At 34.5% G+C, this 139,055-nt stretch overlaps 13 protein-coding genes, 1 long non-coding RNA gene and 1 pseudogene across 23 annotated transcripts; 9 read left to right on the forward strand and 6 right to left on the reverse strand.

Annotated features, from left to right (window-relative positions):
• Positions 1–5,338: 5,338 nt before the first annotated feature.
• LOC133871992 (mannan endo-1,4-beta-mannosidase 7-like) lies at positions 5,339–9,942 on the forward strand. Its single transcript, XM_062309485.1, has 5 exons — positions 5,339–5,895; positions 6,025–6,219; positions 7,008–7,130; positions 8,955–9,151; positions 9,251–9,942. The coding sequence occupies exons 1-5, from the start codon at positions 5,566–5,568 to the stop codon at positions 9,684–9,686; spliced, it is 1,281 nt and encodes a 426-aa protein (XP_062165469.1). The 5' UTR covers positions 5,339–5,565; the 3' UTR covers positions 9,687–9,942.
• A 659-nt stretch (positions 9,943–10,601) lies between these two features.
• Positions 10,602–15,365, reverse strand: LOC133871356 (glucose-1-phosphate adenylyltransferase large subunit, chloroplastic/amyloplastic-like). Its single transcript, XM_062308797.1, has 14 exons — positions 14,627–15,365; positions 14,408–14,530; positions 14,056–14,229; positions 13,862–13,954; positions 13,697–13,780; positions 13,553–13,608; positions 13,148–13,241; positions 12,792–12,977; positions 12,565–12,645; positions 12,139–12,225; positions 11,960–12,064; positions 11,245–11,351; positions 11,032–11,092; positions 10,602–10,897 (listed from the first exon to the last, which is right to left on the reverse strand). The coding sequence occupies exons 1-14, from the start codon at positions 14,858–14,860 to the stop codon at positions 10,796–10,798; spliced, it is 1,587 nt and encodes a 528-aa protein (XP_062164781.1). The 5' UTR covers positions 14,861–15,365; the 3' UTR covers positions 10,602–10,795.
• A 5,699-nt stretch (positions 15,366–21,064) lies between these two features.
• LOC133870805 (large ribosomal subunit protein bL31c) lies at positions 21,065–21,768 on the forward strand. The gene is made up of 2 exons (XM_062308026.1): positions 21,065–21,192; positions 21,270–21,768. The coding sequence occupies exons 1-2, from the start codon at positions 21,124–21,126 to the stop codon at positions 21,603–21,605; spliced, it is 405 nt and encodes a 134-aa protein (XP_062164010.1). The 5' UTR covers positions 21,065–21,123; the 3' UTR covers positions 21,606–21,768.
• Positions 21,769–37,117: 15,349 nt separating this feature from the next.
• On the forward strand, positions 37,118–37,885 carry LOC133871672 (uncharacterized). The gene has a single exon (XM_062309098.1). The coding sequence runs from the start codon at positions 37,118–37,120 to the stop codon at positions 37,883–37,885; it is 768 nt and encodes a 255-aa protein (XP_062165082.1).
• A 6,615-nt stretch (positions 37,886–44,500) lies between these two features.
• LOC133871097 (abscisic acid 8'-hydroxylase 3) lies at positions 44,501–48,594 on the reverse strand. Its single transcript, XM_062308459.1, has 10 exons — positions 48,203–48,594; positions 47,799–48,120; positions 46,747–46,896; positions 46,367–46,550; positions 46,193–46,272; positions 45,901–45,987; positions 45,712–45,790; positions 45,494–45,600; positions 45,269–45,387; positions 44,501–44,710 (listed from the first exon to the last, which is right to left on the reverse strand). Exons 1-10 carry the CDS (start codon positions 48,442–48,444, stop codon positions 44,596–44,598), a joined length of 1,485 nt encoding a protein of 494 aa, XP_062164443.1. The 5' UTR covers positions 48,445–48,594; the 3' UTR covers positions 44,501–44,595.
• A 3,020-nt stretch (positions 48,595–51,614) lies between these two features.
• Positions 51,615–55,600, forward strand: LOC133871673 (uncharacterized). Its single transcript, XM_062309099.1, has 4 exons — positions 51,615–52,146; positions 52,254–53,992; positions 54,089–54,778; positions 54,881–55,600. Exons 1-4 carry the CDS (start codon positions 51,615–51,617, stop codon positions 55,598–55,600), a joined length of 3,681 nt encoding a protein of 1,226 aa, XP_062165083.1.
• Positions 55,601–57,866: 2,266 nt separating this feature from the next.
• On the forward strand, positions 57,867–60,496 carry LOC133871130 (probable jasmonic acid carboxyl methyltransferase 2). The gene is made up of 4 exons (XM_062308507.1): positions 57,867–58,034; positions 58,257–58,661; positions 59,572–59,844; positions 59,954–60,496. Exons 1-4 carry the CDS (start codon positions 57,960–57,962, stop codon positions 60,287–60,289), a joined length of 1,089 nt encoding a protein of 362 aa, XP_062164491.1. The 5' UTR covers positions 57,867–57,959; the 3' UTR covers positions 60,290–60,496.
• Positions 60,497–60,828: 332 nt separating this feature from the next.
• LOC133871129 (probable jasmonic acid carboxyl methyltransferase 2) lies at positions 60,829–65,016 on the reverse strand. Of its 2 annotated transcripts, none has more exons than XM_062308505.1 (4): positions 64,826–65,016; positions 64,291–64,695; positions 62,231–62,503; positions 60,829–61,332 (listed from the first exon to the last, which is right to left on the reverse strand). In XM_062308505.1, exons 1-4 carry the CDS (start codon positions 64,904–64,906, stop codon positions 60,964–60,966), a joined length of 1,128 nt encoding a protein of 375 aa, XP_062164489.1. In that variant the 5' UTR covers positions 64,907–65,016; the 3' UTR covers positions 60,829–60,963. The 2 variants fall into 2 exon arrangements, with proteins under 2 accessions (XP_062164489.1, XP_062164490.1); XM_062308506.1 differs by having other exon boundaries at positions 64,291–64,673; positions 64,826–64,936.
• Positions 65,017–71,067: 6,051 nt separating this feature from the next.
• Positions 71,068–76,178, forward strand: LOC133871886 (uncharacterized). Its single transcript, XR_009900897.1, has 2 exons — positions 71,068–71,207; positions 76,011–76,178. It is a non-coding gene; the product is annotated as an uncharacterized LOC133871886 (long non-coding RNA).
• Positions 76,179–87,360: 11,182 nt separating this feature from the next.
• LOC133871127 (inositol-pentakisphosphate 2-kinase-like) lies at positions 87,361–94,838 on the forward strand. 4 transcript variants are annotated; one of them, XR_009900826.1, is made up of 10 exons: positions 87,361–87,705; positions 87,806–87,960; positions 88,063–88,266; positions 88,730–88,877; positions 89,372–89,412; positions 89,559–89,669; positions 89,920–90,519; positions 90,854–91,056; positions 93,171–93,377; positions 94,389–94,838. XR_009900826.1 is itself a non-coding variant. In XM_062308502.1 (8 exons), the coding sequence occupies exons 2-8, from the start codon at positions 87,853–87,855 to the stop codon at positions 91,016–91,018; spliced, it is 1,377 nt and encodes a 458-aa protein (XP_062164486.1). In that variant the 5' UTR covers positions 87,361–87,705; positions 87,833–87,852; the 3' UTR covers positions 91,019–91,244. The 4 variants fall into 4 exon arrangements, 1 of the variants encoding a protein (XP_062164486.1); XR_009900827.1 differs by having other exon boundaries at positions 87,833–87,960; positions 93,229–93,377; XR_009900825.1 differs by having other exon boundaries at positions 87,362–87,705; positions 87,833–87,960.
• Positions 94,839–101,821: 6,983 nt separating this feature from the next.
• Positions 101,822–102,601, forward strand: LOC133870220 (heavy metal-associated isoprenylated plant protein 2-like). Its single transcript, XM_062307302.1, has 2 exons — positions 101,822–102,013; positions 102,179–102,601. The coding sequence occupies exons 1-2, from the start codon at positions 102,005–102,007 to the stop codon at positions 102,509–102,511; spliced, it is 342 nt and encodes a 113-aa protein (XP_062163286.1). The 5' UTR covers positions 101,822–102,004; the 3' UTR covers positions 102,512–102,601.
• A 2,858-nt stretch (positions 102,602–105,459) lies between these two features.
• LOC133871674 (AAA-ATPase At3g50940-like) lies at positions 105,460–107,981 on the forward strand (annotated as a pseudogene).
• Positions 105,719–113,155, reverse strand: LOC133872031 (putative bifunctional dihydrofolate reductase-thymidylate synthase). Of its 6 annotated transcripts, none has more exons than XR_009900918.1 (14): positions 112,989–113,155; positions 112,526–112,613; positions 111,649–112,202; positions 111,194–111,572; positions 111,022–111,066; positions 110,742–110,807; positions 109,998–110,059; positions 109,840–109,914; positions 109,592–109,757; positions 109,384–109,507; positions 109,111–109,217; positions 108,367–108,547; positions 108,152–108,242; positions 105,719–105,838 (listed from the first exon to the last, which is right to left on the reverse strand). XR_009900918.1 is itself a non-coding variant. In XM_062309537.1 (12 exons), the coding sequence occupies exons 2-12, from the start codon at positions 112,568–112,570 to the stop codon at positions 108,437–108,439; spliced, it is 1,734 nt and encodes a 577-aa protein (XP_062165521.1). In that variant the 5' UTR covers positions 112,571–112,613; positions 112,989–113,154; the 3' UTR covers positions 108,012–108,436. The 6 variants fall into 6 exon arrangements, 1 of the variants encoding a protein (XP_062165521.1); XR_009900915.1 differs by lacking the exon at positions 105,719–105,838 and adding an exon at positions 107,709–107,847; XR_009900916.1 differs by lacking the exon at positions 105,719–105,838 and adding an exon at positions 107,664–107,782 and having other exon boundaries at positions 108,152–108,547; positions 112,989–113,154.
• A 1,210-nt stretch (positions 113,156–114,365) lies between these two features.
• On the reverse strand, positions 114,366–122,249 carry LOC133870472 (phosphatidylinositol/phosphatidylcholine transfer protein SFH8-like). Its single transcript, XM_062307602.1, has 14 exons — positions 121,754–122,249; positions 121,115–121,415; positions 120,001–120,100; positions 119,642–119,908; positions 119,448–119,525; positions 119,260–119,361; positions 119,098–119,147; positions 118,889–118,988; positions 118,609–118,698; positions 118,400–118,513; positions 116,518–116,650; positions 115,745–116,145; positions 114,958–115,032; positions 114,366–114,861 (listed from the first exon to the last, which is right to left on the reverse strand). Exons 1-14 carry the CDS (start codon positions 121,785–121,787, stop codon positions 114,844–114,846), a joined length of 1,863 nt encoding a protein of 620 aa, XP_062163586.1. The 5' UTR covers positions 121,788–122,249; the 3' UTR covers positions 114,366–114,843.
• Positions 122,250–125,102: 2,853 nt separating this feature from the next.
• LOC133870686 (bifunctional nuclease 2-like) lies at positions 125,103–130,302 on the reverse strand. The gene is made up of 11 exons (XM_062307862.1): positions 129,936–130,302; positions 128,954–129,274; positions 128,477–128,647; positions 128,316–128,365; positions 128,079–128,135; positions 127,917–127,982; positions 127,712–127,786; positions 126,656–126,774; positions 126,335–126,426; positions 125,744–125,798; positions 125,103–125,534 (listed from the first exon to the last, which is right to left on the reverse strand). Exons 2-11 carry the CDS (start codon positions 129,252–129,254, stop codon positions 125,519–125,521), a joined length of 1,002 nt encoding a protein of 333 aa, XP_062163846.1. The 5' UTR covers positions 129,255–129,274; positions 129,936–130,302; the 3' UTR covers positions 125,103–125,518.
• Positions 130,303–139,055: the final 8,753 nt, after the last annotated feature.

Genomic DNA, 139,055 nt, shown 5'->3' on the forward strand with positions numbered 1-139,055 from the left:
GTAATTTAGACCAATCTTAATGACCAATGGTGCAATTATCCTCTTTTTTTTTTTAAACGGGGATGTGATTTTGTTGCTAAACTTCAAAAAGTTGGTTTGCACGGTGACGTTAATATTGTGTGATAATGGTAAATTACTTATTTTTAAAATGATTAATACTTTTTTTTTGACATAAAATATTTTTAAAAATATATATTTTTCAGAAAAATATTTTTTGCGGAAAACATCTTCCGACGTTTGGAGTGTACGAAAAATCACAAATAATTTTTTTTTTGTATTTTCATTAAATCATATTAATCCATAAAAATCAATTTTTATACATAACATAAAAATATTAATATAAATAATGTTTGGTGGTGGTTCGAGGGTGGTCCAGAAGTGTCTCGGTAGTAATTCGATGATAGTCGGTAGTGGTTTGGGGGTGGCTCGATGGTGGTTCAGTGTGGCTTTGTGGTGGACCGAATGGTGGCTCGGCGATGGTTTGAGTGTGGCTCAACGGTGGTCCAATGGTGGCTCGGTGGTAACTCGTTGATGGTCCAAGGGTGGCTCAGTAGTAGTTTAAGGGTGGCTCGCTAATGGTCTGGGGGTGGCTCATTGATGGTTTAGAGTGGCTCGACGGAGGTTCGAGGGTTGGCTCTGTGGTGGTTTGTGGGTAGCTTGGCGTTGATCTAGGGTAGCTAGGTGGTAGTTCAGGGGTGGCTTGATGATGATCCGAAGTGGCTCAATGATGGTCGAAGAGTGGCTCAGTAGTTTTTTTATGGTGACTCGATAGTGGTTCGGCGGTGGTCTGGAAGTGTCTCGGTAATGGTCCAAGGTGGCCAGTGGTAGTCTGGCTGTGGTCCAACAGTAGCTCGAGGGTGTTTCGGTGATGGTCCAGTAGTTTGAGTATGATTTATGGAATTTTAAAATGTAAATAATTTCTGAAACTACATTAGATTTTTTGGGCAAACTGAAAATATTTTCAATTTGACTCTAATCTTTTGTCGCAGCAAATACTGAAAAATATGAAAAATATTTTTCACCGAAAACTAATTAAATGATAAGTTAAATTTTTTGTTTAATCTTTTAATTAGTTATGAACAATCATAACAATTTATAAAAAAAATTATAGTAAAAACTGTAGTATGGATTTCAAAAAGAAAAATGCCAATCACACCGTGTTTCCAAATTATTCTATTTGATTTCGAGTACCAGGCAATAATCATAAAATCAAATCATGAATTTATTATTGAAAATAATTTGGCGATTACGATTTAGTCTTAATAATATGTACCTTTTTATTGATAGATCAAAGATGAATGATGCAAAAGAAATGTTTAATTAATCGCTGTCAATGTTTTCTTTTCGATCTATTATTATGAAATAACGATGGGTCTTGCCCAGTGCCCATCCGGCCATCTTTATCAATATTTGTAAAATCATTTAAAAAGTATTTAAATAATATAGCTATGAATATTTCAAAAATTGGTTAAAATTAATATTATTTTTTATTTTTTACTTTAGTGTTAGTAATAAACAGCAGTACATTTATAAACTAAAAATTAAACATCAATATTCTTATAGAGAAATATTTAAATTTATTATTTGTTACTCCATTACCTTTTATATAAGAAACTTTATTTATCGCAGTTTGCCCAGTGTCAGCCATTCTTTATTTATTTTATTTTTTTTTAAAAGAAAAGATCAATTTTCATTAATCAAGAGAATGGTACAAATTCAGTCACCATAAAGATGTACATAAGAACCACCGTAGAGGTGTACATAATCCGCCACCGTAGAGGTGTACATAATCCACCACCATAAAGGTGTATACCCAAGCTGAGCCAACAACCGACTCAGACTATTACAGACAGAATGCTACAAATAAAACTTAGCCATTACAACCAAACTGGAACAGGAAAAAACCCAAAAACAGAAACTGCCATCTAGGAGGATCGCCACCGGTGGAGGCGCGTGGGGCCCACACGCCACCGCAAGAAGAACCCCAGACAGCGGCCGTTCACCAAAAGCCTTTGATCTCAGCCGTTCTTGAACAGGAACATTGTGGTGGCATTGTCTCCGGTTCCACACTTCCACAGGACAATGTCATCCTATTCATATTACATAACACGAGTACACGTGACAAAGCATGATTTTTTCCATGTTTAAATAATTCAGTAAAGTTCTTCCATAAATAGTGTGCCGGAGATCATTTTTATTTTTTATTTTTAAATTTCTGAAAAATAAAAGAATTTGATAAGTACAATTTTTGTATTTATTAGAGTGGAGTAGAATAATGATTTACCACCACTCAAAAATACCACTTTGTCTATATGGCAAGGTGGTGAAAAGTTGTATTTTTTGGTCCACATCAATCACTTAACAATTAAATTGACATGTTGCTTAACTTTTTGAGTGTTGTTAAGGTACAACTTTTATTACAAAAAAATGTGTTTGGTATAATTCTCTTACACACTTCTTTTACAAATCTATCACTGAATATGTAGAATCAACATGTCATTTTACAAATTCAACGGTGAATTTGCACATCTTCGGTACAGAGATGATCTCTTGCACATTTATTTTGCAAATTCACCACTACATCTGTGGTACCCACATATGGTTCTACAAATTCAATAGTAAATTTGCACATATCTTGTATGGAAATGAATAAGATAATGAAAAAAAAAAAAAGCATTTCTCTTGCTTCAAATTTCCTTATAAATTAGTTTAAAATCGGTGAAATGATTAAGAATATGCAATTGATAAGTCAACCATTAATTAATTAAATTGACAAGTCATAATTTTTGCTTAACGAGTTCACCATTTATGGACCACCACATCATTTTGTAAAAGAATCGTAATAAAAGTTGTATTAACCCATCCAATTTTTTTCATTTTTTTTTCCCCACCTATATGGCTTTACATGACACTCGTATGGACCATCAAATGAGTCAATATAGGCTCCATTTGCTAAAACTTCTTTCTTATGCCTTTTATTTTATTTTTTCAAAACAAAAACATTATAAAACAATACAAAACATTTATAAAATACTCAAAACTACTCACACTTTTATATCATCCGACATCCATAACACTTCTTTCAACCTTTTTTTTTTTTTTTTTTTTCTTTTTAAAAAAATAAAAATAAAAATTTAAAGAGGCACCCTTTATCCACTATTGTTAGCGAAATTTAAGGAAACAGATTCTAACTTTGGTGCTCCCAAAACAGTGACATTATTATCAGTGCTTTCCGCAATTACCTTTTGAGCAGATTATAATTAACGTTGGGGCTGTTGAACGACGTTGATGTGGGAGTTTCAATATATATATATATAATTCTATAGAAAAAAAAAAAAAAAACAAAATTGAAGAGAGTGAAAAGGAAAAGACACCGACCCAGCAAGTGAGCAGAACCACTAAAATGAGAGACAAAAAATCAAAACAAGCTCCGTGACCTACGTTCAACTTTCTTTCTCTTTATTCCTTGCTTTGTTTACTCACTCAAGTTTCTCAATTCTTCATTTGAATCTTTCATTTTTGTCTCCATTTACATTCCAAACAACATAGTACTTATTCCTCCATATTTCATGATCATTAGGATCATCTAGCCAATATCTTTAGGTCCACAAAAGCCAAAACAAAAAAAATATTCATTTCCTAGTTGTGACAATCGAAAACCCTCGAATGGTTAAGCTACTATTTATCTTAAAGAATAACTAGAAAAATATGAGGAGGCCATTTTTTAAGGAAGAAGACGTTGGTCTTTCTAAAAGCTCCAAATTCAATGTTAAGATAGACAACGTTTGAAGTTGCGTTGAAAAATATAACTTTTAAAGTTAAAAACAGCTGTTTTTATTTTAAAAAAAATTATTTTTTAAGCTTTTTGGCATTTCAAAGCAAAGGCCCAAGAAGTAATTTTTTAGTATTTACCAAACATACCATCTTTTTGTTTGACTTTAAGCTCCTTAACACAATTCAAACAGGATTTAAATTATCATTTATTCAAAAAGTTTAAATTAATATAAAATGATAGATTTAATTATTTATACTCCGTTTGTTTCGGCGTAAAATAATTTCGACATTTTTCAGTGTTTGGTAGGAGCGAAAATAATAGTCAACCAGAAAATGATTTCCGTTTGACAAAAAATGCTTAGTAAATTTTAGATTCTGGCACCAGTCGAATCTGAAAAATTATGCCAAAATCCAGCGATGTCCGGCTATCGTTGCCGAATTTAGGCGGTACTATGCCATATTCTAGCTAGACTGGTCAGATCTATCCTTTTTAGCCGTGATCTGGCCAGGACGGCCGGCTTCCGGTGAACTGGCTGGGATTCAGCACATATGGCCAAATTCCGGCCACTTTTGTCGGAATCCGTATGCGCCAAATATAAACAAAATATTTTTATATTAATATTTTTTTTAAAAAAAATTAATGTGATTGAATAAAAATATATATAAAAATAAAATAAAATTGTAATTTTCCGTACGTGTCAAACACCAGAAAATGATTTTGGCGGAAAATATTTTTCGATATAAATAATTTTACTCCGAAACAAACGAAGCATTAATTAATATTCTAATTCAGATGAGGTAAAATTTGGTCAGCTTAAAAGAAGAAAGCTGTGGGATTCACCTATTTCGGGCAGGCAGATCCAGCATCTTAGGTTGCGACAGACTCGTAGCCCCCTCTCTTGAGTCTCTTAAATTGGCTGAATTTCTAAAAAAAATTGAACAGCTTAAACAGAAAATCTCAATTCCAAATGGTAATAGAAAGGAAACTACTCCCACACTTTTTAAATTACAAAGTGGCGTAGAAGATCAAGTGTTGGTTGAATTCATATCTCAATTTGTCGCCGTGATGTGCGCTAAAGTTTGGAGGGTCTTTTTATACGCGTTTTTACATATTAGCGATAGTTTTGGCATTCTCACGTGTGGGAGTTCCTTTCACTCACCAGATAAAAAGGGCCTAAGTTTGCCGTGCCTATCTATATGACACGTGCAAGGTCATGTTATTGTTCTGGAAAGCACTAGTGTATGTGTATGTGCATCTTCCTCATGATCCCACAAACCAACTTCTTTCCAGTCATGGAAAACTACCTTAAACGACTCCGTTTTAATGTTGTTCTTATTTCTTTTTTTAATATTTTTTGAAATTTTGAAATAAAGTAATACTATATACACGGTAAAATATGTCAAAATAAAATTTCTTAGTTTTAGAAAAGAAATTTCAAAAGTTTCTTACCTCAGTTAAAAAAAAAAAAAAAGTAAAAGTGATGACAGGTGGCCTAAGAGTTATTACTGACAATGCCCAGCCCCATCAACTAGACAAAGGTACCCCTACTCTTTGTCGAGATGATTAAACACGGCAAGGATATTTTGGGTAAATAAACGTAAGAAAATTAATGGAAGCAAATGGAAATACTAGAAGAAAAGGAAAAGGAAGAGAAAAAGCAAGTACGAACAGTTTTGTTTTTAGCAAATCCCATCTGTTATCTATATATAGGCTGCCATGTATAGAAGCACAAAATCTTTATTTATTGGGTTTATTTAGAGAGGGGGAGAGAGGAAGGGAGAAAGAGGAGGATGAAGCAATTGGGTATAGCTCTGTTTGTTCTTATTTTGATGCAAAAGCATGGGATTTTCCGTTTCCTACATGTTGAAGCAGACGATGGGTTTGTGAAAACCAGAGGGGTGCAGCTTATGTTGAATGGGAGTCCCTTCTATGCAAATGGGTTCAACGCCTACTGGCTAATGTACACGGCCACTGACCCATCTGAGAGATACAAAGTCTCATCTGCCTTCCAAGAAGCCTCAAAGCGTGGCCTAACCATAGGAAGAACCTGGGCTTTCAGTGATGGCGGATATAGGCCTCTCCAGTCCTCTCCTGGCTCCTACAACGAGCAAACCTTCCAGGTTTCCTTTCTTTTTTTCCATGTCGATCTTTTGGTTTGTGAGCAAGTTTTCTGTTTCCTTTTTCATTAAATAATGATAATAAAATAAAAAATTTGTTCTTGTTTTGGTTTTTCATATATATATATATAGGGGCTGGATTTTGCAATATCTGAAGCAGGAAAACATGGGATTAAGCTAGTGTTGAGTTTGGTGGATAACTATGAGAATTATGGAGGAAAGAAACAGTACGTGGAGTGGGCAAGAAGTCAGGGCCAGTCTATAACATCTGAGGATGATTTCTTCACCAATTCTTTAGTGAAGGGGTTCTTCAAGAATCATATCAAGGTCCGTTTATTTTTTCTCATTTTCATTTTCACTTTTCTCGGGAAACAAAAAGTGACGGGGTGGTTGGGTCGCCATATATATATATATATATATATATATATATATATAGTTGAACCATCCAATTTTACTCTACTTTTTGTTTGGCACTAAATACTTTGCATTAATTTGTTATTAGTTTGGCAAATGGTAGATGCGCTAGCTTTAACACCGTCAGACTATAAGAAAAAATAAATAATAATAAATAAATAAATAAAGGTCGCTTTGATATCGATCCCTTCCCTCCTTAGGAAAATTGTTCCCTTTTAAATTCGTGGTTTTTGTTTTATTTTATTTTGGGAAGGAGGGCTTCACACTTTTTTGGTTGTAAAAAATAAATATTATCATCTTTCCTGATCAAATAAATTATAAGGATAATATTGGTTGTCATCGTCGCGGAGTACTATAATTTTTATTACAATTTTTTTTTATTTTAATTTGAATTAATGTGGCTGCAAGGCGGAATTACCCCTATGAGCTTTGGGACAAAATTCTCCTCAAAAATTTTAAAAATCTCTAAAAATTTTAAAATATCAAATTTTGGTTACACCCCTGTGCGGCCGGTTCATATTTGATGAAATAATTAGTAAATAAATTTGACTTTTGTTGACTATGTAATATTAATCATTTTATTGATTATAAACGGTCACGTTAATTTACGAAAATTATAATAAAAGTTGGGAGTATTCGGAGGGTTTTTATTTATTTAATTAATTAATAGTATTCTCGATCTCGTCTTGTGAAATATATAGACCGTTCTTACAAGACGCAACAGCCTGAGTGGAATTGCTTACAAAGATGACCCAACCATAATGGCCTGGGAGCTTATGAACGAGCCAAGATGCAATTCGGATCCATCAGGAAAGACCATTCAGGTCAGCAAAATTTATTGTCTTATATTTTATTTTTCAATTTATGCACATAATTTATGTGTTATAAATTATAATATCCTTCTATTTTCAAAACTGGTTTTCCTTGAATACCTTTTTACATTAACGAAAGTAGCATTTCACAGTAAGCAGTAAGATATGATAGGTTACTACTCCATGATATAATTATTAATTTTTTTTTTTATTAAACAAAAGAATACAAAATCATATAAATAGGTTTGGGTCTGATTTTGTGTTTTTTAATTAAAAAAAAGAAAAAGAAAAAGAAAAAAGTAAATAGTTGTGTCTTTGTGGTAAAATATTATTTCTCTTTCAGAATAATACAAAAGCGCATTGAATAAAATCACTAAAAGTAATCTGTTTTTGAATAAAATCACTATAAGTAATCTGATTTGGAGTGCCTTCGAAGAAAGTAGCAATTTAAAAACATTAAAAAAAAAAAAAAAATCTATCTTTTTTGTGCAGTAGGCAATGAAGGGTTGTTTTATATTTTCTTGTCATTCTTTTTTTTTTAAGGTGATATTATCAATTTATTATTAATTTTTTTTAATTAAAATTAATTAATTTAAATGTGGATGGACAATGCCACGCCAATAAAAAAAAATAAAAACAAGAGAATATTAATGCTTAACTGCATTTAAAATCGTTAATTTTTTTGAAAGAGAAAGTTATGTGGAGTTGGTGGGCGTGTTAAACTCACTGTGTTTAGTGGTCCTTAATCGTACACTTAGCATCTAACTGCTTCCCAACTGGAAATTAAAAAGGATTTTATTTTCTCTGGCTACGTAAGAGGTGGGGAAATAAACTAACCTATTACCTAGGTTTGGGATTAGGTTGATTATGCAAAATTCAGAAAAATAATAAATAAAATGTGAAATTAACATATGAGCATGCAAGCATGGGATCTTTTTTTTTTTTTAATCCCTAAAAATTAGGGATTCTCAAAACCCTCTTTCTGAATAAGAAGAAAAGTGCCCGTAATTTAAAACATCATCTATACATAAGCATGAATTTACAAGCATTAGTTTCACACTTTCACTCATGCCTTGATGCATGAGAAAATAAAACTAGAATTCATTACAATTTAACAAAGCATAATGTTAGAGGTACTACTATCTCTTTACAAATTGATGTGACTGTCTGTAATTAATAAAATGATTAAAAGTATATGGTTGATACATTATCCACTAACTAATTAAATTGATTTTATTTTTTTTCTTAATCATTTTATTAAGATAAATGTTAAAACTCATATTTTTACCTACAATTGTAATGTGACCATTCTAACCAACCCTTGATTTTTTTTTCCTTCAACAATAAATGGTCCAAGGGTTGGTTAGGACTTTTATGTTAGCATTGTAGGATATAAGGGCGGAGTTAGCTTGGGGTTTAGGGGGCCAAAAAAAATTAAAATTAAAATTTTATCCTTAAATTTTATTTTTTTTAGTTTTGTCCTCCCCCAATTTTTTTTGTTCAATTTTGCCCCCCAAATCCTAAATGCTGGCTCCGCCCTTGGTGGGATAGTTATAAGAAATAAAAATGTGATTTCTATCATTACTCATTCATTAATTATAAGAGAAATGCTAGAAACTATATTTTTATCTTACAACTACCCCCACAATGATCGATGACGTGACAATCCCAAAATCTTGAATTTTTTTTTTTTTTTTTTTAACGAGGACTGATCCAAGGGTTAATCGTGAATACCAAGTCTTTATTGTGCGATAAAAAATGTTATTTATATTAGATAATTAATTTAATCATTTAATTTATATTATAGTGTTTCTTTTTTTTTTTTCTCTCTGACAGGCCTGGATTACTGAAATGGCATCTTACCTGAAATCCATTGATGGAAATCACTTGCTTGAAGCTGGTCTGGAAGGGTTTTATGGAGAATCAAAGCGGTCATCGAATCCTAACGGATATCAAGAAGGATCAGATTTCATTACAAACAATCAAATCCCGGACATCGACTTTGCTACAGTTCACTCATATCCCGATCAATGGTAGGGTTAAAAGAAGAAGCTTTCTGCTTAAAACTCACAATTAACTAAAACCCATTTCCTGAAATATATATATATATCTACATGTTCTTTGATGAGCAGGATAACCGGCTCCAGTGAAGAAACCCAACTTTCATTTTTGAACAGTTGGCTCAACGATCATATACAAGATGCGCAGAATGTCCTTCGCAAGCCAGTTCTCTTTGCTGAGTTTGGAAAATCTACGAAGAGTTCTGGTATTGATGAAAGGGACCGGCTATTCAACACAGTTTACTCAAAAATCTATTCATCCGCTAGTGGCGGAGGTGCCGCCGTCGGTGGCTTGTTCTGGCAACTCCTAGCCGAAGGAATGGACAATTTCCGAGATGGGTATGAAGTTATCCTCAGTGAGAACTCCTCAACGGCTAGTTTGATTACTCAAGAGTCTCAAAAGCTTGTTCGGATTCGAAAGATGTATGTCAGGCTGAGAAACATTGAGAGGTGGAAGAGGGCCAGAGGTATCAGACGTGGAGACACGGACAAAAATCATGGAAATTGAGAAAGAGTCCCAACAATATTATATATAGTTAAAGATTAGCAAGATTATAAATTTATGTGTTCAGCAATATATAATTCTTAACCCCCAAATTATCTTACCATTACTTTGTTCCTTAATTTTACATCTCCTCCCTTTCAAAGAAGAGGTCTATACCCACTCTTAAGTGTGAGATTTGTAACAAATTATAAAATTATATGGAATAAGGGCACTTATTATAGTTTGAAAAAATCAAAATACATGGATTATTTCTTAGAAATTATTTGTTATGATCATGGTGAGGCCCAATTTAAGATATATGAGCACTAGATTGATCTAGCACTACGAGGTCGGTTTAAGGACTTAACTTTTCATGCTCCATAAGGTCTGAAACTTTTGGCATACCTATAATTTTTTACACAACCTGTTAATCTGACATGGACCTAAGACATAATTAGCGAGTTATGATTACGGGATCCGACTCGTTTAATTAAATGAATTGGGTTATAGTTGACTTATGTAGTTTGATATTCATTTATTGACACGACTCGAACTAGACACGATAACACATATTGCCACCCACAGCCACCCCTACAATTAGGTACCTAACATTGGTATAAAAAAAGGCACCACATCACGAGTTCACGGAATGAGCTACCTATAAGCTGAATTATAATGTCTTTATATTATGTATAAGGATAAAGTTAAATTATTGAATATCAATTAAAAAGTGAATGAAGTCACCAAAAAAGAAAATGTTACTATCGGATCAATGTCGATAAAGGGAGTCGCTGTGGACAATAAATTCGAAAACATAGTGAAATGTTATAATCTCAAAGGTTAAAAGGTGTAACTAAATCGGTATCAAACTGTCCTAGAACTTTTGGATCAATGGTTAGACCTTAATATGATTTTTGTCCACCCAAGACTGAGGTAGGATTGAACAAAATTTTGAGATTCATAGCCCTATATATTAAGCCAAGTGTCTAATACATATATATAGCTTTAACAGCCAGAACAAATAAATAAGCTAACAGCAGTGATTTTATTCAGGAACTGAGAGGCCTTCCGTACTAAGAGGCTTGTAATCTACATATATGGGACCGCTACTGCTAGTGTTCATTACACCAGATTTAAATGACCATTCCATCTTTAATGGTTGCATTCTTCAGTATGACAGTGATCCCTGACCGAATGAAAAACCCTTCTTCTGGCCTATCCCCTTCTTGAATGTCCTAAGAAGTCAAAAACAATATATCCTTCAGCAGAGTGTCAAATGACCAGTTAAACACCATTCTCCAATAATTTGGATAGCTTGAAGTTTTAAGTGCAATCTATAACTTAAAAGAGCACAGGAAGATACACTTACATCACCATTTGCAATGACCACATTTCTTCCTATCTTGGCATTCTTATCAATGATGCAATTCCTTCAAGAAAGTTGACATTAGAAATTAGATTGTTTTTTCCTAAACTTCTACGATAAAGGATTAAACGGTGGGGATTTCAATCAACATGAGTTTTAGGATAATGAAGATTAGTCAAGAGAGAGAGAGAGGATTGTCACCCCATTAAATCTCACCTGATTTTGGTATTTTGTCCAACACCAATCGGAACCTTTCCCTCTGCTACCAGAGACGCAATTTCAGATTCTGTTTGGTAGTAGTCAGCACCCATCATCATAGTATCCTGGAAAGCAAATTCCATAACCAGATATAATCAGTGTTCACTCTGAAAATGAAGAGAAAAACAGTCTAGCTCCTAGCTTGCACCATTATTTACCGACCAAAAATCAAACAGCATTAAACAGGCACACACATGATTTATTCACTCATATTGAAGCAAATCTGGAGAAATCATAAAACTCAACCAGTGGAATGGGGTAACTACTATTTCTCTCTCAAAGCTTGAGGTCTCCGTCGCAATTAGGGATACTCCTCCACACTCTCACAGAGCAGAAAGCAGGTAATACCTAAATCTTAGGAGGCAAGTTTTTATTAAAAAATGAAATTTATTTATTTATAGTTAGCAATATGCAGTTACACGGTAGAATTACTGAATCACAAACCAAAATAATTTAGGGATGTTCAAGTGAGTTTGTTTTGCAAAACTTTCTAGATGGTGCTTTTTGTTTTTTTGTTAAAAAGTGTTTTGATTCGACATAAAGGTGAACGTAGTTTTGAGTATTTTTTGAATGCTTTGTGTTTGAGTTATTTGTAAATGCATTTTCTTTTTGGTAGAAAGCAAAAAGATTTGGCAAAAAATGTTTAAGTAGTCTAAGAAATATGTTAGCTCACCTTAAGTTCTACACCATACTCTAAACGAGAGCGCACACCCACTATAGAGTGTTCAACGCTACATTCCCGCAAGAAGCAACCATGAGAAACAATTGCATCCAAAATCTGCAAGAACCAGTTGAGCAATGAGACACAAGAAGCAGACACAATCTCACACTGATATAAGCTTATGACCATACCCTGCACTTTTCAACTTTAGTAGGCGGCAAGAATCTAGGTGATGTGTAGAAAGGTGTCTTTGGATCATTGAAGTCAAACTTTGGAGGCTGCAAGAAAAGCACCATATGATCAGTTCAAAGAGTTATTTTTTTCTCATTAGCAAGGAAGAAACAATTTCCAAACTCCAAATTTCTGATTACAGTTTAATATGCATAATTTTCTCATGATGTTTTTCCCCTACAGATTTATTCTTAAAATTTTAATGAATTATCTCCAAAGTTCTTGCCCACATTTATAGTCACCTCTGGCTTACTGTAGTTTGTACAGGATACTCTCCAGATCGCTCCAAGTTGCCAGACGGTAATTATTTACAATATCAGTTGCTTTAGGGTGGTTATGAATACTAGCCAATTAATAGATGTCACTTGGGTGACAGTTATACCAACCTGTTCTGTCAGTGCCAAGTTGGAATCGAAAAAGGACTTTATAGTTCCAATGTCCTCCCAGTAATCGTTGAATAAGTATGCCTGACAACAAAAATGCACTAAGAAACTCAGGAATTCAACTACCATACAAAAATCTTGCTTACATGATTCATAAAACTTAGTATAGAAGAATCAAACAATAAATAATAACAAAAATACAAAAGTTCATATAGGTAGTTCTATCTTACTTGTACGTTGTGCTCCCTCACAGCCGAAGGAATAATTTCAGAACCGAAGTCATTGCATGAAGGGTAGCTCCATCTCAATAGCTTTAGTAGGACATCAGTTCTAAATACATAAACACCCATTGATGCAATGTAAGGATTTTTCCTAGCATCTTGCTCAGAAAGCCCTAGAACAGTTGTGTCAACTTCCTGCAGTACATATGTGAGGAAAAATAACCAATATCAGAGAGAATATGTGGCATATCAGCTGGAACAACAATTGGCATAAACACCTTTGATAAACTGATTCCAAGAAAAGAAACAATGTAGAAAGAAAACTGAAATAAGGTCAAACAACAAAATGAGGTAAATTTGCCAACCATTGCTTTCAGGTCAGGCCCCTTTGGCTTCTCGGAGAATTGAATAATACGTCCTGTGTTGTCAATTTTCATCAATCCATAATCTGAAGCACGGCTGCAGTACAATACATATCTTAAAGGATGCATATCGAGAAATCAGGAATTGAATTATTAAGATCTTCCGGCCAATATAGATAAATATACAGAGACATATGCATAAGCACACTTAAGAGTATTTTTGTATGACTCATATGTCATTTTCTTCTTTCTGGCTGGGATCCATATCACACTCAGTGAATTACATAATGACAGCTACAACCATTAGCTGTTTTTATTCTTATAAATCTATCATTGGCTTAAGAAATAATGTACTCTGTGTGTGTATGTGTAGCTGAAATTGTGACAGATATAGTACACCAGACATACCTCTCATCCATGGGCACACACGAAACTGTAATATCAGCATTTGTGTCAATATGCTTCTGCAAAAACATTTACATCAATAAGCAGGATTTTCAAAAAATGTAACCCAGTACTGGATGAAACATTCCACTAGAAAGTAGTTATTACCTGCAAAAAATCCATATAGTCCATTCTGTAGAGATGATCACCTGACAGTATCAATATATGCTCAATACTCTTGTTCTTGGCATCCTGCATGAATCAAACAAAAGCTCATTATATTTGTTATGAGGCTATAATATTCAGCATAAATGCAAAATCACAATCACCCACCTCAAAGACCCATATAAATTGCCTCACAGCATCTGCTGTTCCCTGGAACCATTTCTTCCCTGCTTCTCCCGGTGTTTGAGTGGCAGCTAAAACCTGTTTGCCATTTTATTAGCCTTAGTTCATCAAGAAGTCTCACTATAATTATTATAGAACATGAAAGCTCTGAAGCTCTTTATTTGCCTTTATCATCTTACCTCCACAAACCCATCTCCAAAATTAACACCATTCCCAAGATTATATGTGCGAGCAAGGTGACGGTTGAGGGAAAATGAGTTAAACTGCGTCAATATGAATATCTTCTTTATGCCACTGTTGATGCAATTACTCATTGGGATATCGATCAGCCTGTAACACCCTCCAATTGGAACCTGCAGATCGTACCAACGTATCATAAATTTCAATCCTCAAATTACATTCAACATCATAATCAGCACTCAGAAACCAAATTACCAAAACCGCATAATCAATTCATAGCAACCTAATTTCCAATGCAAATTCATAACTTTAAGATCACAAAGCTCAAAGTGCTTAGAAGTGATATCTTACCGCAGGCTTCGCTCTTCTGCTGGTAAGAGGAAATAGGCGAGTTCCAGCACCTCCACCCAATATAATGGAAGCTACATTTTTGGGGTCTGCTTTTGGACTCGCAAAAAGTGGTGCCTGAAATGTCTACAGCCAAATTTTAAACACAACAGTTAGAGAGTCTACAACCAAATCCCATTGCTCAAAATTTGATTTGGGTAAAATTATATGGGATTCACTTACCAGCGCCTCTTTGTTGATATCTGTGAGCACAGAGTAGGCAACACCGGGCTTAAACTTCGTAACCCGGCTGCTTTCACTCTTCGAATTCTTCAAGAATTGGGTTCTCAAGTCCCTGCTCTTTAGGCATCCCCTCATACTCTCACCCCACATCCCCGAACCCATATTCCTAATTCCTTCTCTGCCAAATTTGACTGGATGAGCATTGCCCGTGAGTGTCGCAGAGCAAGAATCCATGACCCCGTCCCCACCAAGAAATCGAACTAAAAGATGACTTTTTTCAGAGATTTTTATTCAGGACAAGTGCCTAGAAAAGGAAAAACGAGGAATGAGGAATCTATACTGTGTAAGGGAAAAGCAAGGCCACTTTCACAAAGTAACCAGGAATCCTACGAGCAATGCCCGGATCACAAAACAGTCGGAAAACGAGGAATCAGAAGCACCAAGAAGCCAGAAAGATCGGAACTTTGAGATAGACCTGGTCTAAAGTCACTCGGATCACAGAATGGGCGATTGAAAAAATGTGATCAGTGAGTGAGTGCCTTTTGGCAAGCTAAGAAGCGTTAGGTGCCTTACTGACTGACAACGACGAGGACGACGATGATGGTGACGATGATTAAGGTACTGATATCAGCTTTATTGGCTTGTAAAAAGTCACGAGAAAACCCCGCAAAGTTGCAATCCCCCGGTTTTACCATTTCATTATGTAGTCTGTGTGGCTCTCTCTCTCTCTCTCTGTGACACGCTGATTCCACAGACTACGGTTGCTATGGACTTCTATGGCATCAGCGAAACTCCTTTCTACTATTTGTTATTATATAAAATAATAATAATAATAATAATAATAATGTTATTTTCACAGCTTTTTGATGCACAGATTGCTCATGGGAAATCATGTGCACAAGTTTTATGCACGTAACTTCTATTTCCTTCCACAAAAGCTGTTAATTTAGAGGTTATTTTAATTAAAAAATGTTTTAATTAGTTTTTACAATTAGTGGAATGATTAAGAATTTATGGTGAATAAATTAAATTTTCTCTTTATGCTCCGTTTATTTCGACGTAAAATGATTTCCGTCGTAAAATGATTTCGACGAAATTATTTTCAAAAAAAAAGATTTTCTTGAAAATATTTTTCGGTGTTTGGTTTGCACGAAAAAAATTTCGAAATGCAAAAATCAGAGTTTGGCAAATGTTGCCGGAATCCAGCAACGTCCGATTGCCGTCGCCGGATTCGGTCGGATCAATGGCCGGAAACCGGTAAATTCAGGCCAGAATTTGGTCATCCGGTGGCCGGATTCCGGCGCCGACAGAATTTCGGTGATTGATTCCGACACCGGCAGAGTTCCAGCGAGATTCCGGCGACCGGATGTTGTCGAACTCCGACGCCCGATAATTGTTAAATTCTGACGATCGGATATCAAACATGTGTGTAAGGACGAAGAGTTTCATTTCGTAAAACGATTTACGGTTTTAAAAATCGTAAATCGTTTTCCGAAAATTAAAGAAGCTTTTACGATCAAACCGCAAATGATTTTCGTTGACCATTATTTTCGCCCTTATCAAACATCAGAAAATGCTGAAATCGTTTTCCAAAAATCATTTTACGCCGAAACAAACAGATCATTAATCATTTTACTAATAATTAATTGCTTTATTAATTTACATAAAATCTTTTTTAATTATTTAAAAATCCTTGACGTTCTTCTCTTGAAAAGATCAACATGGAGACTAGTTGTTAAGCGCATTTCTCAGGTGAATTTCTGGCCACGTGCAATATGAAACAAGATTTTAGATTTGGTTTAGAAAATCGAGCTTCAACGCCTTAATCCAATATATTCCAATGGGGTGGCAATAGTTAACAAAGATTAGCGTACTATTTCGGTATTTCCGTAGTTTCTAAAGCTTAGATTCTCATTCACTTCAACAAATTTGGTCTATACATTTGCCCCTGAAATTGAAATTCAAAATCCCAACGATAATCATGATGCTTCAAAAGTTCGGTTAATTAAGGGGGTCCTCTTGCTAGGCTTTGTATTCTAAGGGGGTCGGTGGTAATTTTATTAATCTAATTAGGCTTAAATCGTGACAAATCTACCCTGCTTTCATTCATATAAATCAAATAATACAATATCATGGAGCATCACCATCGTCAAATGATGTGCCACCATATATATTTGCTTCACTTTTCGTATGCGTCAAAAACTATGATCGGAGATTGTACAAAACGATCTTTGAGTCCTCAATCAAATTACCATACATCTGTCATAATTGGTCTTCTTTTTGAAATGCTTGTATTGCTTGTATAGCATCGCCTTCCAGGATTGTAGAGATCTAGGTCTCTACCATAAAGCTCCTCCTTCCATGCTGCATAAGCCTTTACCGTTTTCGGATCAATAAATCAATGATATATGCTTGGGAGTTATGCATCGTTGCCAATACCTCACCCTCACTGTCTCTAGCAATTACACTCACTCCTATCATTTTTCTAAACTTTTCAATTGCCACATTCAAATTAATTTTATACACCCCACCATGAGGGCTATCCAATGATAGCACATGTGACCAATTAATCACTCGAATTCTTATGTATAAATAAGGAAAAAAAATATATACGTCATTAATTGATTATATCTCAAGCTTATTATATATATTTATACATATGTTTTTTTTATCAAAATTTTAAAATATTTATATAGTGTATGCATGATTCATATACAATAGTAATAATAAACAACATATGCTATCATTGCACGCATGTGGTAAAAATCCAACAAGTGGGACAATGTCACAATGATACAGAGCGTCTGTGAATGATCTGTCGTATTTACAATTATAATGTATTATTTTTACATCACATTACTTTACATCAATTTTAAATTAAGATATATTATGTAAGACTCATGTATATAAAATTTATATATACGAGACTTATATGTATAAGTTTTAAACTTTATGTGGTTTTGTGTATAGTTTTTTTATTTATTTTTTGAGTAAATTTTGGTGTAGTGTTGATGTTAAAAAATTTATTACCCTTTACAATTTCGAGATTTTCTTAGTGTGAGCTTGAATTGCCACGTGGCGATGACTCTAATAAACCGAAAGCGACCTCTGGTAGACTGATAGGGATCGAATTTCTAAGAAGCACAGTGATAGAGGCTGAGATATTTTCGGCTCTCGTTTGCAAGGACAATGACATGATCTCACGTGGCTCTCACCTTCCTTGTCTCCGTTCTCGTCAGTCGTCACTGATTTAATATGAACGTATGGCGGTATGGGTGTAAATATCGTGATTATAACTTTTTGACTCTCATATTTACTTATTTTAATTAAAATTAAATTTTTTTATATATTGTCTGATCGTAAAAGTATTAATATAATAATTTCTTTCTTTCTTTTTTGGTTAATTTATTTATTAAGCTTTAAGATAAGTGATTTGCTTGAATTAATAATGATAATTAACACGAACGCAGGCAAGTGGAACACCAGAAGGGGAAGACCCACACGTTCCGCCCTCTTCTCCTTTTCTAGCGTCCTCTGGCTCAACACTTTCTATTATCAAATTGGTCCTTCTTCCAATAAAATTATATGTTAATTACATTTTTAATCAAATAAAAATAATGACCTAAAAGAAAAATAAAAATAATGGGCAAATAATACTAACTATTACTGTATTTCTGGTCGACATAGTTCTAGAAATGTTATCTAATTGTTATAGCATTTTTAGTAGCCTTATCAAATTTTACTTATCAAAGTAATTAAAAATTAATTTTCTCTATTCTAGTAAGTTATTTCTCTATTTAATATTTTTAAACAACAAGCTACTATGCACATTCATCTTGAGATTAGATCATTGATAAGTAATTTAAAAGTTTTCATTTGCTTCTCAACCAAATTAAAGAAAGAAAGAAAAGATAAATGAAAGAACCACAAAGTTTATGCCAGAGATAAAGAAACCTTCATATCCATTAAATAAATACATCACCGTGTGCGAGAGATAGGAGATGAGAGAATAAAATGGGAGAAAAAATGAAAAAAAATGTGTTGATCATGTGAGAGAGAAATGAGAAACAAAATTAGTGAGAGAGTTGATGAGTGAATATTACTCATCAAAATTGGTGAGTATTTTCACTCACAAAAACTTTTTGGTTAAAGTAGTGAAGCTACTGAGAGTATTTTTTTAGTGTTTTCATTAAATTGAATCATCAAAATAGCTAAAAATCTATTTTAATGATACTACTAGAAATACTCTTATAATCAACTACTTTCTACTACAATTAGTCACATAATAATAATTTAATTGCGTAAGTAAAGTTGTTGAATCAATGCCCGCCCAATCCTTTCATTAGGGTTGTTTTGGACAGGGTTGAAGGCCTTTACACGGATCATGCCCCTGTTTTTTACTGGTTTGGTCTTTAGTCCAACTTATTTAGACAAATCATTGGCTTTGTCAAAGGTTGATGTGGCCGAGACATTTTTAGTTCTCCTGGAATTGAAAATACACGCATTCCCTCTTCCTTATGATAGGCACGACTGTATCCGATTTGGGTTTTTCGTTGGAGTAATCTACCCCTATATTTTATTGCTCATAACCTGCTGTTGATGAATGAAAGTGGTATTTGAAAAAAAAGAAAAAAAAAAAAGAAAAAAAGAAAAAAAAGTTGTTGATACTCTACGTCAAGCACGGAAGAAGTATGCAGACAGGGAAAAAAGTAAGAGAGAGATTTACCGGTGGTTCGGCAGAACCACATGCATTCAATGATTAAGTGAGAATTGATAGGTGAAAAGGAAAATACATTGGCCAAAACTAGGTATAGGAAAATGATTGCGGGTCGGGGCTGGGTACACCATTAACCTCCCAATTCAATTGGTCAGCTTGTAAATAAGTTGCATATAAAAATTATAAAATTTTACTGTAATATTTGGGCTTCGAGGGGCCTATTGGGCCAACACGTAACCTATCAGGGGATCTAATGGCTATAGGTACACCAGAAGTCATTAGTGAAAATTAGTTTATCAGAACAATTAAAAATATTATAGAAAATATGAAGAAAAAAAAAAAAAAAGAACCTAAAACATCTTAAACTGAAATAAAACTACAAGACGTATAGGCTATAGCTGACATTTTATAATGAAAATAAAATTATAAAACCAATACCAAAAAAAAAAAGAAAAAAAAAAAGCCCCACCAGCCACCAGCCACCAGGTCTCTCCTCCTGAATTTGGTCGAGTTGACCCAGACGAAGATTATTGTGCATAAAACAAGTAAAACCCAGTTGGAGATACAAAAAAGCCACCAACTTAGATTCATGAGTCATACGATCGTGATGGGACACGCGATTCTGGCCGTACATGTGGCAAACCATTCAAGGCTAAATGATTTTTAAACGGCGTGGCGTTGAGATATATTATTGTAAACGGCTTTGATTGTTTAACTATTATTTTTTTTCATTATTGTTTTTTATTTTTACAATAAAAATTAACAAACAACTTAAAACATAAAATATTTCAAGTTATTTTAGTATTTATGTCACATTAAAACAGTTTTTTTTTTTTTAAAAAAAAAAAAAATAAATTAACAAGGCTCTTCCTAGAGCCCATTATTTGAGCTAAGGGAGAGTGGACAAGTGTATGGGTGTGTAGGCAGCTGGTGAAAGGTTGTTACACAAACACGTGGACGATACTTATTTTTTTTTTTTTGGGTCTTCTGAGCATATGGACGAGAGAATGTTTGGTAAAAAGGGGAACGCATGGAGGTGAGTGTAATTAGAACCACTGAGAAAGAGACATCAAGCAGAACACGTGTCAAGTTGCCAGAAGTAGAATAAAACCAAGGGGGAAATCATATACAACTTGGGAAAAATAACAAAACGATTACAAGACAAACTACGCATGGAGCCTTGCTCTTATGACAAGGGTCTTCTATGCCCAAAACAATGTCAGATATTTTTTTAAGATTATTTGATAAAGTAGTTTTTTTTTTTAAAAAAAATTATTATTATTTAGACTGCAGTATGATTTCGCTAGTTAAAAAATCACTGAAAATATTTCTTTAAAAAAATGTGTTTTTAAAAATTGGCAATTTTAAAGGCCGAACAAAGATTATATACAAAACACTTAATTACGTTTTTAAAATTTACATTTTCATTAATAACATTTTGAAATCGTTAAACCAAACAGATACTTCTTCTTCTGCATATGATATTATAATTTGAGGTAAAATGGGTTGATTAAAATCAACTCATCTGCTATAATTTTTTTTTTTTTTATTTTTTTTTTCCAATATTCAATTTTGGGTCGTGCATGTTCAATAGCTTGGGTTGCAAACCAAAATCATAAGCCTAAACTTAAGACCCAAAGTGAGCTTACTCATGGCCCATGGGCTCGAGCCTTTAAAGCCCAGAGCCATTACCCAAAAACATGAGCCCAACTCTTTTACAAGTAGCAAAGGTTGAGTCACCAACAACCTCATCTTCACCCATTTCACACAAAACACAGAAATGGCGATAAGTCTGACCAACACGTTCCTCCAAGGAAAGCCTTGTCCACCACTCCCCATCACCAACAAGGCAAATTCTCCAACCACCCACTCTTCTATACTAATTACAGTCTTAATTAATTAATTTAATGATTTTTTTTTTTTCAGGTGAGAGCAATTGGGAACTACCGGCCTGTGGTGACGTGCAGGAAGAAGGACATACATCCGCAGTTTCACGAAGACGCGAAGGTGTACTGCAACGGGGAGCTGGTGATGACCACGGGCGGGACCCAGAAGGACTACACGGTGGACGTGTGGTCCGGCAACCACCCCTTCTACCTGGGCGACCGCTCGGCGCTCCTCATCGACGCCGATCAGGTCGAGAAGTTCCGCAAGAGGTACGGCGAGCTCACGCAGATCATGGACATCCCCGTGCTCAAGGGGGAGATTATACTTCCTCCAAAGCGCAAAGCCATTTCGGTCAAAGGGGGCAAGAAGAAGTAGACGAGGAAAAATTGGTGTGGAATTTGGGGTTTCGGACTGCTTTTAAGCGTTTCCTAGCATGTGAAGTTGGGTTTGTTGGTATGTATTGTCCTTTAATAACGTGCATATTATCTGTTTGTGAAAATGTCTGTTATGAATATGAAGCATGAAGTTCAAGATGTTATTCATAGACTCATAGTTGATCAAAATATAAATTAACAGAAACTTACAAAGCCCACGCATTCCCCTCTTTCATTTCCTGCAGTGGCACTCACAGTTGCCAGAGATTCCACAAAATCCTGACCACATTTTGCTGTGCCTGTAGCAGAGTTTTCTTTTCACCATTCATATGTCCGAGTCCCAGTATGCATGCCATGTTTCATTTTATAGTAGGAATGTAATAGTGTATTATACTCCCGAAACAACTAATACAAACACACATACGTTTTTAAGCGTGAATGAGCGCTTACAAACTGACGTGAGAGTTCACATAAATCTACTATGTCAACTATTAAAACATGAATTTTCACACGACACATAACATTTATAGACTGATGTGATAGTCCTGGTAACAATTTTCACTTCGGTCACTAAAATGTGGACTTTAGTCTTATAAATTGTGGATTGCTAGGTGTATTTGGGAGGGGGAATCATAAAAAAACTGTAGTACCTACGCATTTTTCTCTTTTGTTGTATAGCCAATCTTTCATATCCTTCTTTGATGTGGCAGACATTTTTCACTCTCATCATGAACAGATGGACCACCCACTTTCAATTTTATAAATGTGATCTCAAATCTTCTTTATGTCTCGTGGAGCGTCACATGATTTTGTGGCACTGACATTTGATTACAGTGGCTGTTTTACTAATGGTCTGTTTATTAGGTTAACAGTAGGGGAAACCTTGGACAAGGTGGGGTATTTGATGATGTTGGACCAGGGCTGCTATGGTCGTAGTATCAACATCTCAGTTGTTTAATTGGAAGCCTGTGTCTTTATTTCCAAAGATTGTCGTGTAATTATGGTTGAATAAGGCTAGAAATTACACTTTTATCTTATAACTATCTCACAATGCTCATATGACAATGTCAACCAACTCTTAAATCAGTCTTTATTAAAAAAAAAAAAAAAAAACTTAAGGATTAGTTGAAATTGGCGCATCGACATTATAGCTTTATAGAATAGTTATGAAATAAAAATGTAATATATAGTGTTTCTCATTTTGGTTTGGACCTTGTAGCAATTTTTGCCACTTTGCTTACACTGGTCATTCTTTTGGTATCACATGTTTTAATGTTTTACGAGGAACTATTATATGTTTGATAATGGTTTTGAAAAGTTTTAGTTTGAAAAGGTGTTGTGAAGGTGATATAAAGGTTAAAAGTGTTTTTTTTAAGTGTTTTGTAAGCATTGTGTACTATCCAAAATAAGCAGTACTCGCATCTTAAATGTCAAGTGAAATGGAGCTGATTTATTTTATAGTTCATGTTAGATTTTACAGCTTTAATAGTGTATATGTTGATACGTTTTTTAAAATTTTAAATAGCGTGACAATTTATACACTAACGTGACATCGTGTACACTATTAAATATAAAAATACAAAACTTTGACCATAAAATAAATCATTTTCTTTTCACTTGTAATGGGGAGATCCTATTCCCATACATTGTACGAGTGGAAAGCCCATATTAAGTTGCGAAAATAAAAGCCCATGAAATTGGGCAAAACTCTATATTGTGTTGTGGAATATTTGTGTGTTGTATAGTAAGAAGTGATTGATGTAGTATAAAATTTGAGAATGTTTTATAGAAAAGTGAAAAAATTTTGTTTTTTAGTGGATTTTTTTATTTAAATAGTAATAAAATATAATTGATGCGATATAAAAAGTATAAAAGGTTATAATATTTTTTATTTTTTATTTTTAAGAGAAGTAAAAAAAAAAAGAAAAAAAAAAAAAAGAAGAAGAAAAGAGTCGGAAATAGTTTGTCAAACAAGCCCAAAAGCCTTTACGTAAGAGTCAAACGTATTTAATCCTCGACTAATCACCATCTGCACATGGGAGAGTCTAAATTCCTTCTTTATTGACTTACACATTTGCGGAATAAAGACTTAAGTGAGAGTAACCAGATAAATATTATAGAACCCATCAAGCCAAAATCTTCTATCATATTTGGCACACCTTGGTTGTTTGACGGGTCACTTTAGCACAATTAAAAATTCATGAGGCTATTTTAAAATCGGCTGTTTGTTGAAGGACTTTTTTTTTCTTTTATATATATATATATATATATATATATATATATATATATATATATATATTTCCCAAACATTTAATATCTCATTATTGATTTTGGTGAATGACTCTTTTCTTATTCTTTCTTTATCTCACGCTTATAAGAATTGCTGTAACATTCTCTTTAATGTAGAGGATGAGCAAAAATAAGATGTATGGTAATTTTTTGGTGTGGTTGTTAATTCTTCATTATTTGAAGAAAAAGACTGTTTAAAGGATAGAATGTGGATGCTCTTAAATAGATGTAGACTTTTGAAAGAAAGCAACATATATATATATATATATATATATATATATATATATATATATATATATATATATATATATATATATATATATATATACATATATAGGGATTTTAAACATTTCATCTTGTACGCTAGACGATGAAATATAGACCAAATGGGTGGAAGAAGTGCCTTTCTTATCCCACCATCCTAATTCCTACAGCCTGCATATTTTAAGTATTTTTGTTTTAAAATGTTTTTAAAGATGAAAGTAGTGTTTTGTATTTTTTATTATTTGTTAATTGTTAGTAATGTTTTTGTTGCGAAAGAAAAAAAAAAAAAAAAAAAAAAAAAAAAAAAAAAAAAAGTGTTATCAAACAAAGCCTTAACGTATCAAACTCTCAAAAAATTTAATTTTAATTTAAAATTAAATAAGCTCTTTTTCTCTCCTTGAAGTCGGCCTTAAACTTCACACCTTAAAAAATAGATCTGAGAGTAAGAGGGAGCAGATCTGCTCCCTTCTCTTATCCCTTTCCCTTTCTATTTCATGTTCCTACCCTCCTCCTCTTATTCTGGTTTTTTCTTTTGTTTGTATGTGTTCTCTGACTAGATCAGCAATTTTGGCATCTCCACTATGCATCCGTCTATTTATCTCCGTGCTGTGCCGTCCATCTCCTCTCTGGCCGCCGCTGTTGTTTGCTGGTTATGTTTTTGCTTTGAATTAAGAGCTTTATTCTCTTTATATCTGTTCTTATGGGCGATCTATGAGATGAACGTTAATCAGGTGTGAGGGATTATCTCTTGCAACCTGGATAATTCGGTGTGAGGGGTTATTTTTCACGGCCGATTTAAATAAGTTTTAGGGTTTAGGGTTTAGGGTTTAGGGTAACACTTTATTGTAAGAATTTTTTTGGTATCTATGACTATGTAACCTCATACATGTAGTTATGATTTTACAGAACTTTATACTTTATGATATAAGAATTTTATACTCATGATCTTTGATCAATGAAATACTTAAATCTTTCGTTCAAAAATAAAGCACCATCAAGCTGAATCTTCAATGATATTATGGTCCCAAGTATACACAAAATATTGGGTAAAAGCAACATTTTATAAAATTTGGAATCAACTCAAACGACATAAATTAAAGAACATCACAAATGTCTATCTAGGCATGCTTCTATGATGACTCAACTCTAACAACATACTAAAAAAAAAAAAAAAAAAAAAACTCTAACAACATAAATTAAAGAACATCACAAATATCTGTCTAGGCATGCTTCTACGATGACTCAACTCTAACAACATACTTAAAAAAAAAAAAAAAAAAAAAACACTCTAACAACATAAAATAAAGAACATCACAAATATCTGTCTAGGCATGCTGTAACCCGTAGCCCATTAGCTTGTCTTTTTTCTATTGGCATTAGTTTTCATCTTCATTTTTTTAAAAAAAATAAAAATAAAAATAAAAAATAATAATAATAAAAAGCCTAGGCTAATAAAATTTATATTATTTTTTATAATTTTACGTGAGTGTCATGTGGCACAACATAAATAAAAAAAATTAAATAACAAAATTTAACAAATAAATTCAATTATTTAGCAATTGGCATTATGCGAATTACTAAATTGTCACACTAGCTAATTTGTAATAAAAGTTGTAGGACTCTAACTACACTTTAAAAAAAACAAAAAACAAAAAATGGGTAGATGGCTTACTTTTTCCCAATTAATTGGCATGTGGCGTTAGATTAGAGCATCCCATCTTTCAAAATTCAACCAAACGTGATTTTATTCTTTCAAACATGGAAAAAAAATCAATAAAAAAAAAATAGCATGACTTTTTTTTTAAGGGACATCATATTCAAGGACAACGCCGCTGTTTTTGATTCTTCTAAGTTTCTACCAACAGCCAAATTCAAATAATTAATGTGATAGCGAATAGTGGCAATGAGAGGAATAACCGGCCATTAATCCCACGCCACAGATTATTTCGTCAAGATACGATGAATCTTGTTCTGAATGTGAATCATTAGCCTTTAATTCGTGTCCTTAAAAATATCGGACAGCTCCCGTTGAGAGAGGAATGTGATAGCGATTAGTGGCAATGAGCTAGAGGAATAACTAGCCATAAATCTCACGTCAGTCACAGGTTATCTCATCAAGACATGAACCTTCTTCTGAATGTCGGTCCATTTGTTTTTGTAATTTTAGAACGTACGGTTTAAAAAATTAATTTTTAAAAATGCGGTTAAGCATTTGATAAAATTATAGTTTGATATTTAAAATTACAAGTTAGTTTTTAAAATTTTGCGTTTTAAAATAAAACACCGCCCTGCATGTGATTTAAAAATAATAATTTTTTATGTTTTCGAATCACAATTTTTTAAAAATGTAATTCACAAACAATTTATTTTCTGAAATTCGATTTAAAATCATATTTCTTTTTTTTTTTTTTGACAAAATCGCAATCATAAACACATTCTTAATCGACAACTTTTTGTGTTCTTAAAAATATTCAATATCTCCGGCTGGGAGGGGACGTATGTGGGGTCCATCCCAATTTATACTTTTGGTGGGATTCGGATCGTCTTTCTCTCATTTTCATCCAATCAACTGATAAATCCTTTAATTTAGAAATCCAGAAATTCCAGAAAGAGTTCGAATCAATCTACTCTAACAACTACAAGATAGAAGAACGGACGACGAATATCAGCCATGTGAGACCCTACGCGCAGTGCCTGTGGTATCTGCAGCAGATCTCTCTCTCTCTCTCTCTCCATGACACCATCCTAGCCTGCCCGCTTACATGGAAAGGTAATACTGATTTGATCCTATCCTGTGCATCCATCTAACTAATTATTGATGGGATCCCTCTAATTATCCTGACAATTTTGACACGACCCAATAATTTAATACGAACACGACATGAAATTTGCGGGTTTGGATTTACCTTAAACGGGTCGACTCATTTATCTTAACTTGGCAGGTCGTGTCACAAGTCACCTGCAGGTGACCCGCTAAACACAATTAGTTTGTTTTTTTTTTTTTTTTTTTTAAATTTAAATGATTTATCAATTAATTAATTAATTATTATTAGCTGAACAGTGAAAACACCAAAAAAAAAAAAAAAACATGACTTCTTTTCTTTTTCCTTCAACGCCCCCCCTCCCTCCTCTTCTTCTTCTTCCATTTTCTTCTTCTTCTCCCCGTCTCTCTACTGTGCCGTCGTCCTCATCTAGTTCGTCGTCCGTCGTCCTCGTCCGGTTCGTTGTCTGTCGTCCTCGAAGCCCCAGTGCCCCACGGTCTCCCCAATGTGTCCGTCTCTGCTAACTCCCCTCCCGAGTCGCTGGTCGTGGTCTGTCTAGTGTCCTCGTTGAACTCGTTCAAGCTCGGGACCTGGTCTTCGGTCCCCACGCCTGAGTCCCATCGTGCCATGAAGGGCTTGGAGGTCAGACTGTCAGAGCCACCTCGGTGCCCGAGAGCTCCGGCGAGAGCACAGAATCCTGTTCAAGACGTTGGAGACTTGGAGGCTGGAGCTTAGGGCGTTGTTTGGGCTCTGGTATGGGTACCTCTTGGTCCTCTTCAACATCTACTGATTCTACTTCAATATTTATAAGAAGCAGGTGAAGTTTTGATGGATTTTGTGATCTGAATATCTGATTGTCGATTTGAATAATTTGATTTTGTTTTGACTGCTGAAAGTGAAACATTTGGTTGAATTTGAGGTTCTAATTGTGGATTTTGATTTGGTTTTGAGATAATGGCTTCCCTTGGCTCTGAATGTTCAAACGGGTCGTGTCAGGTCGTGCCTACCCGAGACCCGATACGAGCCATTATGTTAAACAGGTTTCATGGGCCGTGTCGAGTGACCCGTAAAATAATCGTGTTCGTATCGTGTTTGGAGCCTTGACCCGTTAACATAAACGGGTCGCGGGTCGTGTCAGGTACCCGTTTTGCCAGCCTTACAAAAAAGGTACAACTATTAATATTTTGAAATCATGTTCAAAATTCAACTTTTTTAACAACTTGAGCTGAGAATATGAGACGTAGAAATAAAAAATTGGAAAAATTTTACTTATAATTTTTTATTTTTTTTATCATTTTTTTAAAAATATATTCAAACTTTTAGAATTGTTAATTTAGAGTATCTATCTCTCAATTTTTTTCAATTTCAACTATCTGTTATAATTTTTCGTTAAATCCTGTCAAAATTCTCAAAATACCCATGTGTTTATTTTGTAAACAAAATTTATAATAAGAAATTATGTATGGGTATTTTTGCAATTCCGCTAAATTCTGACCAACACCTGAATTCTGGCAACTTTTTTTTTTCCTAAGAAAAATAAGGGGTATTTTGAAAATTTTGACAGGATTTAACGGAAAATTCTAATCGAGGGTTTAAATTGAAAAAAATTGAAAGATAAATAGCTTAAATTGACACTTTTTAAATGTGGGTACCTTTTTTCACAAGTGATGAAAAATTATGAGTTGTACGTGAAATTCTCCCTAAAAAATTTCTTATTAGCTAATTGATGGGACAAAAGGTATCATATAAGGTTAGAAATTATATTTTCACTCCATAATTATTTTACTTTTCAAGTGAACTATTAGTCTCAACTAATTTAAGAAACATATATTGTTTTTTTTTTTAAAAAAATTTAAAAATTAATTTGAACTATCGTATCAGTCTTATAGAATAAAATGTGCTATATAGCATTACTCATTCAATAAAGATCATAGCACACAATTTTCTTTTTAAAAAAAAAATAATTTGTGCGACGATAATATTGAAGACGGTGAGTTTTGGGGTTTTCTTAAGTTCAATAATAGACCCTTTAAAGATTTACAATTTGAATTTGACTCTCAACTCAACGTCCGCTTGGTTTAGCGGTTTCAAAATGTGTAGCTTGAAAAAATAAAAATTTTAAAACTCAATTAATAAAAATACAATTAATTATTATTTGGCAAAATCACGAGTCAGCTTTAAAAATTATGTTTTTTTTTTTTTTTTTTTAGAAAAAAAAACTCCCATTTTTGCTCTGCAAAAAGTAATTTTTTTTTTAAAAAAAAAAAAATTTAAATGCTCGTTTAACCTACAAAATCACAAGGACAAACAAATTCTTAGAATACCACTGACTTCTTATATACTTATCAAGTCAAGTTGTCCAAAAAGCAATAATATTGTCAATGATAATGCTATAATTTTTTTTTTATCATGAAATGCCCCATTATTCGGGAAAATATTGCAGGCAGTAGGGTTGTTGAGTACTGACAGTGTTCACATTGACAGAAGCTTTTCTTTTATTTTTTTGGCTGCAAGTATGATTCTTTGAAGATTCAAAGACTAGGACAGCTCAGTGACTTCCTGTGAAAATTGTTGTGATTAACATCTAAAATAAAAGAAAATCTGTCACGAGTTTATCCATTAAAAAGTCACTTTCTTTTCTTTTGGTAAGCATATCCATTGTTTGAATTTTATAACCACAATATATTTTGGACCACGCTTTATTATTATATGAAAAAAGTCCACAAATAACTAATACAAAGGATAGTTAGTCAAAACAGTGATGTATAATCAATAGAAAAAGATTAAAAATTAAAGTGATAAATACTATATACTTAAATCCCACAAGTATAATTTAAATCTCACGCCGGACCTAATTAATTAATGCTTCTTTTTCCCTTTGATTTGTTTTCTTTCCTAATTGTAAATTGATTATCTTATCTTTATGTCCAACTTTCGGCCATACTTGAATCTACAAGAGAGCATTGTCTCCGATGTCAAATTCTACATATTCATATAGGAAGAACTAATTTGACTTTGAATTATTCGTGACTTCATCTAAATTCTAATTAATATACTGGATTTGGTTAATTTCAGGCAAAATTTGACCAAGTTGGTGGGATTAGTTGGCAATCGCCACTTCTACGATTTAATTTGGCACCCGAGCTGCGATACCTACGTTCTAATTAATCTCTAATTTTTTATTTTTTATTTACCAAAGCTGATAATCTTTCATTGATAAAAAATTGATCCCAAAATAGGATATTGGGACAGAAACGGTCCCTAAGTACATCATGTAAATAACAATTGGAATATCTTCCAACCATGCCAAATCTATAACTTTAAAAGAGCTTCTTTTAATAGAGAGCATGAGCTACCTTATTAGATTCTCTTCCCACATGAACCGTCAAAGCATGTCTTAATCTTTGAATTTCTGCTTGGATCCCTTCCACAAATTGTCCTGCTATTTACAGATTCACTTCATCTACAATTTGCTTTGCATCTCCTTCTAGAATCACATCAACAAAAATTATTGGTCACCATAGCTAGTTATCCCCACTTCATATAATTAAACAAGGTAAATGGTGGCACATGTGTAAGTTAGGTTGGTCTAGAGGTGTCATTTTCTCTGCCGGATTTTGCAGAAAATTAGCCCAATTTAGAGATAGAGAATCTCAACAACTATGTTGTTTGAATTACTTGCAATTCAGAGAGTAAATGTGAGAAAATTAATATGATCTCAACTCGCTCAAATAAATTTTAGATTGTTCACCTAACTGTTTGGGCAAGTGGGCTAAAAAACTTATTGAAAATATGGATCCAATTGATGAACTTTGTCTGTAACTGCACAACACGATAGGAGTAAAAATGCGGGGGGATAATAACCGTTTACATCCGATATTCACTATCTACATAGAGTAATGTTTCTTACATAAGTTTTGTACAACTCTAACAATTTTTTTTAATATCAACCATTGAATATTTAGAGCCCACATGTAGGAAAACAAATATAATGGTTGATTATTAAAAAAAAAAAAAAAAAAAAAAAAAAAAAAAAAAAATTAGTTAGAGTTGTGCATGAAATATTATTCATCTACACATGCGGATCCACATGAGTAATTCTATATGTACATTAAGTGTCCATCAATAATTGAGGTGGCTTTTAAAATCACTATTGGGCGTGTGATTGATCAAATGGTGATTTTAATCAAAATGTGATTTTAAAAGCTACCTCATTTTTTTATGGACACTTAATGTACATGTAGAATTACTCAATCCGCATGCATATTTAATTAAATTCACTAAAACTATGCCGTTTTGGTATTATCTCATATGCGGATAACAATTTTTCAATATTTTTTCTTTTTTTATTTACCAACTATAAATAGATAATGTATGAAGTTAAATAATGTAAACTCATATGTGGATAACGGTTTTTTAATATATATATATATATATATATATATATATATATATATATATATATATATATATATATATATATATATATATATATATATATATTTTAATTTATCAACTATAAATAGATGATCTATGAAGCTAAATAATAAATGAGATGAAAACTTCATGATAAAATGATTAGTAAATGTAATTTGAATAATAATGTTTAACTATTAATCATACCTTTTTGCATTTATTAAAAACAATAATTACAATTTCAAGATTTCGGAACATATTCGACTGCCCTTTTCCCTTCCACTCATGGTTGGATGATTAGCAGAACTGTTGGAAGACTGGAAGTGGCAGGCAATATGATTACAAGGAAACATGACAAAATCCCCGAGAAATCTTGGCTCGGGAAAAGAGGCTCATCATATAAAAGGTTTGGTAGGCTCACCAAGTAAACCCCAGAGAGGAATAATTACCTTTATTTATTCGGATGAATAGCAATTTCAACAATAAACTTGAGAAGATTTTTATAGGACTTATTTATCTGAATAGAAGAAGCTATCTGCTTGAACAAATAGTCTTATAGGAGCTACTACTTGAATTGTTAAAACTGTCTAATAACAAAATTATTATGATATGTTTGGTTGACAAGTATTTTTTAAATACTGTTTTTTTAAAAAAAAAATTAAATTCTATTCAGATTTTCTTCAATTTGTTTTTTTTTTTAATTTTGTCTCAAATTTTTTAAACCATCTAAACATAATTTAAAAAAATAAATTTTCTCAATATTCAAAATTTTTTAAAAATAGAGATTTTTTATCCTTTTTAAATCTCAAAATTGGCTGTTCAAATTTTTTGTACGCGAATTTTATTTTTTAAAAAAATAATAAAAAAAATTGGGTGGCAAATTCAGCAGAAATCCCATTCCCATGCAATTGGAAAAAAGAGGGTATAGTAGTAATAACCGCCATAATCATGAAGCCGAAAAGCCTGTTATAATGGAACTAGCTAGAAGTACTTTTACACGGCGAACTTTTTTTTGTTGTCCGCCTAATTTTACCATTGTACCCTTCTCACCCCCATGGCTGCAAAAAGCTCTTCTTTATGGAAGTTTTAACTGATGTGAAAACGGAATTTCCAAGTGTTTAAATTATAAAACCGGAAAAATTGAAATGTTAGACCTCGAGTTGAGATTGGTATTTTGTTCAATTCAACAACCAAAATAATATCGTTGATTTTGGTCTAAATAATATGGAATCATAATGTTTATGAGCCGGATATGACTCATTTGTTCGGATAAAAGAACTTATCTCACGGCCCTCTATTATTATTCATCCCGTTTCTTTGAGCATAAAATAATCGGAGCTCCGGGTTCTCAATTTGATTCTCACCCTTTTGTTTTTGGTGGTGCATATGAAATAATGTAAGTAATGAGTATACATATGAATAATTAACTATTTATATTCCAGTTATAAAAAAAAAAAAATTTGTGAAATTATATTCACAAATGAATGATTTCAAAAGTGCTTGCTACAAAGCCTATAATACGTTAAAGGAAGCTAAGCAAGGTTTTTTTTAAGTGCTATGGAATTGATGGATATTTTTCTAAAAAGTCAAAACAAAATTATTCAAACATAAAAAGAAGTTTATAATCCTAGAATTCCCACCAAAGTCTATCTCTCATGCCAACGCAATCAATGACTAAAAAACCAAAAATGCCCACACTTTCAAAAGCAAAAGCAATTTTTTTTTTTTTTTTTTTTGGTTTTAGGGTAACACTTTTTACCGTTTAAGATTCAGGATTCATCGAAGCAGAAGAGCAGTTTTCTAAAACTTATCGAGACAGATAAATTATAGAAAAGCCCTTTATTAATCTGAATTGTTGATCTTTTTTAAACAATTGGTGAACCACCAATCAACCCCGTGAATAGGTAGGTATTCACTCTTCAAACTCATAAAGCAAACCTAAACGCTAAAAGCAAAGTTAGAATTCACAACTTTTTATCCCCGTGAAGTAATTGAAGCTCCCCCTCACACCTTGGGCAAGAACAAAAAAAAGAAAAAAAAAAAAGAAAAGAAAAAAAAGGCAGAGGGCAGAAGTCGATTTAATCCCAAAGAGAAAGGCAAAAAAGGGAACGTGGAAAAGTTACGGAAACCGTGAGGGTTATATATTTCTTTCTTCTTTATTAGTAAATGAAGGACAGTCTGTTTGGCGTGTCAGACGGGCGATCTTTTTACTTTTTTTGGCAGCGCGTGAGAGACAGAAAGTTCCCAACGCCATTTCTACTCTCTGCCGTATTTGAATCAATCAATGAAAATCATGGGTTTCATCATATCCCACGACCAAACCACCCCACGACTTCACGGCTTTGCGCTGTCTTGACTGTATCCATCTCTATTATGAGTTTTTCTTTTTCTTTTCCTTTTCCTCCTTTTTGTTTTTCGCTTTTCTGAATTTCATGAGTTTTCCATGCAAATCCAACTGTGAACACCAAGTTGACATGACCTAATTACCCTTTCTACTTGTTTATCTTTTCGGATAGTTTGACATTTGTCTAGACATCAGGACCCATCGAAGATCTTTTTTAATAGCATGTTCGATTGTTAGAGACGGACAATTAAACCCAACGAACCTCCGATTGTAAGAAATCTCGAGCTCAAAATTTAAATTTAAGTAGTTATAACTTCAGTATTATCAGATAATTATAAAATAAAGATATATAGTATATAATATTTCTCTTTAAAAAAAAAAAAAAGAGAAGCAGTATCCACATGTCTTCATAACTCATTTGTTTATCTTTAAAATGTCAATTGACATTATGAAAATTTCATTAAGTGTGTATAAAATTTAGAGCTTTGTTAAATTATGTGAGTCAAAATAACTAATTTAGAATATTCTAAAATGGAATTAGAGCATTTCTAATTGACTCTCTACATTCGGCTTTACTCTAAAACTTGATAAAAAAAAAAAAAAAAATCATATAACAAGCTTTTTAGCTAATATTATATTTAATATCGGTCAGAATTCCCTTTAAATGTAACGAGCCCAAAAGGCAAAAGTTAACTTTTTTTTTAATATTATTTCCTCCCTACGCACAACTACAATTTGAATTAAAGTTGTAGTTGGGCTGAAAAAATAAATTATGATAGTTAGTTTTACTAATAAAAAAATAATAAAAATTTAGTTAAAGTAGAGAAATATTTAAAGAGTTTGATATTTAATAAATTTTAAAAAATGGATAGCTTAATGATTTTAGAGTTAAATTTATGCTTCGTTTGTTTTGGCGTAAAATAGTTTCTAGAAAATGATTTATGCATTTTTCGGTGTTTGATATGGGCGAAAATAATAGTCAATCAAAAAATGATTTCTGTTTGACAAAAAATGCTTAATTAATTTCGAAAATTGATGTATGCTTTTTAAAAGCGTTAATCATTTTCCCAAAACGGCAGACGCAGGTCGACCATTGCCGGAATCTGAAAAATTCTGCCGGAATCCGGCGACGTCCGCTGTTGCCGGATTCTGGCAGACCAGATTTCGACCATACAACCGGAGTATGGTTGGATTTGGCCAATCTAGCCGGATTCCGGTTGGTACAGCAAGAGATCGGCCGGATCTTGCTAGATTCTGGCCAATACAGTCGGAATCCGGCCATATTAGGCCAAATGCCTGCGAATTTGGCCGGAATTTGACTCACTGTAATCTGGCAACGTTGTCGAATTCTATTTTTTGCTGTTGGTAATTTTTTTGTACAAGTCAAACGCCAAAAACATTTTCATAAAAGTTATTTTTCTTAAAAAATAATTTCATCAATAATATTTTACAACAAAAATTATTTTACGTCGAAACAAACGGATAAAAACCAAAATATGGACAGCTTATTGTTATTGCTCTTATGAATTAAAGTTATTGAATTTTGTTTGGGAATCGGAAAGAAGACAAAGAAAATGCCACGTTGGCAGGCGTTTGTGTCCATCCATTAAGTCTCTGCAGCTGCGGACCTACGAACCCTACTACTCCCCACGAGTGGAAACGTCGCAGTCCTCACCACACATGATGACATAAATAAGTAAATGAATACATATGCAAAGGAATGTTTTATTTGCATTTTTATTCATTTTCATATAATAAGTCTAGATCAATATTTACTTTAAAGGGGCCATAAAAATAAAAATAGTATTATTATTTATTTATTTAACACTTTTTTTTTTATAAATAATATGTAATTAAAAATATGATAACTATAGCGTCATTATTTAAATTCAAAACTTTTACTATTATATCATATTCAATTGAGTAAGGCTAAAAATCAGACTTAATCAACCGATCTAAAAATTTGTACAAATAATAATTAAGGATTAATTTTTACTGTTCTATAATTTATATTATTATAATTGTATGACATATCTATTAAATAACCTTTTCAATTAAATTACAATTTATTTTTAATATTTAATTAAGGGAAAAGTACACATAACCTCCTCAAACTACCACTCAATTGTCAATGTACCCCCTAAACTACCAATTGTGTCAATCTCCCCTCTTAAACTACCAGAAAATGTCAATGTCCCCCTAAGACCAACAAAAAGACAAAAATGACCCTAATTTTTTTTGAATAAGACAAAAATATCCTCATAAATTCAAAAAAAATTAAAACTAAAACTAAAAAACTTAAAAATTAAATTAAATTAAATAAAAAACGAAAAAAAAATATTTTTAAAAAAAAATGAACAAATTTTTCAATTTTTTTTTTAAAAAAAGTAAACAAAAAATAAATGATTTTTTTTTTAAAAAAAAAATCAAATGAAAAAAAAAAAAAACCAGTTTTTATTAAATTAAAAAACGAAAAATAACAAATTTTTTTAAACAAAAAAACAAAAAATAACTGAAATTTATTTATTTTAAAAAAAATAAAACAAATGAAAAAAAAACCCAGTTTTACTAAATTAAAAAACGAAAAAGAACAATTTTTTTTTAAAGAAAAAAAAAACGAAAAAACAAAAAATAACTGAAATTTATTTATTTATTTTAAAAAAATAAAACAAATGAAAAAAAAACCAGATTTTATTTAATTAAAAAAACGAAAAAGAACAATTTTTTTTAAAAAAAAAAAAAGAAAAAAAAACTGAAAATTATTATTTAAAAAAATAATAAAAAACAGTTTTAATTTTTAATTTTTTTGTTGGAATAATTTTTTGTTATTTTATACTTTTTTAATAATTTTTTTTAGTTTTTATTTTATTTTAATAATTTTATGAAGGGCATTTTTGTCATTAGGGGGACATTGACATTTTCTGGTAGTTTAAGGGGGGAGATTGACACAATTGGTAGTTTGGGGGGTACATTGACAATGATGTGGTAGTTTGAGGGGGTTATGTGTACTTTTCCCTTTAATTAATATCATATTAAAAATAATTTATCTTTTAATTATTTAATTAATTTTTTAAAAAAATGCCGAATTATTGGTGGTCAAGGCTCGATAAAAAGGGGGCAAGTACAGGTCTCTACCAACGCCTTTAGTTTTTTCCATTCTTCATTGAACGACAGCCTAATAATATGAAGCTAAAAATCCCAAGCTATCTATCCCTCTGATTTTCCCTATTTTTCCCTCACTTTCTTTCCCTTTCTCGGACTCTGTTTCCCGGGAAATCTTTCTAGACAAAGAGCCTTTAGCCCTTTCTGTTTATACCCACAACCCACGCGCCTTTAAAAGTCTTCAGACGCTTCCTTTTCTCCCAAGGTCGTTTGTTGTTTGAGCATTTAATTCCCAACACGGTCAGTGTTTTTTTTTTTTGGGTTTGGGAAACGAAAATGGCCTCCTACGAAATCGACAGCGTCAAGGTGGAGAAAGACAATGCTATGAGAAGGTATAACCAGCAGCGAAAGGTCAGGTGGGTCGTCCAACTCTGTGTTGCTTTCGTAGTGCTTTTACGGTCCACTTCTTGGCTTCCGGTCGCCATAGAAATCTCCGGCAAGTTTTCCCGGAGATTCCTCTCCGTGTTCGACAGCACTTTCTACGTCTTCATGCTCGTCTTTGCGATCGTTCTCGTCCTCTACGCCTCGTCCGGCCAAAACGAGGCCAAGCCCGATCTCTACGACGAGTTCCTTCAAAAAACCGAGTCTGGCAGGAGGTTCGGTGCCGGAGAGAAGCAACCGGCGCCGTTCCATGACAAACACATCGTGTACTCAGAGAATGCGGCCTCTCCTCCCGTTCACTATAACAATCTCACAGTTTCCACTATCACCAAGCGTACGGTCTCTCAAGTCCAGTCAAATACGGTTCGTGCAGTTTCCGAGAAGTCTTTGCCGGAAAAACGTTACCGGAGGACTAAATCGGAGAGGTACGAGCTACGAATTGGGGAGGGATCTCGAAGAGAGTTGCGGCGATTGGAGACGGAGATACGCCGGGAAATGGTGAGGCCCGCGAGGAGGTCGGTCTCGGAGAAAGTAGACAAACTGAACAACGAGGATTTCAATCGCACAATTGAGGCGTTCATTGCTGAGACGAAGAAAATTCAGAAGGAAGAGTCTACAAAACATGACTCCGAGTCAAGTTTGGCCCTCACTCTTGGACTTTGAGTATGAACTGAGTCAATCAAACAAAAAAGTAAATATTAATGGATATTATTAGTATTTTACGATCGAATTAAAAACTATCTGGGTACGTTTTATAATTAGTTTTTGTTATCCTAAATTGAGAATTGGCATGTACAGTGATAATATTCTCATTCCCCGTTCTGAGGTATTAGGATGTGACAAACTTTTATGGAATTTCTGGATTTTTGATGATGTTTAATATGTGTTTGTGTGGATCAGATTCTGAGATTTGGACACTTACGTTGTTTGGTCTGTTTTGTACAAAGTCGGTCGGGAATCGGGATGGTGTTTTTCAGGTAATTATACGTACAGATGTTTTTGGAGCTAAAAGTTGTAGTTATATTGGGCTCGATCTGTTCAAGTTTACAGGTTTCTTGGCCTGTTGAATCGATAGATTAGTAAGAATAAGGATGAACAACAATTATTAGTCTAAATTGTTGGGAGAATTTTTATAGAATTTATTTGTTTAAATAAAAATTTTGTGCCATATATTCGCTCACCTACTCGAACGGGTAAGTTCTTTACAGGTTCTCTTAATTTTGACATTTAATTGTTGTAAATTCCGATTTGTGTTGGGTCCGGTGGGATCTATAATTCATACTGAACTTATCTTTACCTAATTATTTATTGGGTGTTCTTCCCCTAATCATATAATTAATAGGGGACATTTATTTATTTTGAGTTGAAATTTGTGATCGTGTGAGTAACTATCTGTCTTATTGTCTAGTTTCTTAGTTCAGATTGTGACACTGAAAGTGACCCATACGTCAACTAAAAGGGTTAAGGCATGTAGACCCATCGACAAGATTGATTTGTTTATGATCCATAGACAAATAATGACAATTTTCTTTATTTTTAGGTGTTAAGATTAATTCATCTATCCATCTTGAGGCAAAAATTTAAATTTGAAAGGATTTTAAATTTTTATTTTTAAAAAAAAAAAGAATTCAAGGCAAATAATTTTAGACGTTATACTTATCTTTTTTTTTTAATCTTTTTTTATGTCTTTTTAATAATAATTTGATCTAATAATAATTTTTAAAGTCATATCATTATTAAAGTGATATCAATATAAAATTACTATTTAGTAATCCCCTCCCCTTCCCCTCCCCTTCCCTTTGTGAGAATTTTTTTGTTGTGTGAAAATAGAAAGTGATTGATGTGATATAAAGTAGAAAGAATTTATATAAAAAAGTGGAAAAAATTTGTATTGTAGTGAATTTTTTTAATTAAATAATAATAAAAAATTATTGATGTGATATAAAAAGTAAAAAAGAAAAGAATGTTTTGAATTTGATATTTTTTGGAAAAGATAAAAGTAAGGGGAGGGAAGAGAAGGGAAAGGGGAGGGAGTTAGTAAACGGGGCCAATGTCTAAAATTACTAGCGTAAACCCCACCCCCTTCGACCCTCAACGTACTTCCGCATCATAAGCTTGTGAGGGCAGTGGCGTGTTTTTCCTTGTAGTCTATTCATGCATAAAAGCAACTTTTGAAAAGGCTTTTCCATAGATAGATATTTCTGGCCATTACTCTCTCCCGATTGCGTAGCAAAGATTGGCATTGAATTTATTATTATTATTATTTTAAAAGAAAATGGCAATTTCCTAGCTGGTGGTATTTATTTTTAAAAAAAATACACATATTTCTTTAAATTACTATTCAATTGTTAATATCCCTTTAAACTATCAATTGTGTCAATATTCCTTCTCAAACTACTAAAAAATGTCAATATCTCCCTTTAAGATCTACAAAAAGACAAAAATGACCATAATTTTTTTTGAATAAGATAAAAATGTCCCTATAAATTCAAAAAAAAAAAAAAAACTAAAACTAAAAAAAATAAAATAAAATAAAAACTAAAAAAAATATTTTTTAAAATACAAATTAAAAAAATCAAAGAAAAAATGAAAATTTCTTTTTTAAAAAAATGAAAAAATAACTGAAAATTATAAAAAGAATTTTTTAGAAAAGAAAAACTAGTTTTTTTTTTTTTGTGTAAATTTTTATTATTTTATTTTATTTTTATTTTAATAATTTTATAAATGTATTTTTGTCATTAGAAGGGAATTGTAATTTTTTGATAGTTTATGGGGGGAGGACATTGACACAATTGATAATTGGGGAGGGACATTGATAATAAAGTGGTAATTTGAAAGGGTTATGTATACTTTTTCCTTATTTTAACTATTCAACACAAGAATCTTACTTCGGATTGAAGAATATTTCTAATCATCTTCGACATTTTTGATATCATGTCTACTATTTGAAGGATCTTATTCTACATGAGTAATGTTATAAGGACGGCACTTCTCTTTGTGTGACTATATCATCCTAAATGTTATGTTATTTTTAAAAACACAATTAAATTTGAGATAATCATTATTAAATATTGATCTAATTGTGATTTTAAAAACCATATAACAAATAAGACGTATAGCATTACTCATTATAAATAAAAAGAATTTTTTTAAGAATCACTTGTCCAAATAAATTTGAAGTAATCCACCTTTATTTAGACATAAACTTTATAAAAACTCTCTCACATTTAAACCGACAATTGTTGAGAACTTGAATCACCAATATGCCATCGTTCTTCTTCCTAGCTTTTGCTTTCTACAATGAAAAAGGTGGGGGGCGAGGGGTAGGGGGTGTCTGTTAATGTCTTCTATAATGATTCCACAATTATCTGCTTTTATAGCAATTCATGCATTTGCCCTTTACATCAATACCAGAAGTCCAAAGGGCATTAATGAAAAGCAATTGAGAAAGCAGAGGAAAGATTAATGGGCCAAAAATGAGGAGATATTTTTACTCATGTCTCAAAATTTAGGTGTCGGTTAGAATTTAATGAAATTTATAAAAATATTCATGTTTAAATCTTTGAAAATTTTTATAATTTTTTTTTTATTTAAAAAAAAATAGACGGGTATTTTGAAAATTTTGATGGAAATTAATGGAAAATCTTAACGGAGGATCCCTAATTGAAACTTTCCGAAAAATATATACTTTAAATTGAGAAGTTTTGAAGTTAAGATATCTTCTTTAAAAAATGGTGAAAGTTCGATACTTTTAAGTGAAGTTATCGTTAAGATAAAACTCAATTTGTCTCCAAAAAGTAGAGGATAAAAAATAATTGAATTAATTAATATTTGAACACTCTTGGTCATGCGTGTGTTAAAATTTCTTTTTAATAAGTAGAGTTCAATATGTTAAATGTTTAATCGAAATTAAAATTAAATGTCATAAACAAAATTCAAATTGTTAATCCACAATTTATTCCTAAAAGTTTAGTAATGAACACATGATTGACGGTCGGCTTGGAAGGTGAAATTTTTGGCTTTACAAATAGCATCATTGCATTAGTCTAAAATAATGCAGAAATGGCGTAGAGCGTCCATGATTTATATTCAAAAGTTTGTAATCTTCTAATGGAAAGCTGCTTTTGCTCAGATTTAGGGGATGCTAGAGTAGTAGACTGCCTAATCAGCTAATCTCCTTTAGTTGGCTCGTCATAATTACATGCACTAAGCGGCGAAGAATGGTGGAGCCGTGGAAGTGGAAGTGGAAGATTGATAACCTCTTTTTGGTGTGTTCAAAGTATAATTTGCATAATGGAGCAAAGTTACCATCATGGCAGTCTTCTCATTCTTCCTTTCTTTTTCTTCTTTATTTTTAATTTATTTTTTATAAAATATATTAATGTGACAATTTATAATTAATCAGATAATTAAAAACGCTTAAAACCCAGGTATATATGTGGGATAGTTTCATAATAAAAGCTGTCATACCATAACAGTTAACAGCAATTTTTTATTTAATTTTCATGATTTTGGACTTTATTTTTGTTTATTTTTTGTGAAATAGGGGGCCCATAAATAATGTAATAATGGGGCTTCTTTGTAAGGAAGCAGCTTGCTCTTATCCATAGGATTTATAGGAAGTATGCAACAAAAGGGATAAAGAGGCTTTGTTGTTTAACAGCACATTAGCACCCACCACCGTCGCTTCATGCTCTTGTACTTTTGCTGTGTTTTCCGGTGGGCGCTTGTGCCAAAGCCACCAACAGTTGTGCCACGCATATGATCATCTCAATTATTCTGTTTCGAAACCGCTTTCCATCCGTACAAAAAGCTCAAAGCGATTTCGTCCATCCCACTTGTTTGGCGTTGCTATTCCTCGGAATAAATATATATATATATATATTTACACTGTCTTTGTCTTATCTATATAATTTTTTATTTTTTTTTTAACAAATAATATGTGTTATTATTCATGCTAAAAAGTATGAAGATATACAATTTGAGAATTAAGGGACAGACCCCAACATTCTTTGTCTTATTTATATAATGGACAGTCATTATTCATACTAATTCAATAATTGTAATCGATTAGTAAATCCAAATAATCCCGTGATCACCTAATTATATGATATGATCACATGACTTCGGGCCTTGTTTGGTAAGGATATGTGAGTCGGAGGTAATAGTAAGAAATGATAGATGTGATATAAAGTAAAATGAATTTATATGGAAAAGTGAAAAAAAAATTGTATTGTAGTAAATTTTTTTTATTTAAATAGTAATAAAAAATTATTGATGTAATATAAAGTTAGAATGTTTTGAAATTGATTATTTTTTAAAAAAGTGAAAAGTGTGAAGAAGAATTTTATCTCCCTTGCCGAACAAGCCCTTGAGTGAAATAGTCGGAAACGGAAATATATATATATATATATATTAACATTTTTTTATAGTTGTTTTCTTTGTTACATGTTAGGCCTTAATTTGGTTTCCTTGTGGCATGTTATCAATTTTCTACCTTTTCTAATTTGCCTTAACTACTATAATATCCTTATAAATAGAACATATAACTCAACTCTAATATACAATTCAATTCAATACAATAAAGATTTAGCCATTAGACCCTTGCCAATGGTGGCAGTAGGCCTCAAAAGCCAAACCATTTCAAAATCTCATGTTCTTTTCTATTTGCTTATGCTTTTGTTCTCTTATTAATATAATTCACAAATTTTTACATGATGTCAGATTCATACTCACAAGGTAAAAATTTGATGAAGTCTAGAAAAGAATTGAAAGCAACAGCAAAAGTGTATGGCAGCTCGTTAAAACTCAACCGCCCAAAAAAAATATTATACACAATAGCTCTGATATGATGTTGAAAGTAAGAATAGTATATATTAAATCACACTAAAAGCTGGAGAGGAATAGCCTATATATATATATATAGGCCATCAAACCTAGCACTAGATACAATAAAGCAATGTGGGATTACAATACACTTGAGTACGATACAATGTGAGACATATAAACGCTCTCTATTTTGATTTTAGGATATTTGAACTGTTGTTCATGTAATATGCTATAATTATTTTTCACTTTCTATAATTTAAAAAATTTAGAGGAGATCCCTGGGGGTGGCCGGAGGTGGCACACGGCCACCCCCATTGGCCGGCGGTGGCCGCGCCCCAAGGGGTTGCCCAGCCACCCCAAGCCTGCATTTTTTTTTTTTAAAATAAGTTTATTTATTTATTTTTTAATAAATTTATATTTTTTTTTTATTAAGATTGACAAGTGTTTCCATTTTATTAGCGACATGTGGCATTGACGTGTAGGGCTAACAGATTCCGTCAAAATGGTAGACGGAAAATCGACCCAGGGAGTAAAACGTAATTATTGCATATCACAGGGACCTCCCATAATCTTTTTAAACCATAGGGAGTGAAAAACAATTATGGCATACCACAGAGACCAACGGTGCAATAATCCCTTTGATTTTTGATATTCGTTTTTAATTTTTAATTTTTTTGCTTCCACTACTTAAAAAAGCCTTAAAAAAAGGACAAAGGTTAATTTTGTATGTTAAACCATTATTTTTTTTTTCACTTTTATTTTATATTTTCGAAATAAAAATATTAACAAACAACCTAAAATATAAAACACTCAAAATTTTTTTCACATTTTATGTCAAATAAAATTAATTTTCAAACAAAAAAATACTATTCAAAAAACATTAACAAACAAACCCAAGCCCTTCTATCTCTTGTTCAGATTACTTGCATGCGTATATATGATAAGCTACGTGCAACAATCCCTTTGTTCATATTTTATATCTCGCAATTACATAAAATAATAATAAAAAAAAATATATTAAAGCAAAACTAATTAAGCAATAATGTCGTTTGTCCCTTAGCTTGAAGGTCTTTATATATCATCTGGCAATGATCCATGAGGGTGTGCCTTCCACCCTCTACTCGCCCTTCCTTCCAACCAGGCCAACCTGTACTTTTCTACCAAACCATATATATATATATATATGTTAATTAACAGCTAACACTAGATTAATTATAGGTGAGTGCGACAACTAGATTAATTGAAGTTATTGTAGAATATATTTAGATAAGAAATCAAAAAGTCGTTTTATTGCCTAAATTAAAGGAAAATATATAAAAGGAAAGCTTAAGAGAAAAGACAAGTGCTTTTTCAACCCCTTGCCATTTATATATATATATATATATATATATATATATATATATATATATATATGCAGACGTACATTTATATTTCACAGTACATCAAAAGGACACGTAAAAAAATAGAATAAAACAACCCATATATTACACAAAGTATTGATGTTTACAGAGTACATGAAATCTTGTCATCCTTTGTGAATTGAATCAGATCGATGCAATATCCTCACTGATTTTTGTCACACGCACCGGGCAACCGCTTTTTAATCTTGAAAAAAGCGCCCACTTCTCAGTTCTTCTGTCTGGGTCGATCACCTTCCACCTGAAACAAATCATTTAAATTCAAGAATACTAGTTTTGTAAGGTTGTTCGAGACAGGTTCTGCGGCTGCCTCAATTTCAATAGCCTACGATCCGAACAACAAATTTCGAAGGGATCCCTATCCAATTTTTGGGTATGTCCGATCTTATGACAACAAAAGACAAAAAGAAAAATTTCATTTATAAATCTTTGTCTTTCATCATTTTTGTAAAAAAATATCTATTTATCAATTTAAGATATTTATATTTTAATTTCAACCTGTTTGAATTTTTTCGTTAAATTCTAAATTTTCAAAATATCATTGTGTTTATCTTTTTAAAAAAATTATAATAATTTTTAAAGATTCAAGCATGAGTATTTTTGAAAATTTTATTAATTTCTGACCAACACCCAACACCTAAACTCTAGCAATAATTTTGAAATTAAAAAAATTAAAAAATAAATACTCTAAATTGATACTTTTTAAAATTTAAGTATTTTTTTACAAAAGTGATGAAAAAAAAATAATAAGTTATAAGTGAAGTTCTAAAAAAAAAAAAAAAAGAAAAAAAAAAATCACCTGTATGTGATGATCAGACGGTGGAGAAAGACGAGCATCATGGCTTTGGCCATGTTCATCCCAAGGCATGTCCTCCCTCCCATCCCGAAAGCTAAGAAGCTGTATGGTTTTGACTCATCCTGTCCATGGGAGAGAGAGAACACCCCATCAAAAATTTAAAGAAATTAATTTTGCAAATTTCTTATTTCTCCTCATTGTTTTATTAAAATTGAGATTAATTCCTACATCAAATCTCGGAGGATTGAATTCGTTTGGATCACTGTACACCACAGGATCCAGGTGTATCGATCTAGCATCAATATTAACGTTCCACCCTCTCTTGATCTTAAATCCTACAGTGCCACATCATATTAAATTAAATTAGATAAAATAAGCCTTAATTAAGGAGACTATAATATCCTTCTCAGTTTGCACACCATGCCATGACATAAACAAACACAAACCTTCAATCTCACAGTCTTGGAGGGCTTGTCTTGGGAACCATGGTACGACGGATGCCATTCTTAAGGATTCTTTTACAACCTGTCACTCACCATCATTTATTTTAATCATACCATGAAAAAATAAAAATTACTGGAGATCATTTTCTGAAAAAATAAACGGTGAAGATGAAACTGAATTAGAGTGAGTACCTTAGAAGCATAAGGCATCTCACTAAGATCTTCTAGTGAAAGATATGACATGGATGAAATCTTTTTTGCCACGTGCAATTGTTCATTCTGCTCCAATCAGCAAATTAATCAGCATTTAAGAAAGAAATAGAAAAAAAAAACACAAACACAAACACACTATCAAAGCATCTACTATCGATATGAACAACGTTTAATTTTGACTTAAATTCATCATTTTTTTAATTATTAGTTTAAGTTTTTGAAATAAGTAATGAATTAATATACTATCAGAGTAGAGGTATTGAATTCGAACCCTAAGTGTCTCGAGGACCTCTTGGTTCTCGTCTAGGAATTTGACCATCCATGTGATTGCACTTGCTGTTGTATCCTGACCTGCAAGTTATCTTCCCTCATGTAAGATGGGCATTCAGCAAAATTATGCTCTTGGCAAAAGGAGACATGTTTGTCCACATCTTTAATTACTAACCTGCAATAATCATGGTTAAGATGTTGTCTTTAATCTCTGCATCTGTTAGCCTAGGAGCTTCATCACTAGATGCTTTATCATCCTCCATCAACATCTGTTGTAGAAAATCTTCATGATCGGCTTCTGTGCCTCTTCTTCTTCCACTAATTGACTTCTCCAATATGTTAATTATTCTTTTTCTGGCCTGAATTGTCATTTCCGAGTCTCAATTTCATCAAACATATTCATTATGTCGCAACATATATACTATTAAATCTGTAAAATTTAATCTAAATAATGAAATAAATCCTCTCCATTTCAGCGACATAATTGTCATATATATAGCTCATTGACTTGGAAGCCCAATTTTCAGATATATGGGCTTTTATGAGTAGGTTTACCTGAAGGCCTTTATGAAATCTTGTCCAAGGTAACCTCAAAGGGAATGCAAGCATTGCTTCACAAACTTGAGAGACCTCCTTTTGCAACATCTCCAGTTCATGCCCGCTCTCTAGACTTAACAGCATTTTGCACATAGCTTTGCAAGTTATCTGCAACAAATAATAATCCCAAAATCAATACCAGATGAACTCTCAACCATTGGTAGACATCAAACAAATCCCTCACAAGTGAAGATTTTTTGGACTAGTAACGGTTGACTTGACATGTCAAGAAAAGGGTTGAGGTTCCCAATTATTAGACTGCCCGAATTTTTGAAATTCGGGTGGACTAAGAGAGAGGTTGCAGGGTTTACTTGTTCTAAGTAGTTGGTCCCGCATCTTAGGCTACTCGAAATAGGTGAGTCCAGCAATCACCTCTTTTAAGTTGTTTGAAATTTTTGATAAATTCGAATAACGTAATAACAAGAAATTAAATCTCAATAAGAAGGAAAGTGGTTTGACTTTGGTTGTAAATGAAATATAATTAGGGTTAGCAATTTTTGACACGACATGCGAATCCGACACAAAATTAAAGAGTTATGGTTGATAAGTTTGACCCGTTTAATTAAATGGGTTGTGTTAAAGTTGATCTATATAATCTTATACCCATGGTTTGATGCGACTTAAATACGATATTCGACATAATGATAGACAATTTTTAACATGATTCTTGAACTCGGCATGAACCCAATACAAAATTAGAGGGTTTAGGTTGAAGAGTTTGACTCGCATTAAATGCGTCGGGTTGGAGTTGAATTATATAGTTTTATACCCATGCCTCGAGACGACCCGAACCCGATACGCGAACACGAATTGCCATCGCCAGATATAGTAGCTCAAGGCCGGGCTCGGCCCATTGGAGTCAGCTCAAGTTTATTTGTAAGAATTTTGTTGGGCCAGAACTGAGATATAGAGTAGGTGACCTTATATCCAATTGTTTGCAGGCCTGAGGCATGATCAAAGAGAGAAAAGAAAAGAGTCTGCATATATCAACGAGCAAACCCAAAATTTACCTCGAGTGCTTCATCGAGTACGACCACAGTGCTTGCATGTTCCCAGCCGCGAAGAGTTTCCACAACCAGTTCATCAAACTGTTTGATGAAGACTGATATGGAGCTTGTTGAGAACAAAGTGGCGAGACGGCTACGGATCAGCTTGTGCTCTTGGTGAGCTGCGCATAGAAGGCTTTGATCTCCCACCAGCTCCGCGATTGACCTTATGTATCTCTTGGTGAATTTTCCCAAGTCATTGTTTAAGATTGCCTTGGCGGATTCCGTGCTCGAAACAAAAACATGCGTCTCCCCGAAGAGATTAGTCCTGAAGCAGTTCCCGTACCTGAATAAAACAACTAGGCTTAATTATTAGGGTGCTGAAGAGATGGAGTCAGAAAATAGAAACAGAGGCGTTTGCGGTTTACCGGAGACGGCGAACTCGGACAAAGTCGTAGAAGCCTCTGCCACTGTTGATGGAAGCCATGAACTGCAGGGTCTCTCCAATCAATGGCAATCCTCGACTCCCCGGAGGAATACCAGCTGTTGATTCTCTTCTTTGGAACCGCATCATCTTCACCATTTGACAAGTAAAAAACAACAAGGCACCCAAAACAAACAAAGTGTAGCAGGAAATGAAAGGTTGATCATGAGGCGAAAGGGGAAGCATTTTCGTTCAGCTACGCACGCTGGGTGGGGTGGCAGTGATCGATCCAGTACCATCAATATTTCATTATTTTGCAATATATATAGGAGCAATTAACAGAGTCTAAATCGGTAAGGGAAGGGCCACGCGTGCGGTGGAGACCATGGTGCTTGAATTTTGGCCGACAGCCTCTTAAGTTGTTTTTGAAATATCGGTTTCCACTTTGAAACCAAAGTGGACGGACGGCTCTCCATGGAGTTAAAAACCATTTTTATTTTTAAATTATTATTCATTTTGATCCCCGAAGATAAGGGAACGGGAATAATAAATAGGGGTTGTGAAAGAGGGCTTTGGAACATGGTACTTTACTATCTACGTGAGGGATTAGGATATTTATAATTATTTGTATGTATTTGAGAGAATTTTAACAGGTAATTGTGAGAGATTATTTATAAGATTTACTTGACCAAATAAAAATTAGACTGTCTAATCATTTATTCAGTTAAGTAGGTCTTAAAAGTGGGTCTTTCAAAATTACCTGTCTGAATTCTCTTAAATTTTAACAAATAATTATAAATAATCTGATTCCCAAACGAGATACACTCAAAAAGATTAGGCGTTGTTGGGCAAAAGCTCAAGCGGACAGACTTATTGGTGAGTGGATCGACAGCTAGATAATTAATGATGTGCTTATTTAAAGGGTTAGTCCATTTTGGAGGTTATTTGACAAATTAAACAATTAACGGGTGGTGAAAGGAAAGGGAAATAGTAATACCCTATTCTGATGGGTTCCGTCTTCTTGGACGTCTTATTTCGCCCAACCCTCCATCAGTGTTTACTGTTAGGGATTTTCTGGTTCATGCTTGGAAGTTTGTCGGTCTCTTTACGGTTGACTCTCTCCCTGGTGACCGCCTACTATTTTCTTTCCCATCTGCGGACCTGGTTCACAAACTTATGGACAATGGTCCATGGAATATTAAGGGTGCTTTGTTGGTTGTTAAACCCTGGCCTCAAGAATTAGCCATTGAGGAGGTTGATCTCTCCACATGTGATTTTTGGGTGCAGGTACATGGTCTTCCGTTGCAGAATATGACTGCTGTTAATGCTATTAAGATAGGCAAAAAGTTCATTGGAGAGGTGCTTAATGTTGAAAATGGTGATAAAAAAGGGATTATCGCACATCACCATCTCCGTATCCGGATTGCAGTCAATGTTTTACTCCCTCTTCATCCAGGGTTTTTCCTTCCTCGTCAAGGGCTCTCTTCAATTTGGATTAAGTTCCTTTACGAGCGTTTAGCTGATTATTGCGTTTTCTGTGGCTTGATTGGTCATCGTAAAAATTATTGCCTAAGTCCTCTGCAACCAAATCAGCCAGAGTTGTTTGCTCACTCTCTCTGTGGTTATGTTTACCCGGGTACTAGATTGCCACCTCCTCGTTCAGCTCGTGTTCCTTCAGCTGGCTCTTCTTCTTCTTTGCGTTGCTCTGAAGACACTGTTCCTGGTTTGCACTCTCCCATGGAGGTTTCCCATAATAGCAGAAGTCGTTCGTTTTTCAGTGACTCTCCTCCAGTGAAGCATGGACGAGATTTTTTTGGTTTGCCTGGCCATCCTTTTGCCACATCTCCCCACTCGGCTGCTGACAAGTGTTCAAAGGGTAAGGAAAAATATATTTACCCCCAGGACCCTATAAATATCCCCTCACTTTCACAGTCGGTGTTCCACGAAGCCAGATATTTGCCTCATCCAGAATGTCCTCCGGGATTTAGGACTTTTAAGGAACCTTCTTTACACACGGGCCCATCCATCACTGGTCCGATTATTCAGGGCCTTACTGATCAGCACAGCTCCACAGGCCACTTACAGCTTGCCCAGCAATTGACGGGAGTTATGGGCCATTCTTCTTCTGGTCTCACCTTGTTTGGACCTTCCGCTCTTCATTTCTACCATGGGCCAAGTTCTACTTTCTCTGATGTCTCCACTCGTGATCCTGACATGTTGCTGCCGTCTCCTTCTTCCCTGCATCGTGACCTGCATGTCAGCCATCCATGATCCTCTCATTTCTTCACTGATACACTTGGATCCCTTGGTATTTCTCAACTTGCCTTTCACCCTGATTCCCAGCACTTTCCTATCGCTAGTCAGCCTCAGGTTTACACAAACCCTATTATTTCTATCCCACCATCCACTGTCCAGGTCTCCCCTCATCCAACACCAAACCCTAGTACTTATACTGTTCCCAATATCCTTAAATCATCACATGCTAGGCCCTCTCAGTCTTCCTCCCGTCTTCATCCTTATCAGAGGTGTAGCGACCCACCCCCAATGACACAATATTGTCCGCTTTTGGCTCCCCAAACCAGACTTCCCAGGAGGTCACCCATCCTTGGATTGCTCTCGCAGAAGCACGTTTAACTGCGGAGTTCTTGATAGGTTCATGACCATCACGGCTTTAAAACGCGTTGTTGTGGTATCAGAGCATGCCGCAGCCATGGTGACCCCACCCACAATATTGTCCTCTTTGGTATCTTGGGACTACTTGAACCCTCAACCTCAAGGCTTTGTTCCTTACACCCAACCATTTGGGCTCCAGACGCGTTGTGTCATAAAGGGTGCATTTATACATATAAGCACATCCTCATTCCCAGGCGATGTGGGACGTCACAAGAGGCCTAAGACAGTTTCGATTGACCATGGGAAAAAAATAGTCTCGGTTGATCAAGCATCGGATGTTGCTGCTGTGTACCCTTCTCCGCTTTCCGAGTTGAGTAAGGTGTCTGGACATAAGCGGGTTGCTGTTTCTGATATCTCTAACCTATTCCCAAATCCATCAAAAAAAAGTTAAACACGCCTAATACCACACAGGACAGGATGTTACTTGCAGCTCATTCACTCTCTGCTTTGAAGAATTCCCCAGCTGCTCCAACGACGCCATTTTTATTGAGGGTTTCCGGTCCTGCTGACTTAGCCCCTTTCACTTTGGCTAACTCCTCTGTTGCTGAGTCCTCTCCTACTACTCGGATGGATTCTGTGGGATTGCAATCTTCTACTGTACCTTTGTCTAGGAAGGTGTATAAGGTTGCTAAAAAATCTAGGAGTGTCACACAGTTGCTTTTGTTGGAAGCTGATTCTTTTGCAGAGGCTAATACCACTACTCCCCTTGAGGCGGCTGGCTTGGCCAAGCCCCCTCCTGCAATATGATTACTTTATCTTGGAATTGTAGAGGTTTATCTCAACCCTCTATAATTCGTAGTCTTAAGGTTCTTGTCAGGAAGCATAATCCTGATATTGTATTTTTGTCAGAAACTAAGGCTGCTCCTTTTGTTACTGCCCCAATTTTGCATCAACTGAGGTATACTTTGATGGTTCACGCTCTTCCCTCTAGCTCGCAGGGACGTCTTTTGCTTGCTTGGAAACCGGATGTAAATATTGTAACTTTTTATGTCACTTGTAATATTATATGTGTTTGGTATTATTCGGATGCTCCTCTTGTTAAATGTTTGCTAACTTTTGTTTATGGTCCTCCATACAAGAACCTTTGCCCAACTTTTTGGAAAGCTATGAGTGATCTTGGGATTTCTTACAATGATCCGTGGGTTTGCATTGGGGATTTTAATGCCATAAATTCTCCTGATGATAAATTTGGGGGTCGTGTTTTCGATTCTTTTTCTCCAAACCTACTTTCACACTTCATGGATGGTTTTGGAATGATTGACTTAGGATTTAGCGGTAATCCGTTTACGTGTTCTAACCATAGACAAGGCTCTAGTTTAATCAAGGAGAGACTTGATCGGGGTATTGCAAATTGTAACTGGATCCTCCTTCGTATTCGGTAGTTCATCTCCCAGCTCATAGCTTTGATCACTGTCCGCTTCTTTTGAATACTAGTCACCTAGCTCCTTCTCTCCCTCGTCCATTTCGGTTTGAAGAGTTTTGGACAAAAGATCCAACTTGTGGTGTTGTTATTGAAGAAGCTTGGTCCCCTTTTATTGTTGGTTCCCCTTCTTACTGTCTGACAAAAAAACTCAAGCTTACAAAGGAGGCTATAAAATTTTGGAATCAGCATTATTTTGGAAATATTAAATCTAAGTTGGATCGTAATCTTTTTTTGCTTGATGAGGTTCAACAGGCTCATCCCTCGGATGCTAATTTAGCAAAGGAGCTTCATCTTCAATCTTTGTTGGATGATTATCTTCTTCAGGAAGAGTCTCTTTGGAAGACTAAATCTCGGGAGTTATGGCTTACGGCAACAGATTTGAATACCAGATGCTTCCACACTAGCACTATTATCCGTCGTCGGCGTAATTCTATTTCTCTTCTACAAACCCCGGGTGGGGGATGGATTTCTGATCGGACTGATATTGGTCTTGCTTTTGTTGCACATTTCAAGAAGTTGTTTACTTCCACAAATCCGGTTTTCTCCCCTGACTTATTGGACCTTTTCAATCCAGTAATTTCGGAGCTTGACAATAATCTATTGTGTGCTACCCCCACTGAAGCCGAGGTTTTTGCTTCCCTGCTTAGTTTGGGTAAGGAAAAAGCTCCTGGTCTTGATGGCTTCATTGCTTTATTCTATGTCAAATATTGGGACTGTATCAAGACTACTGTATTGCTGGTTGTTGGTAATTTTTTTGATTCTAACTCATTGCTTAGAGCACAGAATCATACTTTCATTGCTTTAATTCTAAAACGATTAGGAGCCTCTGCTGTTAATCACTTTCGGCCTATTAGTCTTTGTAACATTATTTACAAGATTATCTCTAAGCTATTGGCTAACAGACTCAAGCCCCTTTTATCGAAGATTATTTCTCCCTTTCAAACTGCTTTTGTGCCAAGTCATCATATACAGGATAATTCTATTCTTTCTCATGAGATGCTCCACTCTCTCAAGAATAAAAGGGGCAGGGGTGGTTTAATGGCTGTCAATATTGATATGGAAAAAGCCTTCGATAAAATGGAATGGGGCTTCCTCATGATTATTATGGAGAAATTGGGTTTTCACCCAATTTGGATTAATTGGATTCGGATTTGTATCTCTACTTCTTCTTTCTCAATCCTGCTGAATGGATCCCCTTTTGGTCATTTTAGGCCTTCTCGTGGTTTACGGCAAGGTGACCCGCTTTCGCCTTTTCTATTTATTTTAGGTACTGAGGTAATTTCCAGACTCCTACACCAAAGTTTACAGGGATTTAAGATTTCTCGAAGATGTTTTCCTTTAACTCATCTTCTGTTTGCGGATGATCTGATGATCTTCACTCATGCCACCTCCTCGGAAGCTGGTATTATTAAGGATTGTTTGACTAAATATAATCTTTGGTCGGATCAGTCGGTTAATACGGATAAATCTAATATTCTGTTTAGCGCAAATACCTCTGCTTCTTCCAGGGCCAGTATTCTGGATATTCTCCCTTACGCTGTGACTCCTATCTCTGCCAAGCATTTGGGTCTGCCAATGTTTTTTGGACGTTCTAAACAATCTTCCTTTTTGGATATTCTCCAAAAGGTCAAGGGGAAAATTGAGGGATGGAGATCGAAAACTTTATCACAGGCTGGAAAATTGGTGTTGATTAAAGTGGTAGCTTCCTCTATCCCTTTTTATGCAATGAGTTCTTTTTTGTTCCCTGACATCCTTTGCCATCGACTAGATTCTGCTTTCAGGAACTTCTGGTAGGGTTTTCCTGTCAATAAAGCTCATAATCTTTCTCTGAAATCGTGGAATTCGATATGTCTGCCAAAAGATCAGGGTGGTTTGGGTTTCCGTCTAATGAAAGATATCAATGTTTCTCTTATTGCCAAACTCGGTTGGAAGATTCTTGTTAATCACAATGCTCTTTGGATTCCCCTCTTCAAGGAGAAATATATTAAATATGGTACTCTGCTCCCCTGCCCTTTAAGCACTGGTTCTTATATATGGAATGGTATTACTTCTGTTGTCCCTTTGCTAAAGTTAGGTTCTTGTTATATACCTCATTCCTCAAGTTCTCTGGATATTTGGCTTTCGCCATGGATTCCTACTTTGCCCAATTTCCAACCTGTGCCTCGAATTCCAAGACTTAGCTTCGATTACCCTTTGGCGATCTCGGATCTTATTCATCCACAGTTTTTGACTTGGAATTTATCTCTTCTACTTTTTCTTTTTGACCAAGTAACATTTTCAGAAATTCTTAAAGTCTCTATTCAAGATATGTCTGATTCTCTTATTTGGACTGCTTCGGCTTCAAGGGTTTTTTCTACTAAGACGGCTCATCATTTATATTCTTCCTCTCGATCACCTCCAATTTCGCCTGTTGCTCCTATCAGCTGGAAAGGTTTATGGAAGCTGAAGCTGAATCATCGACTCAAACTTTTCCTATGGAAAATGGTCTAGAACATTGTCCCCACAAAGGATCGTATTGCGCAATCTATCGTCACTTCTCAGAGGGATTCTTCATGTTCTCTATGTTCTACTTTACCTGATTCACAGCTTCATCTTTTTTTCTCATGCCCTATTGCGAAGGTTATTTGGAGGAATTCTTTTTGGCCATTGGACATTACTGCCCTCTGTATCTCTGATATTTTTGATTGGCTACATATTATTCTTCATCCGGAGTTAATAGGCATCCCTCCTGTAGATTTTCATCTTTTCCAGATTTTTGCAATGGTAGCCTGTGATCGTATCTGGTACTCTCGCAACAAGGCTCATCATGATGGCTGGATTCCGAATGCTTTATCAATCTCAGCTGATGTTAATCGTTCATCTCGGACTCACTTTCGGGCTTGGTCAAACAAACTATCTCCTGTTCCCCATGTCTGGACAAAGCTTGCTCCTCTCTGCTTCAAAATTAATTATGATACTGCTATCCGCAGGAATTTTTCAGCGCAAGCAGCTGTTTGTCGAGATTCAACAGGTGCTATTATTCATGTTTTGACGAGAATTAGTCCACCTTGCACTCCTTTGTATGGAGAAGCATCTGTAGCTCTTCTTGCAGCAACACTGTGCTCATCTTTGGGATTATCCCACGTAACTTTTGAAGGTGACTCCCTGACAGTCAACATTGTCATCAATAATCCTACGATTACTCAAGACTGGCGTATCTCGTCAATCGTTTCGGATTTTATTTCGACTATTTCCCCCACTACTAGCTGGTCGGCTAGTAATATCAACCGAAATGCAAACTTCTGTGCCCACTATGTGGCTGATTGAGCCGTGACTAGATTTATTTCTAGCTACATTCCCACCTCTAGTTCGTCCATTCCTCCCTGTTTTGGAATGGATTTTTCTTTCTCTTTTAGAGTTCCTTGACTCTTGTAAGTTTTGACTACTGTTGTACTTACAAAAAAAGAAGAAAAAGTAATACCCTATTCTTTTTCAAAGTGCCGGTGAATCTAGGGGCAAAAACATCCATGCCTTTCAAAATTTTCCTAACGGTTGCGCTAAACGTCGACATTGAATTTCCGTCGCACACCTATCACTGTTCTGTTATGTGCTAAGAGCATTTCTAATGACAATTTTTTTTTTTTTAATGAAAAATAGCTAATAAAAACTTCTTTCTTTCTTTCTTTCTTTCTTTCTTTTCTTCTTCTTTTTTTTTTTTTTTTTTTTTTTTTTTTTTTTTTTTCTTTTCTATTTTAGAAAGCCATTTTCAAAACTACATCTAACAAGCTTATTTAAATCTCTTATCTATTTTATTAAAATAATATTTTTTAAATTTTTTATTCATATTAATTTAAAACCCATCTTTACCAAAAATACTCACACTACTTCCACAGTTCCACCATAACTGAAAATCAACCAATCATCCAATTAATAGCAAACCAAACCTCAATCATCACAAAAAATACCCAATCAACCATAAAGCAACTATCACCCACTCCCCTTCCAAAAGAAAATCCCAAAAATACTTATGAGGGTGTTTGGCAACAAACAACTTATTCTCTTCATTTATTTTCATTTTTCTAAAAAATATTCAACTTCAAAACATTTTAATATTTTTCAACTTTTTTTATCACATCAATAATTTTTTTTATTACTATTCAAATAAAAAAATTCACTACAATACAATATATATTTTTTACTTTTCAATACAAATTCTTTCTACTTTATATCATATCAACCACTTCTTACTACTATTAAAAAAAAAAAAAAAAAATTAACTCAACAATCTGTACCAAACACCACATTAAAAATACAGTTCAAGAACACTCTACAAAACGACATTTGGTCAATTCCACCTCTTTCGCCCACTATGTTTTGCAGCCTTGGAGGATTCCTAGCAAAGCTACCTTCTATGGGACATGCATGCTTCTATCGAAACATGAAAGAAAAATGATTTTTTTTATATCCTACATATTCAATAGTCAATTTATAAAAGAGATATATTAGAGATGTAAAAAAATGTACATGTAACATATCTCAACATGAAACTAGAGTTTTTGTGCCATACAGATGCTACTCAAGAAGAAAAACCCGTGGGTGAAAGAGAGAGAGGCTCTGGAGAGAGAAAAGCATCGAAGAAAGAGAGAGATAGAAAATCCATCAAAAATGTATTTTTTCATTTATTTGGATAATCGGATGAGGAGCTTTTTAATTAATTTATTAGTCAATTTAGCTAAATGAAGATAATAGCTAAGCCAACGGGATTATGGGAGTGTTCTAACAAAGGCCCATAATTTTTTGAGCTCCCCCTTTTCCTTTTTTCTTTTCTTTTTTGAAAAAAATATGAAACTACCATCTCATTATCAATGTCTCCCCCCCCGCCAAAACTACCAATTGTGTATACGTTCTCCCACCCGAAGGCCAACAAGACGATAAAAATAACCTTAATTTTTTTTTTTTCAATATATAAGACAAAATTATCCTTGTAAGTTTGAAAAAATATAACTAAAACAAAAAAAAAAAAATATTTTTATAAAAAGAAACAATTTTAAAAAAAGGCGAGCCACCCCATTGGTTATAAAATAAATTTGTTTTTTTCTTTTATATTTTTTTAAATAGTTATATATATTTATATATATAATTTTAATAATTTTTAAAACTTTAAGAATGATATTTTTGTCATTGAGGGATACTAATATTTTTTTTTATATAGTTTAAAGGAGATATTAATGCAATTGATAATTTGAAGGAATACGTATTATTTTTTATTTTTTTTAATAATAGTGACCATTTTATTTTATTTTTATTTTTCTTTTCCTTCTTCTGGGGACCAAACCTATGTAGTATCTACCTATCTAGTACAACTTAATTACCTAACGATGGATAATATTGTCCAAATCAGCTTCAATAGAACCCGACGGTGGTACAAAATTTGTCGGAAGTGCGTGCATTTCGGCATTTTTGAAAGTTTTGATCCAAAAAAGTCACGCGTGGCACGTGACTTGGTTTCCATCCAAACACATGATAGGTATCAGGTATGGTCCACTAAGCTCACCCACACAATAAGAAAAGTTCTGTCGGCAGATATTTTGAAGAAAAAAGACATGCCGCAAAAAGGATTCGATCAAGCCCACGTAGAGCACTTGTATTTGCAAGACTACATTTGATTCTGAATTGAAAGACAGAGATGGAAGTTGAGCAAAAATTTCATATGAACAAGGGGGCTTCTGAAAGTAGCTACGCTCAGAACTCGAGAGTTCAGGTTCGGCTTCATATATACTTGAATCATTACATTACGAATTCATAATTTCATATGAATCGATCAGATGTACATGTTTTAGTGAACATTTTCAAAAATATGAAAAAACATTAATTCGCAACATTATTTTTATTACAATATTTTTAAAATTATAATTGGAGGGGACTAATCCTTAATTATCAAGTTATAAAGCTGATAATATCCGATCCATAATCACTTTTGTAGAGCAAGATAATCTCCATCGCAAAGCCAGTTACCGAGGAAGCCATAATTGAAATTTTGTGCACAAATTTGCCGGAGAGCATGGGCATTGCCGACTTGGGTTGCTCATCTGGACCCAACACCTTATCAGTAATCTCAGAGATAATAGATGTCATAAATTCCAAATGCTCCGACCTGGGCCGCCCACCGCCGGAGCTTAGAATCTCCTTGAATGATCTTTATAATAATGATTTCAATGACGTCTTTCGCTCCTTGCCAGCTTTCTACAACAGAATCAAGGAAGAGAAGGGCGCCGGTTTGGGGCCATGTTTCATTTCCGGTTTGCCGGGTTCTTTCTACGGTAGATTGTTTCCGAGCAAGAGCCTGCACTTTGTCTACTCTTCTTCCAGCCTTCATTGGCTCTCTCAGGTTAGTCCGTAATCATCCACTGTGTTGGCCTTCATTTGCTCTCAGGCTCTATTACTGTTGGGCTTCATTTTTAAGTCATCATATAGCAGTGTTTAGGCTCTTTTAGAACACTCACATCCACCCATTATATATTTACTTAAAAATGAATCCCAACAATTGTTATATTGAATTGATGACACAACCTAACTGTTGTGGTGTGGAGCCTGGTCAGCATACCCTGTTCGGACTGAAACTCGAGGGGCTAGTTTTTTCGAGGCCCGTTCGGATGGGGTGAACGTTCATCCCATTCGGATGTGAGTTCTTGGAAGTCACTTTTTTGGAGTCTGTCCAGACAGTGTAATGGAGTGTCCAGACAAGCTAGGCACATCAAGTTATAGAACCCTAGGGGCCTTCGGACAAGCTAAGAGGGCATTCAGACACCGTCACCTGAAAATTCCAATTTTCTATTTAAAGACTTGTTACGAGACTCCGGGGTATGAGAAAATTATGAAAAAATACAAGTCTTCTAGGTTTTCTATAAAGGAGTTTGAAAGTTTAATAATTTAATCAACATCTCGGTATAATATAAGCTAAGTCTCCTGTATTATGTACTATTTTCTTCATTATAGGGAAATCTGATGCAATTTCGTGGACGTAACCGTAAAGCACGTAAATCTTATATTTTTTTGTGGTGGCCTGTTTATCTTTCTTCTTTTTCATCTCACGAGTCTCGTGAAATAGGATAAATTTCTTAACAATAGCCGAGTGTGGTGACAATCTGAATAGCATTTTGGTCTAAATTAACTCTCAGCCGTTAACAATTTGATCATGAAATAGCTAGAATAATTCAATGATTGTTGACAAACGTGGACCGAGCTCGAGCTGCATGTAAACATCACAAACAAAGAAGTGATGGTTACGTACAGTACAGGTACCTCCTGGGCTGGATAGCAAGGCTAGCATAGCCATGAACAAGGGGAAGATTTACATATCTAAGACCAGCCCACAAAGCGTCTTAGACTCTTACTTTCTGCAATTCCAGAAGGATTTTTCTCTGTTTCTAAAATCACGTTCGGAAGAAGTTGTTCCGGGAGGACGTATGGTGTTGTCGTTGATGGGAAGGGAATCCATGGATCCCACAACTGAAGAAAGTTGCGACCACTGGGAACTTCTTGCGCTAGCATTGATGAGCATGGTCTCAGAGGTACATGGTTGCAATGCCTTGCAGGCCGGAAATCACCAACAGAAGTATAATTAATATACATTAGTAAATTATTTTGTATTAAACTAATTTCTTAATTATTTGCTTGCAGGGTCTAATTCCAGAAGAAAAGGTTGATACTTTCAACGTCCCCTACTACGCTCCATGTGCCGAAGAAGTAAAGTTGGAGATACAAAAAGACGGATCATTCATCGTGGACCGCCTGGAAGTGTTTGAGATTGATGGGGACGGAGGTGGAGATACACTATCAAGTGGGCAGCGAGTGGCCAAGACGATAAGGGCTGTGGCTGAGTCAATGCTGGAATCTCATTTTGGAAGGGATATAATGGACGATTTATTTTTGAGGTACGCAAAGATCGTAGACAATCACTTGTCAAAGACTACAACCAACTACATAAGCTTGGTCGCTTCAATTCTAAGGCGTTAATTTCCGGATGCGCGCATGATATAATCATAACTCTTTGATCTTGCAAGAGTTGTGTTAGAGTTCGATGCAGAGTTTGATTCAATTCCGATTACTACCAGAGTTAGATCAGTCCTAGTTAGTTGATAGGGTTAGCTCTAGTCCAATGGATTCATAGGGTGTTTGTTGTATATATAATGTGCGAGTGATACATATTGAGTTGTTTACTAAGTCTTCTAAAGATATAATTGTTGTGCTGTTGAGTGTGGATACGTACGTGTGTCATTAGACAGTACTCTGCCGGGGGCCATGGCGCCTGGGGTCTCACTGCAGGTTCGTCCCAGTCCGAAACCGTCATTCAAAACACATCAATCATCCAAAACAAAGGCTAGCTACCAATTGAAAGTTCAAATTCAAAAATCAGCTAACCAAATTAATCTTAGGAAGAAGATCAACATGCACTACTCTGATCGAGTCTCTGACAGCAATATAAATTCCATCGAAAGTGTAGATTATGATGTTTGTAGATTGTGTTTTACCCAATGTAAACAACTGCATGCATTAATCATCTTGAAAGATCCAAAAATTAGTCTCGAGATTGAGACAGCACATGTGGTGCATGTACGTAAACACACTGAACTTGAAAATCACAAAGACACCGAGACTAGGTAAACGACAAGATCGATCTAATTATCGATCTATCCCTCTATTTTGTCAACCCTTATAATGGAAACGACCAAGTTTATGTACTTGGCTCTTGTCTTCGACAAGTGATTGTCAACGATCTTTGCATACCTCAGAAACAAATCGTCCATTATATCGCTTCCAAAATGAGCTTCCATCATTGACTCAACCACCGCCCTTATCGTCTTCGCCACTCGCTGCCCACTTGATGGTGTTTCAATCGAGTTACACGAGTCTACGCCTCCGTCCCAATCAATCTCAAACGCTTCCAGGCGGTCCATGATGAATGATCCGTCTTTCTGTATCTCCGACTTTACTTCTTCAGCACATGGAGCGTAGTAGGGAGCGTTGAAAGTATCAACCTTTTCTTCTGGGATTAGACCCTGCATTAATCAACCAAAGAAGTAAATTAGTTTATTCGAAAAGCTTAACTAATATTATACTTCTTATAACCCTAACCTCAACCCCAATGGATTGGTTCGGTTAAAGTATTGATTAAATAATTAAATTTATCTATTTTTATTAGTTTAAGCTTTTGAGATAAGTAGTAATTTAACATGCTATCAAAACCAATTAAGGTTTTGAATTCGAACCTTGACTCCGTTATTTACCTCACATTTCAATTAAATATTTCATATGTTGGACCTCACCTATTAAAATGGAGTTTGAGCCCACATGTAAGGAAGAGTGTTAAAGTATTGATTAAATGACTAAATTTAATTACCACTTCCTATCAATTTAAGTAGTTGGGACAAATGGTGATTTAAAAGGGTGGTAAGTCACTTGGTCCGAATTTCAAAAGAGAAAAAGAAAGGAAAAAAAAGTCACTTGGTCCGAATGCCTCATGAGGCATATATTTGGTGTAGGGTTCGACCCCCTTCAATTGTAAGCCTGAGCTTTCTCCTTGAGATCTAGTACTCGGAGTGAAACCCGAATACGTACCCCGGTTTTCAAAAAGAAATATATATATATATATATATATATATATATAGATATGAAAAAGTACATATAATTCCTTCAAACTACTATATTATTGTCAATGTCACATCCAAACTACAAATTTTGTCAATGCCCCCTCCTCTTAAATTACCAAAACATATTAGTCTTTGGAGGAACATTAACATTGTTGAATAGTTTGAGGGGTTTGGAGAAAAATTGACAATTAAGTTATAGTTTGAGGAGGATATTTTATATTTATATTTTTGCCTATAATATAATAGTTCTGTTGCTGATTTCTTGGAGGGCAATATACAAGCATTAATATTGCATGCATGTTTGTACCTCTGAGACCATGCTCATCAATGCATGTGCAAGAAGTTCAAAGTGATGGCAACTTTCTTCAGTTGTGGGATCCATAGATCTCCTTCCCATAAACGACAACACCATACGTCCTCCCAAAACAACTTCTTCCGAACGTGATTTTAGAAACTGAGAAAAGTCCTTATGGAATTGCAGAAAGTATGAGTCTAAGACGCTTTGTGGGCTGGTCTTCGACATGTAAATCCTCCCCTTGTTTATGGCTATGCTAGCCTTGCTGTCCAGCCCAGGAGGTACCTGTACGTATTTAACCGTCAATTCTTTTGTTAAATTAATACTCATGCTTGTGTATATGAGATATGTTACATGTACATCACTTGTACATCTTTTGTACATCACTTTTATAAATCAACCATTGAATCTGTGGGATCCACATGTGAACCCTTGTGAGTCCTACAGATCTAATGGTTGATTTATAAAAGTGATGTACAAAAGATGTACAAGTGATGCGTAAAAATCATTTCTCTGTGTATATATAAGCTATTACTGATAAAATTTATCTTTTATTTCTAATTCGATCTTCCCATTATCTTGTACATATATTCTGTTATACATACTTACACACACAAACACACACACACACACACACACACACACACACACACACACACACACACACACACACACACACACACACACACACACACACACACACACACACACACACACACACACACACACACACACACACACACACACACACACACACACACACACACACACACACACATATATATATATATAAGCTAGCTGTTAATTTTGACCAAAATGCTATTAAGATTGTCACCACTTTTGGTTATGTCATCAATTCAATAATTGCATTGGGTTTAATAACCAAGAGAAATGCTACATATTATATCCCAATATATATATATATATATATATATATTCCAATGGTGAAAATTTTCTTGCATAATTTTCATAAATTACAATTCCAAAAGTTTAGTTTTTAGAAAATGAAAGTGGCCAGTTTTGGAAAAAACTTTCCATAGGGATGGATTGAGGAAAAACAAATGTTCCTAATGATTATTCCAAGAAAGTTATGCTATTTGTAAGAGTGTGTTTGAAATTGCGATTTTGTAGATAAAAATACAATTTTAAATCCAATTGCAGAAAATGAAATGTTTGATATTTGTGTTTTTATAAAATTGCGATTTGAAAATACAGAAAACCGCTTTTTTAAATTGCAGGCAAATTAGTTTATTTTTAAAACGCGAAATTTTAAAAGCTAACTTGAGATATTAAATGTCAAACTACGATTTTGCCAAACGCTTAACTGCGTTTTTAAAAATAATTTTTTTCAAATTACACATTTTAAAATTGATATTTTTAACTTTCACTTTTTGAAATCGCAAACCCAAGTAGATCTTAAAACTAAAACTTTATCTGTGTTTTCTCATTCTTCACGGATTACTAAGGGTCTATTGGGATTGTGTTGAAAAATATAACTTTTATATCTATAAAGAGCTTTTTAAAAAAAAAAAAAAAAAGCTTTATTTTCAAAAAATTTCCAAATGTGCGTTTTTATAATTTTTATTTTTTTTAGCAAAAAAGACAAAGAAATGCTTTTTTTTTTTTAGTCAAACATAACCATTTTTGTTTGACACAAATTTTTGTATAATAAAAATATTTGTTAGTCTTTTTAACGCAATTTCAAATAAGCCCTGATTCAATCAATATTCAAGACATGCATAACAAATGAGCAAAGTTTTTTCTTATAATTCCGAATATTAATCCGGCATGTGTTGAAAATGCACGTGAAAACAAAAAAAGAGGGTGACATAGTCAAAAATCACCGTCTAAATAGTAAACAGAAAGCTTGATTATAACGTCTCAACTGGTGCAAGACCCGCTTGCAAATTACGCAGGGCGGCAGGGGTACGGATCGAACATCATCGTGTTTCATGTCTACGCCTTCAAATTCGAAAACAACCGCTGACGTAATTAATTGTCCTTTCTTTTGCTTTTTAGTGGATGATATCACGATGGCATGCATAGATCGATAACATTGGAATTACACTAACCTGAGAGAGCCAATGAAGGCTGGAAGAAGAGTGTACAAAGTGCAGGCTCTTGCTCGGAAACAATCTACCATAGAAAGAACCCGGCACACCGGAAATGAAACACGGCCCCAAACCGGTGCCCTTCTCTTCCTTGAGTCTGTTGTAGAAAGCTGGCAAGGAGCCAAAGATGTCATTGAAATCATTGCTATAAAGATCGTTCAAGGAGATTCTAAGCTCCGGCGGTGGGCGGCCCAGGTGGCAGCATTTGGAATATATGACATCTATTATCTCTGAGATCACTGATAAGGTGTTGGGTCCGGATGAGCAACCCAAGTCGGCAATGCCCATGCTCTCCGGCAAATTCGTGCTCAACACTTGAATTATGGCTTCATCTGTAACTGGCGCTGCGATGGAGATTATCTTGCTCTGTAAAAGTGTAAATAATGAACATATATCACGCAAAAAACTATATATAAATTAAGGTGTTGCCGTTTGTTTTTTTTTTTTAAAGATATTCACTAAAACATGTAGATCTGATTCAAGCATGAAGCCGAACCTGAACGCTGGAGTTCTTAGCGTAGCTAGTTTCACCAGCACCCTTGTTCATGTGAAATACCTGCGCGTGATCAACTCCCATATCTCTCCTTCAATTCGATAATTAACAAATATGTTTAATTGCTAAGTCTAAACCTTGGACAATCACAAAAACCTAAGACACAAAATCGAAGCCTAAAATCTTTTAAGGTTGTAGACCTACCCCAGTGAGGAGGTTAATGGAGCTAGCTCCTCCATATATATATAGCTCCAGGCATGTAGGTGATGAAAAGAACTTTTTGTCTTTTTTCCTCTTTTCAAAAAGGCACCGGCCAACGAAGTCGACGTACTCGTACGTGAGACACGCTCTCGAATCCTCGATCTACAAAACGAAATTAAAGTAGGGCTCATTTTTTTTTTTTCAAAATAATCTTTAAATTTGTTAAAAATAATAATAATTTAGGTTTTTTTATTTTTTATTTTTTATCGTTCTATCTTCTGCTTTTTTTTACTTCTTTTTAATACAGTCTGACCTTCTTAAAATTGAATTTCTAAGTTTGTCTGTGTTCTCATTCCTACAATTTTAAATGCATTCTTTTTTTGTGGCAATAAAAGTTATCATTTAATCCAACTAAAATTTTATAGTAATTTTTATTGTCATATGCATGAGTGTGTAATTAAAAGTGTAAAAATGAGAGAGTTTATATATAGAGCATTTCTTGTTGAAGTAGGGTTGCGAAGCTAGGGAGACCAACCGCAGCAACTATATATATATATATATATATATATTATTATATTATTATTATTATTATTATTATTTTGTTGAAAATAAAGAAGCACATGCATGAAGGGCTGAGGGCTCCATTATCGAAGAAGACATCTTCGATCACTCTCCTTCAAAGGTCCCATCTCTCTCTCTCTCTTTCAAATTATTACAAAAAAAAAAAAAAAAAAAAAAGAGAGTAAATTTTGGACGATTTTAAACCTTCATGAATGCAAAAAAATCGTCTGGAATCAATTTCAAAGGGTTTAAAATTGTCTAGAATATAATGTCGCTAAATAAATTTATGGACGGTTTTGGGCATTTTTTTTTTAAAAAAAAAATGTTTGTTGTTTTTTTTTTTAATTATAATTATTATTATTTTTAATATAATAATTTTTTTTTTGTCCACCGAGAATCAGCTCCGGTCACCATTGAAAATCAGCTCCAGTTACCACCATCCACAATCCAGCCTTTCAGCCGCATCGAACCCCCCACTGAAACCTAGAAACACCGAAACCCACCCCAATTACAAACCTGTTAGCTCCAACCCCAAATGACCCAGAGTCAATTTTGGGCCGGAATTCCCAACAACCTCGCCAGATTCGCCAGAAACCCACGCAACACCTGCATGGTTTTGACAGATCCAACCCTCCATCTCCGGCACTCTCTCCCGCCATTCCGTTCCAGTCGCCCTGATCCCGTCGCCCGTCTTCAGTCGCCGGCCGAAGAGAGAAGAAGAACGAGACCTGCGCGCCTTGCCTCTTGGGAATTCTTAGCCAAGTCTGTGAAAAGAGTAGAGAGATTGTGAAGATTGTGGGGTGGTGTTATATGAGTCCTTGATAAATTTGAAAGAGACGGTTGAGATGTGGGGTGTTATTTTGTGGTACGGATCGATGACATGGAATTAATATGTATGAGTGGTGCAGAACTTCTTTTTAGCTATTAAAATTGCAGACTGGAAAATAATTTACAGACGGTTTTAAAATTACATTTTCAGACGATTCATCTAAACCGTATGTAAATTTACAGACGGTTTTATTGAAACCGTCGTAATTTATTTTTTTTACAGACGGCTTTCAAAATACCGTCTATATAAATTTAATTCTAGACGATTTTTAAAACTGTCTAAAAAAAAAAACCGTCTAAAATTTACTCTCTTTGTTTTTTTTTTTTTGGTAGTTAATGTATATATATTTGATCTCGTTAATTTGTTTATCTTCCATATTCTCATGGACGTTGCCTTTTATGTACCATGCACTTAAAGGTATATAAAAAAAAAAAAGCAAGTCCACTACCACTAGTGATTGGCATATTTCCCATCATTAAGGATAATCATTGTCATTAATTATTATCATAATATCTGCCATGCCAATTAACAGCTAGATGTGCAGTTATTGTGTGTGTGGGTTAAGGAACTTACCTAACGATGGAGATTATGATCCAAATCAGCGTCAATAGAAGCCGATCGAGAATGGTACAAATTAAGATAAGTATGGGATCATATACTTATCGTCAACTTTTTCAACAGTATCCAGAGAATGTCCAGCTCTTCAGTGGGAATCGAACCACGTGGATGGAAAATAGCTAGCTAGCTTGTAGCATATGCTGCGTTATATATTGGCCTCATACCATTCATTTAACATGTGTTATTCTTCGAATTCTCACGATATGCAATAGTTTATGAAAGATATATATAGACTTTGATTTTGCTCACGTCTTAGATGTTTTAAATGATTATAATTAATTAATTTGTATATTGCATGCACATAGGCAATTAGGCATATATAGATAAGGTCAAGTATTTATATATGATCAAATCCATTCAGTCAAAATAGCTAGGCTTATTACTATTGAGTATCTTCTACGTGGCCTGGCCTGGCCTGTGGGTATTATTTAAGGAACATGGATATTATTCAACAAAATTTGATCATATGGTTAAAAAAAAAAAAAAAAAGTTATTTTCACAGGCTCGCCCGTTATATATGCTAATTAAAAAATCATGATGAATTGGGCGTTTATTCTTAATTAGTAAATGTATAAAAATTTGAATGATCCACTAAATACTTATCAGTCATTCAAATATGAGACATGGTATTGTACATCTCTCATATATCTCTTTTTTAAATTAATCATTGAATTTGTAAGACCTACATATTAGTTCTTGGGAGTCATAGAGATTTAATAGTTAATTTAAAAAAAAGATGTATAAGAAATATTGTGCAAAAGATGCATGTAAAAAAATCTTTTCTTTTCATAGGTATACATATATGATATATATATATACAGGATAATGATTCATAATCATTCAAAAATATCACTTTTTACCATCTTATTTATGTAGTAAAGTGGTCTTTTACTACTTTTTGAATTTTTTTATTTATTTTTAAGTGGAGAACCACCTTATCACATAAACAAAATGGTGAAAAGTATTACTTTTAGATGGTAATAATTATGATGAATCATTATCCTAATAAGTGACTTGAATTCGTGGTGCATGTCAACACACGTGGAGCCTCAATATCTCTTCTTTTCCCATTTGGTTTTGATTCTTTGAAGTTCTCTTAGCCGACGTGTTATTAAAAGGAAGCCACACAATAATCAAAGAGAGAAAGAGTCTTCACTGACTTCAGTGCATGTGAGAGATTGCGTGGCCGCTCAATTTCAGCTTTAGTTTTCTCACCTTTGTTGTGCCCACTGCCCAATTTTTTTTGTTAGCTCTTTCTTTGTTTGTGTGATTGAGTTTTAGTTTTCTTGATCACCCTTTTGTTTGGATGCATTAAAGAGTTTCGAGTAATTTCCTCTTTATTATTATTTGCAGTCTATTTTTTGATAATGAATTTCTTTTTGATTTTCTTTACTTGTGTGGATATAAGCTTGTTAAGCTAAACGACATAAATTTTGATATCTTTGTGTGATTGAATTATTTTTATGGAAAAATTTCATTTATCACCCTTAATCTTTCATCATTTTTGCAATTACCCTTAAACTTAAAAAAATATCAATTTAGTGTATCCATCTTTTAATTTTTTTTTGTTTAAAAAAAAAAAAATCAGTCTCATTAGAATTATTTTTCGTTAAAATCCTAACGAAGGGATGTCAAAATTTTTAAAATACCCCTCATTTTTTTATGATAAAAAAAAAAATTGCAAGGATTTAGGCGTTAGTTAAGATTTAACAAAAATTTCAAAAATACCCTCCCTGAATCTTGTGTGTGTGTGTGTGTATGTGTGTCTATATATATATTTAAAAAAACAAATGGGTAATTTATGAATTAGACAGGATTTAACGAAAAATTCTAATAGATGAATAAAATTGAAAAAAATTAAAAGATAGATAAACTAAATTGATATTTTTAAAGTTTAAAAATGCAATTACAATAATAATAAAAGATTAAGGGTGATAAATGAAGTTTTTATATTTTTATGCAATTACTTTTTACTTGATTGAAATCCTAAAATTATTTTGTCACCACTTCCGATAACGTGTTGTCGATCACCTTATAATTCTCAAAGGTAATCTTCTAAAGCAATAAAACCAATTAGGTCAAAAAATTAAAATTAAAAGAAAAAAAAAAAAAAGAAGCAATAAAACCAACATCTACGGTTGCATCCTTAATTTTGTGGATGTTGTGTAGCCACCATGCCTTAATGATCTATTTGTTGGTCTTACACTACACTCCTTAGCTAGTGGAGTATTATTGGTCGGCCCCGGCCCACTACTCCTTAAAACTGAAGGACTACATTCCCCCCAACGTACGTCCACAGTCGCAGTAATTTGTGGTTGTGAATTTCAAACAGGCCCTAGTCAACATGCCTTTGTCTCTTTGTTGGTCTTGCACTCCACTCTTTTGCTAGAGGATTGATCGGCCCTACTCATAAGCTGTCTAGGGATTGAGGATTTTTTTTTTTAGATAGACGAACCAAAACTTTATAGAACAAGACAACCACAATTACAAGCCAGAATCAAATCTGGACCACGTCCTCAGAACAGGACTCACAGGAAAGCATACAGCAGAACCCCAAACAGCGAAACGCTTAATGCAACAAACAAGCAGCGTGCAACAAACAACTAAACAGAAAACAAACAAGTTACAGCAAGGAATGAAGATTCCACCTATACACAAACTCTAAACAAGAAAATAAACTTTTAAACCTTCCTTTAGCTAGAATTCTGGTTCAAACATCCTAGAAAATCTGGATCAAAATGGCTTTCTCTAAATGCGGTATATTTCCATGTTGAAGATCATTTCGATGCTTCAAGACATGATACATCGCCAAGCTAAAACACAGACAAGCTAAGCAGGCTTGCAGGCTCTTACCATGGAATTTAGAAATACCCCAATCCACAACATCATCCCAACAACAAGGGGATCAGCAAAACCATGAAGCTACAGCTAAAAAACATATGATCTCTGCACTCAATACATCCATAGCAGAAAAGACAGTTCAAATTACCACTAAAACCCCAACAAGCCAGCTTCTGTTTTGTAGTGAAAGCGTTTCTAAATACAAGCCAGCAAAGAAAAGAATGTTTAGGAATAGCTAAAGAGAACCAAACCAATCTCCACCAATCAACTTCCAAAAGCTTTTTCCTAAGATTATTCCAAGTGGCAGCACATGAGTAATTGTCATTACTAGACTTCCAAAGGGGCATGTCAGAAACCCCAAAAGTAATTTCAGCAAGCCGGCTCTGGATGGCAACTAAATCATCTAATCTAGCCCCTTGCCAAGACCAGTCCTTATTCTTGATAATAGATGAAAGTCTAACATCCTTGGAAAGCCCAGAATCATACAGCATATGATAACCATAGCTCTCCTGTAACACCCCGTATTTTAAGATGTTAAATAAAATATCTTAAAATAGGATTTAAAATTTAATAATAAGGCAAATGAATAAATATGAATATTTATGAAAATAAATATTCATTTATTAAGGACCCTTTATAGTTTCAGTTCAAACGAACCTTAAACTTTAAAATAATGGAAACATGGTCAAACGAACTCTGTTTTGGTTGATTCAAAAACCAGAACGCTCATCTCGAAGTCCTCTAACTACCCCCAAATTTCATAATTTTTGGACTTCGTTATGGGTATGAAAACATCCGCAAAAACAACTATCCCTGTTTTGAACGAAAATTAGTATTAATAATTTGTGGGCCCATTTTATTACTACTTAACAGCCCAGGCCATATCTGCATCAGCCCGTCAACCCAGCTCAGCCCGTGAACCTAGCCCAAGTGATTCAAGTAAAGCACCTCATCACACGTGGCTTCTTCTTTCTTCCCTTTGTTGATATTTTTTTTCAAGCTTGCTGCCCAAGTTGTCTCCCAACCGTTGGATCAAGCTTGTTGCCCACGTCTAATGACTCATTCTCTCACGCCCACTTGTTTCAACTTCAGCCCTTGGTTGCAAAACACTTGGGTATGATCCAATCCATTGAATTTACTATAAAAGGAGAGCAAACTTCCCCCTTTCATGCATCATTCTTCACTTTCTCTCTCGTTTGCTCTATGCTTGTCCTCTTTTCTCTTCTGGTTTCGGTGACATCAAGGAGAACAGAAGCTCTCCTCTTCTTTCTTCTCTTCTGTTTAATCTCTCTTTGGTGGGTGAATGCATAATCAAGGATGAATCCTCTCTTTTGGGTAAGTTTTCTCAAGCTCTCTCTCTCTTGTCTCTATCGTGGGTGTTGGGTAACAGAAAAGGGAAAAAGAAAGAACAAGTAAGGAGGTTCTAGGATATGTAGGTGTGTGTGTGTCCAGTGGGTTAAAAAGAAAAGAAGAAAAGAAGACCCAAAAGAAAAGTAGAAGAAACGGTAGGTGCCTCTCCCTCAATCTTCTCGTGTGTGCGTATTGTACAAAAGAAAGAACAAAAAGTTAAGAAAGAAAAGCAAAGAAGAGGGTCTTGGTCAACTAAGGGAAAAAGGAAGCAATAAATAAAAGCAAAGAAAAGAAAGACAAGAAAATGACCCACTTTTTCTCTCTCTCGTAAGTTATTTTTTTTTACTCACTTTGCAAGAACAAGTTCTTCTCTCAACATTCAATAGATAAGGAAAAAGAAAAAAAAGAAAAGAAAGAAAGATATTTACTATCTAATAAAGCTTTGTTTTAAAGCTTGTGGTTTTATGGGTTTTAATAAATACTAATATTTTAAGTTGTGTTTTAAAACAAGTTTTTTTTTTTAAGTAGCACAAAAGATTTATAATACATGCCGTTATAATGCTTGAGTAAAAAGTCACTATTTTATTAAAGCGCTATTACGTCATCTTAATATTTTAAAGTATTTTAGGCATTATTGATACTACTATTTTTTTTAACTAAAATTGGTTTAGAAAATGGAGTGTTGGACTAATGATTAGGTGATTCAAGGGAGTTACTATTTTTGGGGGAGAATTTTATGTGGTTTAGGCCAAATGAATTCTTATTGAAATTCCTAAAATGTTGATGATTTAGTCTATTAAGAAGTAATGTTGATAGGTAGTATAATTTGGAGATCTATGGTTGCATGTTATAGGATGCCTTAGTTTAAGTTTTAGACTTCAAATATCAGAATATTTATCTAAACTTCTTCTTGCAATTTATTTAGGTAGAAGGTATCTAAAATACTGCTCAGAAAATCCAAGTAAGGGAACACTACTTAAAAACCCCAGCGAAATTTTAATAAAACTTTTCAAAAGAAAAAATCGAGGATTTTTCCTAAAACTCCTTCATTTCTCTATATTGATTGTCACTTTAAATTCTGTCACGATATTACTCTTATTATCAAATGTGATTGGGAAATCATGTGATTATATGATTATAGCTTTCAAAGTATGAATTGTGAATTAAGATAATGAAACTATGGTTCTCAAAATGTATATGTGCTATATGTTGATTTCATGAGATTCTGTATAGTTGTATTTGTGCATCATATCGTATATGTTGCATGTGCTCCATGTGAGCGGATAATGATGATATTATCGTAATTATATGTGCATATATTCCACAAAGTTTTACCCCACGGTTGCATCGTGTTTTGATCCGGATCCATTTGGGTAGCGTGGCAACCACATCAAAAGTGTGGGCTATCGGTCGGGAGGGCTTCACCTAGGGAAGTTTCTAATCCGTCGGCTCTTCTCTGTGACGACAGGATGAGCGATTAGGTCCTTCGGGATTGGTCCTTTTGGACGTGCCAAACGTAACGTGCGCCGCATGTCACGCCCCCGTTTTGATAAAAATAAGGGAAACGCGAACTAAAAGATAAATAAATAAGTAAATAAAGACGGAGAGTTTCAAGACACGAGTAGTATTAATATTTATACTAACTATGATAGCAGTATCAAAATTTTACACTGGGGTTCAAGGTTATTTACAACTCAAAAGTGAAGTGGTAAAGCAAAAGCTAGCAATCAACATTGCTAGAAAACCACCACATAAGTTAAAAGACTGAAATGAGTACAGTTTCCATCACAAAATATAACTGTACTATCATGATCTATCAGCTTTACAGTCTTTGTCCACGAAGGAGACCCCAGGTACCAAAACTGCTACTATTTACAAGAATCTACATTTTCTTTTAATCCACTGTACAGTAAGTCCAAGTTGCCCACGGATGGGGCCAAATCTGTGGGTCACTGACTACCAGGAGTCCTACAGGCACTCCTCCCCTCATGACTATGATATACACCTTCATCTGAAAATGGTTATGAGGGAAAGGGGTGAGTTCGACAACTCAGTAAGGAAATATCAACACCAAGAAAATAAAACATGTTATAAAATCATTAATTATGCATAATGACAAAAATACCAAAATGAGCAATTAAGATAGAATTTATAAATATAATTAACAGAACTTAAAAATAGATGAACAAGAAACATGAATAATGGCATGAATAAGCAAATCAATTCTTTTTATTTTCTCTTTTATCCTTTAACTGTGGTTTAACCCTTTATAAACTCTAAACCGCTGTTACCCGTGAGCGGAGCACGTTGGCTTTTGTCACACAGACCTATGGACTCAGCCTGTCGTCACAGGGGAGAGTCGTTCCGAGTTGGGGATCTTCCCTAGGTGAAGGCCAACCTCGGCTGGTAGCACACATCAACACATGGTATGCTTGCCATGCTACCCTATGGGTACCAATCCTAGCTGTAATAGTGCCTCAGGGTTAAACAGTTACTGCACATGAACGTTTTCTGTAATACTGTAGGCTCTGCTTTATCTGTATACTTTATTTCAAAACTGTAAGAGCCGTTTTCATAACTGTAGTCATGTGCAGAATTTAACTTTAAATCCTCTTTCCTTTCAAATCTGTATTCATAAATAGAGTCATATACTTTGAAATTCTCTGTAATCATATCTTTGAAATGCTCTTTATCATAACTTTGAAATACTCTTATGCATAATCCATATCTTAAAAATGCTCTTAATCATAATTATAAAAATGCATAAAATTGCATGAATAAAAACATATGAGAAATAACAGCTTGACATTTAAAATTTCACATAAATATAATGCTTTATAAAATTTTCCCAACATTTTTCCCAAAAGTTTTAGAATAAAATATTGTTGGGATTTTTCGGTGTTGTATCCCCTTACCTTGATAGCCCTTAACGTCAGAGTTGCTTTTACCTAAATAAAACACAAAGGTAAATTTTATTTAGAGGATATTCTGAAATTTAGATAGCCGTTATAACAGTTAATTATAAACCTTAAAAATCTAAATTAGAGCTAATACTTACACTATCATTTTATTTATACCTTTTCTAAAAATTTATTCTATCTAATTAACAAAAAATAATCCCATAATTAATTCAGAAAAAATACCAAACCTAGAGATAAATTAACTAATAAAACTTAAGTCTCAAAACTCTACAATTTCAACCCCAACTCACGGGTCTACCCAAAAACACAACAAACACAGGGTAAACTAATACTAACCTAAACAACACACCAAGAACCAAAATCTACACGGCATAGAACCACCAAAACCACATGGAATCCAATAACTCAAACCGGTTAACACAACAAACCTCTAAAACAATATTAATTGGAACCTAAAGACTTCAAAGGCAATAACACTGAACCGGCCAAAATGACAATTCAAAACAGGAAACACACGGCCAGATTCTTCACCAAAACTCAGTGGCCGAAAAGCTCAAAGAACCACGAAACAAAACACCCATACAGTTGAAAACTGCACACACAAAATCTGCCAAAATCATCAACATCCCAAATTCACGGCACACACCCCAGCTCAAACCAACCAGAATTTTTTTCTTGAACTAAGAATTTTCCCACAACTCAACTGGTTTACCCCAAGAAATCTGCTCCCAAAATAAAACCAAAATCAACCCAAAAATATAAAAGGACTAGAATTTCACTTACCCATGGAGAAAAATGGGTTTTCTATGGTATGGGTACCGGAAAACATCACCGGAAAAGTTCTCCGGTGACATTGCCGACGCAGGGCAGTGGCCTTCCGGCCCAGCGGCGCCGACCGCCCAGTCCGGTGGCCAACCCACCGACTGGGTCTTGAACCTTCCTCCCCTCTCTCTCTCGGTCAACACCCATTTCTCCCTTATCTCCACTCTCGTCTCCCTCTCTGATTGTGCAAGGAGAAAATGAAGAAGAACAAGTAGAGAAGAAAGAAGAAAAGAGGAAGGAAAAGAAGAAGAAGAAAGGAAAGAAGAAGAGAGAAAAAAATAAAAAAATAAAAAAAAATCAACGTGCTGCAGGGACACGCACGATATTTTGAAAGAAGAGAAAGAAAAAAAATAAATAAATAAAGAATAAAATAAAAGAATAATATACATATGCCAAGATTATTAAAGAACTAAAGAATAAAACGAAATGCACTAGAATTCAAGATAATACCTGTTCTGGTTTTGCTCTGGTTTTTTGCAAACTTTCTCAGTTCAGTGAAGAGGTGATGAAGTAGAAGAAGTAAGAGTCAAGGGTATAGATAATTTAGATAAAGTTGCGTACGTGTCTTAGGAGATAAGGCTTAAACAAAAGCAAAGAACTTGCAGATCCCGGCATTCACGGACAGCCATAATTAAACAGAAAAAAAAAATAAAAAAATCATGCTAAGAAATCTCATGCTAAACAAAAAAAATCTCACACGTCCATCTATACTGTTTTTTTTTTTTTTTTTTTTTTTTTTTTTTTTTTTTTTTTAATAACCTATTATCTCATCTTAAAAAAAAATGTTTTAATTATTATTAGGGTGTTATACCGCACATGGTTAAATTGCGGAGGTGGGCCGGTGGAGGGTAAAACTGACACACTGTATAAATGATTCAAGCACCATGCTGCATTTGATCTATTTTCATGTTATTTAACTGTTTCTTTACCTACTAAATAATTTGAAGTTATTTAGAATTTCTGAAAAAATATCATACTCTTGTTTGTTGTGTTTACCTTACTGAGTTGTCAAACTCACTCATTTTTTTTCCCAATTCTTTTTCAGATGACACAATAAGACGAAGTTATTTCTTGTAAAGGTGTAGACCTCTCTAAGAGAAATTGATCGTTGTGGACCGACCATTGTATAGTGTATATCCCTTTTATGAAGTTTATGGCTTTGTTATTAATTAATTATAGGTTATAATAATAAAATAGGAATTTACAATCTCTATATTGTAAATGTACAAGTTATTAGCACTCAAGTTCGCGTTTCCCCTTATATCCCAAAACGGGGGCGTGATATCTCCAACAAATTACCTGCAGGGTGCCAATGGTCATGCCAGAGAAAAATTCTGCTCCCATCCTCGACCTGAAATCGGATAAAAGTCTTTGCAACCTCCCTTATCTTGAGAAGCTTCTTCCAGCTCTAAGAACAAGATTGTGGAACCAGAACCTGCCAAAGACTTCTACCTCTTAGCCAATTCAAATTAATCCAGGCCACCCACAAAGATCCAGCCTTAGTAAACAAACTCCAAATATGGTTTACCATAGAGGCCAGATTCCAATCAGCAACTCTTTTAAGCCCTAACCCCCCCCTCCTTAGGATAACAAAGATTACCCAAAAAGACTTTAGCCTTTGCCTTAACATCACTACCAGACCAAAGGAACCTATTGACTTTCTGTTCCAAAATCTGTACCACCTTCTTAGGCAAAAAAAAAAGATCCGAGCCCAAAACATTTGCAGACTAACCAAAACATAGGAAAGGGGTTGTAATTTTCCTGCAAAAGACAGCTTCCTTACTAACCAAGAATCGAACAAGGGATTGAGATTGCACCAACAACAGCATAGGAATGGCCAGTATGAGAAAAGGCAAAAGCATTTCAAGAATTCGAGTAACGAAATAGTTAATTAAAAGATGCCAAAAATTTATATTTATGTCGTGCTATTCTTAGATCATTTGCAAAAAAGAGACAATAAAGTTGAATTGTAAATATTGTTTCAAACCAACAACTTTAATACCATGATATTTGACGTCGTTTTCCTCATTCCTATAAACATGTCTCTATGCCCAAGGCGCCTCAAGCATAGATTAAGGTGCAAATTTGAAAATAATGCTATTAACTTTGAAACATGATTCACATATATTTTTTATATATCTAATGTATATCTCTTTTTTAAATTAACTATTTGATTTGTAGGACCCACATGTAAGTCCTACAGATTTTATGATTGATTTCAAAAAAATAAACGTAAATAAAATGTATAAAAAATGTAAAAGGATCATTTTCATTAATTTTTGCATACGCGCCCAATCTTTTACCCACAGCACATTAAATGTCTGCCCCTTACTTTTCCCAAAGCCCTCTCTACTATCTATTTCACATTTAACCATAAATAATATTTATCTTTTTCTCACCAACACTTCTATTCAAGCCCTCTTTACTATCCCTTTCCCTACTTACTTTTCCCAAAACTCATTTTCTCTCTCTCTCTCTCTCTCTCTTCAACTACCGCGTAACACCCTAGTCCCATATTGAGAATAGATGAATAGCTCACATAGAGTGAGTGATTTATAAGAGATAGATGAGTGCTAAATCCCACATTGCCTAGTTACTAGGTGAAACTGGGCTTTATAATAGATTATAGGAAAGCTCCAAATTGACTAGTCCTTTTGGGTGATAGTACAGATGTAGCTAGCGCTTTTCCTTGGGTCGTTACAACAGACATCAACAGTAGCACGGAAAGCCATTCTAGTCAATTTCCCATTCAAAGCAGCAACACTTTACCAACAGCATTCACATAAAAAATTTGGAATTAGTTGTAACGCCCCGCCTTTTACAAAAAGGCGTAAGTGAAAATTTCGATTTTCACGTGACATTACTACAACATCAGAGTTATAAATTGGTAGCGGAATATAATTTATCCAACAGACTTGGATTAAATAACACATCAGAGCTTTTAAATTAAATACCTCTAGACATTCATTAGAAAATACTTAGAACAAATACATGGAAACATGTGTCCATAGTGACACAAGAATATACATGAAAATTATTAGCAATCTTGTCAACATAAAATGCTGTAAACACAGAAGACTACAAACAAAATACGAACTATGTATCTTTAACTTGAAGACCACTCGAGCTCTAATCTTTGTCTATAGACCTGCACCAATGTATATATATATATATATATATATATATATATATATATATATATATATATATATATATATATATATATATATATATATATATATATAGAAATAAAAACACAAAACAACCTAAGTGAGTCCACTGTTTCCCATAATAATATGAATGCTGATTTACTAATAAATGCCACATAATGCAAATATGGTTTTATAGTCACGTATATATGCAATATATAATCCGTGGTAGCTAATCACAGTCATATATTAAATGTATACCTAACCATAAAACAGTAATATGACAGTTTTAAATGCAAGGCTTAATTATCAATTTTATGCACTCCTCTCGTGAAGGAACCAACGGTCCGGATTAGCGTGTCACGGGAGCCAACGGTCCCAATTGGTAATACCATCAACACCCCAGCTGTATTAGCCAACTCTCACATTTATTAGTTTGTTACTGGAATCCAAAGGTCCCAGCAGACTATGAGCCAAAGGTCATAACCCGTTTATTTATTAAGTGTCACGGAAGCCAAAGGTTCCACTGGCAGCCATCACCCCCCCGCTGCATACCAGCTTTGTTATTAACCATTTTAGTTAAAAATAGAAAACATGTAAGATCACATGCGCAAACAAATAAATAAAGCAGTAAACACAATATCATGAAAAAATCCACCAGCTTCGTCCTCAGTAAGTATAGAGATACTTACTGTTCTCTGCTACAAAGAGAGATCCACGGAATAAAGACTGCACAGTTATATACATTTGATAATATATTAGTATAAAATACTAAGAACCTATTTGAACATTTTATCACTTTCGACTTACAAATCACTAATCCCAATTTCTAATGTCGCTTAGATATTATAACGGCATAAAATAGGTTAATTATATTACCACATATTTTATGCGGACATTATTACGGCATTTATTAATTAATATCCACAATATCCTTTTAAGTAAAACGGTATTATAAAAGCTTATCTGTTTTTGTACCAAATCAACATAGTGACTCGATTAATATAATTAATTGGTTTTATATTTTAAGAGTACCCAAGCGGTACAATATAAATAATCCTTATTTTAATCTTATTATAAAATTTGGGTGGAATAACGGCATTAGTGTTACTAATACCTAAAAATACTTTTAGAATTTTTGGCGGCATAACAGCACTTTTGTAAAATATTACTTTTTACTCGGGCATCACAACGGCATGCTTTATTAATTAACTACTCCGCTTCAAATATCCTGTTTTAAAACAAAATAAAACACTTTATAAGACTAGAATACTAATAACTTACAACATAATACAATAGCTTTAAAAGCCATGAAAGAATAAACTAAAACTTACCAAATGTTAAGAAAATGGTGCACCACCGTCCAAGTGACAAAAATAAGTTTCTTTCCTTTATTTATTATTGTTTGCCCTTTCTTTTCTACTCTTATCTTTTCTTTCTTTCTTTTTGCTTGTTGACCGAACAAGAGGCCAAGGGGAACACATATGTAATAAAGAGAAATCAAAATAATAGAAATAGGAAGAACTTACGGAGAGAAAAGTGAGTCCTCTTCTTGTCTTTTTATTTTGTTCTTATCCTCTTTTTTACTCCAAAGACCACACACACAAGGAGAGGAAGAGAATAGCTTACGGTGGAGAGCTGAAAGGCTTAGAGTCCACAGTGAAGGTCGTGTACAGCAGAGAGGAAGAGAGAGGTAAGAACTTGGTTTTGTGTTTTTCTTTTCTTTTGACTGAAACAGAGAGAGGGAGAATTGAGAGTTTTTGTTCCTGTTCTGGTTCAAGCACTGACCGAAAGAGAGGAGGACAGCTGCTGTTTGGGTACCGACCAAGAGTGAGGGAAGAAGAAGGCCTAGAGCTCTTGCTCTTCCTGCTGCTGTAAAACCAGAAAAACACAGAGAAAGGAGGAGAAGTTGCAGAAAATGGAGAAAGAATGAAGAAGGAGATGTGCGAAGAACCAAAGGGGCTGCACCTCTTCTTTTATACAAACCTTGGAAGGTTCAGATCACTTTAAGCCATCCTTGATCAACGGCTGAGGACTTTGCAGGTGTGCGTTGAGTTCAGAATATCTCTCAAGAAGAATAAGAATCAGAGAAGGGGAGCTGCATCTTTCTTGGACGGTTGGATACATTTGGGATTGAGTAATCAATGGCTGGGGAAGATGGCAGGTGGTCGACGAGTGTCAAGGCCAGCTATGAAGCAATCATTACAAACTTAATATCTACTATCTCTAACCAACTACTTAGTTCATTTCTAACAAAAATGCAAATTGACTTATCATCAAGACTTGCTTAAGGACTAAGGTTGGGATTCAACGGTGCTGGGGTGAAATATTGATGGGCTGAGTAACGTGTAGGCTGTCATGTGGACTGGGTTGTGAACGTGTGGGCTGAGCCTCGCATGGGTTGGGCTGGGTTTTTTAAAAGATAGAAATGGGCCCACAAATGATATAAATGAATTTTCGTCCTATTCAGAAGTGTAATTTTTCGCGGATGTTTTCGGGTATTAAACGGAGTCCAAAAATTATGAAATTCGGAGGGTAGCTAGAGGATTACAAGAAGAGCGTTCTGGTTTTTGAATCGACCAAAACGGAGTTCGTTTGACCCTATTTTCATCGTTCCAAAGTTTAAAGTTCGTTTGAACTTTTATTAAACTAAAATTATAAACGCTTCTTCAAAAATGAATATTTATTTTCATAAATATTCATATTTATTCTTTTGCCTTACTATTAGGTCTTAAATCATATTTTAAGATATTAAAATCAATATCTTAAAATATGGGGTATTACATTAGTGCTTTAGTTATCACAACCCGGATGACAAATCTTCAAAGCTGCAGAAATACAAATTGAATGTTGTTCAGCAGCCAAAGGTACAAATTTGGAATCTTCAATTAACTCACCAAGGACTCTTGTTAGATGAAGATAATTATGGAGAAACAAAGCAGTTATAGAAGCATCAATAAGATAAGATTGAAACTTTAAGTAAATAAACCGCAACCATTCTTTAAGTAAATAGAAGTTCTTCAAAGCTAGGAATTCTTATGTTTTGATAGAAATTTCATGAAACAAATAAATAAATGCTTATACATCCACCTTAGAAACTAATCCGCAGTAGCACTCCATTCTGAATGTGGAATGAATCATAACAAAAAAAAAAAAAAAAAAAAACTACAACATACCCACAGGATCTGATGAATCGACAATGATAACGTCATACTTCCCTTTGGGTGCATGTCCAAGAAAATCAGCAGTTGTCAAAAATAAAACATATGATTAACCACAGGCACACAACCTTACACCCAGGCCAATTCAACAGAAACCAAAAAAGGGAAAAAAGCAATCACACTATTTTGAACATACCATCACCAATATTAAAGTGAATGCGAGGATCCTCAAAGCCAACAGTTAACTCAGGAAAAAACTTTTTAGAGACCTAAAATAAAAGAAATCAAGCCAATCAATTCATTTAAAAAATAAATAAAAAATCAGCATCACGTAAATACCATCAAACTTGTTTGAGCATTATAGAGGTCTCGTGAACAAAATGCCATCCATGAATCAAAGGTGGATTAAGCTAGGTGAAAATAAGGGCTCCATACGGCCAATAACTCATTTCCACCATAAGGACAAGGCAGAAAAGAAAACTCATTTACCCAGAAAATTTACAACATAAAAACTTGTTCCACAACACCATAATTGGTCATCTTAACAGAAAACACCTAGAAAATTTTACCCATTTTCGAAATCAAACAAAACAACCCATCAATTCTTACTATAATCGGTCAAATAAGAGTACCCATCAAGATTTCAAAATATATACCCATTCAGCTATAACAAAATCAACATACCAAATTAACCAAATCAAAGAGGAACATTAAACCGGTTGCTACCCAAACACAAAGAGGAAGACCCGTTCGGTCAACATACACCAAAAATCACCAAAACACCATAACTCAACTTCAAAGGAAAAGGAAAAGCATATGTTAAAGCTCCAATACTCTCAATAGGCCAACACAGAAAATCAAAGGAGAGATCTAAACAAATCCAATACAAGGGAAAGAGAAATCTCACAAATCCAAGCAAGGCGGAACCCACTGCCCTAGCTGCTGCCTCCACGCCACGACGGTGACCCAGCCATCACATCTCGAAAAATCGCACCACCCACGGCCAAAAACCCACCTACCACACACGTGTTCTCTCTATTTCTCTATCTCTCTCTAAGCTCATCAAGTATGTGTGTGAAGAAGAAAGGAGAAGGGAGAAATAGAGAGGAGGTCATGCGAGAGAATCAGAGAGAAGAGAGGAAGAAAGAAAATGAAAAGAGAGAAAAGGGAAGGAGGAGTCGGCTGGGGCATGTGAAGCCGAGAGAAAGAAAGGGGAAGAAGAAAAGAAAAGTGCGAAACTTTTTGAAAAACAACAATGGGCGTGCGCGGGGGACATGAAAAATTTCGTCTCCAGTGCGCCCCTTCCAAAACGAAGTCGTTTTGGGAGAAAAAAAGGACTCCAATTAGAGTCGTTTTTGCCCAAAAAAAGCTCCAATTGAATATTAAAAAATAATAATAATAATAATAATAATAATAACAACAACAACAACAACAACAACAATAACTATATTTTTTTGCTATATGACAAAAATTTTGTTAATAATTTTTTTTAAAAAAAAATTACAAAAAGTGTGATTTTCTAAAATGATTAAATCTTTTTTTTTTTTATTTAAATGAGTTCAAATTTTATTTCGGAAAAAGATTAAAAAAAAAAAGTAAAATAAAATTGTAATCAATTGAGATATAAAATTTTAAAATATAATACACTTGGATCGATCAGATATTCTATCTATCCTATGATCATGTCACAATCGATTGGACTAGTACTTATTAGGATCAATCGCATGTTAGATCGAACATTCATAATGTAAAGTTTGATTGATCGAACTCTATCACGATCAATCGGACTAATTAATGCACTATGATCGATCGGATGGTATATCGATCATATTATTCTATCATGATCGATCAGACTACTACACTATGATCAATCGGACATTCGATCGAACATTCATTGTGGCAAGTCTGGTCGATTGGACTCTATCATAATTAATTAGACTAATGCAATAGGTTCAATCGGATGTTTGATTGATTGGAGTAATACACTTTGATCGATCAGATATTCTATTGATCCTATGATTCTGTCACGATCGATCGAACTAGTACTTATTAGGATCAATCACACGTTAGATTGAACATTCATTGTGTCAAGTTTGATTGATCGAACTCTATCACAAACGATCGGACTAATTAATGCACTATAATCGAACATGACAAAACCCTTTGATTGTATAACAAATAATCGTTTAAAATTAATAGTTCAACAACCAATTAATTAAGATTTAAAATATTGATCGATCGGAGTAATATACTTGGATCAATCAGATCTTATCTCAATCCTATGATCCTATCATGGTCGATCGGACTAGTACTTACGATTAATCGCACGTTAGATCAAACATTCACTGTGTCAAGTTTGATTGATCGAACTCTATCACGATCGATCAGACTAATTAATGCACTATGATCGATCGATCGAACTAATTAATGCACTATGATCGAACATGACAAAACCCTTTGATTGTATAACAAATAATCGTTTAAAATTAATTGTTCAACAACCAATTAATTAAGATTTAAAACATTGATCGATCAAAGTAATATGCTTGGATCGATCAGATCTTCTATCGATCTTATGATCCTATCATGATCGATCGAACTAGTACTTACGATCCATCAAATGTTAAATCGAACATTCACTGTGTCAAGTTTGATTGATCAAACTCTTTCACGATCGAACTGACTAATTAATGCACTATGATCGAACATGACAAAACCCTTTGATTGTATAACAAATAATCGTTTAAAATTAATTGTTCAACAGCTAATTAAATAAGATTTAAAATATTGATCGATCGGAGTAATATATTGGGATCGATCAGATCTTCTATTGATCCTGTGATCCTATTATGATCGATCGGACTAGTACTTACGATAAATCGCACGTTAGATCGAACATTCATTATGTCAGGTTTGATCGATAGAAATCTATCACGATTGATCAGACTAATGCACTATGATAGATCGGATGGTCTATCGATCATATTATTCTATCATGATCAATTAGACTACTACATTATGATGGATCGGACTTTCGATCAATTATGATAGATTATCCAATTGATCATGATATGTCAATAGGATCAATAGATCATTCGATTAATCATGAAAGATCAATAGGATCGGTAGATCATCCGATCAATCACGGTGGATCATCCGATCGATCATGATAGATCAATAGGATCGATAGATCATCCGATTAATCATGATAGATCAATATGATTGATAGATCGTCCGATCAATCGTGATAGATTAATAGGATCGATAAATCATTCGATCGATCATGATAGATCAATATGATTGATAGATCATCCGATTGATCATGAAAGATCAATAGGATCGATAGATCATCCGATCGATCATGATGAATCTATAGGATCGATAGATCATACTATCGATCTTGATAGATCAATATGATTGATAGATCATCTAATGATCATCCGATCGATCAGTAGGATCGATAGATCATTCGATCGATCATGATAGATTAATAGGATCAATAGATCATCCGATCAATCATGGTAGATCATCTGATCGATCATGATAGATTATCCAATCAATCTTTCTATCATGATCATATTGATAGATCATATAATCAATCATGGTAGATCATCCGATCGATCAGTAGGATCGATAGATCATTCGATCGACCATGATAGATCAATAGGATCGATAGATCATCCGATCGATCATGATAAATTAATAGGATCAATAGATCATCTGATCAATCATGGTAGATCATCTGATCGATCATGCTAGATCATCCAATCAATCTTTCTATCATGAAAGATCAATAGGATCGATAAATCATCCAATCGATCATGATAGATCCATAGGATCGATAGATCATCCGATCGATCATGATAGATCAATAGGATCGATAGATCATCCGATAGATCAATAGGATCGATTGATCCATAGGATCAATAGATTATCCGATCGATCATGATAGATCCATATGATCGATAGATCATCTGCTAATAGTATATTATTAGTGGCCACTTTCAGAGGTGGCCGCTAATGTGATATTATTAGCGGCGAGCTTTTGGTCACCACTAATAGCTTCACACAAAAAGACAATTTTACTTTTATTATTTTTTTTTTTTCAAAAACTATTAGCGGCGACACAAAACGTGGCCACTAGTAGTATCTTTTTAGCGGCCACTTTTGGAGGTGGCCGCTAATAGTATATTATTAGCGGCCACTTTTGGAGGTGGCCGCTAATGAGTTTACACAAAAGCCAATACTACTTTTGTTAATAGTTTTTTTCTTCAATAACTATTAGCGGCGTCACAAAATGTGGCCGCTAATAGTATATTAGTAGCGGCGACTTTGGCTCGCTGCTAATGTATTTATTATTAGCTATGTCGCTGCTAGTATATTCCCACAATAGCCCCCGCATTGTAAAAAATTATCAGTGTCACGCCCCCGTTTTATAAAATAAAGGAGACGCGAACTTGAACCTAAAATTACATTTACATAAAGCACACAGCTTTTAAAAAAAATAGATCTTGATCATCTATATTATTTATATGAACATAAGAGTAGCTCATTACAATGCTATAAATTTCAAAAGGGAAACATACAATACAATACATAGGTTACATCAGTCCCCCAAACAATCTATTTGCTCTTAGCGAGGTCTATGCCATTACCAAAAAGTGACTCTGATTATTGCATCATGAAAAAGGTTGTAGAGGTAAGGGGTGAGTTTGACAACTCAGTAAGTAACACAACAAAACACATGGGAGTATAAAAATCACAATTTGGTATTTTAGAATTCTCAAAGTCCACACATAAAAATATTAGCCTTAATAAGAAATGTGCTTTTGAAATCATCATTAATAATGTGTAAGTTTTGTCTACCACTGGCCCACTTCCGCATTTTTACCATGAGCAGTGCACGTTGGGCTCGTCCATGGGATCGATCCCGAAGGACCCATAGGCTCATCCTGTTGTCACAGGAGAGAGCTGCCGGGTTAGGAAGCTCCCTAGGTGAGGAACCCCCCGGCCGATAGCCCCACACTTTTGGTGTGGTTGCCCCGCTACCCATCATCAGCAGCATAAGATCCGGATCACAGCATTATGATACCGTGGGACAAAACTTTGTGTGATGAACATAAAACATACGTTCAGCATAGTTTCATCATCTTGCTCATATAGTGCACATATAATATATATACATTGAAAATCATAATCTCATCATCATCTTCATTTATATAGTGCACATGTAACACATACTTATCAGCTTCATTCATCTATGTGATTCATAGGCAACATATTCATATACTCATCAACTTTATTCATCAGCTTTATTCATCTATGTGATTCACAGGTAATATATTCATTATTTCATACTTCAGATAATATAACAAATAATATTTAAGTGAATGAGTTTTTTAAAATTCCCGACGTTTTTATTTTGAAAAGGTTTTATTTAAAATTTCGCCGGGGTTTAAAATTGTGCTCCCTTACCTAGACTAGCCATTAGTATCAAGGTCGAGCTTTCACCTAAATAAATTGAAAGAAGAAGCTTAGAAGAATAAATGAAAAAGTACACAAATTTTCATTGAACTACCATGCAATTGGCAATGTACTCCAAACTATCAAAAAAATTTCAATGTACCCCTTTTATGCTACAAAAAGACAAAAATTTTCATAAAAAAAGAAAAAAAAAAAAGAAAAGAAAAAAGAAAAAAGAAAAAGGCAAACCCACTGGGTCTTGTGTGAAGACCCACAGGTTTTTATTTTTTATTTTAAAATAATTTTTTTTGAATTTTTTTATTAAGAATATATATATATTTTAAAACAAATGGGGTACATTGTAAATTTTTGATAGTTTAAAAATAAGATTACTTTAATTGATAATTTGGGAGCATATTGAAAATGTCCGTGTACTTTTCTCTAGTCCATCACACTTTTCAAGGTTACAATCAGCAAATTGCGTCTTGGGTATATGCTTGAAACAAAATAAAGTCCAAAAGATAATTGGGTTTATTCTGGGCCTCAAACCGAGCATCGCTTTACAAAGTATATAGCGAGTGGGCTCTCATCCTCTCTCTATAATCCTGACGCTACCACAGGGTATCCGCTTGCACCGTTCTCCCGTCTATTGAACTTTTACCCAAAAGACTCTTACGTCCCCAAACGTACAAGCATCGAAGTCTGTTTTCCTTGCTCTTTTCCCACCACGTATATCCCCGCTGAATCACCGGTCCAAAGAAAAGAAAAAGAAACGCTCGCTTTACTCTTTCTCTGAGAGCCTCAGTCCATGCGGAAAGAGATATTCCCTAATTCCCCCACGCACTCTCACTCTCACTCTCGTGGCTGCTTTCTTTCAGTTTCAGAGCATCTCTGTGGCCCCCTACTTGCTGAGCTAGGGTTTTAAAAGACGGCAGACAACTGTTCGATTGCTTCCAACACTACTCAGGTAAATGGAGGGTTTGCATTTTGAGACGGCAAATCAAGCTCGATTAGGTGTTAATTGTCTTTATTTCTCGGTTCTTGATTTTCTGACTAATGCCTTTTAGTTTCTGAAACCGAGTTGAATCTCTCAGGGAGCACAGGAGTCCGTTGGATGGAGATGGAGGCGGTTTTAGAGCATAAGGACGCTGCTGATTGGGTCTACAGAGGCGAAGGAGCTGCTAATCTCGTTCTCGCTTACACCGGATCCTCTCCCTCCTTTGTATGCTCTTTCTTTCTTCCAATTTTTCAATTTCTTTTCCATACTACGAAACATTTTCTATTTATTTGAATAATTTGTGTGTGTGTGTGTGTGTGTGTATAGGTAGGGAAAGTAATGCGGATACAGAAAGCGCTGGGGAACGGGACGGCGCGCGTGAGGAATCCGACGGCATTGAGCACGCACGAACGGGTTCTATGGAGAGACATAGACGATATCGTTTCGTCCCCTAACAAAGAGATTGCTGCCCAACTCTATGTGCAGCGCGTCATGAGCCCGCTCTTGGGTCCCAAACATGTTGATGCTGGGGTAGGCTCTTCAGTCTCTCTCTCGGATTCACTGAAATCCATGTTAAGTTTTTGGGATCATTGCGATTTAACATGATATCGGAGCATAGGTTGGTTCTGAGTTCAAATCCTGACTCTATAATTTAAATATTCATGCAATGTGGTTAAAATTTTGAGTGAACTGGTGATTAGCAACCCAGTAACTGAAACTCACCATTTCTATTATAATATGCTTAATTTGGATAATGATTGAATTATCACTATAGCGAACTTATTAATTTGGTTAACTATCTCTACCTAGAAATTAGCACGTGGTTCAATGTTAGCATTGTCGAAACCCTAATTTTGGTTCCACCAATTTGTTAAATGCGTGGTTTTGCTGGGGGGAAATAGTTTTGGCATTCTGCTTTCGGTCTGATTTCATTTTGGGAATAACGGTGGAGTTGGAAGATCTCTAATCTTGGATTTCAATCGGATGTGGGCAGATGCGTGTCCATGTGTCCAGGGAATTCCTTGAGTCGGTTGAGAAGAATGTTATTTGTCAGCGTCCTGCTTGGCGAGTTGATGCTGCGAACGTTGATATGCAGTGTCATTCCACGCTTCTCATAACTGATCATGCGCTCTTTCCTCATGGTAATGATTTGTATTTCTTATGAAGCGTTTGAATGGTTATTCTACTGTTGATTTCAATTTCTCTATCTCACACTTAAACATTTACCAGCTTTTTGTTTTTGAATCGTTGTTTTAGTTGCTTTTACTTAAAGTTTCCCAATCCTGATTTATTTTCAATTATATGTAATATGATAAAAGATACGCACCCCCCATTAGGTTAATGAGTGGCAGGTATTTGTGTGTTGCAAAGGACAACTGTGGAAGAAGGGATGGATATTCTCTGGAAAAACTGTACAGCTGTGCACGTGAAAATTATTACCATTCACACTTATATTACTTATCAAAAGAAAATTGATATTGAACCTTGCAAGATAGAAACTTGCCGTAAATTATGAACAGTTGGTTTGATCTTCAAATCAAGCATGTAAATCTCCTTGATGATCTGCGATGTGGATGTGTTTTAATATAATATTAAAGAAAAAGATGGTAGTTAATTCTGCGATTTACAATGTCAGGTGGTCTCAAAGGTGAACCCTGCATATCTGTTGAGATAAAGGTGCCGCTCCCTTACTATGTCCTTTGTTCTATTTCCTATCTCTGTGGTTTAGTTATTTATTTATGTCTTTGAGTGATACTTCCAAATTAAATTCTAAGTAGCTTTGTTGAAATTTTTGGTTAACCTTCCATTTTCCCAAAAAGTAGCCAAAATGTGGATTTATTCCGTTTTCAAGATTCATATCTGAAGGAAATGCCATTAAACGGAGCATAACTAGATTCAGAATGCACCAAGCCCTGAAGTTGCATCAAGGAGAGGTACTTTCTTTCTCTTAACTTTTTCTCCTCTCTTCATAATGTTGCTCTTCAGGCCAAGGTAGTTTGTAAGAATTTTCTCAGTACATCTGTGTTCATGTTTGATTTGATCCAATGGATTAGATGCCACTTTACATGGGAATACTGTCTGGTCGAACTCTGTGAGTTTTGTGCACCATTCTTTTCTTGTAAGTCGTCCTGTAAATTTTTGACGTTTGTTTCTGACTTTGACTCATTCCAATCTGTGTTACAGATATCAAAATTGAGTAAATACAACCCCCTCGATCTGTTCTCCAAGTCCAAGGACAGAATACACAAAGCTATCAATGATCTCTTTACCACCCCTCAGAATAATTTCCGGGTATTCTTGAATGGTTCACTCATATTTGGGGGTTTGGGTTGTGCTGCGGACAGCACTAATTTTGTGATTAGTGAAGCATTTGAAGATGCACTCAAGCCTGTTATTAGGGCAGATAATGGCATGCGCACAAGGAATTTCCTACAGCTTGTTTCGGAGACAGTTTATAAGTCTAGAGTACTGGATCGGCTTCTTGATGTCCAAAAACTTGATAGTTTTGACATAGAAGGAGCAGTTCATGCATATTATGACATTATTTCCAAGTCTTGTCCAGTATGTAGAGAACTGGGTGGAGACGAAGTGTCGCACATATATACCTCTTTGCATTCCATTTCTTTGGATGAAAGCCTGAAGATTGTGAAGGACTTTCTGATAGCTGCAACTGCAAAGGACTGTAGTCTGATGATTAGTTTTAGACCAAGGGAAGATGAGGGTTCGGGATCTCCATATAATAAAGTATACCTAGAGTCAACCGACCAAAATTTTGAATACAAGGTACTGTTAACATCTTTCATCTGAATTTTAGTATGCATGATTAATATTAATTCACTGCATATGGGGATTTGGTATATACCGAAAGTAGTATGCCTTATTATCACGACATTTTGAAAGCACTTATTTATTTTCCCATGAAAAGAGGAATCGCTTAGAAAATTGGCAATAATGTGAAAAGTTTGGAATGGCATCATTTCTTAAAAATCATAAAGAAAGTTAATTTGTTGCTAGTTTATTCAATGAGTACATTTTCAAGCTGAAAGCTGAATATTTCTGTACTGCAAGATATCATTTCTTATGACATTGGTATCTTACTTGAGTTGCAATTTCTTAGGCATCCTTCGTTGACCTGGATTTGAAACCTTTGAAGAAGATGGAAAAATATTATGAGTTAGACAAGGAGATAGTGAATTGCTACACTCAGATGCCGGAAACAGACCAAGAAGCAGATGAAGCCACAAGCATCGTGGCTTATACTACTAACAAAGATTCAATATAATGCCATGGATGATTATTCTCTTTTTGAAAATTGTATTGGTAAGTGCAAGTACTATGATAATGAATTCTTTTGTAGAACTGTTCTAATGTTTGTATGGGTGCAAGTGAGAACTACTCGTCTTTTTGCTAAGGTTTAATCCTGTTGTTGAGGCAATTACATTTGCCTTAATAAAATATTTTATGTTTGTATTGTTTTCTTGGTAATTTAAGCTAATTACCAGTGGCAATTTCTGTCCTTTCTCTTCCCCCTTCCCTTTTGCATCCTGGGCTTTGGTGCAGGAATGAGTTTATTTGGTTAAGAATGTGAATCCCCTTTCTCCAATTTTATTTATTTATTTATGACGTATTGCCAATTGGATTAGGATTTCACTGGATGCATCAGCAGTCCCTACTCTAGATTTGAGACTCATAGATGGAGTTGCTATCTTGACTGTGTTATTCCTACCAAAATAGACTAGAGGTTCTTTTTTTTTTTTTTTATAAGTAAATAAAGTTTTATTGAAAGACTAGAGGTTCTTTGTCATTTGTAAAGAAATGCTTTACCTGTATAATTTCTGATATACTCGTTTACATTAGTTTTGTATGCCAATGAGCTTTAGCTCAAATGGTACTTCCTCCCTTTGTAGCAAGGTGGAGGGTGAGGTTGGGGGTTCAAATCCCATTGTGTGTGTAACTTATCAATAAAAAAAAAAAACAGTTTTGTATAGCCATTAAAGGAGCTTATCATACCAATTAAGTAGAACCATGCCCTACAATCAAAGGCATTGAGTTCTGCAGTTCATGTATGCTGTGGATCTGTGAGCAAAGTTTGCCACTGATTATTAATCAGGAGGCAAATGCAGTCAAAAGATTGATAATGCATATTTCATCTACATGCATGCCTACATTTTGTAATATTTAAATACATGTGCTATATGGTTTAACATGGGGACCTACTCATTGGTCTTTTAAAATTTAGTTCTTGTCATATTTGATGAGAGTTCAATGAGAGAAGAGGAGAAAGTGACAGAGCACTGGTTTTTCTACTTGATGGAGAAAGCGATATATCAACTACTTCAATGCCATTTCATCCATGCCCACATGTCCTATAAATGCATACAGTTGGATTTCAAATTAACCATGGTGTTCTGAAATATAGAAGGATTGACTTACTGATTTAGGTGGACGTCCCTTTTGAAGTGAAATAATTTAACACGAGAACAACTCTGCAAACACCAAAATTGATTTCCTTCTAAATGGAGAGGTTTAAGATGGGTTTGGGGGAGCAACTGCTTATTCGGTATCTTAATATTGATATAAAAGTTCTCAGATCCTAGAACTGCTAGTATTTTTCTAAGCACCACACAGGCTTTCTTGTCTTCTTGGTTTTAATTGAACCTTTTGTGGAAGGTAATCATGGTCTGTGGTCTCATCTGCCATAGCCCATGCAAGGGTAATATATTTGGAAATCTATCCCCTTGGTATAAGTGCTCAACCTCTTTTTTCAGCCTAGTTTCGGCACTGAATGTTCCTGAGATGGCATACATGCAAGTTCTATTGGATCTTTTGGCCACTTATGGTGGCAGCGTAGCGGCAGGTTGCCGTAATTGTTGAAGGCTGATGCTTTAGGTTATAAGTTTTAGATGCCCTTGAGTTTGAAGTATTTTGATGCAACTATGCAAGTGTATGGTGGAACTCTGCTGATATTTGTGATTTTTGATATCTATCAAATGATCTCATTACATTTGTTTATATTAAGGCTACTTCTTTGATTTCTGTGGAAGATCTCTACTCTAATAATAGTACGTGTTGAGCATGTAACAGTTTGTTTAGTCACTTGTCTCAAATTTGTTAAAGTTGGTTCAATTTTAGAAGGTTCTTGCGACTGTATATTGTTTCTTTTTTTTTTTTTTTCAAAAAAAAAAAAAAAAATCTTTTGAATGTAATCTCACTTGCCCATAAGAATGTAATCTCGCTTGAGCTTACTAATAATTTTATAGGCATGATGAGGTATTGTTTCTTAAAGGAACTAAGCTTTAAGGATTTTCAATGTTTATAAACAGTTCAGCTTGAGTTAAATAATGGGAGCGGCAAGACCAAGAGAATATCCTAGGTCTCGTATGATTTTTAAAGCTCGTGTTTCTAACTGCATTTTCAACTGCCCCCTTTCACAGAGGACACATTATACTGAAGAACCAGTTAGCCTGAGAGTAGAGCCTTTTCTCATGACAGGAGCTGCAGTCAATATGGAAGACTCTGTACGCTGTGGTCGAGCATTATGGTATTTTAATCAGTTTTAGAGGAATGATTGTGCGATCCAATTTGTTGCCTGCACGTGGCTGATCCATGTTCTCAATAACGATTTTCTGAGCTGTGAAAAGGTCTCTCTCTCTCTCTCTCACACACACACACACACACAACAGGATATATTTAAAACCTAGAGTTAATCTCTGAATACGACCAAAAAACGTCTTAAGTAGGTCTTATAAGTGGGCCAGGCTATGACCATTCTGCTGAATTGAGAAACTAAAGGCCATTAAATGCCTTATGCCCCATTGATTGAAACTATGTGTCATTTCAGCATTATTATTATTTTTTGAAACATCCTAGGCTAAAGCAACATAATATTGTCTACATAAGATCATATGTCGTTCGGGAAAGCACCAATTGCTCGTTTGGATAACATATCATGCATGCAGCAACCCTATACATCAACTTTTTGTGTTATTAGTAGATTTCTTTCCTTCAGCATCCCAAAGATAGCCTTTTACATATATTATTTGAATCCATTTTTATCGAGGGGTGTGAAATTAAAACACAAACAGTCTTACCATGTAAAATTGTTAGTGATTTTTATGCTTCTAGTATAGGTTAGTTGGGCTATGGTTGTATATAGTGTTCTAGAATTGAAAGGACTTGTGTATGTGTGTTCACAACTTCATATTTTTTCCCATTAAGTGCACATGGGATGGTGTAGGTGATCCAATCGACACTTCTGACTGGCATTTACTTCCATTCACCAACCAACTTTCTCACACTTAATATTTAACCACACGTATATCCAAGAACACAAGGATATATACCCAGCACTTTCCAGTAACATAAATACGTAATCAAATGAGACTGGGAGAGAACAATTTATATAGCAACTTCTGAATCCATATATATTTTTCTGCCGTCGGTGGTTTCAGTCCTCCTTTTCTTTTAGTCATCCAATTATGTCAAAGGTTCTATCTATCTTTTTCTGCATGTGATGTTCTTTTGGCCTTTGTAATTACTTTCTGACCTCCTTCTTCTGAGGCTTCTATCTTTTCACTGACACTGCCGTACCTTTATCTTCTCTGAGCTCAGAAGTAAGTACTAACCAATCTGACTCTTCTGTGTTTTTGCAGAAAACTGTAGTGTCAGTGGAACTCCTCTGTTCAAAATGTAGGCGGAAGGTGATGAAGTTAATTGCATCAATAGAAGGCATTACTTCCATTGTCCTTGACTCTTCAAAAAGTACGGTGACAGTAATTGGGGAAGCTGATCCTGTGACAATCATCAAGAAGGTCAGAAAATTCAGAAGATCTGCAGTGGTGGTCAGTGTCGGTCCTCCCAAAGAAGAGAAGAAGGATGAGAAGAAGGACCTGTATGGTAAAGTGGATGTGATGTATACCCCAAAGACATGTCAAAGATGTGATGTATGGTATGTGGTTAGTGAAGATTATTACAGTTATTGTTCCATTATGTAACTTAGTAAAGCCCAACGTACGTCCTGTTTTATGTATTTCACCATTTCATACTACAAGATGTATGATAATTTGGCAAGAAATAATGAAAACCATCATCTCTTAGCTGAACTTTATGTTCGTTCCCACTCTTCAAAGCATATAGATTAGGGTTCGTTTAGGTTTGCAATTTTAAAAAGTGCGATTTAAAATAACGATTTTAAAATGTGCAATTTGAAAAAAATGATTTTTAAAAACGCAGTTAAGCGTTTGGCAAAATCGCAGTTTAGACTTTAAAATCGTAAATTTACTTTTAAAATTTTGCGTTTTCAAAAAAGCACCATCTTATCTGTGATTTGAAAAAGTAGATTTTCTGCGTTTTTAAATCGCAATTTTTAAAAACGTAGTTTTTAAACGATTTATGTTCTGCGATTTTGTTTAAAATCGTACTTATTGTCTACGAACTCGCAATCTTAAACGCACCCTAAGCAGAAATAGTAATGTCATTTAAGAATTTCACAATTTACTTTTAAAAGAATTATATCATGATATATTTCCTAAGATTTTTATATGAAACGACTGAGTTTTCATCTTTTTTGCCAACATGGTTAGTGGAAGGTCATTTCACTGTAAGGCGTCTGTGCTAATGTTAAGTTTCACCCTGTCTAGAAGCTGTTAGTTCTATACAATGTTGTGAGTAGGCGGCATGTATTGATCACCCTGCTGCATTCTTATCCTTTTTCCTTTATCCACATCTTTGCCTCCATGTATTGAAAAAGTCTTCCCTCCACCTTCTTTATTCCATAAGTTTGCTTTTTCTTTTGGTTTCTTTAAAATGTAGACAAAAAAAAAAAAAAAAAAAAAAAAGAAGAAGAAGAAGAAGAAGATATTGTATCGCTAATGCCACTTTTTACAAGGCACATTGCAACAGAAAAATCATCGCTAATGCCACGCTTTACAAGGCACGTTGCAACAGAAAAATTAAAAATATTTGAAAAATAAGAAGGGGATCATTGATGAGGTGCCATGACTTTTAGTGTCATAGACTTAATGGCCCCTCAAAGGGGTTGTTTGTCAAGGAACAATACATTACAGTACTGTTTATGTATTTTTATTTTTATTTTTTATTTTTTTATATTTTTCACTACTAATCAACATCAAAACATTCCCACTTTTTTTACTTTTTTATATCACATCAATAATTTTTTATTACTATTCAAATAAAAAAAATTCACTACAATACAAAACTTTTTCACTTTTTTATACAAATTCTTTTTATTTTATATCACATCATCACTTTTTACTAATTTCAAAAACTAACAACCTACTACTCTGTTCTGTTCTGTAATGTCACTTGCCAAACAAGTCCAAAGATACAGTGCAAACAAATGTAAAAAGAAAAAAAATCATGGCCACAAATTAATTTATGATGGAAACTAAAGGGGAATGTGTTATCAAACCATTTGCAGTGTTGTATGGGCATTGAAGAATAACAACGTTTGCCCTCTAATGATTTTTTTTTATTTTTTTTTTATTTTTTTTTTATTTTTATTTTTTTATTTTTTTTAACCTTAAGAGGTTTTCTAGTTAAAATTATGGAAAAAGTACACATTTTCCAACCTATCACCCAATTTGAATATCCTCTCAAATTATTAAAAATTTGCAATGTACTTCCAAATGACAAAAATATATTTCATCTAAAAAAATTAGATTTAGAATATTTTTTCGGTTTTTCCTTTCTTTTTTTTCCCAAATTTATAGGAGTATTTTGGGCTTATTGAAACAAATTTAGATTCTTTTTTTTTTGGTTATTTTTTTGGGCAAATGAGTATATTATAAATTTTTAATAATTTAGAAGAGACATGACAAATTAAGGATTAATTTAAGGAAAATAAGTGTACTTCCTCCTAAAATTATTTAACTTTCTCCTAAAACTATTGTGAAAGCTGTTATGGTACAGTGGTTATCTATTTCTTTTGGCAGAATTTTTTTTATTTTGGGAAAAGTACAATTAATTCCCTCAAACTATCACTTCATTGTCAATGTCCTCCCCAAACTACCAATTGTGTCAATGTCCCCTCCTAAACTACTAAAAACTGTCAATGTCCCCCTAATGACAAAAATACCCTTCATAAAATTATTAAAATAAAATAAAAACTAAAAAAATATAAAATAACAAAAATTTATACAAAAATAATAATAAAAAATTAAAAACTGGTTTTTTTTTTTGTTAAAACAAATTATTTTTGTAAGTTTCAGTTATTTTTTCGTTTGTTTATTTTTTTTTTTTTAAAAAATCATTCTTTTTCGTTTTTTTAATTTAATAAAAAACTGGTTTTTCCTTTTTCTTTTTCGTTTGTTTTTTTTTTTTTCTAAAAAAAACTCTTTTTTTTCGTTTTTTTATTTTTTTTTCGTTTTTTTATTTAATTTTATTTAATTTATATTAGTTTTTATTTTTATTTTTAGTTTTTATTTTTTAATTTATAAGGACATTTTTATCTTATTCAAAAAAATTTAGGATTATTTTTGTCTTTTCGTTGGTATTATGGTAGACATTGACATTTTTTGGTAGTTTGAGGGGGGCAATTGACACAATTGATAGTTTGGGGGTACATTAACAATTGAGTGGTAGTTTGAGGGGGACATATGTACTTTTTCCTTCTTTTTTTTTTCTTTTTTTTTTCTTTTTTTTTTTTTTTTTTTTTTTTTTTTTCCTTTTTCTTTTGGCAGAACAACATTTAATCCTTACTCATCCACTTCCTTCTCCTACGCCTTTGGTGGAGTTAAAGTCAAGTAATGGCTTGACCCGAATATGGTAAAACCCAAATATGGAGTTTCAGCTTCTATGTCCTCTTTTACCCCTTTTTGTTAAAAAATTAAAAAAATTAAAAATTAACTAAATCCATTGGCTACCCGTCTACTTTGCTAGGAAACAGAATAAATAAAATAACAAATCACAGAAGAAAAATTTAGGTGGGACTTGAATCCAAGTCCTTCACGGCTAGTCAGCTACCATACTCCTGTCATTAAATGAAGAAAATAAAGTAACAAGTAGAATTAATCCTTGATTTTATTCTCATATACATATGGTAGGTAGCATTACTCTTATTGTTAGGGGCAGACTTATCATTTGAGATTTGGGGAGGCAAAATAAAAAATTAGGGATAAAATTTTAACTTTTAATTTTTTTTTTTTAATGGAAAGCATGGTGGCTTGGGGGGCTCATGTCCCAATATAGCTCCGCCCTTATCCATTGTCCATTTCTGTGCAAGAAGTGTAAATCCACTATTGAATCTCTAAGACCCATACGAGGGTTTTACAGATTTAATGGTAGATTTTTTATTTTTATTTTTTAATATGGATAAATAATGTGTAGAAGAATGATACCAAATACATCTCAATACGATAATATCCTAATTAAAGAAGAAAATTGTTTGGAGTACTACATGACACAACATGGGTGAAAAAAATTAAGCAACAAAGTTTGATAAATAAATTTAATTGTTTAATGACTAACTTGATAATCGTCAATTTGTAAATGACTTACAATAAAAATTATCGATCCTTCATCAATAACGACACTAATAATAACAGAGCTAAATGAAACAATTATTATAATTATCATAATTAATTGGTTCAAACATCTGACATCAAGGACAGAACTAAACGTAGGCAAGGGAGTCACGGCCCCCCTTGGTTTTCAAATTTTATTTATCAAGTTAAATACATAAATAATTTTATGCTTAAAAATTAGGTTGACTTCTATTAAAATTAGGTTTGAACTCTCGTTCATATTCTGACCGTCCCCAATAAAATAAATCTTGAATCCGTTGCCGTCTACATGTTCCTATCATTAGGGTTTGCATGGACGTGACATTCCATGATACGTACACAAATACAAAGGAAACGTAATCTCCATCTTAACAACTGTGTAGTGGACTTGTGGACCAGCGGTGCATGATCTTTTTGTTTCTCACTTGCTCTTGTGATTAATTGGGAATAAAATAAAATTTAGAGGTTGCATGCATGTATCATATATGTGTGCAGATTTCCGACAGGTGACCGCCGACCGGTCACTATTAATTTGTCCATTTGAGATATTAATAAAAGTATAATATAACACTCGAGCTGTCCGTCTTATGGATGAATCAGTGTGATATATATATATATATATCAACAAGAAAGCTCTTTCTTATATAACTTTTTCAAGGAAAAAGACTTCAAAGGGATTCCGACGAAAGAGACTCAAAACGATGGTCCGGTCGCACATTGGATTATGATTTATGATGTATCATCGCTTTTAGACAGCTATACATACCTGCTTTTCCTTTGATCACTTCAATGAATTTAATGATTTACTCTTCTTTTGCTGTAAATCCTTAACCAATCTAGCAACTTTATCGAGGACAATTTTATCCTTTTTTTTTTTTTTTTCTTTTTTGTTAATGCTTTTTAGAAATTGTTTTTTTTTGAAAAAAATGTTATGACGTGACATAAATGTGAACGTAATTTTAAATGTTTTGGATTATTTATTAATGTTAAAGTTAAAAAAAAAAAAAAAAAAAGGAAAAAGTGTTATCAAACAAACTTATAAAAACGTGCTTGAAAATTCATTAAAAAGTGTTTGTGGATCAAAATCCTCTGCATTTCAAAGAAAACGGAAATTATTTATTTTATGGTCAATATTAGATTTCAGTGTTAAAGAAAGTTTGGGTAAGCTAAGATCATGGAGGGTTGAACATGTGAAGAGAATTGCAAATTCTGCCGCTCATGTTCTTGCGCGAGAGGCTTATTCTTGTAGGGTTTGGGTTGAAAAAATTTCAAATTGTATCTGTGATAATTGTGCCCAGGGAGCAATGGCTCTGATTGATTGATTGATTTTATCAATAAATACTATAATTTTGTTAAAAAAAAGAAAAAGAAAAAAAGCTATTGGGTTGCCACGTGTCAGTAAAGAAGCATTATAAAATGGGCTTCTGAATGAAAAGAAAAGCCCATTTTTCTATAGAGTGAGCCGCGCAGCCCTGTTTTCTGGTGGGCATTTACGGGTTTCTGATAGAAGCCCAAACCCAATTCTTTTTTCTTCAATAAAGTTCCTGAATCCTGACTCTCTTCGTCGAATTCCCTCTGCTTGGTTCTGCCCAAGCAAAGCCAAAACCCCTGTAAAACCCTCACAGTGCTCGCAACAAACCAAGGGAGCCAAAGAAGCCAATGGTGTGCTAACCAAGAGGCAAGAGACCATGGCCTCCTCCAAAACGGCGCCGATCGATCATATCCTCCACAACTTCAAGGCTTTCCAAATCTCAATGTTGTGCTCGCCGGAGACCATAGCCTCCTCCAAAACCATTCTCTCAGTTGCCGCCACACTCACCGCCTCAGCCGTTCTCTTCCGAAACATTGCATACGATCTCGTCCCCGAATCTGTCCAAGGCTACTTCCACTCGCGCCTTCACAAGCTCGTCATCGACGAGTCTGATGGGCCACCACGTCCCCTGAAAAAGCGCCACAACTCTATCCCTCTCTGTCTCTCTCCGTCCCCTCAAAAAAGCAACTAGTACTGCTTTCCGTTCCTCATCTAAAGTTTGACTTTCCCAACCCAAAAACAAAAAGGAAAAAACAACCTGACAATTATGGCAAAAGAGCAAAGGCTGGACTCTCCCCCTCTCCAGGTAATAATGCTAAACAAAAGAAAAACCCCCCCAAAATGATAACATCTTGATGCAAAGCATGTGGAGGAGAACTTTTTACAAACACTAAAAGGAAATGTCCATAAGTTTGATCAAGTGATCAATCTTGGTTTATATTCGAAATTGCATCAGATCTGTAGTGTATAACCTGCGTGTCGATCTAGACATAGACATATAGACATACCGAGGCTGTTGGTGTTGGATATGGGTTTTGCTTGCTTATATGCGGGAATTGCAGGACAAGGAGAAAGAGAAGGAAGAACTGAATTAACCTGACCCTCCATTGCCCATAACAGTCACTTCCCGGGTCTGTCACGGATTCAATTGTAAAAAGATGTCTTTTTTCTTTTAAGATTGCAAAAGAGAAGAATGTGATGAAATGCAGGTATTGTATATGTTGGGAGTCATGACGGCGGGGCGCCGGGGCCGGCATTTAGGTTCAGCCAATGGCTAGATTTGGTTCGTAAACGCAGCGCCAGATATCGCTCCTCTGGCTTCCCCCGCCTCCACTCTATGCCTTCTCATGACTGGAGCTGCAGTCAATATGGAAGACACTGTACGCTGTGGTTGAGCATTATAGCATTTTAATCAGTTTTAGAGGAATGATTGTGCGATCCAATTTGTTGCCTGCACGTGGCTGATCCATTTTTTCAATAACGATTTTCTGAGCTGTGAAAAGGTCTCTCTCTCTCTCTCTCTCTCTCTCTCTCTCTCTCTCTCACACACACACACACACACACACACACACACACACACACACACACACACACACACACACACACACACACACACACACACAGGATATATTTAAAACAGAGGATATATTTAAAACCTAGAGTTAATCTCTGAATACGACCAAAAAACGTCTTAAATAGGTCTTATAAGTGGGCCAGGCTGTGACCATTCTGCTGAATTGAGAAACTAAAGGCCATTAAATGCCTTATGCCCCATTGATTGAAACTATGTGTCATTGCAGCATTATTATAATTTTTTGAAACATCCTAGGCTAAAGCAACATAATATTGTCTACATAAGATCATATGTCGTTCGGGAAAGCACCAATTGCTCGTTTGGATAACATATCATGCATGCAGCAACCCTATACATCAACTTTTTGTGTTATTAGTAGATTTCTTTCCTTCTCAGCAGCCCAAAGATAGCCTTTTACATATATTATTTGAATCCATTTTTATCGAGCGTTGTGAAATTAAAACACAGTCTTACCATGTAAAACTGTTAGTGATTTTTATGCTTATAGTATAGGTTAGTTGGGCAATGGTTGAATATAGTGTTCTAGAATTGAAAGGACTTGTGTATGAGTGTTCACAACTTCATATTTTTTCCCATTAAATGCACATGGGATGGTGTAGGTGATCCAATCGACACTTCTGACTGGCATTTACTTCCATTCACCAACCAACTTTCTCACACTTAATATTTAACCACACGTATATCCAAGAACACAAGGATATATACCCAGCACTTTCCAGTAGCATAAATACATAATCAAATGAGACTGGGAGAGAACAATTTATATAGCAACTTCTGAATCCATATATATCTTTCTGCCGTCGGTGGTTTCAGTCCTCCTTTTCTTTTAGTCATCCAATTATGTCAAAGGTTCCATCTATATTTTTCTGCATGTGATGTTCTTTTGGCCTTTGTAATTACTTTCTGACCTCCTTCTTCTGAGGCTTCTATCTTTTCACTGACACTGCCGTACATTTATCTTCTCTGAGGTCAAAAGTACGTACTAACCAACCTGACTCTTCTGTGTTTTTGCAGAAAACTGTAGTGTCAGTGGAACTCCTCTGTTCAAAATGTAGGCAGAGGGTGATGAAGTTAATTGCATCAATAGAAGGCATTACTTCCATTGTCCTTGACTCTTCAAAATGTACGGTGACAGTAATTGGGGAAGCTGATCCTGTGACAATCATCAAGAAGGTCAGAAAATTCAGAAGATCTGCAGCGGTGGTCAGTGTCGGTCCTCCCAAAGAAGAGAAGAAGGATCTGTATGGTAAAGTAGTGGATGTGATGTATACCCCAAAGACATGTCAAAGATGTGATGTATGGTATGTAGTTGGTGAAGATTATTACAGTTATTGTTCCATTATGTAACTTAGTAAAGCCCAACGTACGTCCTGTTTCATACTACAAGATGTATGATAATTTGGCAAAAATAATGAAAACCATCATCTCTTCGCTGAACTTATGTTCTTTCCCACTCTTCAAAGCATATAGATTAAACAGAAACAGTAATGTCGTTTAAGAATTTCAAAATTTACTTTTAAAAGAATTATAACATGATATATTTCTTCAGATTTTTATATGAAACGACTGAGTTTTCATCTTTTTTGTCCAACATGGTTAGTGGAAGGTCATTTCACTGTAAGGCTTCTGTGCTAATGTTAAGTTTCTCCCTGTCTAGAAGCTGCTAGTTCTATACAATGTTGTGAGTAGGCGGCATGTATTGATCAAAATTTATTGTTAAAATTTGGACCATTTAAGAGCATCCTTTAGCTCAAGAATTTACTTTTAAAAAAAAAAAAATTGTTTATTATAAAAGGCTTCCTACATCAAATTCTTCAAATTTTTCTCTATTTCAACTAAATATTAATTTTTTATTGATTTTAAGCAACTACTTCTAACAAATGAAAAAAGAGAAAAAGTGAAAAGTGTAGTAAGGAGAGAAATGATAGAATATTCAATATCTCATAAAATTTGTGAGCTAAATTTAGAGTGAAATTCTGACAAAAACTAAAATAGAGAGATTATAAAAAATTTGTTAAAGTGAACTTCTTTAAAAATTTTCACTAAATTTTGAAGTGAAAAGTCCCCTAGCTAGATGCTCTAAAAGATAAAATATTGTATTGATCTCAATATGTGAATTATCTGCTCTATCGATAATGCCACTCCTTACAAGGCACATTGCAACAGAAAAATTAAAAATATTTGGAAAAAAGGAAGGGGATCATTGATGAGGTGCCATGACTTTTAGTGTCATGCATAGACTTTAATGGCCGCTCAGGGATACAGTGAGAACAAATGAAAAAAGAAAAAAAATCATTGCCACAAATTAATTTATGATCGATGGAAACTAAAGGGAAATGCGTTATCAAACCTGTTGTACGGGCATCGAAGAATAACAGCGTGACAGCGTCTGCTCTCTAATGATTATAATTTATAGAGGTTTTTTTTTTTTTTTTTTTAACCTTAAGAGGTTTTTTAATTAAAATTATGAAAAAAGTACACATTTCCCAACCTAACATCCAATTTGAATATCCTCTTAAATTATTAAAAATTTACAATGTACTCCCAAATGACAAAAATATATTTCATCTAAAAGAAATTAAATTTATAATTTTTTTTTAAAAAAAATTTATTATTTGTTTTTTTTCCAGTTTTTCCTTTCTTTTTTTCCCCAATTTATAAGAGTATTTTGGGCTTATTGAAACAAATTTAGATTTTTTTTTTTCTTTTTTGTTATTTTTTTAGGCAAATGTGTATATGATAAATTTTTGATAATTTAAGAAAGACATAACAAATTAAGACTTAGTTTAAGGAGAATAAATGTACTTTCTCCTAAAATTATTGTGAACTTCCTCTTAAAATAATTGTGAAAGCCAAGTGCCATGGTACGGTGGACGGTGGTTATGTATTTCTTTTGGCAGAAGAAACTTGTAGTAGAGCCAATAGCTTATCTGGGTATTGAGGGGTTGGTGTGGAAATGACATTCGTACCCATCAATCCTTGCTCATCCACTTCCTCCTACTATGCCTTTGGTGGAGTTAAAGTCAAGTAATGGCTTGACTCGTCTTGAAGGGATTTAGGTAGAAACAGAATGTGTGTTCAAAAAAAAAAAGAAAAAAAGAAAAAGAAAAGGTAGAAACAGAATGAAAATAACATAAAATAAAATAACAAATCACAGAAGAAAAATTTAGGTAGGACTTTAATATATCCAAGTCCTTCACGGCTAGTCGGCTACTATACTCCTGTAATTAAATGATTAAATGAAGAAAATAAAGTAATAAGTAGAATTAAGATAGATAAATGTTTGTTTTTATTTTCATACACATCTGTCATGTAGAATTACTCTTATTGTTAGGGGCAGACCTAACATTTGAGATTTAGAGGGCAAAATTAAAAAAATAAAAATAAAATTGGGAGGCAAAACTAAAAAAAAAAAAAAATTATGAGTAAAATTTTAATTTTAATTTTTTTTTTTTTGGAAAACATGGTAGCTTAGGGGGATCATGCCCCAATGTAGCTCTGCCCCTGTCTACTATCCATCTCTGTACGAGAGGTAAATTCACTATTGAATCTCTGAGACCCATATATGGGTTCTATAGATTCAATTGTTGATTTTTTTTTTTTTTTTAAAAAATATGGACAAAAGATGTGTAGGAGAATGATACCAAACACATCTCAATAAAATAATATCCTAGTTAAAGAAGAAAAATGTTTGGAGTGCTACATGACACAACATGGGTGAAAAAAATTAAGTAACAAAGTTTGACAAATAAATTTAATTATACTTTAGTATTAAAGAAGGTTTTGGTAAGTTAAGATCGTGGTGGGTTGAATATACGAAGAGAGATGTAAATTTTACTGCTCATATTTTTGCATATTCTTACACTAAACTGTATATGTGATAGTGTAACCAATGAGAAATGGCTCCTGATTGATTGATTGATTTCATCGATAAATACTATAATTTTGTTAAAATATATATATTAATGATTGCAGTTCTGCCTTAATTTTCTAATGGTTTGGCCCAAAATAAAAAAGAAAAAAGAACAGCTATTGAATTGCCACATGTCAGTAAAGAAGCATTATAAAATGGGCTTCTGAATGAAAAGAAAGCCTATTTTTCTATAGAGTGAGCCACCCAGCCCTGTTTTATGGTGGGCATCTACGGGTTCCTGAATCCTGCGTCTCTTCGTCGAATTCCCTCAGTTTGGTTATGCCCAAGCGAAGCCAAAACCCCTGTAAAACCCTCACAGTGCTCGCAACAAACCAATGGAGCCAAATAAGCCAATGGTGTGCTAACCAAGAGGCAAGAGACCATGGCCTCCTCCAAAACGGCGCCGATCGATCACATCCTCCACAACTTCAAGGCTTTCCAAGTCTCAATGTTGTGCTCGCCGGAGACCATAGCCTCCTCCAAAAGTATTCTCTCAGTTGCCGCCACACTCACCACCTCAGCCGTTCTCTTCCGAAACATTGCATACGATCTCGTCCCCGAATCTGTCCAAGGCTACTTCCACTCGCGCCTTCACAAGCTCACCACCTGTTTATCTTCCCAGCTCACTCTTGTCATTGGCGAGTCTGATGGGCTCGCCCCAAACCAGATGTAAGAGGCCGCCAACCTTTACTTGGGTGCAAAGCTATCGCCATTGACGCTAAGAATCAAGGTCCATAAGCCAGTGAAAGAGAAGGAACTAGCTGTGACAATTGACAGGTATTAAGGGTCAGTTTGAGCTTTTGTTTAGAAAGAGCTTTTGTAGTTAAAAGATTTTTTTAGCTTTTTTTAAAAGTGCATTTTGGTTTTTTTAAAGAAAAAAAGTACAAAATAAACACTTTTGACTTTTTTTACCAAACATACTCATTTTTGTTTTGCACAACTTCTTAACTCAATCTTAAACAGTCCAAAATATTAGTTATTCTAAAAGCTTAAGCTTATAAAAAAAATATTAATTTAATCATTTATTAATGCATGTTTGGGGCTTAAACTTATTCTTAATCAGTGAGTCCTAACATATAGAATATATGAATTATTAAGGATTCTGTAACGACTTAAGGAAAATCGCTAGTCAAATCTGCGCTATCACCCCAAAAGAACTAGTCAATTTGAAACTTTTCTAGAATTCTTTATAAAACCCAATTTCATCTAGTAACTAAACAATGTGGGGTATAGCATTACCCATGAGTATTTTTATAAGCTACTCACTCTATGTGAGTTATTCATCTCTTCCCAATATAAGACCAGGGTATTACAAACTCCCCCCCCTTAAAACCCCTGACGTCCTCGTCAGGGCCATGTCATGCAGTGCTCCAGTATCACATTACATGTTACTAGGTGGCTCTGATACCGTTTGTAACGACCCAATGAAAGCGCTAGCCACATATGCGCTATTATCCCAAAATGACTAGTCAATTTGGAGCTTTCTTAGAATCTCTTATAAAGCCCAGTTTCACCTAGTAACTAGACAGTGTGAGACTTAACACTCATGACTATCTTTACAAACCACTCACTTTATGTGAGCTATTCATCTCTTCTCAATATGGAACCGGGGTGTTACAGATTTGTTCTTAGAACATATTAAATTACTACTTATTGTAAAAGCTTAAGCTAATAAAAAATGATTTATTTAATTATTTAACTTTTATTATAAGGGACCAAGAACTGGTGGACGTCTACAAGGGTGTGAAACTCAAGTGGGTTTTGGTGTCTTCACCCATTGACAAGCCGGTTTCAAATAGAAATAGCAACCGATCAGACGCATTTTCAAGATCTGAGGCACGACGGTTTGAGCTAAGTTTTCACAAAAAGCATAGAGATAGAGTGCTTGGCTCTTACTTACCATACATTCTGCAGCAAGCAAAAGCAATAAGAGAAGAAAGGAAGACAGTGAAGCTTCATACCATTGACTATAATGGCACTGACTATTGGAGCTCGATCAACCTTGACCATCCGGCAACTTTTGATACGATGGCTATGGACCCAGAAATGAAGAAGGCCTTGATCGAGGATCTTGACAGGTTTACAGGAAGGAGTATTTTAGGAGAGTAGGGAAAGCTTGGAAACGTGGGTATTTGTTGTATGGACCGCCCGGTACCGGAAAGTCCAGCTTAGTTGCAGCCATGGCTAATTATCTCAAGTATGATATCTACGACAGGGATTTGAAGGAGGTTCAGTGCAATTCCGATCTAAGGCGGCTATTGATTGGTACAGGGAGTCAATCAATATTGGTAATAGAGGACATAGATTGTTCAGTTGAGTTGCAGAATCGGGAATTGGCTAATGAAGCCAAATCTGTAGAGGATGACAAGGTATATGCATCTCTGTTCCTGTATTTACATTATCAAAATATGCTGCGAACCAATTTAGCGTTCTTCCATTACAGGTTACGCTTTCTGGTATGTTGAACTTCATTGATGGGTTGTGGTCAAGCTGTGGAGACGAGTGAATCATTGTGTTTACAACGAATCACAAGGACCGTCTTGATCCAGCTCTGCTGAGGCCTGGTCGTATGGACATGCACATCCACATGTCATATTGCTCGTTCAGCGGCTTCAAGACATTAGCGTCTAATTACTTGCAAATTCAGGAGCACCCACTGTTTGAAGACATTGAAGACTCCATAGAGAAGGCTGAGGCAACGCCTGCTGAAATTACGCGAGAGTTGATGAAGAGTGACAATGCGGACGTTGCTCTACAGGGGCTTATCAAGCTCCTCCAAAGCAAAAAAGAGGAAAATAACTGAGCAAATCTAGTAACGTTGTGGACTAATATATAGGTTTTCAAATTATATACACATGCTATATTTGGTTGTGTCAAATTCATATTATAGAAGAAAAATGTTTGGAGTACTACAACTCCTTTATAAATTGATGTGACAATTTGATACTGTCATAAACTGTCACGTTAGCTTCAATTAAATTTAATTATTACTTGCAACATGACATGTCAATTTGTAAAAGACTAGTCGTATAAAAATTGTTGTATCCTAACAACACCCATTATAGAGACCATACCTTAGCTAGAGATCAATTGCTGAATAATAGTAAACAAGTAGCTGCTATCGACAATTCCTTGTCTGCGAGATTTCCAGCTCAAGAGTCAAAACTGTACCAAATTGTCACCAAAAAGGCATAAAACTTGTTTTCTAAAAAAAAAAAAAAAAAGGTTATCAAATGGACACATGCTAAGGATTTAATTCAGCCAACTATATTGATACAATAATAGGAACCTCAAAAACTGGCATAGGCTTAGAGGGGGAAAAAAACTAGCCAAATACACTGTGCTGCCATTTTAAAGCTCTATACTGCCATTTTCATTTCTATCTTCTGGTGAGGATCATAACCTATGAGTTTAAAGTCAGCTGCCACAAACGAATCTATATCCTTCTTCTCTGGATTGATCTTCAAGATCTGCAGGCAAGAGACACATTTGTCAAAGAAACAAGAAAAGTTGATAAAAAGGTATAGAAGAAAAGACTGATAAAAATCCTCCAGTAGTGGCATATTTTTCATGTGTCACATGTTTTTTTGTCTAGACGCACACCAAATGCCATTCAAATTATGTATACTTTGCCAAAAAGGAGGGGGAAAGAACAAAAATCTTCAAAGTTGGTGGCACTAGACATTCGGAGAGTGCTTAGCACAATTTTTCTCCTTTTGCAAAACACTACCTCACAGACCAGCCTTAAAGAGTTCGAGAGGTCAACAAAGGAAAGACCACTTTATAACCAAAAAAAGTATATACTATCTTACGCATATATAAAATAAGATAAGATAGGTATTCCTTTCTATGGCATTCAAAAAGAGCTTATAACCAGAAAAAGAGCGAGCCAAGGACTGGATAAGCTCTGTTAAAGGTTGTCTACATTATAGAGTATAATTCAATATTTATGCCAAAAGAGTACTTAGGTAATCTAACATCATAAACATTCATCATATGCAACCAGCAATTTTCTATACGTTGTTCTACTCACAGGAAAAGGTTTGGGAAGTTTCTGAAGCTGCTCCTGCAGAGGCCTGATATGAGTTTTATAAACATGAGCATCCCCAATTATGTGGATGAAATCACCAGGAGTGAGGCCTGTAATGGCAAATTAACATTGTAGAGAGAAAAAAATCATAAAAAGGTTCCGCAAATAAGGATCAATGGCAATCAGAAAATGAGACATAAAACTAAGAAAACGACAACTATAATATTGTAATTTCTAATAAAACTTAAAATTTCTGATATTGAAATGAATGCCTACCACAAACATGAGCGATCATACATGTCAATAAAGCATAAGACGCAATGTTAAATGGAATGCCAAGACCCATATCAGCAGACCGCTGATACATTTGACAGGATAGCTCCCCATTGGCTACGTAGAACTGCAAGAAAGATGAGCATTAAAATTGCAGATTACCATAATAAAACAACAAATAAATGAAAAATAAAGAAAAATAACAGGTCACCTGGGCGAACATGTGACAAGGGGGAAGTGCCATCAACTTGAGATCTGATGGATTCCATGCTGAGAGGATAATCCGCCGGTCATCTGGTCTATTCTTAATCTTGTCAACAACATCAGACAACTGATCAAATCCTTGGCCCGTGTAGTCAGCATGCATGTTGGTATATCTGTAAAATAGTACATTATGAGAGGATGATTAAAGGTTGAAACAAAAGTCACAATTTCTTTAGGTAAATGCTAGCCACTGACCTAGCACCAAAGTGTCTCCACTGGAATCCATATATGGGTCCCAAGTCACCCTCTTTCCTATCTGACAAACCAATACTAAAGAAATAGATATATACTAGTTAGATTTGCATATGCAGAATAATTCTATGGAAAATCAGATTCTTATAGCCAGTAATTGCCTGTCAAGGTAGTCCCTGGATGCATTTCCATCCCATATATGAATGTCTTTCTCCTGTAGAACCTATTGGCAATAACATCTTTTTTAAAACCTATTTTCACCTTCAATATAATCAATTCACAAAAGATATAGCATCTTCAGTACTTAAGTCTTTCTACAAATAAAAATAGTAGAACAAATTACAAAGAGAACGAAATATGCACTGTCAGTATACTGACATCCAGATAATGAATAAAACCAGCATCATGACCCAAGCTCAGTTACATAGGGAACTTTTGAATGTATATCAAGTACCACAAAAGGACTACCATTACCTCTTTAAGCATATGTCTTTATTGAGACAGATGCAATCAATGTATGAACCCAATACTTAATATTACATGTCAGATAGATATAAAAGGATTGAAAGACAATAGAATTACATTATTTCACCATTTTGACTATAAAAATTTCCTTTAGAAAAAAGATGCTTGTTCTGAAATATTGAAGAATACTATAAATCAGATGCTATTAATAACTGGATCTGAGAAAATCTGGATATAGATTTAGAATCAACATTAAACAAATAGTACTAGAAAAGATAAGCAGTTGCAAGAATATTTCAACCAATAAAAAATATTAGCCTTTTCCATTTTCCTTTTACACAAAGCAGATGTTGGCTCATTTGCATTGTTACAGGTGTGTGATCAAAGAAAGGACAGGAAGAAGAAGCAGACCAAAGTTTCTAAGACGATTGAACAGTTACCTTTGCATTTGTCGAACCACTGATAAACCACAACAGTTCTTCAACAACACCACGCCAAAATACTCTCTAGCAATTCAGAAAACAAAAAACCATAAGTACCAGCACTAAAAAACATAGATGACAAATTTTCAGAAAGGGCTAGAAATTTTTAGTGACCTAAAGGGATTTGATGACAGGTATGCTTCTCCAAAACATGATCAGAAGGGCAGAAAAGAGAACTCATTACCAAAAAAAAAAGAACACATTATAATTGAGAAGCAATTCAGAAGAGAACTAGTACCTTAGTTGTAAGAAGTGGAAAAGATCTGCGGAGATTGAACCGCATCTGTGAAGGGTACACGTATTAGATAGTGGAAATGCTTATTCGTAAGCCAATGTTGGAGTATGAATAAAATGAGTACTATCAGAATGAAAAACACAAAGATATGTAGGTAATCTAAGTTTCATACTACCTGGCAACCAAATTTTGATAAAGTACCGGTCCCTGTCCTGTCATCTTTCTGGGTGCCACTTGAGATAATTTCTCGAACCAGTTTCAGATACACATACTCATCATGTCTCTCAAAGATCATCTTTGGCAGGAAGATAAATCTTTCCACCTCAAACTTGTTGGAATACTCATTTCTTGAAGCATGGGCTTCAACTGTGGAACTTCTTACGCGAACATAACTCACAAAAGCATATTGAATGTTATTTTCCACCAAAGGGGGGGATGAGTACCATGGCTGAAAGACGGAGAAATTAATTGTGGGAATGAAAGTGTCGCATTCAATGCCTGTCTCAATTTCAGTAATGTGGATGGCATCACATTGTGGAGCGTTAAGTGCTTCCCTGCACCGAAAACCATCAATATCTATCTTATCAGTAAGTCAAAGTTTTGTGATTTATGCATAGAGCAACAAGTTACCTAAGTATCTGGCCGCCTCCAATAACAAATACTCTCTCTATTGATGAAGAATAAGGAGATTCTGCCAATAATTTTAAAGCTGAAGGAACACTTCCACATATTAATACATTTTCAGCAGTTGCAATATCAAAACTCCCAGAACGAGTCAGCACAACATTCAGGCGACTGGGTAAAGGACGGTACTCAAGGGGGATACTTTCCCATGTTTTCCTACCCATTACTACTGCATTCTTCTTCCCAGGATCTGATGTAGTCATCGTGAGCTCCTTGAAAAATTTGAGGTCAGAAGGCAACCTCCATGGTAACTTTCCATCCTTCCCAATACCCATTTCACGAGTAGCAGCCACCACAACTTGGTAAGTCCTACGAGGACCAGCATCCGCATCCACATCCACATCACTGTTAGAAAAACACATTGGAATTCCACTAGCCATGACAGAAAATCTTGGGTAATATCTGTACTTCTCAGTCACATTCAAGACTCCTAATAAGCATGAGGAAGAAGACGCAGAAGCGAGATTAAGGAAGCAACTATTTAAGGAACTCAGTAGAACCTGTTAGAAAAGAGTATAAAAATGGTGACCACATAACTTAAATAAAACCATAGTAAATTTATAATAAAGCTCAAATACATTACAAGCTGAAATCGGAAAGGGAAATAAAAAAAAAACAAGAGCCTGTTAGTATTAGGTTACGGAACAAGGGAAAACGAACTTTGCAAATTGAATTAAGAAATTTTATTTCCAATAAAAATTGAAATCCATGGTTCATCCTTTTTTGCAAATTGCAATAACAGCTCTCATCTTAGATGGTCCCGGAAAACATAAGTGGACGGAACGCCATAATACTAGAGGGATTATGAGTATACTGTAGAAACCTTGGTAAAAGATATGTTCCTCAGAGAATAATATTGCATCAGCATCTGGACATCTGCTGAAGTTAACCGGATTTACTCTCATCTGTGCCTGGAAAGAGAAAAGCCTATTCCTGTAACTATACATTCCTACGCATTACATAGTATTTTTTGGAAAGAAATAACCACCAGAACTTAAAAACATAATATGAAAACCTAATATCGTGTACAGCTATGAGCTCATCAGTATATCCTAAGCAAAATTGGCCAAGAAAGACAATGAGAAGTTCTAACAAACAAAGCACCATTGCAGCTTGTTTACGACAGAATCCATAATACAGAAAGAGAAAAGACTCTCATTCGACCTCTATTTGATTAAAGTTGTAAAAATTGAACATCTATGATAACCATATTGGCATGCTTATTGCTTCTCATCAGAAGGTCAAGCAATGCCTTGATTAAGATAAAGGCAGGTTAAGTTACAGACCTCAAAAACAAGAGCGAAAATTGACGAAAGGTGGGAATTTTTCTTGCCGTGGCGTGCGATGGTTTCAGTATCACGATAATGGGGAGATGGAACTTGCTTCAGTTATTTTCAAAATGCAGAGGGAGCCGAGTGTAAAAGAAAAACGATGACGGGGACTTTTACCTGAATATCCATGTGCCCATGGGAACTGGGAAGGGCGGTCTGTCGGGCCAGCCCAGCCCAACTAAAATGGGGCCATGTCGTATATAATTTTTTTTTTTTTTTTTTAGAACCTGAGTTTCAATTTATATCGTAGATGGTGCTTGAGTTTTGAGAAAATACGGACTTGACACCTCCATCTAATTTTTTGTCCAATATTTAACGGTTTGCCACATGTCAACTCTTGAAAATTTACACGTGGCATAATATAAAAAAATAAAATTAAATTAATAAAACTTAAAATATATATATATATATATTAAAAAAAAACAGGGGTGGCTGGCCACCCTCATTTTGGTCAAAGGGGAGGCTTAGCCACCCTTATGGCCACATAGAGAGAGAGAGAAAAAATATATATAAAAACTTGTGAGAGTTTTGGCCATTTGGGGTGACTAAACCACCCTCAAAGGCCACGAAGGTAGTTCAGCCACCCTCAATGGCCAAAAGGGAAAAAAAAAAAAATATAGGAGAGTTTTGGCCCATGGGGGTCGTTTGGCCTCCCCCATGCCGGCCAAGAGCCATTCCTTTTTTTAAATTTTTTTTAAAATTTTTAATATATATATATATATTTTAAGTTTTATTAATTTTTAATTCTTAATTGATTTTTAAAGATTTTTATTTTGTTTATATTGTGCCACGTGTCAACCCTTGAAAGTTGACACGTGGCAAACCATCACATATTGGACGAAAAAAATAGACGGAGGTGCTTAGTCCATCTTTTCTCAAAACCTCAGTATCATTTATAATACGAATTGAAATTCAAATACTAAAAAATAAAATTTTTAAAACTCAAGTACTAAAAATGTATTTAACCTTTAATTTTATTTCGAATACAAGTCGAGTTCAATCTCATCACGAGCTACTTAATTAACTTATTCATTTATATGATATCTTATATAAAGTAAATACCATAATTGTTTACCTTTATGTAAATTCATACTAATCATTAATTAATTAAATATTGTTAAAATTTTATCATTTGAGTTAATTAAATAAATTAACTTGAATCTTAAATAATATAATCTCAAATTTATATGAATGTATATAAATTCATTATGCACATACACAAATTATGTGCGTACATACACACAAATACTCACAAACATACTCGTGTACATACAAATTTAAAAAACTAAACTTACAACAATAATTCAAGTTATATCTATCATATTAGGAAGATAATTCATTTTAACTTAAGATGTTCTTATTACAAAATTTAAAATAATACGATTTTTTTTTTTTGTAAAAATGAAGTTATACGAGTTTATACAAATTTATTCGAGTCGAGCCGAGTTTATACGAGTATATCTCATTTAATATTCAAACATATTATTGTGTTTACGAATGACTCATTTATTATTCGAACCGAGACCGAATTGAGTTCACAAGCGGCCGGACTCATCTTCCACCCTTGGAGGGGGATGTCCTGAATCATACTGCCCTTCCATGTAGCTTGCTACTCTGCCTCAACTAGTCTCTCAGTTGGCTACGTAACACGCGCACACACCAAAAAAAAAAAAATACAGAATAGCTAGTTTTAATTACATTCTGTGTTTATTAATGTAAAAATCTGTCTGGAAGACCAACCCTCGCGAAAATATACGAATGTAGTGCAAACATACCACCACACAATTCCTCCTATACAGGAGTCTCTTTTTCACCAGCAAAGCCTTCTCTGAGGAACACACATATAAACACAATCCTCGGTCAGCAGAAGAGGTGCGGGACAAAAATTTGTAGAGTAGACGGAGAAACAAAATCTTCAACTTACCCTTAATTTGGCCTCTTCTTGTCTGTCTATGTATGCTAAAAGTTCTTCCTGCTTCATTAAAGCTTCATGCAAAGCCTGCTCAGGAAGAACCATACAAGATCAAAAACAAAAATAGCCAGCAACTGAAAAATGCACGCAATGAGAGCATAGATGAACCATGCATGATGCATGCGAGGATTATTTTGCCAGCTAGTCACTGATATAGACGGATCAATTATAAAAATGTACTCATCGATAACATAGGCTAATGCAAAATATTTTCAAAATTATAAGCCATTTGCAAGAACGTGTTAAAAATTGGCTGGAAGATCCAAGAACCTTGTGCAACTGTCAACACATAGGCAGCTCTAAAAGGTTTTAACTGTTTAACCCAACTGGCAATCTGCCATGTGAAAGTACATATCGGCATAAGCAATTGTTACAGGAAAAGAAAATTTCAATTTAAACTAATTTACTCAGTCCCATATTCAGAGATATATATATACACACAAAATCAGGGTAATGGCAACTGATAACGTGCTTTTAACTGATGAAGCACCTGCATGAGAGCACAGTGCAGCATTTTCAAAGGAAAGGATGTAACAAGCATATTACACTAATCATGCATATAATAGTCCACTTAATTTTAGAATCTTAAGTGATGCAAGTTGTAGCTCCACATCAAGTCACCTTATAAAGAGTTTGGTACACGGTTAATTTTTTTTTAACAGTAAAGACATTAAAACGGCAAATCAGAGCCCTCACTAGGTTGCCTTGAGAGTAACTAAACAAGAGATGATATAGTCACCTTTTTTGTCGCAATTAGCTCTGCTTCCAATGCATCCACACGACAAACAGCAGCATTCAGCAACTCCACTTTCTCGTAAGGCATCTCAAATGGCTTTGCCTGTAGCATGTCTACTTTCTCCTCAAGCTCACCCAGCCTTTTCAAAGCAGATGAGAAGAGTTCTGCATCTGCAAACCCCAGAGCAGGAGAAGGGGTACGGAACTCCTCCTTGGGTGATTCAACAGTCGGGTAGGAAATGTTGCAGTTAGAATCAGGTAGAGTGTCAGGAAGTTTCTTGGTCACCTGGAATGCCACTGAACGTACTAGAGTAATGAGGGTAATGAAGAAGGCCACCAGCGCAGCCCAGATTTGAGTAAAAATTCCTTCTGGAGTTTTTTCCACACTTGGTAGAGAAGGTGTCCCTGAAATTGGTTTCAATAGGTATCAAAAACTTCTCTTTTTTGGACTTGATTACAAACATTTTTCACTGCAATGTATGCAACATCCACAACTGCTTGAATCAATAATGTTCTTTATGTATAAGAAAACATAAATGAAAATCTAAGGAAATTAAACCCTTAACAAGTATGAAAACTACGTATCTAAATCATCTAAACATGCTGGCATCCTTCGCATTTGGAGGAATCAACAGGCAAAGACAAGAGTTCCTCGTCTATCTATAAGATTTTACACTAACATTATAAATGCAACAGATGTGGAATTAGCAATGATAGCATATGAATACCATGCCATACAAGAATAAGTTCAATAAAGGTGCAATTAAACTATCAAACCTCTGGAAGCATGTGGCTTTTGAGGCAATACTTGTTGCTTCCATCCCACATCCACAGCCTTATCAACCATGGGAACGTATTCATCATACTCCAAGACGCCACCAACACTGCTCCCTTTACCAGCGACCTTAGCCTAAACAAACATCAAAGCATATCAACTATGAGCTGAAGTTTGATGACCTAACACTAACATTTAAAGGAATTTACCTCATAAATGATGTCATGTGACACTAAATTTTACTTTAGCAATGCAGTTTTCGATTCAAAAGACTAAAGCACCCATAACTACACGCATATCATGCTGTCATCAGTTTCTGAAAATCAGATATGTATCAGCCTCTTAATTCAATTCAATGATATCTTCTCAGATTTACTCACGCATATCAATCTTATAATCATCAAGTCTTGGTGTTAGCCACCGCGGACACACCATAAACCAGGTAAATTAAAAAAAAGAAAAAAAAAAAAAGAAGTTCAGCAGTCATAGACTGAGGGTCCGTTTGGATTTGCGATTTCAAAAAGTAATTTTTAAAAACGCAATTAAGCGTTTGGCAAAATCGCAATTTAGCCTTTAAAATCGCAAGTTAATTTTTAAAATTCTACGTTTTCAAAAAAGCACCCTACTACCTGCGATTTGAAAAAGCAATTTTATGCGTTTTCAAATCGCAATTTTTTAAAAACGCAATTACCAAACGATACATTTTCTACGATTTAGTTTAAAATCGCACTTTTTGTTTATGAAATCGGAATCCCAAACGCACCCTGAATGAGTTTGACTATGCACATTTCTCCAATTTATTTTGAGAGTATTCCTTAATGTTATCCACAAATATATAACCATATGTACATACGTAACTCTAATTTAAAGAATATATTCAAAGCACTATTTTTTAAGCAGCATACAATCAAAGTCAGGACCCAATAAAAAATGAGTAACATACTACCTAAGTATCTGACTAGGCAAAAGAATAGGATGATACATATGATCGTTACAACAAGATTGCTTAAAGAGGAAAAGATCTCCAGAGAATGTCAGAAGAAATTTTTAGATCTAATCGTCCAACAAGCATCCACATCATGGCAAAATACGAATACCTCTAAAAATATTTGTAGTGATCTAACTATGACCATGTCAATATCTGCAAACAAGCATATTATTTACGGTGTCCAAAAGGATAAGAGAGAGAGCCAAAATAGGAATTCCATATTGATGATTAGGCTCTTCTCACCTAAAGAAAATGATAACCAAGTACACAATCTGAGCCATAATTGCTAAAAGACCTTTTTTTTTATAAGTAATTACAACTCAATTCATTGAAAGCGCAGAGGGGCGCAACCCTTATACACAGGAAGTATACAAGAGAGCCCCTAAAAGGAACGAGAAGAGAAAAGATTTAAAAATTCTACATAAGAAAAACCATTCAAGCAATGATGGAACGCCATCCAAAGATATCACATATTAAGCAAGCGCTTCCGTAGTTCCACTATTGATGTTTCTACATCTTCAAAAAGCCGCGCATTCCGCACCCGTCAAATACACCGCAATAAACACAATGGAGCTAACCACCAAGCTTCTATAGCACAACCATACCCAACCGACGCGCTCCAACTAGTCAACAACTCTAACACCGTTCGTGGCATAACCCACTCTATTCCAAATAATTGAGGATCATCTAACATAATTGAGAAAAGTTGAATAGACAGGGTATAAATGCAGTTGCAAGTAAAGCAAGATAAGTTTTATAGATGACTCAGTTATAAATCAATGAAAATAATAATAATAAAAAAAAGAAGTCAGGCTTTTATCCCATACCAAATCAATCAGGATGTGTATTCTGCCAATCATTCTCAAACAACACAGGATTATCAAACAAACACTTACTTCTTCACGGACAGGAGTCAACCTAGGTTCTGAATAGCTCCTAGTTGCTTTTGGGGAAGTAATTTCTTCCACTTCAGATCCTGACTCAGCAGTAGACGTGTCACTACTTTTTATCTGACCCAACAACATAAAAAAACTAACATTAGAAGACACTCAGACAGAACTCTAATTGTAAATACAAAACTCAGCTCCCAGGGTGCAGACCATACCATTGGATAATGTGGCTTCTCACAGCTCCCCTCACTGTCTGAAACTGTTACTATTTGTCTAGAACATTGTGCTTCACCACTAAGAACCATCTACATAATTTGTTTTTGAGCCATATATGAAGTACAGTTGCAAAGGAGATAATTAGAAAAATTAGTGAAACAAAAGCTAATAACAGAACAGCCATGTATGAAGTACAGTTGCCGAGGAGATAATTAGCAAAAATGATGAATCAAAAGCTAATAAGAGAACGGTCCAACAATATCAAGGTGATGACCAAACCTTTAATATGTTTGGATCTTTCCACGGCCCTTTATCTGACCTCATGCAACCTCCCCGATCAGCACATGTACAGCTACCACCCATAAATTCCGGCAACTCACTATACAAGTCCCCAAGATAAAAACATTTATTCATGGCCGATAAAATTGTCCTGAAAAAAGAAAGAAAAAAAAGCACCAGGATATCCAGAACCAGAAAGCTAAAATTACCTTGCATCAATTATTTCAAGTAATTTGCTGTGATACTTGTTCCCAAGAACCTGAGACAAAATTCCAATATCAAGTAATCCCGTAGATAATTTCTGCTTAACTATAAAAGTAAATACTTTAATGGATATAAAAATGGACAACTTTATTAATCCTTGAACGTACATGAATCTTTGAAGTTGTTTTGGGATCAAGAAAAGTTTTCACCGTGTTCCAAAGCATCTTAAAACCAGGGCCAGCATTAATTATAAACATTCGACAAAGTGTCTGCAGAAAAGGTGTGAATGTAAATAGTTCAGATCCCCAAAATATCAGAAACTAATTTAAGGATATTAAAAAAGGAAACCACATACTTCAGGGTAGTTATCATTATCAATCTTCTGTAGCCGCGTGATGAGTTCTCGTGCAGGCTTGGTTAGATTTTTAAAACCCTAAAGTGAAAATATGTTTAAACAAGAAACACAGGACTGTCAATATAATCTTACAATGCAAAACTAAATATGGTGCCAGGGAAACTTTGGATATCAAAATAAAGTAACAAACATACCACGCCTTGAACATCTAAAATTGTTGTACTGGAATCTATGTGTCTCTTTGCAGCAATAGTGCAAGCTGGAAACCTAATTGCAAAAGTAAGTTCAAAACCCTTGACATGATATTGAATATATCGCTCCAAAGTAGTCACTTGCATAAGTTTGTTCGGATCAATTTTTCCCAGTCTCTCAATGTATACAGGTCTTCCCTCTTTATCTACACCATGATAACCCTGAGGGTAGTATTGTAGAACTTTATTCAACTCAGTAAACTCAAAATCCTGAAAAAAAAATAAATAAATAAAGCATCATGTCAGATTATAAATGCAGCATTTACCTCCAAATTGCCTCAAAATGCATGAAAAGCATTTACCTCCAAAATTGTGTCTGTACCAAAGTCTTTCCTCCATTGAATCATGTTGGCCCACATGTGCTTTGCTTTCTCAATGTCAAACTTCCTTGCTTTCAAGAATCTGATACAACAAAGCTCGACAATCAACACTGTACAGATGTAGAGTCAAAGATATCTATTTTTCAATGCGAGTTTTCGAGTCAAGCCATGAAGATTTGACTACTAACTAAATAATGTGTTATGACTAAACAAAGTCTCTACTCTCTGAGAGTATTTACTTCTAACACCCAATCACGCGGAGGGCAGGCCAACTGCAAATCCTGGGTGGGAGAATAAGGTGAACCTGTTGTATCTTATCTTTCATGTGATGAAAAAAATATATAAATTAATAAAAATACCAATATGCACATGAACATCATCAAGAAAAATACTGCACTCGATCTGACATAAAAAAACGTATGGAATTCAAAAGGAAAAAGATGGTCACTGATCAAAAACTAACTCATAGTAGTCTTTTTTTTTTTTAATTATTATTTTTCCGGATAAGTAACACCAATGCATACTAGTTGAAGTCACTTATAAAAAAAAATGCATACTAGTTGAAGTCACGTATGCGGCTACATGTAGTTGTGCATGAAAAGTTGGCATGAACATCATAGCATCTTTCAAAAAATACCGATCCAATGAGTCTTTTAATATATGTGGTGATTTAAAGGGAGAAAGACATGACATGATTAAACACCGATTTATAGTAATTGAAGTTTGCACTAATGAGCTTGGACTAGAACGCAGAAGTGATGAAAGCCACAGCTAGATAATGTCACACACAGAGTATACAGCCTAACTGAGAACTGTTAGAAACAAATATCAAGTGGCAGACTTCATAAATCACCTATCAACAAGCTTAAACTAGGACAAAGTTGATTTCTGAGCCCAAGAAATCCCACACACGATGTCACATACATTTTCACAGTAAAAAAAAGTAGGATAAAGTTAAGAGCTAAATCCAGATTTTGAAAATAGTACAGTTCTTACGAAAACTTGAAGCTAATACAAATACTATGAAATCCTAAATCCATGTAAACCATGAATTACATAATTCATACGAAAAAGAAGAAGAAGAAAAGGAGTTCACCTCAACAACATGTGGTAATCATCGTGTCTCGTAGGAAGCAAGTCGTCCAAGATAAGCGCCTGTTTAAATTCATCCACGGCCTGCTGCTCCTCGTCATTCCGAAAATCCTCAATTGAGACGGAGTTAGTCCGGCTGCTACTCTTCTTCCGGCTCTTCAAATTAAGAGAATGCCTGAATTTGCTAGATGCATTGATTGCTTTCTTCTTTAGACTCCCAATTCTCGTCCGCTTGTCATCCTCCGAGTTTTCGAAATCCGATTTCCGTTCTTTCCTCTCGTCGTGCGCAGAGGACCCCTCAAAGCCTAAAGGAAGTCAAAAGAAAGTCTTTAAAAGTCTCCAACCAGGTCCTCTTATATTAGACTTTGAATTTCTTATATAAATTCATTTATGACGGACAACAAAGTCCAATTGCGAAAATACTCGTTCAAGGAAAACCCTAATTGGCCAATTGTTAGGGCTTTCCCACTCAATACACAAACACTGACTATTCTGAGCCGCACACAAAACTAGCTGACTACAAATAACAAGAAATCCAGAATACATATCCACAAAACTGTAAAACAATTGAAGAAGCATATGAGCAATTCGAATAGATTTAGCGGAAATCAAAAGAAGAATTAGTGAAAGAAAATGTACTCACAAGGCCTTGCGAAGCGATCGAGTGGACCCGACATGTTGACCTTATCGGGTTAAGAATCGAAGTCGGAGCAAAAAACAGAGCATGAATAACAAGAAGTCTATGGCACAAGAGCAAACCGAATCAATGTTGTGCAGAGCGAGAAATATCAAATACGATGCCGATCTTTGACGACGTCGTAGTAAAAAATTTAGGTCTTCAATCTTTAGGAAATTCTCAGCTAAAGGAAACGAAGACGAAAGAGGGAAAGAAATGAGGGCTATTAATAAAATAATAAATTCGCCGAAGCAAATGATAGCGGATAGCGAAGGAACTGATGAGACGCCTCACAGACGGTAGAGTAGTTTTACTACAGACGTAACAGGCAGATGCCAGGCTTCCTCTAGCGGGTTCTAATTTAGAGACGTACGGTACAGAGAGTTGGGAAGGTTACCACGTGGCAGTAATCTGTGCCGCGCAATTTGCTTGGGTAAGCTAAGCTTGGCGGGAATTTGTCGTCTTCGGCGGCGGTTATCTTTCTTTTGAGTAAGAGAAAAGCCGATTGTGCAGAACTATATACATGGGTGAAATTCATGTCTGTCAGTCACGTATGCAATGGAAATGATAAATTAGTAAAGTGCACATTTGTAAATAAAAATGTGAAAATATCTCCTATAAAGTTTGAGAAAAAATATAGTAATTCAGTAATGCTTACAAACCCCAGGTATGTTGTGCGTTTTTTGAAATTTACGGTTTTAAAAATCGAACTGCAATTTTACCTTAATTACATATTTAAAAATGACGTTTTCATTATGCAATTTGAAATCGTTATTTTTCGTACAGCACATTTTAAAACCGTTAAATCAAACAGACACTTGATCCTAATTACTCTTTCAACAAAGTTTTTTTTTTCTAAAATTGATTAAAAGAACTTCTTTCAATTCAGTCTATTAAATTGATATTTGTCAAGCATGTAATTTTTACATGCATTTTTAATAAGAATAATATAGCAGATATTTTAAAAATGCACATGAGAATTACGTACTCTTAAGATAAATGTCAATTTAATAAACTTAGTTGATGAAATTTTCTACAATCCAATTATAACGAAAACTCTATCTTCTTCGAATACATGCACTCCCATACATCCCATATAATTATTAAATTACATTAGACCATAGGGATAAATTTTAAGATCATTACATTTACATATATGAGATTTCCAATTCTTTATCTACCCAATACGCCTGCGAAGTGCTTTGTGATATATTCTTCTTATATATATATATATATATATATGAGAATACCTTTTATTAGGATAGGCTGTAAACCCCTCATTTTACAGCAGCAAATTATAAGTGGACAAGTCACCAAAAATCAAAAAAATACAATAGACATAAAAATACCCAATCCTTTTAAACAAATTAAAGAATAATGATTTCTGGACAGTAGACCTCTCATTTCAAGAATGTTTATCGTACAGTTCTAGCTCATACTATATTCTCTGCTTTCTGAACTAGCAAGGGTAGCCTCGGTTCCTTGCTTGTCTAACATAGAGAAGCAACACAAACACAAGCTGTAAACCCCTCATTTCAAGAATGACGATTCCTATATTTGAAAACCGTTGACATGAAGGAAATTTACACTTGTAACCATATATTTGAGCAAAGGTGATACTGAAAGCTCTAGCAATTACGATGACATTGGAAGGGAGTTATTAAGCAATTATGGTATATGAAATGAGGAGTAGCAAAACCTACAATTTATGCTTGATGAAGTCCCCCCACCCCTCCAACCCAAATGAAACACACAGAGAGAGGGGGGCAAGAAGTTGCGGTGGCTTGAAGCATGGATTCAGCAGATCCGACAAATTCCTGAGGTTCCTTGCAATAAAGATGGAGAATGAGAAAGAAAAGGCGTAGAGAAATCTGCGAATAAAGAGAAGATAAAATCCGGTGTTTTCATGTTTAATGTTTATTGTGTGTTTAAATAATGTGTCAATATCTCATTAGAAGCTGCAAAAGTTAAATTTTACGGCCCATCCTTATCAAAATAGCTTTTTTTTTATCTATTTTTTAAATTTGTTGTTTTGAAACTTTTTTCTTTTTTTGTTTGAGATACTTGAGATGCTCCTTGGACTTGTATAACTTCGTCTAGCCCAGTTGCATTATTGGGTTTTTTTCCTTCTTTGCGATGTTGACAGCTAATAAAAACGTATCCTTTTGTCTCCCCCAAATCCAATAGACATTGCAGGACAATAGCTTGTTTTGTTTTATTTGTTATCAACTTGAACATGTTGCCCGTTCTTGATATTTTGGTCAAATGGGATAAAATATAAGTGAGTTTTTGGATAATGGCGTGACCACTTTTTCTAGTCTTTATTGCTATGATTTTACCACTCCTTTTTTCAAAATTTATCTAAAAAAAATTGCAAATAATCAACTATGTAACACAGTCTACGAACTGAACAAGCTCATCCAATTACGTACAATCATGGATTCACGGGATTGAAAGACGAGTGATAGTCAATAAGATAAGAGAATTTTTACACGATTTAAGAGAAGAAATAATTAAAGAAGAGACGATTCCTTTTCGCGCGTGGTGAAGGGAAGTTCCATAACTGCCAATTACCAATCAATTCAACAGAGTGGAAAAAAAGACATCTTAACCAGCTCGTAGGGTCAACGGGGACCACTAACATGGCTTTGCCTTTTGCGATGCCGTCAAAAATCAACAACTAACCAGCCCCCTACAACAACTAATCAACAACTAACAAGATCCCTACAATTGACTTAAAATTCGGGCAATCCAAATAGATGAGGCTGCAAAACTTGTCCTGAGCAAATTAGAGTGCAGGACCCATTTGCTAAGACTAGGAAAAATAATAATAATAAAAGTTAGGCCATGGTTAAGACTATCGAGTAATCCAACAAATTCAAAGCTAATTCACACTAGAGGCTCATCTTGTTCTTAGTTGGAGAAGCCAATTGACATGATATACCAACCATTAAAGCTATCGCATTATTTATTATTTTAATGCATTTTTAACGTAATTATATCTTGTAAGGCATCATTTATATAGATAAACGGTTAACCAAGATTCTCTCCATTTCAAGTGAAATGAAAATGAGCTATTTCATTGTTATAATTTATTTTATTGTATCTAACGATATCCCTGATGCCACAAAATAAAGTCCTGACAATAAAATTGCTCATTTTCATTTCATTTGAAATTGAGTGAATCCATGTTAGGTTAACTAAGGACAAGCATGACAAAGTCTGAGGTAAAGCAAGCAAGAGAAGTCGACACACTTAAACCCTAAAATTTTGACGACAGTCAGCTAGTCACTAACAGTCAGCATATAAATGCATGTATCTTCAAATATTCAATATGATTCCACAAGATCTAGTTTCTGCCAGGCAAGAAGATAGCAAGTTACAAATTCTACAAGAACCCAGCCAAAATAATACGTGTCATCAATTGGAACCAAACATCCCATACACAATTTGCAACTAAACATCCCATACAGCTGCTGGCCAAACAGTGAAGCACAGCCCAGCAATGTGCCGATGATAAGAACTAGGCATCCTTGGTAACAGCCCATTTGCATTGGAAGCAGCAGCAGAATAATAAGCAGAGCTCAAAAAGTACATTTACATTAAAAAGTTTGTATTTACATATATTCACAAGCTTGCTACATACATATATATATATAGGTAGAAGGGAGGAGAGAAATCACTGTTATGTTGCTGACCTCCTCGACTCTGAAGAATTTTTTTATGTACAGTTTATACTGTCCAAGAGCTGAAACAAAAATGAAATGGTCACCCTAATAATTTAGCAGCAGAAGAGATGAAGATAAAAACATGTGATTAAAACAAGTTTTTCCCCCTTTTATTTGTTTGGAAGAAATAAAGGGGAGTTGTTAGGGGAGGTCATAGAAGAGATGGACAGTAATGGCCCTGCAACCACAGCACATATTATTCAATTGGGAGAAATAATACGCTCCATACCTGTTATTTATGTTCCTTCTAGCCCGAAGTTGACTGAGTTTGTCCCTCCACTGAGCTGTAATTAGAGCACCAGAATCGTGAGAATTCCAAACCTCTAACATAAACAAGGAAAATCAACCATATTCTTTTCTTCTTTTTTTGGGGAGGGGGGGGGAGAGAGAGAGGACTGCCACAATGGGATCTGTACAGCTATAGCATCATTCTTATAAACAATAAGTAACATCGAATTATAATTAAAAATTTCATAATGACTACAGTTATAAACAGGGTTGTGCCTTGAACTGGCTAAAGAGCAAACTCTTTATCTTCCTTTTAACACAATTAATAAAAATAATCAGTTGGTACACAAATTGAACCATATATAATATGGCTAGTTCCCTTCCAAGTAATGACACCTAATAGTTAGAAAATCAAGTCTTTACACAAAAGACAGACTCGTCCCAATTACTGGCAGAGAGCACAATGTCAAATTATCATGCGCTATGGTTCAAAACCTGCAGCAAGTTGCAGTGCTTGACCTCAATTTAAACATGGGAAATAGATCAGCCATTAAAAAATTGACCTAATCCCAAGCAGACAAGAAAGATGTACCAGCATCTCTGTAGCGTTCTTCAACGACAGCAATTAGCATGTTGCGCACAAGATCAAACTCCTTTGTTTCAACGCATGGTTGACCACTTGGCCTGAAACCATATCATCTTCAATTAAAAACTTCCTTCACCAAATTCAAAGGCACAATATAGACAGTTATTTTCTAATCGTCCTATCTATTAGATGAACACTAACCAAAGCAGTTACTTGTCATGGTACCCAAAGGTAACAGCCATAATTCTCAGCCTAGCTTTCCAGTTTATTATTTATCAACTTTCAGAATTTGATAACAAAAAAGGCCCTAGTAACCATAAGAATTACCGATCCATTTCAGTAAATAATAAGCCATCTGAAGCTGGGGTGTGCATTGACAGCCTGCCAGATTCAATGACTCTCATTCCATCACTATATGCCAAGTACTTGTTTACTTGAATTGGCACCTGCACATGAAAAACAAACACGCAGTCAATCATCAATCCATAGCATTTAAAAGCATTCATATTTCAATGCAAGGTCAACCTCAGAGAACCAACATGTTACAATAACTTGCGTCAGCAATAGGCCTACTACCACACTTCAGTCTATACTTCTATAGTATTTATTTATTGCTCATTGTGGCATCAAAATGAGTTACGAAGCTAAGGAAATCAACCAGGAATTACAGATAACATATTAAGCACAAGGTGCCACATACAGAGTTCAATACATAAATATCCAATTTAACGAAACATTAAATCTTGGCTTGTCAAGTATAAGAACTTCGGACTACATGCATTTCAATAAAATTCCAAGCCCAAAGACCTCCAAGAACTTTTGGGTTCAAGAAGCCACGCACACAATTGTGGGTTCCACATTCAACTACATTAGAGGTAGCGCATCACCATCCACACAAGCACACCTATCCCTCCCTCCGACCCTCAATCCCAAGCAGTTTACAAGACAAGCAGTGCAATTCACAATAAATAACCAAATCATTATCAATATATCCAGATCATGCATATAATGTGATGTATTGCACACAATCATGCTACCAAATTAGCTAGGAATGAATGCAAAAGCAAAGACAATCACAGGCATGCTTGGTTGGAACTTGACATTCTTCTCTTTCTAGGACTAATTAAATTGATCAGGCTTACCATCCCTCTTCCTGGTTCTTTCAATTTGAAAAATGAGAAATCTGTCTTGAGAGTAAATGGAACTTCCCTGCCATAGCAAACCTTAATTTTTGCATATTCTACTTTTTGTTGATATATCAACTATAGTGTTTCACTAACCACTTCACACAATTGTAAATCATTTTTAAAATAATGGTAAGTTCCAATACTAACAAAATTATATGGAGAAAAAAGTTTATGAACATCGATATGCAAAGAGTACCTTGCATCTTACTGCAATGTTGATGGCATCTGAAGGTCGAAGGTCAAAACTGACACACTCTGTCCCATTACCCACCTGTTACAACAACAAACAGTGTAATCAGACACTTATCTTCTTAAAAATCTATAAATTGTATAATTTAGCACATCCCCTCCCCCCCACAACCAAAAAAGAAAAAGAATAAAAAAGGACAACTGTTATATGCCTTGGTAAGGTATAACTGAGCAAAATATGCTTCATGCACTCTCTTAGTAACTCTAACAAGTCTGACCTGCAGAAATAGAAAACCAGTATCATATTCTAACTAATGAAGAAAGCATGTTCAAAGTGGTATAATCTGATTCTAAGAGCGAACAAACACACATACTTCATAGCCCATCTTATCGATCATCTCCTTAACCACTTGATAAAGAGTGGGTCTAGCCTGACAAAATAACCACATTATAATTTTCAGAAGAGCTGTTAGACACAAAACCAAGATTTTTGCTTAAGTCAGAATTGATAGTTCAATACATCTCGGAATAAAATACAACATAAGGAAGAGAGAGCGAATAAAAATTGTACACAAGGAAGAGAGAGGGAGCAAGTCTGTATTGACACATACAATTGGAACATTGCGCACTGCTGCCATTAGTAACACACTTGGCATCTCCACTGCAATTAAAGGAAAATCACAACTGTCAAAATGATGGAGAAATTAGCAGTATCTGATATAATTATAGGAAAAAAAATATTCTGAAAGAATCAGAAGCAAGATGAACATACAAACAATTATGGGAAGAAGAAGACCCGTCCCATCATCCATTTTCAATACAATTGCAGGATGTGGAGCATAATCTGGCAGATGCCCACCCTGAGGGTTGTTGTGGACACATCTTAGATGCCTACCATCCCTCATTTTGATCATGAAACCATCTGCTCCACTCTTCACCTCAACTATACCCAACAGCCAAGGATACATATATCAATTAATGGAACATTGACCATCACAGGATAAGTTGGAAAATCAGTGGTACTGTTATAGTACACAGGCCGGTGACCCATATTGTTTCTTTTCAACAATCAAATTTAGAGTCAAATTTATATCTTCTAAAAAAATTGCCACCATATATAAGCATAGCAAACAAAATGGGTTCAGAACAATCTACGATTAACATGAGCATGATAATTTAAAAGCAAATTATGAGAATTCTGTGGAATATAAAAACCCAAAGACGTGAGCTAGCCACTACCTTAGCTTACCTGCTTCAATCACGCTAGAGTTAACATAATCTTCATCATTTTCATTGAAGTTCTCCGCAGGGCTTCCATTCCCATTGGAGGATGGACTGTAACTACAATGCACCGTTTTGCACCTTCGAGCGTGTAATTGGTGAGAAAGAATCCCTACTTTAGTCTTCGTACAACTGATCCCTTTGAATCCCAAGAATTCACTTCTTAGCAGCCTGGCCTTCAGGAAAGGGCCAACCTTTGGCAAACTGTAAAATCCCACTTGCTTTGCTCGAACTGTGGGGCAAATAACTGGTCCTTGCAGAGACCCCATATTACCTGCTTCAATACCAACTGATAAAAAAAAAAAGAAGAGAGATGGTGATGGTGATGGTTTTGTCGACAAGAAAAAGGAAAACATATCGTTATTGCATATATCAGATCTGAAGCCTAAAATAATTTTAAAAATGATTTTGATGATTACAAGAGATATGCGACGTGATTTTCTTTTTCTTTTTCTTTTTCTTTTTCTTCTTTTTTTTTTTTTTAATGAAAAAAAATATGAATTCATTACAAATGCATTAACACTAATTTGGTTGCAACGAAAGTGCGCGAAAAAGAAAAGATCCTTCATGATTTTTTGATTTCTTAAGATTCTTGGGGGGGGGGGGGGGGGTGTTACTCAAAACGGAACCCGCCAAAAATAAACAATCTGTCCCTTCCAATGTCAGGTTTTTCCTTATTTAGAAATATTATATAACCGCTAATAACATAAAATTCATAATATTTCTCCCCTTTCTCTCTCTTTTTTTTTTTTTTTTTTTTTTTTTTTTTTTCATCTTTCTCGAAAACCAAACACAAATAAGACTTTCGGAGAGACAACGTGCTTCTGTCTCTCTCTCTCTCTCTCAGACTCTCAGTGGAGTTTTCTGATCTCTCGATCAGTAAGTGTTAAAAGAATCAACCACACAGAATAAATTAATCAAAACCTATAACTATTAGTCTATAACCACACCTGAAAGCCTCCAAAAGCTCTAGACCTTAATCAGGGATCAGCGATCAATAGCTCTTAATCACCGATCACGACCACAAACATGAAAATTCCCTTCAGTTCTTCGTCCTCTCCCACGGAATTCCCAGGATTCACGAATTCCGGAATTCAATTCCGAGCGGATAAAATCGCAGGACGATCGGTATGTTAAATTATACACAAGTCTTAAAGATCCGATTGGAATCGGAAAATCAGACGGAATATTGTGGAATTTTTAGCTGAAGAAGATATAGCTTGTGGATGAAGCAACTGAAGGGGTTGGAAATGACCGACGACGAGCACTGGATAAAAGCAATGACAGACGGGGGCGAGGAGATAAGAGATTCTTGTTTATTCGGGAAATAGAGTTGGACATTTATTTTCAATGATGTGTCTGTCCAATTACGGTTATGACCCTATTGGTTAATTTATTTTATTTTTAAAAAAATAATACTATAAATCACACTTTTATTTCTAATCACTTGGACCTGAAACTGCTAAAATTAGTTCTTGATTTTTTTTTTAAATAAATTTTAAAAACTGATTGACAATATCACATCAATAAAAAACAAATTAAATAAATTAAGTTAGATCAATTTTTTCCCACCCAATTTGGAGAAAAAAAAATTATTGTGATCTTGTTGTTTCATTACTCTATGGTAAAGTAGTTATTGTCGATGAATCAATATAATATTATTTACTTATGAGAAAAAGGATTAAGGCTTATAGAAAAATTATGACGTGTGATATCTAACACATTAATTAATGTTAAAATGGTTGGCTAGTTAGTAAGCGATTACTTTCTTAATTCTACTATTAGGTTTGACTTACTTCTTAATTTTAATGGTAAATTGTGAAGAAGGGTTGTTATATCCTATTCCCATTACATGCTTTTTTATTAACATGTTTTTACGATTGTATGTCTCAATATAATAATTCCTCGAATTCATCGAAATGATAATTTACTACGAGAGAGTAAAATTGTCATTGAAAAATCAAATTGATAAAACGAAAAAAGAGAGATATAATGGTGTACATGACCATCAGGTTGGAGGGAGAGCCTCCCAATTTTTTTTTAAAAAAATTATAAGGTTAAAAAAAAATTAGCCACTAACCGTATTTATAAGAACTTCTAACTCCGACTGAACTTATTGATCCATAATCCATTGGATTATTTGGATATAATATATAACAAAGACAGTGGACCAAATTAATTACCGCAATCAGTAGAGAGTTGCCTGATTGCATAAAAAATTAATAATATTTTTAAAATGTTAGTGTCTAAAATCACATCTAATAACTATTTGTTAACGTGGGAGACAAACAAAATATATACATATTGTTGGACATAAATGTAAGAAGTCTTTTTAAAAGTATTTTTCTAGTATGGACCATATTTGAGAAAATGTTTTTTTGTGGGTATACCTGCTTATTTTGAGAAAACACAAACATATGTACAAATGACTTTTTACTTTTAAAAAAATTAAAATTATAAGGAAAAAAAAAAAAAAGAGTGATCACATGGTTATTGAGAAGAATGATAGTTGCGCGGCTGCACCTATCCTGATCGAGGTAGTTGCGCGACCACCACAATAGGCCCCAACGAAAGTGGGTGTGCAATCACTCTTCTTTTTTACTGGACAACGACATCGTTACTCTAATATTTTGTTATTATTATTTAATTTTTTAAAATAATTAAGCATTTATTTTGTCAGACTATTCTTATTAGAAAGAGTAAAAAAAATTTATAAAAATACTTTTTTATTTTGAATTGTTTGTTAATTTATTAAGTTTAATGAAATAAAAATCAAATTAAAAACAAAAAATACTTTCAAGAAGAATTTATTAGCCAATAAACCTGGCCTAGCTTTGAAGAAAATGTTGGAGTTTTGGTTTATTTATTGCTTAAAAAGCTTTTTTTTTTCCCTTTTTCTTGTTCGTCCCTCAAAACAATCAATTTTTACCGTGATAGATGGAACAGGCTTAGATGCGAAGATGGGACGGGCCCCAGCCAACAACTTCAATTTTTAATTATTACGACGGAATATTGTGCTATGACTGCTAGGACAACCTTTCCGTAATATGGTTCTAGCTAGAAGGGTACTTACGACTTTTTTATTTGAATGGATAGAACAAGTCTGACCCCAAAACCTCCCCATATGCTTATGATGACATCATCAGCGGCTATCGATCTCAATCCGACAGAACACATTGCCGGCCGCGGACGATATCAAGATTCTCTTACGAGCGCCACGTATGCAGTTACATACTGGGATGATCTGGATAAGGCTCTTATTAGTCTCAGAATATCAAATTTCTGTTTTTTCCCCTCAAAATATCAGCTTTTAGATTCCACTCCAGAGCCTGAATTATTGTTTAGATTTTACTTCCAAGCTTGGCTATAAATTACAATGGGGTAAGGGGGGACTGAGATTTTCTAGAATTTTTTTTACCTGAATTCTCTAAATTAGAAAGGAGATCTTGGGGTTTGAGATGTGCGGGTAAGTTTTTGGACAATCACAAGTGCGGAACTCACTTATTCGGCACTCCATACCTTATTCTCGGACCAAATTCTTTAAAATTTTCAAAGATCTAAATCTTGGTAAGGGGTGTAAACATTCCACGACCAATGGCAGTGGGTACCGACTCCCCATTAAATTTATAAAAACGCTATATATTAAATAAGTATCTGCATTTCATTCATTAACTGTTATTGAGATCACACCACATCAACTTTAATAAGTAAAATGCAAATAGATATTATATCTATTAAATATTTGTTGTTCCATACAGGATCATGGACCAATGTGTTTTTTAGAATTTTTAAGTATTTATTATTTATTAGAATCTTTTTAATCAATATTTATTTTATTTTTTATCAAATTAATATTATTATTATTAGAACTTAGAACAGTAACGACATACTTAACGCGCGATAGATGAAACTTGCAGGAAAAAGGTCAAAGAAGTTCTTCGAAAATGCCGGTGAAAAATGTGAAATAAGATGAAAGTTAGCAAATCCCGTCAATAAATCTCCACCAATTGAGTTTCCTTCATAGAATCCCCCAATTGTAAGTTTCCCCACCATCAATATATTATAACCTTTAAATTCCTTCTTTGTCCTTTTATATATATATATATATATATATATATATATATATATATATATATATATATATATATATATATGTATATGTATAAACTTTTCTTACAACTCCACGTTATTTATACGAACTTAATACGAAATTAGTAGATAATGGTTGAGATATTTGACATGTTTAATTAAATAAGTTCGGTTAGGGTTGTCCTATATATTCTTATACTTATGCCTCAACACAACTTGAAATTGACACGTGATATTTAAGGCTGAAATTTTTTGATTACACAGCCCGTGAACCCATCAAAGAATTAGCAGGTTATGGTTTAGAGGTTTGGACCGTTTGATTAAATGGATCGAATTATAATTAATCTATATAGTCTTATATCCATCTCTTAACCTAATCCTAACATGTGAATACGAATTATCACTCCTAATTATACCTTCTTCTTTTTTTCTTTTTTTTATCAAAAGATATATAGTTAAAAAGTTGAGTGCGGTTCACCATGAAATTTCACAGCTAGCTAGCAAAGGATAAAAGCTGGTTAATTCGTTGTTTATTTAGCCTTCGAATTATGCGAGGAGTACTGCTGGAAGATACTAGCTTGTTCACACTACATGATGCATAAGGAATCAAGCTTACATTTTTGTATTTGGCCTACTCTAAAGGAACATCTGCTTTTCTTTTTTTTCTTTTTTTTGGTCCTTTTCGTAAAAACAACATCAAAGACACCACAACAGTCTTTAGTATACATTAATAATTTTATCGTGGAAGTAACAATCACAAAATCGTGGGTTTTTAGCATGACATCATTTATTGCAATGTTCATTACACGTTTCGGGAGGAAGTAGAAAATGAAATGTTAATTATTTATAAAATAATAGTTGCATTATATACAGATTAATTTGAAAACACCACTTTTACAACATTCAGTAAGAATTTGACACATCATTTAAAAGACACTAAATATACTAGAGCCTAATACACCGGATTATCACTTTTCTTATTTCTATTTTCCTTCTATTTTTACATGCATGATTGTAACTGAATCGTATACAGATAAGTTTAATTTAATATATAGAGTTGTAACGGCAATGTATCTTCGACTTAATTTTTTAAGGCAATAGCTTCAAAAGATGTCGCTTTCAAGTTTTTCTTTTTTCATCTAGAATTTAGAGACCTAAGAGTATGGAAATATAAAATAATAATTTATAAAGGAATAAGAGGAATATATATATATAATTCTACTATGATTATCCATATTCTTTTTTTTTTGTTATATATAGTGATTATCCACATTATTAGAGAGAGAGAGAGAGAGAGAGAGAGCAATTTGATGTCATTTTCACACATGCTCTCTTGGAATGAAAAATACACGCAATTTAGTGTGTTCATGACGCGCATGGCTTATCTTGTAGAGTGACAGTCAAAACGTTACTCCACAAGAAACGAGAAACGGCCGGGCTGGGCTAGCTGCTCACATGGGCGCCAACCTTTAATTATTACTATGGTCTTCGTGCTCTCCTTAATTTACAATAATATCTCCATATAATTGTCTGGTTTACAATTACCAGGAACATTTTAATAAGAGAAATGATTTTTTTTTTCTATGAATTTTTTATTCTTTCGTTTTTAAAAATTACTATTAGATTTGTGAGGTTCATGATCTAATGGCGATTTTTAAAAGTGAAAGAATGAGAGAATAATAGGAGAAGAATATATAGCATATCTCTTTTAATAATTAAATTTATCAATTAACAAGTTATTCTATAATATAGATGATAATAGATATAATATATGATGTACCCAATTATCGAAGGCCCGTGTTAAGAAACTCCCGTTGGACTAGAAAGCAAGGCCCAGGACCGATAACACAATAGACATCATGTCTCAATCAGCCTATACTGAACATTTGGAGGCTAGCGATTAACGAAGGATGTGCTACAAAGGATTTCTACCCGGCCATCACACGTCGTTATAACAGTCTAGCTGCTACTATATATCAATTAACATCACATTTCAATTGAATATTATATGTATTGGACCTCACTAATTAAATGAAAGTTTGAACTCACACGTGAAGGAGATTGTTAAAATATAAGTTAAATGATTAAATTAATCATTTCTTATAAACTTAAATTTTTAAGATAAATGATGATTTAACAAAAACTACAGTATGCGACACGGGTCAGATGCTCCGTTCAACTAGAGCATGCCCAACCAAAAGGTGGCACCTGGTTGGACAATTACGGAAAGAAGCAATCCATGATTAGCATAAGAAGGAAGAACCAGTCGGCCGCATGTATGCTTTTTTGACTGCCATTGTTACCTTTTTAAGTATAATGCCACTACAAAAAAACTGCTAATTATAGACTTTTTTTTTTTTTTTTTTTTTTCTAGACGGTTTTAGAAACCATCTAGAATTAAACTTTTACAGGCGGTTTTTAAAAAACCGTCCATACACAAATAAATATGGACAGTTTACAAAAACTGTCCTTAAAAAAATAGACGGTTTGAAGCAAACCGTCCGGAATTAGCAATTTCCAGACCGTTTGAAACAAACCGTCTATAAATATATAGAAGGTTTTAAACAAATCATCTAGAACCTTATTTCTAAAAAGGTTCGCTGCCCTCATCCATAAACTACTTCACTGCTCTCTCTCTCTCTCACCAGGCCGGCCCTCTTCCTCTCCTTCTCTGACGCTCTCTCTCTCTTCCTCTCCTTCTCTCTCTCTCTCTCTCTCTCTCTCTCTCTCCCTCTCATGTATCTTGCATCACTGCTTGAACAATATTCATTCCAGTGTATAAGAAAGAACGAAACAACATTATTCGAGGTAGGAACTGTCTAACCAAGCAGTACATTTGTTCCCGATAATTGTCAAAACTATGAAATCTCAAATTACAAGAAGATAAAGTCTAGCTATAGTGTAAGTTTTTAAACATTCTTTTCATAAAAAAAAAAAAAAGAAGAAAAAAAAAGAAGTGACTAGTGTTTAATGCAAGTTGATTGGGCTTTAATCAAGCTCAAATCCAACAAGCTTAATTAGAGAAAGAGAAGGAAACTACATTTATCTCTTCTAACCCTTGATAAACAGGTTTGGTCACCCAGCAAAACGGGGGACTTTTTCTGTTTTTTCAGTTTACAAGTTACAACATCATCCACACACCCACCCCTTCAATCCAATCGATTGGAAAATAATTTGGAAGCTTAGACTTCTCATGTGGGAAATCATTTGAAAATGCCTTCGTACCATTTCTATTTTATCCCCCATTCTCAATTCTCAAGTTTGAGGATGAGACTTGTTCGTATTGAACACTCTGTAACTCCCACATCGAAACATATGAACATATATACACCTCTTCCTCACTTGCCACTTTGCAATAGTAGTTTGAATGATGTTAACTACTTACCTTGGCCTTTAGACACTATGAGCAAAATATGGTTTCCTATATTTAGATATATAACTATAAGATTGATAAACCACCTATATTTTGTATCAAGTGAACATGTGTAGATATATATGGTCGGCATTCAAATTCCACTTACTTAAGTGAAGCAAAATATGGTTTCCTTGAAGCATGAATCTTCTTAAAAGTTTGAATAATGTACATTAAGACATAACTGTAATGGACCAACACTCCACCGCCCAAAGCAATGGACCAACACTCCACCACCCAATCTTTTAGCTTCATCAATATATCAACATACAGCTCTACATTATCCATTTGTATACACATGCATATATATTATATATTTAAATAACTGTATATATAAAAGTTACTAAGATAGATTTCAGCACCCTCAAGTTTTTTCACTTTTTTATAGATCTAAAGATTAAGGATATCCACAAGAGAAATCTCAAAAATGTGAGAATAAGACTAATTGTTTAGAGTGGACTTCTCTTTCGGCCATGCAATTAAAACAGCTGATCAGGCATAGAGGGATTCATTTGGATGGCATAGTTATTTAATAACTTGGTTCTCTTTCATTTGTAACCTTTATGCCTCAGGGTTTTGTAAAAATATTAAACTAGGGTCAAGATCTTCGTTTGATGTTTTAGGCCTAGCTAGTAATTAATTTGGAATTTCCCTTTCAGATAACTTGTTCTATAGCTTATGGCTGCCTGCCTGGCCTGATCAGGTTTTGCAAACCTTAGGGCCGTTGATGTTTTAGCCCCTATAGCTTTCCAATTTTTCTGAATTTTAATTATTTATTTTCCTCTATATTCTAGCTAGTTTTTGTAGTCTAATTCCATCAATAATTATCAATCACTAATATTTCTCATTGCGGAATATGACCTCTCAATTTCAAGTAAAATAGCAATGCAGTGTGTATATAGTTTGCAAATCCAAAACTCTAATTGTTTTGATGATATGTTAGAATAATATTGCTCTTTTCTAATTACCTAGTGCTACCAATAGTCTACCAACAAACAAACAAGTCTAAAAATTAAGGCGGTCTAAGTTGAGGAGGGATAGTCGTGTAGACAGACTTTTTTTGTTTTTTTTTTTTTGAAAAAAAATGTTAAGTTTTAATTTTTTTACAAATAGGGCTCTATGTTTATTATTAGGAGTTAATAAGTACTATTGAAATATTTTATCTTGAAATATTTGGACTATTTTGTGATATAGTTTGAAAGATGGACAAGAGTTAATTGGATGAGAAAGCCAAGAAGTTCGCGATAGTATATTTGTGAGGTTATAGTGTTTGTGAAATTTGCACGTAAACATTCGAAGAGAAAATGGGTCATTGTGTGCCCCTGTAAGAAGTGTTCGTTGGGAAAATCATGGTCCAGTAAAATTGTATTTGCCCATTTAACGTCAGGTGTCGGGATTATTGAGGGTTACATCGAGTGGATAATGCATAGGGAACCACTTGTCCCTCCCGCTGATAACATGGATAGCATTTGATGCAGGGGGATCCGAGTCAGACGATGATGAGTTGTCAGATTACACGTTGATGGCGTTGAATTACCTGGAGCGGACAGATTAGCACAAGATTGGCAAAAAATCGTGATCTGGCCTAATTGAGGCAATTTTCGAGTGTGCGGCAGTATTTTAGACATAACTTTGGCTACGAGTGTCCGAATCGCTCATATTACCCCAATTCGGAAATCTCTCTTCAGCGTGCACGTCGTGACCACCAAGTTATGCTTATTGAGCCTCGTTTTGAGCCCAAAATCCATTATTTTCCCTTTAAAAAACCTAATTTTAGATATTTTTTTTCCATTTATGGTAACTTTTCATTTATTGTTTAGAAGGTGATTCTGAGCCCGATTTGGGCCAGATTTTGGCAGCCTACTTATTTTATTCTGTATTTCGTTTAATTAGGGTTATTAGGGTTTTGCTATTTTTGGTAAAATCCTATTAAAGGATGAATTTTTAGCTATATTAGCCCGGCTTGTGGGCATTTTTCGGCACCACTGATTATTGATATTTTTATTGAAGTTCAGAGATTGTCTCTGTGTTTTGGGATAATTTTCTTTGTTTTCTTCCTTGCAAACTGCCTATTGAATAGCTTGCAGAATAATCACTATTCTGTCTAGCTTCAGCATTCCATTACATAGGGGGTCCAATGGGATGCAAGACATGCTTAATGATGTTTTTGCGATGCACGATGTTTGTGTAGAAGCTGGTAGGTCACAAGTAGGAGTTGAAGCCGAAGCCAAATCTGTGGATTCTGAAATTGAAGACTCTAACAATGTGGCGAATAAGTTTGATGATTTGCTAAAGGATGCCGATACACCACTCCATGAAAATACAAAACATAGCAAATTGGGAGCTATTGTGTGTCTATATAATATTAAGTGTATGAGCGGTTGGAGCAATACATCATTCTCCATGTTGCTTGAATTCATCAACAAGCTGATGCATCCGGATGCAAGTTTGCCTAAAGACACATACGAAGCGAAAAAGTACAGGAGGGATTTGGACTTTGGGTATGAGAAGATATCGGCTTGTCACAAAGGTTGTATGCTGTTTTGGAGGGAAAATGAAAAGTTGGACA

The sequence above is a fragment of the Alnus glutinosa genome, chromosome 6 (assembly GCF_958979055.1).
Source record: "Alnus glutinosa chromosome 6, dhAlnGlut1.1, whole genome shotgun sequence".
In the NCBI taxonomy this organism is placed as follows: Eukaryota; Viridiplantae; Streptophyta; class Magnoliopsida; order Fagales; family Betulaceae; genus Alnus; species Alnus glutinosa.

Coding starts and splice junctions, on each gene's coding strand:
- LOC133871992 (XM_062309485.1), top strand. CDS start 5,566: ATGAAGCAATTGGGTATAGCTCTGTTTGTTCTTATTTTGATGCAAAAG. Junction 5,896..6,024: donor ACAACGAGCAAACCTTCCAG/GTTTCCTTTCTT, acceptor ATATATATATAG/GGGCTGGATTTTGCAATATC. Junction 6,220..7,007: donor TCTTCAAGAATCATATCAAG/GTCCGTTTATTT, acceptor TGAAATATATAG/ACCGTTCTTACAAGACGCAA.
- LOC133871356 (XM_062308797.1), bottom strand. CDS start 14,860: ATGGATTCTTGCTCTGCGACACTCACGGGCAATGCTCATCCAGTCAAA. Junction 12,646..12,791: donor TGAGGGAGCACAACGTACAA/GTAAGATAGAAC, acceptor TTTTGTTGTCAG/GCATACTTATTCAACGATTA. Junction 12,226..12,564: donor ACTTGGCACTGACAGAACAG/GTTGGTATAACT, acceptor CTTTTCTTGCAG/CCTCCAAAGTTTGACTTCAA.
- LOC133870805 (XM_062308026.1), top strand. CDS start 21,124: ATGGCGATAAGTCTGACCAACACGTTCCTCCAAGGAAAGCCTTGTCCA. Junction 21,193..21,269: donor CACTCCCCATCACCAACAAG/GCAAATTCTCCA, acceptor TTTTTTTTTCAG/GTGAGAGCAATTGGGAACTA.
- LOC133871672 (XM_062309098.1), top strand. CDS start 37,118: ATGGCCTCCTACGAAATCGACAGCGTCAAGGTGGAGAAAGACAATGCT.
- LOC133871097 (XM_062308459.1), bottom strand. CDS start 48,444: ATGCTTCCCCTTTCGCCTCATGATCAACCTTTCATTTCCTGCTACACT. Junction 48,121..48,202: donor GTCCGAGTTCGCCGTCTCCG/GTAAACCGCAAA, acceptor TGTTTTATTCAG/GTACGGGAACTGCTTCAGGA. Junction 44,711..45,268: donor CGTCTGATCATCACATACAG/GTGATTTTTTTT, acceptor GATTTGTTTCAG/GTGGAAGGTGATCGACCCAG.
- LOC133871673 (XM_062309099.1), top strand. CDS start 51,615: ATGATTACTTTATCTTGGAATTGTAGAGGTTTATCTCAACCCTCTATA. Junction 53,993..54,088: donor AATTGGTGTTGATTAAAGTG/GTAGCTTCCTCT, acceptor AACTTCTGGTAG/GGTTTTCCTGTCAATAAAGC. Junction 54,779..54,880: donor AACTTTTCCTATGGAAAATG/GTCTAGAACATT, acceptor CCTGATTCACAG/CTTCATCTTTTTTTCTCATG.
- LOC133871130 (XM_062308507.1), top strand. CDS start 57,960: ATGGAAGTTGAGCAAAAATTTCATATGAACAAGGGGGCTTCTGAAAGT. Junction 58,035..58,256: donor CTCAGAACTCGAGAGTTCAG/GTTCGGCTTCAT, acceptor TCACTTTTGTAG/AGCAAGATAATCTCCATCGC. Junction 58,662..59,571: donor GCCTTCATTGGCTCTCTCAG/GTTAGTCCGTAA, acceptor CGTACAGTACAG/GTACCTCCTGGGCTGGATAG.
- LOC133871129 (XM_062308505.1), bottom strand. CDS start 64,906: ATGGGAGTTGATCACGCGCAGGTATTTCACATGAACAAGGGTGCTGGT. Junction 64,696..64,825: donor CTAAGAACTCCAGCGTTCAG/GTTCGGCTTCAT, acceptor ACACTTTTACAG/AGCAAGATAATCTCCATCGC. Junction 61,333..62,230: donor TGATGAGCATGGTCTCAGAG/GTACAAACATGC, acceptor TGATTAATGCAG/GGTCTAATCCCAGAAGAAAA.
- LOC133871127 (XM_062308502.1), top strand. CDS start 87,853: ATGGAGATGGAGGCGGTTTTAGAGCATAAGGACGCTGCTGATTGGGTC. Junction 88,878..89,371: donor TCATGCGCTCTTTCCTCATG/GTAATGATTTGT, acceptor TTACAATGTCAG/GTGGTCTCAAAGGTGAACCC. Junction 89,670..89,919: donor TGAAGTTGCATCAAGGAGAG/GTACTTTCTTTC, acceptor TCTGTGTTACAG/ATATCAAAATTGAGTAAATA.
- LOC133872031 (XM_062309537.1), bottom strand. CDS start 112,570: ATGCTGATGCAATATTATTCTCTGAGGAACATATCTTTTACCAAG. Junction 110,060..110,741: donor GTGGTTCGACAAATGCAAAG/GTAACTGTTCAA, acceptor TATTGCCAATAG/GTTCTACAGGAGAAAGACAT. Junction 109,218..109,383: donor TATGATCGCTCATGTTTGTG/GTAGGCATTCAT, acceptor TTGCCATTACAG/GCCTCACTCCTGGTGATTTC.
- LOC133870472 (XM_062307602.1), bottom strand. CDS start 121,787: ATGTCGGGTCCACTCGATCGCTTCGCAAGGCCTT. Junction 119,526..119,641: donor TTTTAGATGTTCAAGGCGTG/GTATGTTTGTTA, acceptor TTTTCACTTTAG/GGTTTTAAAAATCTAACCAA. Junction 119,148..119,259: donor AAACAACTTCAAAGATTCAT/GTACGTTCAAGG, acceptor ATTTTGTCTCAG/GTTCTTGGGAACAAGTATCA.
- LOC133870686 (XM_062307862.1), bottom strand. CDS start 129,254: ATGGGGTCTCTGCAAGGACCAGTTATTTGCCCCACAGTTCGAGCAAAG. Junction 128,648..128,953: donor CTCTAGCGTGATTGAAGCAG/GTAAGCTAAGGT, acceptor TGTTGGGTATAG/TTGAGGTGAAGAGTGGAGCA. Junction 128,366..128,476: donor TCTTCTTCCCATAATTGTTT/GTATGTTCATCT, acceptor CTTTAATTGCAG/TGGAGATGCCAAGTGTGTTA.